The sequence below is a fragment of the Adiantum capillus-veneris genome, chromosome 25 (assembly GCF_014529385.1).
Source record: "Adiantum capillus-veneris isolate H3 chromosome 25, ASM1452938v2, whole genome shotgun sequence".
NCBI lineage: Eukaryota > Viridiplantae > Streptophyta > Polypodiopsida > Polypodiales > Pteridaceae > Adiantum > Adiantum capillus-veneris.
In genome coordinates this window covers 117,996,086-118,140,264 of record NC_140955.1, presented here as the reverse complement: position 1 = coordinate 118,140,264, position 144,179 = coordinate 117,996,086, and the positions used below count along the sequence as shown (strand labels likewise).

The window sequence follows — 144,179 nt, the reverse complement described above, 5'->3', positions numbered from 1 at the left end:
TTAGGTAACCTATTACAATGTGTTTTCTTCAATAAAGAACTCTAGATGTATAATGATCTGATAGATTACTTATACAAGTGTACCGCATTTTTTGGCTGTGTAGATTGCTCAAAGAGCACATACTACCAGCTGATAATGTGATGCCAGATTCCAGAGAGGAAGAAAGAAAGATCTTGCAAAACTTGGGGATGGATTACAATTCGATTCATGCTTATCCTAACGACTGCATTCTTTTCAGAGGGGAATACATAGACATGGAGAAGTGTCCAAAATGTGATTCCGAGAGATATCGAGTAGATCTCCACGAAACAACAATTCCACAAAAGATTTTGCGACATTTTCCTCTGCTTCCTTACATCAAGCATTTCTTTGAATGTAAGTCCATGGCTGCCCTACCATCATGGCACGAGAAGAATAGATCTTCGGATGGTGTGCTACGGATTCTTGCAGAATGCGCAGCCTGGAAACATATAGATGATACATGGCTGGATTTTACTAGGGAAGCTCGAAATTTGTGCATAGGCCTGGCTATGGATGGCGTAAATCCATTTGGTCAGATATCAACATCTTACAGTGTATGGCCCATTGTCATCATCAACTACAACATTCCGCAGTGGTTGACTACCAAGAAGGGGCACCTCTGGCTAAGCTTGATTGTGCCGGGGCGGTATAAAGTGAAGAGTATGGATGTGTATCTTCGTCCACTATTGGAAGAGTTACAACAATTGTAGATTGGCATAGAAGTGGTGGATATGATCCAACACACAAGTTGACGGAATTCTTTGATCAAAGGCATTCTAATGTGGACCATGCATGACTATCCCGGACTAACAGAGTGCTCAGGTGATTTACACTCAAACTCAAACACTATAAATCTTGGTTTTTTTCAATCTTATCTATTGTCATATGTATACACGAAGGACTTCAAACAAGCAGATACAGAGCATGTGTCACATGTGGACCATTGGATCTATGCGGACCTCCACTGGCGTAATGCACTCGCTGTGAACGTGTTTCACTAAAGAAGGAAAGCTTACCGGTTTGCAGTCACATGACTGGCACAAAATGTGTCAGGTATGTTTGAAGTGGAATATATCATAGTGAGAATTGTGTAACAAATTTGTGTGTGGACTTTAATATCATTGCTAGACGTGTTTTGCAGTTTATTTTACCGGTGGCCATTGAGGGATGTTTGTCTCATGACGTCCATAACACACTCTATAAACTTGCAAAGTTGGTGCAATGGATCTCACAAAAGGAGATCAATGTAGACTCCATACCATTCGCCAAAATAAATGATGTGGAGGATGTGTGCATGATTGAGAAACACTTTCCTACTACCATGCTAACGATTCAGGTGCATCTTCTTGTTCACATAGTTGACGAGGTAGAAATAGCTGGCACAGTACATCCCATATGGATGTTATTTTTAGAACATTTCATGAAAACGCTCAAGGGATATGTGCGTCGGAAGGCAAGTCAGAAGAGTAGCATGGTAGAAGGTTGGCTGGTATCAGAGTCCCTAGTTTACATTGGAGAGTGGCTAGACGGATTTGATAAAGCTTGGGACACGCTATGGCGAACCATAGATGATGAGTGCATATCTGGGATTGTCATGTTCAATCTCGGCGTTGAGAAGAAGATGATGGAAGATCTAGAGGCTAAAATCAACCGATTTTGCATGCTTCACAATCAAGTGATGCAAATGTGGATTTCACAATACGAGGATGCAAAGCAAGAGCGACAAAGAGCACAAATCGAGTGGAGACGGGGAAGACAACCGCCGATGCATTATCCGGCGGTTCTGGAGAGCCTAGCAACATTCATGAGCTTAAGATGGTTGCACAACCAATTGAAAAGCGCATAATAGTGTGGTGAAGAAGTGACTGAGGAGGAATATTCTCAGGGTTGCGTGACCAAGGTAAGTTTGCAATGTACGACTAGCGACTTTCTAGATGTTCGAACGACCACTCATAATATTTGTTGGTTGTAGCAGCAGCATGGTGTAAAGGCTGACATTTTAGGATGGAACGGATCGACAAAAAGCGTTTTACTCAAGATTATAGAATCATGGAAAAACTTGAATAGTCTGGTCGGACGACAGTCCTCTAATGCAGATCCTATTGTAGCGAAACTCATTTACTTCGGCATTCTATAACAGATTTTGAGGATCGATTATAGAGTATTTTTTGTCGGCTTGTTCGACGTGCAATGGTTCAAGATAAACATGGATGGTCGCAATGCTACTGTGCATAGAGAAGAGTCTGGTTTCCTTGAGGTGGATTCAACTAAAAAATGGACCGACCTAAGAGACACTTTCGTACTATTGAGCATTGTGAAGAAGTAAGAACGTAAATAGTTAACATCCAATTTTAGAAATTAGTGCTTGGAAGCTCTTATATAAGTTATGTGGCTCTGGCAGGTGATATCTCATCCTAAAAAGTCTGCATCAAACTGGTGGTACGTCATAAAGGTAGCCGCTTATAGTGCACAGACGTATGAGGGCTACCATGTGCCAATCACAATGGCATCAATGGAGGAGATCGGAGAAGATGCTCAGACAGAAGCCGCTGAGGTGGTGTCAGACGAGCATCAAGCTACTTAACTCTCTATGGGGTGCATGCAGAGATTCTACAAAATGAAATGGAGGACAACTGTCTAAATGGAGAGAACTATATAGGTATAGGGAGTTATGCTGAGCTATGCGAGGACAAAAAGAGACCTCTTAAAGCCATAAACATTGTATTTGAACAATTTTTCTTTGTTTTATAATATACATTGTATTCACATGGCTTTTTGTTTATTCTTGTCTATATGCTATACTTGAGAAATTTACATTGTGTTTAGTCGTCATTGCGTCCACTCCAGGTACATATGCTCCAGGTATGTTTTCACAAGCAGGGACACTCCTCGGTGTCTTGTGAAAGTGTGATATGTTGATGAAGCACTGCGCTCCAAGTGCGATGGAGACTGAGACTGCTTTTACAAGATACGTAGACCGCAGTGCTTTTACAAGAAACGAAGAATGCACATGGGAGACCAATTCACAAGAACTTCACAGGAATCTCTCTACACAGGAATCCCTCCCACTTTATGAGTCCTCTCTCTCTCTCTCTCTCTCTCTCTCTCTCTCTCTCTCTCTCTCTCTCTCTCTCTCTCTCTCTCTCTACTTGTCCATGTTTTATTCTCCATTCAATATTCAGATTAGATGTTCGTGTGTTTAATGCATGTATGGATGATGATGAGTTTCTTTCTTCTTTGTCACCCCAGCAACGGAGGTGCTACGAGGAGCATCATCTCTCTGAAGCACCATCACGTCGTTCTACTCCTTCAACGTCTCCCTCTGTTTCGGAGCATTCAACGCGCTCTGAAGCTTTGATGTCGACGAGAAGATCTTTACACTTGTCTAGGCACCGATGCTTTAGTGGTGGCGGCGGCGGTTGCTATGGGGATGCCGCCGCTGATTCCTCGACACCGCCTCGTGTTCGATGAAGCTCCTTACCTTCCCCTTCATTGCCCGCCCCCACACCAGCCACGACATCACCATCTACGCCAGGTTTTGCTCGGCTATCGACCTATCCTGGCTACACACCACTAGCTACTCCTTCGAAAGTCACCCCAGTCGACACTCCTCGCTTCAGGGCCCAGACTCCAGTGGAGACACCTGATGTCCGTATCCCGATCGAGATGCCGCTAGAGTCCCCTATTGACACACCCAATTTCACACGTCATAGGCAAAGAGAGGGCTTTCCGTACTCGATTGACATTATCAGCAGCATCATCTTGGATGACGAAGACAAGAAGGTGATCTCGCGCATGCGCGGTTTTTTCTCTCAAGTGTTTAGACACTACATACTAAACACCTCGAGTGAAGTGCCAAGTGAATTAAAAGATAGAGTCATCAACATGTTGCATGACGAGTTTCCCATGTCAAGTCAGGATGAGCGCTTCAATGAAGACCTGATGAAGGTTTGAATACGCGAATACTGCAAGCACAAGCGTTCTGAAAGACAAAAAGCAATAAATCATGGGTGGAAAAAATCAAATTGGCTCGCCAAAGAAGATTGAAAGAATGTGAAGCAAGTAGTGTGCGAGAATCCTGACAAGTGGAAGCAACAAAAGGAGGCAGCCAAAGTGCAAGTAGAGACAGGGAGCTCGCACCACTTGGGGAGAGGCGGGTGGACATCATTTGAGGCCAATTTTGTAAGTGTTTTTGCATTGCTCTTTAGGTTTGGTAGTTACGTCTATTTGTACTTTTAAATTCTAGCACAATGGATTCTTTGTATGTTTTGAATAGTGGTCGATGACAGGACGTGACCCCACATCATACGAGCACAAGTATGTAGGCAGAAAGGGCTTATACGCCCTGACGGACATTCTAAGTTCTCGTGGCGGCATGGCTAGTATTTCAATTTACTCTTTTACATTTGCTGTATTTTAATAATAAGCTAAGAAAATAGATTGTTTTGTAAATTATAGGTTTATACTTACAGAAAGTCTTATTGTTTTTTTTTGCCAAATCCGACAGATACGCCGCTTGGACTCGATGAGACGTCTGATTAGACGATGTCAGTCTAGCCATAGCTAGATAGCATTAGTTTCCTTTTTTCATAGCATGTATAATGAGATGACGTGTATATGTCTTTTTGTAACTATTGGAAAACCATGTATTTTCTCAATAATGACAATGATGTTGTAACTATCACATTTTCAAAGCTTAACAATCAAGTGATTTTGCCTATGATGTGTACAATTGTCATTGATTTACTTTTGTCAATTTACTTTTGTTAGTTTTGTATCTTTATTCTACAAACAATACTATGCATGATGGAGTTCATGGTTATATTGTCTTGTGGGTGACTACTTTGGGTCTATACCTTGCACTTTCTTTCAAAGGTGAATCTAGGCTTATCTTGGATTCATTTAGGTTTACTCTATTATTGAAACATTCAATATGGTTGATGGGTGAATGCCTTGCCACCCAAAAAATTTTACTCTTGGGCGTCGCTATAAGCGTTGTTATATAAGGCTCTGCAACGTCGCTATGAGCGTCGCTATAGGAAGCCTGGAACCGTCGCTATATGCGTTGCTATCTTCATTGCTATATAGCGACGCATATAGCGACATTTCCATAGCGACGCTATTAACGACGGTCTTAGCGATGTTGAGGAGTATAAAAACCCAATGTATTTCCATCGCTAAAAACGTCACAAGTGCACACAACCTCTTCTAGTGTTACCATATACATGTGGTAGTGATGTGTGTGAACACACTTAGGACCTTTGGGGCATTTTTTCCCTTACTAGGAGGTTTATTCCCCCGTGCATTGTATATACGCCCATCATACTAGGGCTATCAATCTTTCTATTTCACACTAAGTAATACACTCTCTCTTGTGTGCCTTGATCGAGTTTACTTCCTCTTCCCTAAGATATGTGTGTTTTCCTACAACCCTAATTCCAACAATTGGTATCAGAGCAGGTTGCATCCTCCTGTGCTTAGTTGCTAGCAACTCCTTCACACACCTGGTCACTTTCTTTGATTTCAGTGACCATTGGCAAGTGTTCGTAGATTTTTGATTTGGGCTCAGTCGGCCTTCGTTTCCACTACAGAAAGTACTACATAGGCTACTTTGTCATTTTGCATAGAATTTCTATCGATGTTGTTTTCTGCATAAAAGGTCCCTTATAGTCTTCTACAGTTTGTGCTATATAGCATGTGTTGTTCCCGCTTCGTTTCTCCTCTTTTCGGACAGTTTTCACATCAGGTACAACATTTACCATGGCTGACAACAACATAGATACGTTCAAGATGTTTGCTGCTGAGGACAGATTGGATGGGGACAATTACCCTATGTGGGCTTGCATGATGCAACATGTTCTTGTGTCAAAGGGTATCTCAAATATTGTGTAGGGCATTGATGTATGTCCTGGTTCTGAAGATGTAGGCAATGTTGAGGATGTTGCACGTCTTGCTTCAAGGATTGCTGTTGTTAGACTTGTTTTGCCTATGATAGAACAAGCTCGTTGGGATGTAAAGGATGCACAAGCTCATGCGTTGATTGTGTTGTCTGTGAAGTGCACCATTACTCCTCACATTTGTTCAACAAAATCCATAAAACAGGCTTGAGATATTCTTGCTGGTCTTTATGCAAGCCACAATGAGGCAAAAATTACATTGCTGCGTAAAGAGCTAGAGTCAAAGATTATGCATGAGGAAGATGATATGGACACTTTCCTTACTGGTGTCAAGGATATCAATGAGAAAATTATTTCTGCAAGTGAAGTCATTTCAAACAGTTTACTTGTGGAGACTATTCTTGATGCCTTGCCACACTCTTACCAGACTTTTGCTAGTACTTGGAGACTTATGAACCAAGGAAATCTTGAAGTTGTCAAGTTTGATGCATTGTGCACATTGTTGTTGCAAGAGTCACTCTCCAGAAAAAACATGACTAGACACACACTAGGACAGTGTGCAATTGAGCAGCCTTTTATTGCCGCTCAAAGAAAGGGTAGTAACAGCAGTGCAACCACTTCTTATGGTTCTTCTGCAAGTGAAAAATCACATGTTTTGAATGCTTCTGCTGGCAAAAATTCGTCTGGAAATTCTGGTGACAAGGGCAAAAAGAAGATGTGTTGCCATTATTGTAAAGCTAATGATCACTTGATCAAGCAGTGTGCTAAGTTGAAGGCCAAAGAGGCTAAGAAGAAAGAGGGTGTTCGACTGCAAATGTTGGTTCCACTATAGATGCAGCTATTGTTGAGTCTTCTGTGAAAGGAGATTGTGATGCTAATGTTGATGCAGAATGAGATTTTAGTGCAGAGTGTACCTATAATTGTGCTATCCATGATGCATGCATTCACATGTGTGGTATTTTGACAATGGTGCTACAAAGGACATTACCTCACATTGTGATTTGTTCACCTCTCTTAAGTTTTTTTCTCATGGGAATTCAGTTACTTGCGCCAACAATGCATCGTATGCCGTTCAAGGAGTTGGAAATATTGTGCTTACTGCTGCAAATGGTAGTTCTTTCACACTTGTTGATGCACTTTATGTACCTCGGATCAAGAAGAATCTTATGTTTGTATCCACACTTGTTAGACTTGGTCTTCAAGTCAAATTTGTGGATGACAAATGTACAGTACATGATCTGAGTTTCGGTGATGAAATTGTTGCATATGACATTTTATGTCATGGGCTGTATAAGCTCACTTTGTATGACAAGTGTGGGTAGAATTTTGCAAATGCAGTTTTGGATTCTAAGGCTATTTCAGCTGCAAAACTTTGACATGCACATTGGTCATTTGAATTTTGCCAGTTTCTTGCGTTTACAAATTTGATATGGTTGCTTCTTTGCCACCTCTTGAAACACCTGTCAAACACGTTTGTGAAGGCTGTATTTTGGATAAGATGCAACATTCTAAGTTTCCAAAGGATGGTTCAGTTAGGGCCACATGCTAGTTGCAGCTTGTGCATAGTGATGTTTGTGGGCCCATGCAAACTCAATCCTTGGGAAATTACCTTTACTTTGTGACTTTCATTGATGATTGCTCTAGGCATGCAGGGGTATTTTCTTTTAAAGCAAAGTCCAAAGTATTTATGTGATTCAAACAATTTTTGGCTATGGCTGAAAATGTCTCGAAATTTACTATGGACACCCTCCATTCCGATCGAGGGGGGGAGTATATGTCTCATGAATTTAATGCATTTCTAGCTACTCATGGGATAAAACACCAATGTACAGTGCCTTATACACCTCAGCAAAATGGTGTTGTTGAGAGGAAAAATAGGTTACTTACGGAAATGGCACGATGTATGGTCAAAAGTCAAGCTTTGCCACATTGTTTTTGGCTTGAGGCCATCATGTGTGCTAGTTATGTACTAAACATGTGTCCTATCAAAGTGTTGCAGTCTATTACTCCATATAAAGCATGGCATGATAGAAATCCTTCTATTGAGCACATGCGCATTTTTTATTGTTTGGCATATGCTTTGGTGCCACAAACACAACACAAAAAATTGGATGATAAGGCTATCAGATGTGTTTTTGTTGATTATAGTGTTGAAAGCAAAGGTTACAAGTTGTATCATCCACAAACAAAGCATATTCTAGTTTCACGGGATGTTGTATTTGTGGAAGATTCTATTCAACCCTTGCTGTCATGTACTAGAGACAATAATGTAAGCTCATAGGACATTTATGACACTTTGTTGCCTCTTTTCAGTGGTAGAAGTATGAATGTAAATTCCAATGAGGAAAATGTGCATCCTATGGGGGTTTCTGAAAATGTTACAGATCAGTCTATTACTGATGTAGATGTACATGGGGTACTTGATGAGGAAAGGGTTGAAAATGAGCAGGCTAGAGGTATGTCAAAATGGTTGGTGCATACATTATGCAACTTTATCTAGTCGTACTTATTCAAGCTCTCGCCATGCAGCTTATGCACCATATTGTTATGCTTTGGCTGTGTCTAGCTTGTAACATGATGTTGAGGAACCTCTATCTTTTGATGAAGCACAGAATTCAAAAAATTGGATGGCTACCATGCAATCAGAATATGATGCACTTATAAAAAATGACATATGGACTTTATGTGATTTGCCTCCTGGCAAAAAGGCCATTGGTACGAAGTGGGTTTACAAGTTGAAACGCAAGCCGGATGGTGAAGTTGATCGCTATAAGGCTCGAATTGTTGCAAAGGGTTATGCACAACAAAAAGGCATAGATTATGAAGAGACTTTTCTCCCACTTTTTGTATGACTATTGTGCATGTTCTATGTGCATTGGCAGCGGATTTTGGTTGGGATGTACATCAATCATACATTGTTACTACTTTCTTGAATGGTGATATATTTGAGGAAGTTTATGTAACGAAGCCTCACGGTTTTGGCAAGAAAGGACAAGAGGATAAGGTGTGAAGATGTAACAAAGATTTGTATGGGTTGAAGCAATGTCCTCGTGCTTGGTATGAGAAGGCTAACACTCATTTGGTCAAATGGGGCTTTCGTAAAACAGTCCAACACAAAGCACATTGTAGGTAAAGCGTGAGGGTGATGTACTTCTCATTGTCGTTCTTCATGTGGATGATTTGGTGATTACTAGACCAAATGAGAGACATATTTCTGAATTTAAGGCTGATTTGAATGCTACTTTTAAGATGAAAGATTTGGGGATGTTGCATCATTACTTGAGTATACAATTTAAGCAGTGTGATGGTGGTATTGGCTTGTGTCAAAAAGGTTACATAGAGACATTGCTATGTACTTTTGGACTTGAGGATTGCAAACATATTGCCACTCCCATGGAAACAGGTTTAAAATTAATTCTTCATAATGCTGGTGATCTTGCAGATATCACTTTTTACCAAATTGATGTTGGATGTCTCATTTATGTATGCAACACGAGACTGGATATTCAGTTTGCAGTCTCACAGGTTAGCAGATTTATGCATAGCCTAGGGTCTAAGCATTGGTAGGTTGTCAAGAGGATGTTTTGCTACTTGAGTGGCACTCTACACCTTGGTTTGTTTTATCCCAAGGGGCTACATGCTTTTTCGGACTCAGATTGGGCTGGTTGTTTTGACACGCGAGTGTCCACAAGTGGTTTTTGTTTCATGCTTGGCAGTTCGTGTACATCATGGTTGAGCAAGAAGAAACAGGGCAGTCTTCAGATCTATGGTTGAGTGTGTATGACTCAGGTGCCTTATGGCTGATTTGGGTGTTGGACATGACACTGCCAACACTATCTACACTGACAGTCAGAGCGCATTGGTAGTTGCGAGGAGCCCAATTTTTCATGCTCGCACAAAGCACATTGAGGTGCATTACCACTATGTCAGGGAGAGGCTCTCAACAAGAGAGATTAGCTTGGCTTATGTGCCAACACAGGAGAACCTTGCAGATCTTTTCACAAAGGCATTGTCTCGTGAGAAGTTTGAAGCTTTTCGCAAAGCTTTAGGCTTACTCCCCTTTGGGGACTAATCATGTCCTCTGGACATGGCACTTCCCTTTACTCTATGTGCCAGCTCTCATTCACCGCATCACTCTAGGGGGGATTTGTAATTACCATATACATGTGGTAGTGATGCGTGTGAACTTAGAACCGCCGGGGCATTTTTTCCCTCACTAGAAGGTTTTTCCCCCCGTGCATTATATATATGCCCATCATACTAGGGCTATCAATATTTCTATTGCACACTTAGTAATACACTCTCTGTTGTGTGCCTTGAGCTTCCTTCATCTTCTCCAAGCTGTGTGTGTTTTCTTGCAACCCTAATTCAAACAATTGTGACCTTTGTATCACAATTTTTTGCTACAGAAGGAGTCTGCACCCCCTCTAGTTCATCATATTGCAAATCTTCAATCACATTATCTTACTCATCCAAACCCTCTAAATTTGGTATACCCAAACCCTGTAAATGGTCATATACATTTACACCCTGTGAACCCTCATGTGTGTACAGACCCTATAAATCTTCATGCCTTTCTCGCCCCTGTAGGTCTTCAACTTCAGCCATTATCAAGGGATCTAGAATTCCAAGCTTTGTAGACACTCAAACAGCTTCTTCATCATCTTCATCCTACAATAGCTTGTCCATTTCAAGCAAGCACTCATCGACAGCAGTTTCAAGCTTAGCCTGAATTTGCTTGCAAACCTCTGCATGGGTAGGTTTATTAACACACTCTTGATCATCTTCATACATGCTTGGATCCCATCGTTCTCGGATGACAACAACTTTAAACTTGCTCCAGCTATGTAGATTTTGCGGTTGAAGCTCTTGAACTTGCTCAATAAAATTTGGGATCACAAACGTGTCAAACTTTAGAATCTTCTTCTCTTTTGGCACCCCATGCAACTCCAACTCCTCTTCATAGCACTCCAAGTAACCTACATAGCCATAAAAAATCTCCACTTATAAAAAACTAAGCATTTGGCATTTTCAAGAGCCAACTATTGCAATATCTCTCGCTTCCAGCCTTCTGGCTCTTCAAATTCTCTCTTTTCCATTGTTGACTCTAGTACTTGAATTTTTTGTGTGTTATTCTGCTCTTTAAATTCACCCAGTTCACCTTTTGCAGATTGCTACAATGCTTGGCTCTTGGTTTTTAAATTGGTATCCAAATTTTGGTTCATATTCTCAATCTTTTTGATGGTAACCTTGTCTCCCCAAAGAATTGAGAGAGAGAGAGAGAGAGAGAGAGAGAGAGAGAGAGAGAGAGAGAGAGAGCCAAGTCTTCTTGTTGGCCGATTTTTCTCCTCTTCCCTCATCTAGAATTTGTGAGCCGGAGCCACGGGAGAGCCCTTTCCTCTCTCTCAAAACTCCTCTCTATCTCCTCTCACCCTTCGAGATCCGGAGCATGAGATGGAGCACCCTCTTCTTTCCTCGCTCTTTCCATGCAATTTTTTCTTTTTTTCTTCAATATCCTCCCCCCAACCCTTTGAGCGGCCACCACTTTGGCCTTGGGTGGCCACATGCTTAAAGTACATCACATTTGATTTACATGTCGACCAAGGCATTGCCTAGCACATCATCTGTGACCCCCAACCCCCAAGCCTTGCCAGATGCACTCTAAGAGTTATGATTCGACAAGGGAAGCTCCATAAGTACCTTTCGTGCTCTTTGAAGGTCACCACATTTGACAAAAATATTGGCCCAAGCATTGCTAATCACAACATGCTTCTCAATTAGCCCTCCGACTGGAAATCTCACCGTTAATTCTCACACCCTTGCCATTAAATTCGTAAGGCTACTTGCCTCGAAGGTGCAAACATAGATAAAGGCATTTGGAAAAACCCCTTTCCTTCAGATACAATTGAAATAACTCTCCAATGCCATAGCTATGTTAGGATTTTCTTTAATCAATGCATTCCAAGTTATGACTGTTTTGATGAGAAGCCCTTTAAAAATTGCTTGTGCTTTGGTAAGAGCACCACATTTGGCATACATAATAACCCCAAACATTGCTAGGCATAGCATTGAGCTTACATATTAATAAAAGCATTGCAAGACTCCTAGTTTGGCCCGTATAATGACTAAAGTACTGTGAAGCTCCACTTTAATTGCATCCATATTAATTTCCCTTGCTCCTGGATGTCCAAAACTACAAAGAAAATTGAGTCGCACTGAATGCCCGATTTGAGCAATGTAAAGCACATGACATAGCTCTTTCTAAGTACTAGCAATCAATTCCCTATTGAACTTGATTCGATTTCCCTAGCACACATCCTGAGGAAGATCCAAGAACAATAGAATCGGCCCTCAAAAATACTTCTACTACCCATATCTCCCTCGTTCGGGCTTCGATTGATGAGCCGTAAAGACAAGCATGGAGAGCATGTCAAGCACTACATTTTTGGCCTATTAAACCACATTTTGGTAGCATCATTGCATGTTGTCCCCTGCAAGAATGTGCTCATTTAATGGCTCCCAAACCCACAATTGGCATACATTCTAGTCATCCTGATGTCATAGCAGATTCTGGCATTGTTCATAAGCTTGGCAAAAATCAGAAATACACGCACATCCTTGTCTTTCATCTCATGCCCGTAAAGACCCCAATCAATTAGAGGCCCCACCCCTTACTCCAAAACATGGTGGCCCATGTTCACTTTGCATGGGATATTTTCACTCTTGGAGTGGATTTTTCTCATATACCATCATGCAGACACATGTATCATCTATCATGTTTGATGCAACACATGATGCTCAATCTAAAGCGCCCTATGTCCATACCAAATGGACTCCAAGCTGTATACAATGTTTAGAATGTCAATAGAGTTACAAAGATTGGTGACACCCCTAAACCTTGATTACAATGATATTGTGAGGGTCTACCCTCTACCCTTTGAGGCAGTCTCAGGGTACCCTCCTGCTTAGGACCAAATCCCTTGGAATTCCTCTTTGACGGCGATGCTAGCCTAAGGGGGCAATCCTCTAGTATTTCCACCCTCAGGCCATTTCCACCTGTCTCAAGATCACTCCATTTAGGATCCTTTAATATAAGCATCCTTACACCCAAAATCAAGGCATGGCCCCTTGAATCAATAAAACAACATATATCCTGCGGATGTACAACACCTTGCAGTCCTTGCCACCCACTAAAGCCTTTGATCGTGATCACACTATTTGAAGTAGTAGAGGAGTAGTATTACTTACTATCCAAATAATTCAGATAATAAAATATAAGAATACAACACACTCTCAATGGCTAACTCTTGAATAGTGCCATCACTATGTGGTTCCCACCTTTAACCTACAATGTTTTATTCCTTTTTCCACTTAGAGATGCTATACTGAAGATACTCTAGTTACTCACATTCACATCTCCAAGCTGGAATCCCCTTCTCCAAGGCTAGATTCTCTTGTTTACCTTGTCTTGGCCCCAACGGCTCCTAAACACTTTCCTTTTAAATTAGAGGTTTGGGAAGGCTCGTCATTACATCCTACATTAATTTTTATTCAATTATCAGGGACAAGTTTTTGATGGACTTCTCACCAGAGCGGGTTCCTAGCCTTTCCAATCTACATTCATTTTCCACTCTCCTTCCTAGATAACTCTGCCTATTTGGATAACTCTGCCTCATATGATGAATACGCATGCCCATTCCACTACGCTGCCTCATTGTGGCAAATGTGTGGGGAATGTCCTAAAAGCCATGCTGCCTCTTGCGGCAAATCTGCATGCCCATTCCACTACACTACCTCATGCGGGAAATCTCGGGAATGTGTCGCTGCCTCTTGCAGCAAATCAATATGTCGATTCCTTAACACAACCGCTAGCGGCAGATCTGTGTGGAATCCCTACCCAACATGTTTCCTCCCGCAACATCACATGAGGTTTCCTATCACAAGAAGTTTTGGACAGATTCTCCCCACATTATGACTTAACATCATGAGCTTCTTCGAGGGAGGCACAATATACCTAGCTAGGTACGATTGGGGGCAGGGGACTGCCGGCCTAGTGGCCATGCTATTGCATATGAAAGTCGTCGCTTACATGAGGAAGAACGTGTGCTAGGAATCTATGAGAAAGAGTTACTTGCCGTAACACATGCTCTTTCTTCATGGAAGAACTACCTTCTTGGCACTCCCTTCATCATCCGTACGGACCACCAAAGTATAAGGTACTTTATGACTCAAACTAAGCTGTCATGTAGGCTGTAACGCCTATGACCAATGATGATCGAATGGCCGAGCCCGTGGCAGGAGCGCCACGGTGATAGCTGTTCGGGGTTCAGTGGGAGAGGACGCACATGCCGGAGTGCACGGGCGGACGAAAGTGAGGAATAAGGGGGCAATTCTCATTCTCCTCTATGGCTGGGAGGTGAGCTATAGCCGTCCCCTTCCCTCGGTACGCTTGCAGCAGCACCATGACATAAGCTTTCTGAGAAGCAAATGCATTGGGCTAATTTTCTTTCACTTTTTCATTTCCACATTGCCTACATTCCTGGCAAGCACAATCAAGTAGCAGATGCACTTTCTTGTAGACCAAGGGTGAATGCAATATCCATAGCATACCACAATGATCTTACCGTAATGGCAGATGAGTATGCTATTGATCCTGATTTTGCTAATGTAATGTCTGCTATTGCCACGAGAAAGACACAAGATCCTTATAAGGTAAGTGATGGATATCTTATCTATGGCAATTGCTTGTGCATTACACAAAATCTAAGAGAAAAGGTTATGCTTGAATCATGTGTTACTCCTTATGCAAGGCATCGTGGTATAGCAGCTACTACACACTCTATTGAGATCTATTTTTATTGGCCTTCTTTGAAAAAGGATGTGCATGCATTTGTCTCACAATGCATGGTATGTCAAAAGGATAAATATGATAGAGGAAAGCCTAAAGGTCTATTGTTGCCGCTTCCAGTTCCTAAAGCACCATGGGAGAGCATTACCATCGATTTGATCTAAGTCTCTACTTTGCAACAATGGCATTTGGACAAGAGTCGGCAGATTTAGTAAACAAGATTACTTCATTCCTGTCAAAAATATTATATTAAATATCATCATATGGCTAATTTGTTTATTGGACAAATTTTTAGTTGGTAGGTTTACTAAACAAGCTTACTTCATTACTGTCAAAAATATTACATTAAATATCATGATATGGCTAATTTGTTTATTGGACAAATTTTTAAATATCATGGCTTGCCAAAGTCTATCGTCTCTAATAGAGACCCGAAAAGACAAGTCTCTTTTGGAGAAGATTATTGGAAAATTTAGGTACAAAGTTAAATTTATCTTCTGCTTAAACGGATGGGCAAAGGATTTTGGTATGATGATAGCCACTTTTTAGGTAAAGTAGGTAGAGCCTTGTAGCTTGTCACACAAATCCTCTATCCTTGGTACCAAAAATCTGTTGTTTATCATTAACTTGTCGAGTGCTCGATAGTCCGGTATGAACCATGTTTGTCTTGCACTAATTGTACATGAGAACAAAAAGGTGAAGATCTAGGCCTCTCACCATACCCTTCTCAACAAGTTCTTGTACTTGAGTAATGATTTCCTTCTATTGAGCCGCTGAGACTCTACAGGAAGGCTTGGTGGTAGGAGAGCTTCCTGTATAATCTCGATCCTATGATCATCATCTCCTTGCATAGGAGGTAGCTCTCCGGGGGTATTACTGATAAATAGATTAGCTTGTTCATCAAGAAAACACTTTAGATGAATTAGACTCACTACTCAAAACGATGACGCTAGACCATATATCTAGAAGATGATCCAATGACCCAACAGCTACTACTCATATGTACAACCATAAAGACCCACCAATGGCTCATAAATGCCAGCCATCTAAGTCTATCCCCAAACTGAGTGGATCACCATTTGTATCCTGCCATGTGTCACTGCCCAGCCTAGAGGGCCCGTCTAGTGTGAACCAGACCAGACCAACTGTACTAATTGTGTGTCCTATGAAAGTGACACTAGAGCCTACTACAGGTTGCTCGCCACATGACCGCTCACCATCTTGGTGAGAGGAATACTAAAAAACTGTGAAAGAAAACCACTAGGTACTGCATATGTACAATGGTGAGCTCTGAATCTGTAATCCAAGAGATAGAGTGTGGCCACTACTGCGCCGAAAGTATCAGAATCTGGAGGTGGAGCCATCAGATCGTTGGGAAAACTCTGGACTCTATGAGTGTCCTCCACAACCCGACGCTCAGCGAAAGGAGCAACCACCTGTTGCTCCACGGATGGGAGAACCTGACCCTGAAGTGTACTGAGGCCGCCGACTCGCATACCCATGTCGATGTGCATCTACGAAGCCGTCACAAGGAGCCGTCTGTGAGGATGACATGTGTGGTAAGGAGCCAAAGGTGCCAGGCGTACCAAGAACAGCGTAGCTCACAACAGCCTCCGGCACTGTAGAGACTTGGACGGAGGTAGAAGAAGAACATTGTGGAGGATGTGTCACCCTAGTCTGACTTTCTGAAAATGGCAGATTTCATAGTGTCTCTGCCGTATCTTTGACCACTTTGACTCTTTTCTTTTGTTTTTTCTTCTGCTCATCTGTGCCAAGAGACTTTCTTTTTGCATGCGATGACAATGATGCATCCTCATCTATTTCAAGGGGGTTGATATGGATGTTTATCACCCAAGCTAATAGTGTCGTGGCAAAACATTGGAAGCTAGATTGAGGTAACTGCACTTGTGTACTAAACCTTTTCACCCTGGTCTGCAACGATGTAAATAGGATCTGGTGAAATCCACACGGTATGTTCTTGATTAAGCAGTAAAGACCATTACATTGTGGGAATGTGGTAGGTACTTCACATTTTCCCTCTGGTCCTTAAGCATCTCTCACCAGAAAATAATATCTGAACACAGCTAACAGATCTTTGTGATGATGCAGATTCGGATGATCAGGTTCGAACAATGCCTTGCATGCCAGTATTTTATCATCTTTGAAGAGCTTTGAATAAGACCTAGTAGTCGACTGCAAGGAGGGAAAGCTGGTCATCCCCATTGCATGACCTAGACGTGCCACTCTCAAAGTGTGTCTTGTGACTTTGGGAAAAAATTTCAGCATGTCATGAACCATGCTGACAGGTATGTCTTCAAGAAGGACAATTTTAGCTAGAAATTTGACACCCAAGTTGTCCAATTGGTCCTGTGAGAGAACATCTATGAGAGATGGCTTGGGTTGCTGCATGTGGAAATTGAGTGAAAACTTTGTTTTGTGTTTAGTTTTTCAGGCCTAGTCACTTCTTGACTGATCATGTGACTCATGATTTTCTTTTTTCCTTTTAAATCCTTTTCTCGTGCACTTGAGCTATCACTGTCTGAGCCGCTACCACTATCTGAGCCGAAGCCCGTATCTGTATCTAATGTCGATGCCTTGTAACTTTCGTCCAATAGGACACTGGATGTCATATCCGTGACCCCATGGCTGCTAGGTTCTGAATCTGCTTCAGTTTCATAATTAGCATGCTTCTGTGGTTGAGGCCTTTTCCTCGGCAACAGTTTATTGCCTCTTGCCATAGCCACTAATTGATGAATGACTGTGTAGACTGACTGTACACACTGTAGTAGTGTCTTCCAAAAAACCAAAAAGCTTATAACAATGAACTTACTGCAAAGTAGATTCTGTAAGGTCCCCAAGAGCATACATAGAATACATCCCTAGGAACATACATTTATCAGCACATCACTGTGTGTCTCATACTCAATTGCAACTCTACAAATAGAAATATCCTGATCTTTGGTGCTGAGAAACGTGGTAGGTTGAAAATTTGAGAGAGGCCAAGGATTTAGTATCGAAGAAGCTAGACAACCAACTGATCGATGTTGGTGAGCTGGATAGGGGGCGAGGGGTGGGTAGGGGGGCAAGGGGTAGATGGGGGGCGAGAGCTGGGTAGGGAGCAAGGGAGGGGTGGGTAGGGCCGAGTGGTAGATAAGGGGGGGGGGGGGGGGGGGGGGGGGGGGGGGGGGGAGGGCTAGATAGGGGGAGGGGTGGGTAGGGTCCAATGGGTAAAAAGAGTGAGCAGACAGGGTGGATAGGGATTGGGAAAGAGGCGGTTTTAGAGGGCAAGGACACAATGAGCGAGAGAGAGAAAGGAAAGGGCAGAGATAGATAGATAAAATTTGTATTGTATTGCAGAATAAAATTTTAGCCTGCTGAGATTTGAGAGGAGAGGACAGGATGTGGGTAATCAGAAATGTTAGAGGAAACTCGCACAGTTCGAGCAACTTGCGTATATTTGTGAGAGAGAGGGAACAGAGGAATTAAATGACAGGAGGCATCAGGAGTAAGCATTTTGAAGGAGTGTTACGAAAGAGAACTCACCACAAAGACAAAGAGAGAGATGTGTGTATGTGACAACGCACCATAAGATAGAGATGGAAAGGGAGATGCAGCAGAGTAGGTTTTAATGTCCTAGGAACAATATCAAAAAATCAAAGATCTATCCGAAGAGAGTTGAGCTTCGTATATTTAACAAATATACAAGGAGAGAAAGGCAGAAGAGACAGAGCAGTAAAGTTGGATTATAGAAGAACTCCAAAAACCCACTTATCTCAATCAGATGAGAGCAAAATGGATGCACGTAGTGCAACAATGGAATCTTAAAGATACACTGACTAGAACTGAGATAAAAGAAGTGTCATGAAGAAGATTTGAGAAGAGGGAAAAATGGAAAGCCATAGAGAGCTAAGGAGGGGACAATCATACGGTGGTGATGGGATGGATAACATCCTCAGATTTCTATATAATCAGGGCGAGTGATAGCACTTGATTCTTGATCCATTTACAAGAACTTGTCAGAATGACTAACAGGACAACCCCTTGTGGCAAAATCTCGTGTACCATGAATGGCCCTTGCCAGGCTGGTACTAGCTTCTTAGCTTTTTTTAGATATTTAGCTTGATAGAGTAGCACCAGTGTTCCTTGCGTTATTTTTTGGCTTTCTGAGATGGCGATCATGCCACGCTTTGCGACGAAGTTTCTCGGCTTGCACAACATGTGAATCTAACATCCTGCTTTCTTCTAACATTGAGAGACAAGAGAGATTTGCGGAAGCAATCCTCGCTGTGATACGAATGCTTCCCACTCTTGCTGAACCTGAGTTGAACTCATATGATGCAATTGCTTCTAGACCAAAAGCTAGCTGGAATGGATTGTGGTTAGTGGTTGCCTTGAAGGAGGTGCGATAAGCCCAAACTGTGCCGAGGATAGCTTGAGGCAAAGAAGTTGAATGCAGGTGACAAGCTTTTTTGAGAAGCGCCATTAGCACTTGTTAGTGCTCTCAGCTTGCCCATTTGCTCTAGGATAGTAAGAGCAAGATTTGCGATGAAAAATCTTGTAGTTCATGAGGAGTGTGGAGATCAGGTCGTTGACGAAATGACTATCTCGATCACTCGTGGTTTCTAGAGGGCACCCAAATTTGCAAAAAATATTTTCATACAAAAATTTCGCGACAGTCCCGGCTATACAGTCTATGGTAACCACCACTTTGGCCCATTTTGTTGCATAATTCGTCTCTACCAGGAGATACTTACGAATTCCAAGTTGAGCAGGTGGATTGATTGGACCAACAAGTCCAAGCCCCATCGTTCAAAGGGCAACCACGCCATAGATACCTATAGAGGGCGATTGGATTGCTTGCTAGGCTTGGGCGCACATCGCTGACATACATCACAAATCTTGACATGAGCAATAGCATCCCTGAATAGATATGGCCACCATAAGCTTGTTTGTAAGATTTTTTGCACCGTGATGTGACCAGGGCAATGGCCACCCTGTAGGACCATTGTGTGCATCTTCCAGAATGTGGTCTACTTCATGAGGGGAGACACACCTACGCAGCACACCATCTAGCCCAGATTTGTAGAGCTCTCTGCCAATCAAAGAGAAGGGTCTAAACTTCAGCAAGAGTCTTCTTTTTTGCAAGGGAGAAGCATTCTTAGGATATAGGCCAGTAGAGAGCAGATATAACACATCCCCATACCATTTTGGGATCATGTTGACCTTAAAGAGATGACTATCCGAAAAGTCATCATCAACCCCAGTATCGGGCTCACCTGTATATATGCGAGATAGATGGTCGGCCATGACGTGCCGCTTGCCTGGACTAAGAACTACTTTGAAATCGAACTCCTGGAATATCAATAGCCACCTCTAGGACGCTCCCTACAACTTGGGATTTATTCAAAAGATAGCGTAGCGCATGATGATCCGTGATGATAGTGAAGTGAACCCCTAACAAGTAATGATGAAACTTTTGTAAAGAATACACCATAGTCAAACCTTCCCTTTTTGTGGTGCTGTAGTTGTGCTCTGCTTTAGTGAGCATGCGACTTACATAGTGAACAGGGCGATCTAGGTTGTACTCCTTACTAGGCTGAGTCAGCACATCACCCACAGCCAGTTGACTGGCATCAGTATGCACATGAAAAGGAAGAGACCAATCAGGAGCTACTAGAATAGGCACTTCAGTGAGGCATTTTTTGAGGTATGAAAATGCTTCAGCCTCTGCATTGGACCATTGAAAGGGCACAGTAGCACTGGTGAGTCGTACCAGTGGTTGAGCCACCTGTGCATACATGCGTATAAACCTGCGATGATAGCCTGTGTGGCCTAGAAAGCTCTACACACCTTTTGGATTGATGGGAGGTGGTAACTTCAAGATTGCCACGATCTTCTCTGGGTAAGGCGCTAAACCTTTAGCAGACACCACATGGCCTAAAGTGTGCCCTCAGGGACCAAAAAATGACATTTGTTAGGATTGAGCTTTAGGCGTGCCTCTCTGCACTTGAGGAAGACAACAAAGAGCTGAGCGAGGTGTTCCTCAAGATTTTCCACTGGGTTGAACATTGAGCACCTGAGAAGGTCAAAAAATTGTCCATGAAGATGCGAAGATGATCCGTAAGTAAAGGACAAAAGATGAGATATACTGCTCGATTGAAGGAGGATGGAGCATTTTTCAACCCAAACGACATTTTAGTGTAGATAAAAATACCCCAAGGATTCACGAAAGATGTCTTAATCTGATCACCTGGATGGATGCCCAATTGATTGTATCCACTGAACCCATCCATGAAAACACATGCCTTGCTACATCTTCTAGCACACGCTCAGTATCATACTTTGGGTTGAGCTTGTAAGCTCGGCCTCTCACAAGCTAAGCGCCTTCTACCAGAGGGATAGTGTGGACACCCAATTCTGGTGGGATCCCTTCCAAATCCTTGTAGGACCAAGCAAAAAAATCTTTAAAAGAGTGTATAAAAGAAACTACCTGATCAATTAATGCAGGATGCTCCCATAACCAAGCTGCTAAGAGGACGTGCTGAGGCTTATCAGAGTCGCCCAGGTTGACTTCTTTGACCAGGTCAGGAGGTGTAACTGGGGAGGGTGCTTCTGAAGATGAAAAGTGAGCTGCCTCTTGGAGCTTCGAGACATCATGGGCTGGTGTTTGATCGATTGGAAACTCTGCATACTCCTCTTGTAACCATCCTGGTGGAAGATCCTCGAAGGGTAAGTCTTCAGACACAGACATAGCAAAGTGCTTTTGAGTGGGCGGAGCGTTAGACCCGGGAGATGTTAGAGGAAGGGGTGGAACATTGGCGAACTCATGTAGAGGAGATTTCTTCCTCCTTCGGTGATGTGTTATAGGTTCACCAAGGCCGACGTCTTCCATCAGATGAACACTCGAATCATGGTCAGCAGGGACTAACCCACTTACTTCTTTGACTGGTACACTTTCAACTGTAGGGTTGCAGTTTTAGGGCTTCAAGTTCTCTACACAAAGAAGTCAATGGATCAACAGGACTTTTCAAAAACACAGAGGGAGTCTCTATGTGAGGGGAGTTGGTGAACAGCTTCCTGGCCCCCTCCATCCTAGTAGCAGCTGTGACAAACTCCTCCAGAGTGGCGTCGGGTCAGAGACTCTCTCAGAGTTTTTATTGAGAAGTTTTGGGAAGAGCCTTCTCCACCCACTTCTTAACCATAAATTCACCCGGTTGTTGGGGAAGCTTGGCAACCAAAGACTTGGTTTTAGTCATAAGTTCTGCAAAAGTCTCCTCTGGCTGGAGCACCATGTTGGCCAACTCATCTAAAACATTTTCCTAGTAGTCACCTGGCCTAATTATTGTCTTAAAGCTGCCCAAGTTGCAAAATGGTTCTCTGCAAACTGACTGTACCATTTGTGTGCTAAGCCATCCAAGGTAGATGGAAAGAGTACCAAATAAGCATCTTATCCTATTAAGACCACGATTCCTACAGAGAGATACAAACCTCCTTGCATGGTCGTCTGTATCTTCTGAAGAGAGCCCCTTGAAGGAAGGAAACTTGATGTTTACCTTGGCCAAAACACTGGCCAACGCCTCCATGGCCTCTTGCTCAGGAGCCCATTGCTCAATAGCCTGCTGCAACAAAATAGGAGAGAGCTTTACTGGGGAAGGTCACCAGGAAGATGTGGAACCGGATGGAGGAATGGGTGATGAGGTTGATGGACTTCTACTAGGTACCAAGGGTCGTCTTCCGTTGTAGTACTTGAGAGGACTTTGTAGTGCGCTTTGACGCTCTAATGACCGCCTTGTATGTGTCATGCAGCGAGCACAAATGCAACCAAAGCTCAACCAAGCTTTGGGCAAGAAGATATTTAACTACTTTAACTGGCCGAAGATAGGTCTAGACTCTACTAGACCAGGCAAGTGACTAGACCCAAGCTGGACCAGGGGCGAGGAGGACTAGACCAGGGATGAGGAAGGACTAGTCAAGGGATGAGGGCTGGTTGGACCAGGGAGAGAGAGGACTAGACCCGTTGGACAAGGGCGAGAGAGGACCAGACCAGCAGACTACACAATGCAAGGCAAGGTAGGCGAAGCTAGGTAAAAACCAACTAGCTTCACTGTTTGTATCTCAACAGAGAGTGAGACTTCAGTTGAGGTCCCACCATGATCGCCAAAATGAGAGCACCTGTAGCGCGGATAGTGTGTCGTGCTCTCTACAGTGGGTGCTCCTCAGTGCAATGTGCGTGACAATGTCACTCAAAACAGATTGAAAACAAAGGAACAATAGATAACAACTGAGCTCACAGAGACACAACAACAGATCAGAACATATGACTCGAGTATCTCAAAGAACCGATACAGACTTTGGCGTGGCAGCACACTCAGCTCTAGCCCAGGACTCACAGGTACAATGGGGGTGTCGAGACTCAGATGTGCAGGGATGGTGAAGACGTGCTGACTCAAAATGACGACGCAGGACCATATATCTAAAAGATGATCCGATGATCCAAAAACTACTACTCATATGTACACCAATGGCTCATGAATGCCAGCGATCTAAGTCTATCCCCAAACTGAGTGGACCACCGTCCGTATCCTGACACGTGTCACTGCCCAACCCAGAGGGTCCGTCTAGTGTGAACCAGACCAGACTAACTGTGTATCCTGTTAAAGTGACACTATAGCCTGCTACACAGATACATATTCTCTACCTCTATGCTGAAACTATATTAGCCCATTTGGAAACTTCAAGGAAGCACCCATGATATAAAACCATGGTGCTCCTAGCAAAACATCTTTCCATTGTAGTGAAGAAATAGGGAAGTCTTCATGATCCACATATCCATGGACATGGAGTCGCAATTTTCCAATCAATGGAGTGACTTGAGTTTCCCATGCTATGTTTGTGTCACCAAGAGCACACTCAATTGTACAAAAACTCTACTATACTCGATTCAAGCAAGATGCATCGAAAGCCCATACTGTACACAATACAATACTGGAAACGAAGATGATGTTTCCATTTCCATTTTGGCTACTACTACTGCTGCTGCTGAGGGATTATTGACATCGCTCTGCAGAAAATCTAAAGACACATTAACAGACATGCAGGCTACCACTATCGAAGGCAATTGTGACCCAATTCCGTTTGACAGGACAACCCTCGATGACCAGGGAACTCCCATTCTGCAAAGCTGAACCTGTTCTGAGTCATCAGCTAACAGACAATTGATTAATAACAGAACCAAGAGTGCCCAAACCATAGGAGGCCCCAAATGGCAACAACTCTTTCCAGGCCCAAATCGAAGGGTTGCTGGAAAAGAAATATGCACTACCAAGGAAATCTAACTCATAAAGCCCAACAGGAGAGGCAGACAGTTGGAAAGTGCTACCAAAACGAGGCCATATATACGTGCAATTTCCACATGGGCACAAGCCATAGCATCCCTGACAGCCTGCTAACCAGCCAGAAAGGAGGTTCAATACAAAACCCTAGTGACAGCAAAAGATTCAGGAGAACCATGCTCATAAAGGAGCAAGGAGTCGAAAAAGTGGAGGTGATCAGCAAGCCATGTTTCTTGCTTATGCCAAAAGCCCTCTGCGTTAACACAGCTGACACTCAGTAACAAAAAGAGGTTTCCATAAAGCCTTGTCCTGCAATAAACTAGGCGATCTCCCATATTCGATCTAAACCACAATCAGTAAGGTAGTCCTTACAGCACTTGTGTAATTTGATTTTGTTGTCGATGTGGAGGGATGTCCTGCAGATCACATTGGCATTAGCCAAGTGTAAAATCATGGCATTAGGGCAAGTAAAGAAAGTGGTGATATTCAGAATACGCAAACTGAGATGAAAAGGTTTAGCACGAACAATGTGAATACTCAAGAGGGTCAGGATCAGCATCCCCCAGAAGTAGAGAATGTGCTTCACTTATCATGATGTCAGGATCAGATGCAAATTCAGCGTTGCGACAAGCAGCACATTCCAAAACCGGGCAAAAGATTATTTAACAAGAAATCAGAAATCTATCTAATCAAAATTGGATATATCCCCACTAAATGTCGACATGGGGCAAGCCCTTAACATGGAGTCTACGTCTCCCAATGGAAGGAAACACTGATGTAAGCATTACATCTGTACAAACAGCAGACCAATGATAACCTATGTAGAGATTACTGCCATCAGAACCCCATAGGTGTCTATGTCCTGAACCAAGCTGTGCAGAACCAGGCCAAGCAAGTACTATGAGAAGCACCTCTCCTTGCCGCGCCGAGTTTACAGTACATGCTTCATCACTAGCCAATCTGCAAGAGGATGCCAAAATAACCTCACTCCACCTGCAAGACAAAACCACATTCCACACATGAGTGGACCCTTGTTGTTCCTAGCAAACAAAATGAATGTGGTTTGCATCAGCTTTCAAGCCAACACATGATAAGTGGAACCATCCCTTGCAATCGGGGTAGTCGCACTTAACTTTCTCTCCACGAAGCTTCTTGCATGCTTTGCATGCTGCCAACCCTTCATACCTGAGCAAACCATCTTTGTCAACATACATGGTTTTATGGTTTTCTTCAGTCTCTAACTTTAAGTTCTTCAAGATGACATGTTGGAGTACGAAGAGATCAAAATTTATCAGAAAATCCTCTCCATTAGGCACATCAGCTGTAACATAAGAGAACGGAAATGTGACAAGAAATTTCTCTTTATTTTCCTCATTGCATAATCTTGGGCTGAATGCAAACTCTCTCACTTGAATTTTTATCCCCAATGAAAGGATCACACCAATTTAGTGCCAACTTTTCACTTCCTTTATGAGTTTGTGTAAATCCTCATTTTTGTATGCTACCTCTAAAGTTACACGAGGTATGCAAGGGAGGGCTTGCAGACGCTGAGGTGTATGAAGAATCTGGTTCCTTCATGCTATGAGGAAGATGTTGACCTGTGTGTCTCAGATTACGGACAAGCTCTTTGCTTTTTCTTCCGATTTGAAGTATGAGCTCCTCATTAACCCATGTTGTGACTCCTTCATGAAGCTTTGTTGGGTCTCCATAGATAACTATTGTACCTGTTGCCATTTTATTGTGAATAAAAGCTACACTCCAACATGGTTCCAAGCTAGCGCACCATTCCTCAAAACTAAAGAGAGAAATGTCATTAACAATTTAAAGAATGGCCCCTTGTCTTGACCATTCAAGATAGCTTCTCTGTAAGCTCTTTTTGCAAAGGTCATACCAGTTGTCAGACGATGAAGCTCGGATGGGGGGCGTTGAGGAAGACATCGGTTGAATAACACCGGCTCTGAATATTCATGACCTTCGGGAACTTTGACCTTAGTAGGTGAACAAAGAGATGCGATCATCTTGAACAGAAGAACTTCTGTAGAAAGAGGTTGAGAGAGAGCTTTGGTCGATAGAAAAGAAAAAATTCCGAAGAGCAAGAAACGCTGAAGCAATTCTTGGCACCGTGGCTAATAAAACAAAGCGAGCGCTTTATTTACTTTGCGGCTTTATTTTCAGGAGGATCGGTCAATTGGTTGGATGGCTTCCCTGCCACGTGGATAGACTCACAAGGCACCAAGCAACAAGTCACATCCTCTCTCTCTCTCTCTCTCTCTCTCTCTCTCTCACACACACACACACACACACACACACTTATCTTGATTTTATCTCTTATGTTGCAGGAGACAAAACTTGTTCGAGAAGTGATCAAGGCATTTCACACATTTCGTCGTCATCGTACGACAAAACTATCAACTTCGTTGTCCCACTCCCCTTCTGACGAAGAAATGCGTGAAATGCCTTCACCACTTCTCGAAAAAATTTTGTGTCCTACAACATAAGAAATAAAATCAAGATAAGTTTGTGTGTGTGTGTGTGTGTGTGAGAGAGAGAGAGAGAGCGAGAGAGAGAGAGAGAGAGAGAGAGAGAGAGAGAGAGAGAGAGAGAGAGGACATTACTTGTTGCTTGGTGCCTTGTGAGCCTATTCACACATTTCGTCGTCATCGTACGACAAAACTATCAACTTCGTTGTCCCACTCCCCTTCTGACGAAGAAATGCGTGAAATGCCTTCACCACTTCTCCAACAAGTTTTGTGTCCTGCAACATAAGAAATAAAATCAAGATAAGTTTGTGTGTGTGTGTGTGTGAGAGAGAGAGAGAGAGGGAGAGAGGGAGGATATTACTTGTTGCTTGGTGCCTTGTGAGCCTATCCATGTGGCAGGGCAGCCATCCAACCAATTGACTGATCCTCCCAAAAATAAAGCCGCCAAGTAAATAAAGCGCTCACTTTGTTTTATTAGCCACGGTGCCAAAAATTGCTTCAGTGTTTCTTGCTCTTCGAATTTTTTTCTTTTCTATCAACCAGAGCTCTCTCTCTCTCTCTCTCTCTCTCTCTCTCTCTCTCTCTCTCTCTTTCTCTCTCTCTCAACCTCTTTCTGCACAAGTTCTTCTGTTCAAGATGATCGCTTCTCTGTGTTCACCTACTAAGGTCAAATTTCCCGAAGGTCATGAATACTTAGAGCCGGTGTTATTCAACCGATGTCTTCCTCAACGCCCCCCATCCGAGCTTCACTGTCTGACAGCTGGTATGACCTTTGCAAAAAGAGCTTACAGAGAAGCTATCTTGAATGGTCAAGACAAGGGGCCATTCTTTATTGCTAGTGACATTTCTCTCTTCAGTTTTGAGGAATGGTGCAGTAGCTTGAAACCATGTTGGAATGTAACTTTTATTCACAATAAAATGGCAATAGGTACAATAGTTTTGTATGGAGACCCAATGAAGCTTCATGAAGTAGTCACAACATGGGTTAATGACGAGCTCATACTTCAAATTGGAAGATCAACCCACTTTTTTGCGCTCGCTAAACAATGCTTTTGATTGAGCTTTTATTTTTCTTTGCTTTCATTGCAAGCAGCAAGAATATAAGCACAAGACTCGACACATCTCAGACACAATTGTAGCACTTGCACCACACTTTTTGCAATGTTCACTAGCAAGTAACATCCTCTCTCTCTCTCTCTCTCTCTCTCTCTCTCTCTCTCTCTCTCTCTCTCCCCCATCAATGATTCAACAAAGACAATTGAAGCAACACCAACAACCACCATTATTAACATGACCATTAAGGAAGAACAGAAGAGGAAGACTAGAGCCCTTGATGTATGTGTCACGGGCTTGAAGGACACCGGAAAGGTGGACGAGGAAGTGAAAACACTTTTGGCACGCATGGGTATTTCTGAACCAACACGCCCAAGTGCATGGAGAGTTAGAAATAAAGAAAATGTTGAAGCAGGAACTTCTAAGGAAAGAGCGCTAATCATGTGTTTCCTTACTATGGAAACTGGGAGAGAGTTCTTGAAGAAAAGGTCAACCCTCAAACAAATTGGGATTTTCTTGGGTGATGGTCTCACTCTAGCACAAATCGCACACATGAATGAGTTGATGCCAGAAATCACGGCTGCGGGAGAGAAGGGGAAACTTGCTTTTTACAAAGGAGGTAGAGTGGTGATCTTTGAGAAACAAACTACATCACGGTGTGAGACCTATGGGACTAGCCTTAAAATAGTAGTATGGAATTGTAATGGATCAATGAAATTGCACGTTGGTGCATTTGAGGATAGCTTTAGAGGAAGAGATGTTATTTTTTATTCTGAGACACATCAAACTCCCGGTGGCACACTACCTAAAGTGACAGGGTACCATTGAGAGACTACATGTAGACAGGAAGTGAGATATGAGCAAAGAGGACATGGGTCAAGAGGTGTGGAAGTTCTATTCAAGGAAGAGCTGCACCCTCTCATCCATATTGTTCGGAGGAGACGAGCATGCCATGTATATGTGGGTCAAGGTAAGAGAAGAAACAGGGAAGACACTTTATAATGCAGTATGCTTTTTCCCTCCTAGCACATCTCTCTATGCATCACCTAAGGGACAATCACCATACACTATTTTAGATGAGGACATATGGGAGTTTTCTAGAGATGGTAATATCATCCTTTTAGGGGACTTCGTTGCCAGGATCAATCACTCTCAGACAAATTTCTTTGATACCTTGAAGGAGATACTGAGAGAGCTGGATGTTAATGATGGGATTGGCCAGATGTGCAGAGGATGAGGCACATAATGAGTATGCAAGATTTTTGACAGACATGGGGACCACACACAGACTTGCCACACTAAATGGCTTGCAAAGATTTCCAACATCGAATGGGTTCACCTGTTTTTCTCATCGACATGGAGCTAGCACAGTCCATGGATTATGTTATGGATCAACCCAACTTTATACCATCGATTCAAGATCTTGAAGTCGGATCTAGGCCTATTGAAGTAGCAGTGGATGATGCCATCCTGAAATTTACAATCTCACTTTAGTTTAGTATAACCATGTCAGCTCAAGCATCTTCAGTACGCACCCGATATACATTTACATCGGGGAGTGACTCTGTATACACGGATAGTATATACAGACGCCTAGCCATAGAGGATCCAGGGCGCCCATTGGATGAGCTTACCCAAGTATTGACAGAAACTTTGTAGTGATAGAAGCATATCCATGTCCACTATTCAATCCTCTCAAAAGATTCTCCCTGTGTTTACGCAGCTCTAGTAGAAACAGCTCGAGACATCTTTGGTCCTGCTATCTCATGACTTTGGCCAGTGGTCCAAACCTTTCCCTAAACAGGTAGTGAAACTAGCCCCATATCTCATAGTATATTGGACAGTGACATATGTGATGTACCTATGTCTCAGGCTCTATATGACAAAACTGACAAATCCTAGCCTTTGCCGGTACTCTCATGAACCTTCCAGTCTCAGTCTCTAGTTGGTGCGATGATGTGCGCATCTAACCAATTGTACATCGTATCCCATGGGATAAATGAGTGTCCATGTAAGAGGGTCTAATCCCATATCCATCTTCTGTGAGTTGAAGAAAATGCTCTTTGTAGAAAGCCATCTTCATGCTGAGCTCTCGTGTTGGTTCAATCCATGTCCTCTTGGTGTCTAGTTGGATCAAATCTTGTTTGATGGTGCTAGTGCTGCAGTTGTGCCGAGGCTTGTGCTTATATTCTTTGCTGCTTGCAAGGAAAGCAAAGCAAAATAGATGCTCAATTGAAAGCATTGTTTAGCGCGTGCAAAAAAGCGGGTTGATGCATTTTCTTTTAGCGAGGTGGTCACATGAGAGTTAACCAAGTAAAGAGCGAATTAATTTGCTATTTTGCCTCCGTTACTTTTTGTTTCTTGTTGTGGAGGTAATCAAAATCTTCATCATTCTTGCATTAAGAAAGCAAGCAGGGAGCTTTGCACAAGAATTTCTTGAGCATTTCTTGCTATGTGGAATCTTTTTCATTCGTAGTGTTATTGGTGCGCTTTTGACCCTAAGAAGACTAAGTGCAATCACAGATACTCGCGCTTGAATGTATGTGGAATTACGCAAGATGTTGTCCTGGGAACAAAAATTTATGATGATATTGTAAGTTAGAGGCTTTTGAAGAAAAAAGTAGTGCTTGGGAGAGCTTTGGTCGACACGTACGCCAATTATTGTGCACTTTCGAAAGCTCATTGGGTTTTTGATACTCTTCTAGTGGGTAGGGCTAGGAAGCTAGCTTGACACTTGTTCACCCCGACACTTGCTTATCGTTCCAAAATCTCATTTTATGATCATCTATGCATGATGCTTGAAACTTGTTCACTAGCACTTGGTTATGATTTTGAAATCTCATTTTTGGATCGTCTATGCATGATGCTTGACACTTGTTCACCGGCACTTGGTTATGTTTTGAAATCTTATTTTTGGATCGTCTATGTATGATGCTTGACACTTGTTCATCAGCACTTGGTTATGGTTTTGAAATCTCATTTTTGGATCATCTATGCATAATTCTTGACACTTGTTCACCGGTAATTGGTTATGATTCTGAAATCTCAATATAGGATTGTCTATGGATGATGCTTGACAATTGTTCACCAACAATTGGTTATGGTTCTGAAATCTCAAATTTGGATAGTATATGCATGATCCTTGACACTTGTTCACCGGCACTTGGTTATGGTTCCGAAATTTCATTTTTAGATTGTCTATGCATGATGATTGAGACTTGTTCACCGGCACTTGGTTATGGTTCTGATCTCTCATTTTTGGATCTTCTATGCATGATGCTTGACACTTGTTCGCCGGCACTTGGTTATGTTTTCGTAATCTCATTTTTGCATCATCTATGCATGATGCTTGACACTTGTTCACCGGCACTTGCTTATGTTTCCGTAATCTCATTTTTGCATCATCTATGCATGATGCTTGACACTTGTTCACCGGCACTTGGTTATTGTTCCAAAATCTCATTTTATGATCGTCTATGCATGATGCTTGACACTTGTTCACTGGCAGTTGGTTATAGCTTTGAAATCTCATTTTTGGATCGTCTATGCATGATGCTTGACACTTTTTCACCGGCACTTGATTATGGTTTTGATATCTCACTTTTGGATCGTCTATGCATGGTTCTTAACTATAAGACCCTGGGACTTCCCTCCTCGACCAACCTCCCTTTATATGCCTTGCCCCTAGGATCCAATCTTCATTAGCAGCGGGTCCTTGACCTCCTCCACCTTGGAGAAGCGTTTTCGTCCTAAAAAACAAGAGTGATGATACACTAATGTTTTCCACAGTGGCATCCTTCATGGATCCAGCTGTTTGCTTGATTGGATTAGGATAGCTCTTTAAAACTCTGAAATCTGACGTCTCTAGCTCATATACCTTAGGATAGCTCTTTAAAACGCTGAAATTTGACGTCTCTAGCTCAAGATATCTTGAGCTAGAGACGTCAGATTTCAACGTTTTAAAGAGCTATCCCAAGGTTTTTGGACGTTCGGGATGCATCCATGGTATTATTTTTGTATTTTGAAAATGATTCTTATGTGTTTTCTCTCATTGCACACACATTACTCATTAAGATTCACAGACATGGATTTTTGTGTACACTTAAGTTGGGCTCTCGAAAAGCATTTTATACGAGCATGCATTTAAGTGATTGAGCAAAATTTTACGTATGTACTATGAGAAATAGAATTCCAAAAAAAAACTTTTGCATTTTTTATAATTACCTCTCTCTATGCTGAGGTGGCGTTTCTTACAGGGCCCAAAATTGAGTCCAAGTTTCTCCTAATGTTTACAGATTTTCCCAGATGACTGGTAGACGGGAATCACAATATTGTACAACATTGCTGAGGAATCAACAATGTCCTGAATAATCATTGTGGTTAACTTGAAAAATCTACAATCACCCAAACCGAGCCATGATCTCTATTGGTGATTGGTAGAACCAAGCAACAACTTGATGAATACGCATGCCGTTCCAAATCAGCCTTTGCCAAACACTAGGGCCCATAACACCTAGTGTGCATGCATTTAGAAAAAAACAGATCCGAACTTGTATATCCATGATCATCCTTGCCAATACTTATGATGAATGTGATGTGCCTAACACACATTAAAGAGTAATGTAAATAGTTCTCAAAAGAAACTAAATACTTTTAGTTGCAATCATTTGCAAGCCTTGCTAAAATGTATGAACCATAATAGAAGGTGAAATAGTAATCACTTCTAGGTAGAAACAATGAAACTTTTTCATTAACAACTCATAGCCTTGCTATATATATAAACAACCATTTGTAATGTTGTTTAGTAGCACTTGTACCTGAACAAGTCATTCTAAGTATCCGACAATTTTTTTGCCACTGAAATTTCTCCTGATACGTCGTGCTAAAAATGGTCTAGAAAAAAGATGTGACCAGCACCTAGGGACATCGTCGCGACATATACTTGAAATAGCGGTGCCAGTGTTTGTCCTAGAGACTCATATTTGCCACATGTGGAATATGTCTCAGGTAAGGATGTATGAAAAAACGTCCTTCAAGTACGAGATGTACTTGGGTGTGGAGATAATTGTAAACACGCATGCGAGATGCATGAAAGAGACCCTCATTATCCATGCTCCACATTGGCTAAATTGAACTCCTTGAGTTCGTAGACCATGTTGTATCCCATGTGACAACATGTGCCAAATAAACCCTACAAGTTGGTCTATAACTGCATAATGCAAAAAATGTATTTTGGACACAATGGCCCAAAATTCTTGGCTCTTACATGACCTTGTCATCTCTCTAAAGAGAAAAAATGGATGAAAGCCATCCAACTTAGTCACCTAACTTGAAAATTCAATCAAAGCATAATGAAAAATGAAATTAAACTAATTTAGCAGATGCGTACCTGGAGGGTGAACACAGTGTTCACTTATGCATAGTGAAAGGCATCTATGCAAATGTCCCACCTGTAAAGGCCTAGGAACAGTAATTAAAAATTCGTGAAATGCAAATAGTATTGCAGATGGAACCTTGGGTGTTGTGTTTGCAATCCAGATCCCTTGGTTAAAGCAACATTGTCAAACCCCTTGGTCAAACGTAGCATGAAAACTGCTCAACAGCAGCCGGCCCTTGGACTTTGTCCGTGAACCCCCTTGGGTTTGCGCGTGGCATGTCCTTACTTTTGAAGTTGAAAGATTTCCACTACCCCTTGGCAGTTTGTGGACTTCTTTCCTTCAAAATACAAGTGTTAAGGTTCCAAGAATGGACCATCAACCCTTACTAAGTGATTTAATAATCATGTGCTGGGTCATTCGGGCACTCTTAGTGCTAATAGGAGCTCCACTAAAATTGGAGTCGTATTCACCACTAGATCTTTTGCACACCCAAAATCCATTATTTGGGGTTGTTGTGAACAATGGTGCTGTCTCAAATGATGATCCAAAACTGATATTATGATCGTTGTGAGCAGGATGGAAACACACAGAACGCCTCTATAATGACCCGACACACACACTCTTGGGATGATACACACACGTACTATGGGGCACCACTCCGCTTACACAACCCGCCTGGCCGAGACAAGAAACATACCTATGGAGTGAGAGGAGAGAGACTATCCACTTGTCCACTCCACACAGAGAGACAATCACACACACACACACCCAAACAACTCATCTCAAAAGAGGAGAACTTCTGATGTTTAGATACAAATGAGCTTGGGCCAACACCAAGGGGCAAATAGCTCACACAAAATGGGTAAAATATGCTAGATACAATCACAAATTGGAGAAGAAGCTTCGCTCATAGGAGAAACTTACACAACCAAAAAAACAGAAAACTAGTGAGGGATTTGGAAAAATGGACAGCGCCATCGCGGCTGGAACGGCCCAAAACCACAATCTACAATGTCAAAGTGCTCAAATCCGACCTCGGATGAGCAGTTTATGGCCAAAACAGGCTCCAAAATGAGCAAAAACACAGTTGTGGCTGTTCCTCCTCTCTTCTCCACATTTTTTCTGCTCTTCTCTCTGTTTTTTCAGTTCCCACACTTAGCTTTATTACTTGGGCACCCTTGGCCTTTTAGATGACCTCAAACCGACCCCGAACATGCCAAAAACTGACCTCGGATGCATAGTTGTCACCCTGTTGCATCCATACGCACACTTGGCACTCAGCTTTTTCCAATAATGCATCCCGCCACCACGTGAAGTGGCCCCAAAAAGTGGTCCTCATGATGACCTTTCTGCATAATTATCACAAGAAAACACCCATGTTGCGTCTGTACTTCTCTACGTGCAAGTATTGACCCCATTCAACCTCCTGATGCCTCTAGATGCCATCTGACGCACCTGCTTACCTCATGTCATCGGCCCATGGATAGCTTCTTCAAGAAGTTTTACGTGCTACCAACTCCTCATTATTGTAGAAAAAAGACATTGGTACCAATAACAATGAAAATCGATGCACTATGTACATACTGTCCTACCTGTACACATGTGGGCCCCACGTAACCACTTGGCTCTGGAAAATGGGAAATCCTTTATTTGATGCACCATGCATGTGTATGTACATATGCACAATCCCTTGCTCCAAAAAACTCCTAACATAATTTGCCCATCCCCTAGCCTGCTAGATCATTCATGATCAGCAGCAGCAAAAAGCGATATGAGACTCGCCTCGTCACAGGGCTCCTCATCCCTCACAGACATTACTTGCTCCACCATCATTAACCTAGCATGATACAATTTAAGAGGCAATCCATTTACCCTTGACTTATGTAGAATCCCATCCAGGTTAGCCAACTGATATGTACCATTTGGAAAACACTCCACTACCTTGAAGGGGCCTTCCCACTTAATTTTAAACTTCTTTTGGAAGGTGTTGTCCAGCTTACTGTTGTAGCGCAAAACCAAGTCATGCTTCTTGATACCCCTACTTTTGACCTTTTAATTTGTCTTTTCCAAAGCCCTATCCTGCATCTGCCCATAATGTTCCAATGCACTCATCCTATTCAGCTGAACGTCTTGTAATTGCAAGAGCGTCTCTTTGAATGCATCACTAGGCGGCCCAAGCAACTTCTCTAACATCTTGACAGCAGGCAACTCTACTTCCACATGAAATATTGCTTCCTTTCCATACACCAAATGAAATGGAGTAAACCCTGTACTTGTCTTCACTGACGTACGGTAAGCCCATAATGCAATAGGCAATTCCAAATCCCAATTCTTTCCTTGATGCTCTGTCACTTTTGAAAGGATTTGTACCAACTCACCATTGAATCTTTCATTTAAGCCATTACACTACGGGTAATAAGGAGTGGTATCCTGGTGCCTAATCTTCATCTTTGTGCATAAGAAGTCTAGTAGTTTTGCTCTAAATCCTGGCCCCTTATCCGAAAGTAGCTCTAGTGGCATCCCAAACTTGCGACAGATTTCATCGTACACAAATTTTGCCACATCCTTTGCAGTGATCTGTTTTACTGCTATAGCCTCTGCCCATCTTGAGAGATAGTCCACTGCAGTCAAAATATAGCTTTTGCCCCTGCTTGTGATAGGTAATGGGCCTATTGCATCAATTCCCCACTTTTCAAACACATCAAACGCCATAATGGTTTTTCGTAGCTCTGGCTTCAACACTCTCTTCCCAAATGCTTGACACCTATTGCAAGACCTACACCAATGATGAACATCCTTGTGCAGACTAGGCCATACATACCCCTCTTGCAAGATCTTATGCAAGGTGATCTTTAGAGAAAAATGTCCGCCACATGCGCTTTCATGATTCTGTTCCAACACTCTATAAAGCTCCTCCCGCCAAGGTACACGTCTCAACACAAGATCATCCCCTTTCATGTATAAGACATCACCAATCAATTGGTACCTGTATGCTCTACGCACAAAACCATACTTTTTAGACTTCTGAATGTCCTTTGGAATGATTCCTGTTAGCAAAAACTCCTCTTCTTGAGCCAAACTTTCCCGCCCATGATAAAGAGGTAAATTGGTCCTCAACACAAATAGATCCCCAATCATGCTTTGAGCTGCTTCATGTGCCTCTCCATTTAGAGCACGTTCAATGTGTCTGATGCTCCATGCTTCAAACTTTTTTAACAGGCCTTTAATTCTAAAACACATTTCCTTCAATGAGGTGTTCTTGCTCTTCCACACACCCAGCACTTGCTTTACAACTAACAAGGCATCACCTTTTATGCTCAACCTTCTAATCCCATGCTTTAAACAAATGTGTAATCCAGATTCCAAAGTTGCATATTCAACCTCATTGTTACTATGCGCATCCAATTTGAACCCTCTCTTGCATACTAGCTTTCCCTCTGGATTATAAAGTGCTATACCCCCTGAAGCCGCATCATGGCTCTTCCTGTATGAGCCATCAAAGAACAAAACATGTGCATTGCTGATTTGTGTCACTTCTTCAACTACCTTTCTCACCACCTCTTCCTTAACAACGAGGGGATTCTCCTTGTAGGTGAGCAAATCAGCTAGCGTAGCCCTTGTACTATCTTCCACTAGAAAAGAGAACTCAAACTCTTGCATCTCAATTACCCATTTCTTGACCACATTTGACATGTTAGTTCCATTAATTAACTGTGGAAAAAAGGCATAACTCGTCAAGAAAACAAAAGGTCGTGGTAGCAAGTAATGACGAAATCGTCCACAAGCAAATATTACACTGGCCATCACTAGCTCTACTTTCGAGAACTTTCTCTCTGCTACCAGCTTCACTCGACTTGCACAGTACACTGGCCTCATATAATGGCTGCCCTTCCCCTTTTGCAATATCATGGCTCCAATGGCATCATCCCCTACTGATGGATTTACATAAAAAACTTGCTCCCAATCAGGAGCCTGCATGGCTGACAGACCCCTTAACACCTCTTTCACCTCTTGAAACACTTCTTCACACTTTTCATCCCATTGCAATGGATCATGATTTTCCACTTGTTGTAATGGATAAAGAAGCTGAGAAGACAATGGAATAAGCCGCGCCATGTACTTTACTTTGTGTATAAAGGTTGCCAACTGCTTCGTACTCGTAGGTGATGGAAGAAGAATAATAGACTTAACCTTGTCTGGATCAGCCTCAATGCCATTTTTTGACACCATGTGGCCCAATAACTTCACCCTTGGCTGTGCTAGATGACATTTCTTGGGATTTAGTTGTCCTCCACATTCATCATATCGAGCCAATACCATCTAAAGCTTCTCATGGTGTTCAGCCCTACTGCTCTGTAGACACAGAAGTCGTCCATAAAAGCTTTAACACAACTACCAATGAATGGTGCCAATACCCAATTTTCTCCCTCTTGATAAAAGGATGGTCCATTTGTCAACCCAAATGGAAATACCATGTAACAATAGCAACCCCATGGCGTAATAAAAGCTGTCTTTATGCGGTCTTTAAGAGCAATCTTCAATTGAAAATAGCCTGAAAAACTATCACACACACTATACCTCTCATAACCTGCCACTGAATCCAAGATCTGATCGATGAATGGAAGAGGATATGGGTTCTTCTTAGTGGCTGCATTTAAGGGTTTAAAATCTACACAAATCCTCCACTTCCCATGCTTCTTTAGACTGACTACTACTGGACTCACCCATTCTGTGGTCTCCACAGGGACTATGAACCCTGCATTCAATAACTTGTCCACCTCTTCCCGCAAGGCTTTCATTTGCTCTTGACCCATCCTTCTTAGTCTTTGCTGCAGTGGCTTAGCACCTTCTTTTAGCTCTATGTGCATCTCTTCGCCCTTGAACCCTCTGATCTCTTCATATGAAGTAATGAACGAATCAGGAAAACTAGCAAGCATGTGCAAATATATCTCCTTCTCCATGGCTAAGAGGTCTCCACTGATCATCTATGTCATCAATTTCTACTTTTTTGACAACTCAACCTTGGTTTTCATCAGCCTTTCAATCACTTCATAAGGCCCTTCACTTTCATCTTCAACCTCATTCGCAAATGCAACTAAACTAGAATCGTGGATTTCTTTGTCCATCAAAAGAAATGCAACATTAACATCCTCATTACTACTGGTAGTACTATCACTATCCTCATTAGACACTGTGGAATAGTCTTCATCACTAGACTCATCCTCATCTTCATAAAGCTCCTCCAATCGTTTCCTTGTATCCATATTATATAGCTTCTTGGCACCTGTCTTTCCATAGAGGCTAATCGTACCACGTCTACAATCTTGAATAGCTCCAACTTCACGTAACCATGGTCTGTCGAGTATAATAGGATATGCTCCCAACCCTGCTGGCATCACGTGAAAATCAACAACTGCCTTTGCATCATATGCCTCCACTTCTAAGCCCTTTACAACACCCAAACATTTTACCTTTTGATGGTTTTCCAATCTAATCGGGAAGCCTGACACCCCAGTCACTATAAGAATGATCTTCTCAACGCACGAGTGTGTTATGACACATATTTGGGCTCCACCATCCACATAAACTTGTCCCATATTTTTTTTTTTATGCCACACATCTACTATTGGACAAATGTCTGGTAGCTCATCCATCGCCAACATCTTCACTGAACCTCTCTCTAACTCTTTCTCCATTGGGTTAACCATCTTCTTCCACTGTCGCTTTAACTTAGGCACCATCTCTATAAGCTGCCCAAAAGTAACATCGGACTTCCTGCTTGTCAGATCCTCCTTCAAGTCATAGCTTTATTGCCCATCCCCTAGTGGAAAATCTGAAACATGAAACTTGCGACGAGCCCTCCTTTTCCTCTTGGCCTTGACATCCTCGCCTTCATGACTCTTTCCCTTCTTCTTACTAGGACCTGGGGCACTTCTTCCTTCCTTTTCCTCTGTGGTCCTCTTCCCAATAGGCATCACTAATGTATCCTCTAGCTTTGATGCCTTCTCCAAGTTGACTACACTTAGCACTTTTATCTTTCCCTTTTCCTCCTGGGTTAATCCACTGGTTCCCTCTTCTCCCTTAATTTCAATGCCATAATCATTTGACCTAGTTAGCACTTGTCTTGGCAATGGATACATGTTCCCCCCCATCCTTGGTGGCTTATCACATTGCGGGCTGATGTGGCCCAACTCTCCGCAATGATAACATGTGGGCGTGTGCCTCCAGAACCTACCATTACTTTGTCCAACACCATTCATAGGTCTTTCCTCACCTCCTGGCTGATTTGAAAACCTCCCTCGACCTCGATTATTTCCCACTTGACCTAACATGTTAAGGTTGAGATTCTTCATTAAATCGACCACTTGCCTCATGTCTTGCCTTAGCCCATCATCTTGCACAGATGTACTGACCACTGCTGGCATAACCTGAGGAGTAATAGGAACCACTGGTTCATGATGAACCGTTGGCATGCGACCTTGTAAAGAATCCATAGGCTGAAATTCAAACCTCATGGGCAAAGACTCCACCCCTAAATGGCTCATTTTCCTCAGCTTCCACTCTTTGTTCCTTGCTACCTCTAGTGCATCTTCATATGTCCTAGGCTTCTTTAGCTCCACTCTCCAACATATATTCTCCTAAAGACCAGCCAAGAATCTGTCCTTCTTCATAATGTCAGGCGGGGGTACGTGTGGTGCTAAGGCCTTGCACATTCGCTCCCATGCCAATGAGAACTTACGTATGTACGCATCTACTGGCTCACCTTCCTTTTGCACTAAAGCCTGTACTTCTTGCCACACTTTGTCAGGATCTTCTGTCTTCACAAACTCCACTTTCAATCCATGCCTTAGATTATCCCAACTCAGTCTTATAGGTGGATCAGCCCCACGTAGCTCCTCTTCAAATGCTTTGGACCAAGCTCGTGCATCACTCTTAATCAAAAAAATATGGAGAAGACGTAACATATGTGCCGGGTCATGAATCTAGTTGCTAATGTAGACAACCTCCATCTTTTCCAGAAAGTCTTCCACATCTTCATCACTTCTTCCATGAAACTCTGGACAAGAGAAAGCCATGGCTACCCAAGTTACGATGCTTTGAGAACCCCTTCAAACACACGTGCAAGAACCCAAAACTTTTGACTGACTCAATCCCCAAAAACCTCAATGGATCTCAACTTTAGATAAGGACAAACACATGCACATCAAATGAGTTTTCATAGTTGATCATCGGAATTACAACAGGCAAAGGACATTCCAGGATCTCTCTTAATCTTCTTGGCCCAAACATAAAGACTATGCGTTGCTGGAAAAAAATCTTCATGGACACATGAACATTTATCTGGATTCTTTGAGTTAAATGAAAAGGAGGGAATTGAGGGCCATTTTGATCATCCATTAAAGCCAACCATGAAGCTCCCAAGAAGGCACACCTGACTTATCCTCTGATTTTGCCAATATTTCAGCTGCATAATAGCATAAATGGCTTAAAAGACTAAAAGACCAGCCATCATAACTTGAAAATTTTTTGATAGAGTTTCCCCAGAAGTAGAGCAGTGAGAACCCAAAATATAGATTGTATATGTATGCATAAACTGCCAACAATAGAACCCGATCATCAAGTAGGAATCACTCGTACATAGCCTATGGCGAGGTCACGAAAAGGGTGCTCTAGCTACCTGTATTATCACCGAAAGGTCACATATAGTCAAGTCTTAGAAATGACTATCTTCTAGACCAAGTCTCAGAAATGGCTCGGACTGCCAAATAAAACCAAGTATGGCTCCACAAAGGCGTGCAATGGCAGTTTCCACAAGTAACGCACAATCCAGCAGACAATGCGCTCAAACAGGCACCAAATGATGTATACCCACAACAACTGCAAGTGACTGCCACCATCAGTGTATCACTCTACTCCAGCTACCTGTTCCTGTGTGAATCACCTGTACCTGTACCTGTCCCTGTAACCTGTAACCTGTAGTCTGTAACCTGTAACTTGTAATCTGCAACCTGTAATCCCGAATCCTGAAGCTTGAAGCTCGAAGCAGAAGGTACTCGAAGAAGATCCTCAGTGGGGGCGCCAAAAGAATGTGAGCGGGATGGAAACACACAAAACGCCTCTATAATGACTTGGCACACACTCTTGGGATGATACACACACACATACACACTATGGGGCACCACTCGGCTTACAAAATCCGTTGGCCGAGACAGGAAACACACTTATGGAGTGAGAGGAGAGAGACTATCCACTTGTCCACTCCACACAGAGAGACAGTCACACACACACCCAAACAACTCAGCTCAAAAGAGGAGAAATTATGATGTTTAGATACAAATGAGCTTGGGCCAACACCAAGGGGCAAATAGCTCACACAAAATGGGTAAAATATGCCAGATACAATCACAAATTGGAGAAGAAGCTTCGCTCATAGGAGAAACTTACACAGCCAAAACAGTAGAAAAAAAATGAGTAATTTGTCAAAATGGACAGCGCCATCGCGTTCGGAACGGCCCAAAACCCCAATCTACAATGTCAAAGTGCTCAAATACGACCTCGGATGAGCAGTTTATGGCCAAAACAGGCTCCAAAATGAGCAAAACACAGTTGCGGCTGTTCCTCCTCTCTTCTCCACATTTTTTCTGCTCTTCTCTCTATTTTTTCAGTTCCCACACTTAGCTTTATTACTTGAGAAACCTTGGCCTTTTAGATGACCTCAAACCGACCCCGAACATGCCAAAAACTGACCTCGGATGCATAGTTGTCACCCTGCTGCATCCATACGCACACCTGGCACTCATCTTTTTCCAATAATGCATCCCTCCACCACGTGAAGTGGCCCCAAAAAGTGGTCCTCATGATGAACTTTCTGCATAATTATCACAAGAAAACACCCACGTTGCGTCTGTACTTCTCTACGTGAAAGTATTGACCCCATTCGACCTCCTGATGCCTCTAGATGCTATCTGACGCACCTGCTTACCTCATGTCATTGGCCTGCGGATAGCTTCCTCAAGAAGTTTTATGTGCTACCAACTCCTCATTATTGTAGAAAAAACACACTGGTACTGGTAACAATGAAAATTGATGCACTATGTACATGATGTCCTACGTGTACACATGTGGGCACCACGTAACCACCTGGCTCTGGAAAATGGGCAATCCTTTATTTGATGCACCATGCATGTGTATGTACATATGCACAATCCCGTGCTCCAAAAAACTCATGACATCGTCTATGCATGATGTTTGAAACTTGTTTACCGGCACTTGGTTATGGTTTCGAAATCTCATTTTTGGATCATCTATACATGATACTTGACACTTGTTCACCGGAACTTGGTTATAGTTCCAAAATCTCATTTAATAATCATCTATGCATGATGCTTGACACCTGATCACTAGCACTTGGTTATGGTTTTGAAATCTTAGCTTTGAATCATCTATGCATGATGCTTGACACTTGTTCACCTGCACTGGGTTATGGCTCAGAAATCTCATTTTATGATCGTTTATGCATGATGCTTGACACTTGTTCACCGGCACTTGGTTATGGTTTCAAAATCTCATTTTTGGATCATCTATACATGATACATGACACTTATTCACCAACACTTGGTTATAGTTCCAAAATCTCTTTTAATGATCTTCTATGCATGATGCTTGACACTTGATCACAGGCACTTGGTTATGGTTCCGAAATCTAATTTTGGATCGTTTATGCATGATCCTTGACACTTTTTCAAAGGTACTTGGTTATGATCTCATTTTTGGATTCTCTATACATGGTGTTTGACTCTGTTTCATCGGCACTTGGTTATGGTTCTAAAATCTCATTTTTGGATCGTCTATGCATGTTGCTTGACACTTGTTCATGGGAAATTGGTTATGGTTCTGAAATTTGAATTCTGGATGGTCTATGCATGGTGCTTGACACTTATTCACTGGCACTTGGTTATGGTTGTGAACGCTCAATTTTGAATCATCTATGCATGATTCTTGACACTTGTTTACCGGCACTTGGCTATGGTTTTGAAATCTCTTTTTATGATCGTCTACGTATAATACTTGGCACTTGTTCACCGGCACTTGGTTATGGTTCCGATATCTCATTTTTGGATCATATGCTTGATACTTTCTCACCGCGCCGACACTACGGTTATAGTTCCAAAATCTCATTTTATGATCGTCTATGCATGATGCTTGATACTTGTTCACCGGCACTTTGTTATGGTTTCGGAATCTCATTTTTGGATTATTTATGCATGATGCTTGACACTTGCTCTCCGGCACTTGGTTATGGTTTTAAAATCTTATTTTTTGAATGTCTATGAATGATGCTTGACAATTGTTCACCGGCACTTGGTCATGGTTTCAAAATCGCATTTTTGAATCATCTATGCATTATGCTTGACACTTGCTAACCGGCACTTGGTTATGGTTATGAAATCTCATTTTTGGATTGTCTATACATGATACCTGACACTTGTTCACTGGCACTTGGTTATGGTTTCAAAATTTCATTTTTGAATCGTCTATGCATGATGCTTGAGACTTGTTCACTGGCACTTGAGTATAGTTCCGAAATCTCATTTTTGGATCATCTATGTATGATGCTTGACACTTTTTCACCTACACTTGGTTGTCTTCTATGCATGATGCTTGACACTTGTTCACCGGCACTTGGTTATGATTCCGAAATCTCATTTTTGGATCATCTATGCATAATGTTCGACAATTGTTCACCCGTAGTTGGCTATGGTTTTGAAATCTCATTTTATGATCGTCTATGCATGATGCTTGACAATTGTTCACCGGCACTTGGTTATGGTTCTAAAATGTCAGTTTTGGATCCTCTATGCATAATGCTTGACACTTATTCACGGCACTTGGTTCATGTTGAGAAATCTCATTTTTGAATTATCTATGAATGATGCTTCACGAGCATTTTGTTATGGTTCAAAAATCTCATTTTAGGATCATCTATGCATGATGCTTGATACTTGTTCACCGACACTTGGTTATGTTTCCAAAATCTCATTTTAGGATCGTCTATGCATGATTCTTTACATTGGTTCACCGGCACTTTGTTATGGTTTGAAAATCTCATTTTTGGATTATCTATGCATGATGCTTGACACTTTTTCTTCGGCACTTGGTTATGATTCGACAATCTTATTTTTTAATGGTCTATTCAAGATGCTTGACACTTATTCACCGACACTTGGTTATGGGCTCGAAATCTCATTTTGGGATCATCTATGCATGTTGCTTGACACTTGTTCACAGGCACTGCAAAATCTCATTTTATGATCGTCTATGCATGATGCTTGGCAGTTGTTCACTTGCACTTGCTTATGGTTCCAAAATCTCATTTTATCATCTTCTATGCATGATGCCTGATACTTGTTCACCGGCACTAGGTTATGGTTCTGAAATCTCATTTTGGATCATCGATGCATAATGCTTGACATTTGTTCACCTGTACTTGGTTACAATTATGAAATCTCATTTTTTATCCTCTATGGATAATTTTTGATACTTGCTCACCGGGACTTGGTTATGATTTTGAAATATTAGTTTTGGATCATCTATACATGACAGTTGACACTTGTTCACATGCACTGGGTTATGGTCCGAAATATCATTTTATGATCGTCTATGCATGATGTTTGACACTTGGTTATGGTTCCGAAATCTCGCTTTTGGATAATCTATACGTGATACTTGACACTTGTTCACCGGCACTTGGTTATAGTTCGAAAATATTATTTAATAATCATCTATGCATGATGCTTGACACTTGATCACTAGCACTTGGTTATGGTTTTGAAATCTTAGTTTTGAATCATTTATGCATGATGCTTGACACTTGTTCACCTACATTGGGTTATGGCTCTGAAATCTCATTTTTATGATCGTCTATGCATGATGCTTGACACTTGTTCACGGGGACTTGGTTATGGTTCCAAAATCTTATTTTTGGATCATCTATACATGATACGTGACACTTGTTCACCGACACTTGGTTATAGTTCCAAAATCTCATTTAATGATCGTCTATGCATGATGCTTGACACTTGATCACCGGCACTTGGTTATGGTTCCGAAATCTAATTTTTGGATCATCTATGCATGATGCTTGACACTTTTTCACTGGTACTTGGTTATGATCTCATTTTTGGATTCTCTATGCATGGTGCTTGACTCTTTTTCATTGGCACTTGGTTATGGTTTTGAAATCTCATTTTTGGATCGTCTATACATGTTGCTTGACACTTGTTCATGGGCAATTGGTTATGGTTCTGAAATCTGAATTTTCTATCGTCTATGCATGGTGCTTGATACTTGTTCATCGGCACTTAGTTATGGTTATGAATGCATATTTTTGAATCGTCTATGCATGATGCTTGACACTTGTTTACCGGCATTTAGTTATGGTTTTGAAATCTCTTTTTATGATCATCTATGTATGATACTTGTCACTTGTTCACCGACACTTGGTTATGGTTCCGAAAACTCAATTTTGGATCATCTATGCATGATGCTTGACACTTTCTCACCGGCACTTGGTTATAGTTCCAAAATCTCATTTAATAATCATCTATGCATGATGCTTGACATTTGATCACTAGCACTTGGTTATGGTTTTGAAATCTTAGTTTTGAATCATCTATGCATGATGCTTGACACTTGTTCACCTGCACTGGGTTATGGCTCTGAAATCTCATTTTATGATCGTTTATGCATGATGCTTGACACTTGTTCACCGGCACTTGGTTATGGTTCCAAAATCTCATTTTTGGATCATCTATACATGATACATGACACTTATTCACCGGCACTTGGTTATAGTTCCAAAATCTCATTTAATGATCGTCTATGCATGATGCTTGACACTTGATCACCGGCACTTGGTTATGGTTCCGAAATCTAATTTTTGGATCGTCTATGTATGATCCTTGACACTTTTTCAAAGTTACTTGGTTATGATCTCATTTTTGGATTCTCTATGCATGGTGTTTGACTCTGTTTCATCGGCACTTGGTTATGGTTCTGAAATCTCATTTTTGGATCGTCTATGCATGTTTCTTGACACTTGTTCATGAGAAATTGGTTATGGTTCTGAAATCTGAATTATGGATGGTCTATGTATGATGCTTGATACTTATTCACCAACACTTGGTTATGGTTGTGAACGCTCATTTTTGAATCATCTATGCATGATGCTTGACACTTGTTTACCGGCACTTGGTTATGGTTTTGAAATCTCTTTTTATGATCGTCTACGTATAATACTTGTCACTTCTTCATCGGCACTTGGTTATGGTTCCGATATCTCATTTTTGGATCATATGCTTGACACTTTCTCACCGGCACTTGGTTATCATTCCAAAATCACATTTTATGATCGTCTATGCATGATGCTTGATACTTGTTCACCGGCACTTTGTTATGGTTTTAGAATCTTATTTTTGGATTATTTATGCATGATGCTTGACACTTGCTCTCCGGCACATGGTTATGATTTTGAAATCTTATTTTTTGAATGTCTATGAATGATGCTTGACACTTATTCACCGGCACTTGGTCATGGTTTGGAAATAGCATTTTTGGATCATCTATGCATGATGCTTGACACTTGGTAAGCGGCACTTGGTTATGGTTATGAAATCTCATTTTTGGATTGTCTATACATGATGCTTGACACTTGTCCACCGGCACTTGGTTATGGTTTCAAAATCTCATTTTTGAATCATCTATGCATGATGCTTGAGACTTGTTCACCGCACTTGAGTATAGTTCCGAAATCTCATTTTTGGATCATCTATGTATGATGCTTGACACTTTTTCACCTACACTTGTTTGTCGTCTATGCATGATGCTTGACACTTGTTCACCGACACTTGGTTATGGTTCCGAAATATCATTATAGGATCATCTATGCATAATGTTTGACAATTGTTCACCGTAGTTGGCTCTGGTTTTGAAATCTCATTTTATGATCGTCTATACATGATTCTTGACAATTGTTCACCGGCACTTGGTTATGGTTCCAAAATCTCAGTTTTGGATCCTCTATGCATGATGTTTGACACTTGTTCATGGCACTTGGTTCATGTTGAGAAATATCATTTTTGAATTATATATGATTGAGTCTTCACGAGCATTTTGTTATGGTTCAAAAATATCATTTTAGGATCATCTATGCATGATGCTTGATACTTGTTCACCGGCACTTGGTTATGTTTCCAAAATCTCATTTTATGATCGTCTATGCATGATTCTTGACATTGGTTCACCGGCACTTTGTTATGGTTTGAAAATCTCATTTTTGGATTATCTATTCATGATGCTTGACACTTGTTCTCCGGCACTTGGTTATGGTTCGACAATCTCATTTTTTTAATGGTCTATACAAGATGCTTGACACTTCTTCACTGACACTTGGTTATGGGCTCGAAATCTCATTTTGGCATCATCTATGCATGCTGCTTGACAATTGTTCACCGGCACTACAAAATATCATTTTATGATTGTCTATGCATGACGCTTGGCAGTTGTTCACTTGCACTTGCTTATGGTTCCAAAATCTCATTTTATCATCTTCTATGCATGATGCCTGATACTTGTTCACCGGCACTAGGTTATGGTTCTGAAATCTCATTTTTGGATCATCTATACATAACGCTTGACAATTGTTCATCTGTACTTGGTAACGATTATGAAATCTCATTTTTATCCTCTATGGATGATTTTTGATACTTGTTCACCGGGACTTACTTATGATTTTGAAATATTAGTTTTGGATCATCTATGCATGACAGTTGACACTTGTTTACATGCACAGGGTTATGGCTCCGAAATCTCATTTTATGATCGTCTATGCATGATGTTTGACACTTGTTCACCGGCACTTGGTTACGGTTCCGAAATCTCATTTTTGGATAATCTATACATGATACTTGACAGTTGTTCACCGGCACTTGGTTATAGTTCAAAAATCTGATTTAATAATCATCTATGCATGATGCTTGACACTTTATTACTAGCACTTGGTTATGGTTTTGAAATCTTAGTTTTGAATCATTTATGCATGATGCTTGACACTTGGTCACCTGCACTGGGTTATGGCTCTGAAATCTCATTTTATGATCGTTTATGCATGATGCTTGACACTTGGTCACCGACACTTGGTTATGGTTCCAAAATCTCATTTTTGGATCATTTATACATGATACGTGACACTTGTTCACCGACACTTGGTTATAGTTCCAAAATCTCATTTAATGATCGTGTATGCATGATGCTTGACACTTGATCACCGGCACTTGGTTATGGTTCCGAAATCTAATTTCTGGATCGTCTATGCATGATGCTTGACACTTTTTCACCGGTACTTGGTTATGATCTCATTTTTGGATTCTCTATGCATGGTGATTGACTCTTTTTCATTAGCACTTGATAATGGTTTTGAAATCTCATTTTTGGATCATCTATACATGTTGCTTGACACTTGTTCATGGGCAATTGGTTATGGTTCCGAAATCTGAATTTTGGATCGTCTATGCATGGTGCTTGATACTTGTTCACCGGCACTTAGTTATGGTTATGAATGCTCATTTTTGAATCGTCTATGCATGATGCTTGGCACTTGTTTACCGGCACTTGGTTATGGTTTTGAAATCTCTTTTTATGATCCTCTATGTATGATTCTTGTCACTTGTTCATTGACACTTGGTTATGGTTCCAAAATCTCAATTTTGGATCGTCTATGTATGATGCTTGACACTTTTTCACGGGCACTTGGTTATCGTTCCAAAATCTCATTTTATGATCGTCTATGCATGATGCTTGACACTTGTTCACCGACACTTTGTTATGGTTTCTAAATCTCATGTTTGGATTATTTATGCCTGATGCTTGACACTTGTTCTCCGGCAGTTAGTTATGGTTTTGGAATCTTATTTTTTCATCGTCTATGCATGATGCTTGACACTTGTTCACCGGCACTTGGTTATTTTCTTGAAATCTCATTTTTGGATCATTTATGCATGATACTTGACACTTGGTTATGGTTATGAAATCTCATTTTTGGATTGTCTATACATGATGCTTGACACTTGTTCACCGGTACTTGGTTATGGTTTTAAAATCTCATTTTTGAATCTTCTATACATGATGCTTGATACTTGTTCGCTGGCTGTTGAGTATAGTTCCGGAATCTCATTTTTCGATCATCTATGTATGATACTTGACACTTATTCATCTGCACTTTGTTGTCGTCTATGCATGATGCTTGACACTTGTTCACCGGCACTTGGTTATGGTTCCAAAATCTCATTTTTGAATCATCTATACATAATGCTTCACAATTGTTCACCCGTAGTTGGCTATGGTTTTGAAATCTCATTTTATGATTGTCTATCCTTGATGCTTGACAATTGTTCACCGGCGCTTGGTTATGGTTCCAAAATCTCAGTTTTGGATTCTCTATGCATGATGCTTGACACTTGCCCGCCGGCACTTGGTTATGGTTCGGCAATTTTATTTTTTGATCCTCTATGCATGATGCTTGACACTTGTTCATCAGCACTTGGTTATGGTTTCGAAATCTCATTTTTGGATAATCTATGCATGATGCTTGACACTTGGTAATCGGCACTTGGTTATGGTTATAAAATCTCATTTTTGGATTGTCTATACATGATGCTTGATACTTGTTCACCGGTACTTGGTTGTGGTTTTAAAATCTCATTTTTGAATCGTCTATGCATGATGCTTAAGACTTGTTCACCCGCTCTTGAATATAGTTCTCGAGTATCATTTTTGGATCTTCTATGTATGATACTTGACACTTGTTCACCTGCACTTGGTTGTTTCTATGCCTGATGGTTGACACTTTTTCATCGGCACTTGGTTATGGTTCCAAAATCTCAATCTTGGATCATCTATGTATAATGCTTGACAATTATTCACCCGTAGTTGGCTATGGTTTTCAAATCTCATTTTATGATCGTCTATGCATGATGCTTGTCAATTGTTCACCAACATTTGGTTATGGTTCCAAAATCTCAGTTTGGGATCCTCTATGCATTATTCTTGACACTTGTTCACGGCACTCGGTTCAGGTTGAGAAATCTCATTTTTGAATTATCTATGATTGATGCTTCACGAGCATTTGGTTATGGTTCAAAAATCTCATTTTAGGATCATCTATGCATGATGCTCGATACTTGTTCACCGAAACTTGGTTATGTTTCCAAAATCTCATTTTATGATCGTCTATGCATGTTTCTTGACATTTGTTCACCGGCACTTTGTTATGGTTTGAAAATCTCATTGTTGGATTATCTATGCATGATGCTTGAGACTTGTTCTCCGGCACTTGGTTATGGTTTGGCAATTTCATTTTTTGATCGTCTATGCATGATGCTTGAAACTTATTCACCGGCACTTGGTTATGGACGCGATATCTCATTTTGGGATCATCTATGCATGCTACTTGGTTGACACTTGTTCATTGGCACTGCAAAATCTCATTTCATGATCGTCTATGCATGACGCTTGACACTTGTTCACCAACACTTGGACTTGGTTCCGAAATTTCAAATTTTGGATCATGTACACATGATGCTTGAAACTTGTTCACCGACACTTGGTCATAGTTCTGAAATCTCGTTTTATGATCGTCTATGCATGATGCTTGACACTTTATCATTGGCACTTTGTAATGGTTCCGAAATCTAATTGTTGGATCGTCTATGCATGATGCTTGATACTTTTTCATGGGTACTTGGTTATGATCTCATTTTTGGATCGTCTATGCATGATGCTTGACACTTTTTCACCGGCACTTGCCTATGGTTTTGAAATCTCACTTTTGTATCGTTTATGCATGTTGCTTGACACTTGTTCACCGAAACTTGGTTATGGTTCCGAAATCACATTTTTGGATTGTCTATGCATGATGTTTGACACTTGTTCACCGGCACTCGGTTATGGTTCCGAAATCTCAATTTTGGATCTTCTAGCATGGTGCTTGACACTTGTTCACCGGCACTGGGTTATGGCTGTAAACTCTCATTTTTGAATCTTCTATAAATGATGCTTGAAACTTTTTCACTGGCACTTGGTTATTATATTTTGAAATCTCATTTTATGATCGTCTATGTATGATGCTTGTCACTTGTTCACCGGCACTTAGTTATGGTTCCAAAATCTCATTTTCGCATAATCTATGCATGATGCTTGACACTTGTTCACCGACACTTGGTTATCGGTCCAAAATCTGATTTGATGATTGCCTATGCATGATGCTTGACACTTGTTCAATGGCACTTGGTTATGGTTTTGAAATATCATTTTTAAATAAGCTTCGCTTGATGTTTGGAACTTGTTCATTGACAGTTGGATATGGTTTTGAAATCTTAGTTTTGGATCGTCTATGCCTGATGCTTGACACTTGTTCATCGGCACTTGGTTATGGTTTCGAAATCTCATTTTTGGATCAACTATGAATGATGTTTGACAATTGTTCATCGTCACTTGTTTATGGTTCCGAAATCTCGATTTTGGATCGTCTATGCCTGGTGCTTGACACTTGTTCTTCGGGACTTGGTTATGGTTCCAAATTCTCATTTTAGGATGCTTGATACTTGTTCACCGTCACTTGGTTATGGCTTTGAGATATCATTGTATGATTGTCTACATATGATACTTGTCACTTGTTCACCGGCACTTGATTATGGTTCAAAATCTCATTTTTGCATCGTCTATGCATCATGCTTGACACTTGTTCACCGGCACTTGGTTATCATTCCAAAATCTCGTTTTATAATAGTCTATCCATGATACTTGCACTGGCACATGGTTATGATTTTGAAATCTCAATTTTGGATTTTCCATGTATGATGCTTGACACTTTTTCAGCGGCACTTGGTTATGGTTTTGAAATCTCACTTTTGGAATGTGGAACCATAACCAAGTGCCGATGAACAAGTGTCAAGCATCATGCATAAATGATCCAAAAATGAGATTTTGAAACCATAATCAAGTGCCAGTGAACAAGTGTCAAGCATCATGCATAGATGATCCAAGAATAAGATTTCAAAACCATAACCAAGTGGCGGTGAACAAGTGTCAAGCATCATGCATAAACGATCCAAAATTGAAATTTCAAAACCATAACCATAAATAGATAATCATAAAATGAGATTTTGGAACGATAACCACATGCCGGTCAACAAGTGTCAAGAATTATACAAATGATCCAAAAATGAGATCTTTGCACCATAACCAAATGCTCGTGAACAAGTGTCAAGCATCAATCAAATACAATCCAAAAATGAGTTTCAAAACCATAACCAAGTGCCGATGAACAAGTGTCAAGCATCATATATAGACGATCAAAAAATGAGATTTCGGTATCATAACCAAGTGTCAAGCATCATGCATAATTGATCATAAAATGAGATTTTGGAACCATAACCAATTGCCGTTAAACACGTGCGAACCATCATGCATAGACAATCCAAAAATGTGATTTCAAAACCATAACCAAGTACCAGTGAGCAAGTGTCAAGAACCATACATAGACGATCAGAAAATGAGATTTCGGAACCATAACCAAGTGTTGATGAACAAGTGTCACAACTATCATGCATAGATGATCAAACAATGAGATTCCAAAACCATAACCAAGTGCTGATGAACAAGTCTCAAGCATCATGCATAAACGATCCAAAATGAGATTTCAAAACCATAACCATTGACGGGAGCAAAGCGAACCCCGAACTCCGACGGCCTCTAAAACACCGGGGACCGAATGGCGCGCCTCGAGCCTGTCATGGTAAAGCAAACAGGGGGCACCACCTAGCTTCAACGGCTAGGACGCAAACAACACACCACCATAACAAAGTTTTCATCCAAGAGAGATGGATGCTTGGGAGTAATGATGAAAAGGAAAGGGAATGAGATCAAGTGAGAGAGAGAGAGAGAGAGAGAGAGAGAGAGTGAGGGAGGGGGTATAGCGGCTTAGTACTTAGGCATCACAAAAGGATGGCGAATCCGCACACCCTTCACATATACACAAGCTCACTCCAAAACACAAGACTAGGTGGCGATTCCGCACACCTCACATGGGCAAAAAATTGCAAGAAAAAATACTCACAAAACCTCAAGCTTTATTTAGAGAATTAGGCGATGAAATGGGGAGCATAGGGTAGGCGAATGAGAAGGGAGAGAGTGGTAGAGCACATGGCGGATAGGTGGGAGTTGATGGCGAAGACTCGCACGAGGATTATGGCCATCATCCTTTATTTAGTTGCCCTTCATCTTCCATAGCTAAGGGTGTAGAGGTCATGCTCAAGACAAGCATGGTGATTGCGGTGATGGTGATGGTGTGTGTGTGTGTGTGTGCACTAGGCACACACAGTGCATAGTGTGTTCTTTGGTGATGTTGTGTGTGTGTTTAGTGTGATGGTGACCCCTCTTTATATAGGGGAGGAGGGGGGAGAAATTCTAGAATTTAGAAATGAAGAAATCATTATCTACATAGGCCATGTGACTGTGGGCCCCACTTGTCTGGCTGTGTGTATATGTGTGATGGTGACCCCTCTTTATATAGGGGAGGAGGGGGGGGGGGGGGAGAATTCTAGAATTTAGAAATGAAGAAATCATTATCTACATAGGCCATGTGACTGTGGGCCCCACTTGTCTGGCTGTGTATATGTGTTAGAACAGCAGTCTCATGAGAGAGAGAGATGGATTGATGAAAAAAAGTGAGAGGTGACATGGAGAATAAAGTAATTACAAGAGGGGAGAGAGAGGAGTGTGTTCAGAGGTGAGTCTGTGTGCAGATGTGTGTGAACACAAGAAAAATCAGGTAACCACCGGGTGGGGATGGGTCTGTGGGCACCTTTTTTTAGTGAAACTGAGTGTGTGTGAGTGTGGGGGAGGTTATTTAGCTACAAGACAAGAGACATGGCGCCCTTTAGAGAGAGGGGGGGGGTATTTGGGTCATGGGATATGATAGGAGAGAGAAAGGGGGGGTGGGGTATACTATTTTGGAAGATAGGGTAAGTTGCATGTGAGTTAGGGTGCATTATTGGTGAGTTAGAATGCATTATTGGTGAGAGGTGGGGTAGCTTGAGGGGAGAGAGAAAGGAGAAAGGACAAGGGAAAGAGAGAGGGGGTTGACCTTTTGAGTGGAGGAGAGGAAAAGGGACACACGGCGGGGCAACAGTGAAGAAAAAAGAGGCAAGGTGGGAATGGGCTGCCCCGTAGGCATGAGGTGGCCTATTTTACCTTTCTCATATATTTACATAATCATACTTTATTTTTTTCTTACTTTTTCCAATGTCTTTTATCACTCCCTCCCTAAGAGGGGGTTTTCATGGGGTGGGGACGAGAGAAGAGGGGTATGGGAGCTTCGCTTGTGAAAAGCCCCCATCACCATGTGCTGGTGAAAAAGTGTCTAGCACCAAGCATAGATGATCCAAAATGAGATTTCGGAACCATAATCAAGTGTCGGTGAACAAGTGCCAAGCACCATGCATAGGTGATCCAAAAATGAGACTTCAAAACCATAACGATGTGCCAGTGAGCAAGTGTCAAGCATCATGCATAGACGATCCAAGAATGAGACTTTCAAACAAAAACCAAGTGCCGGTGAACAAGTGTCAAGCATCACGGATAGACAATCCAAAAATGAGATTTCAAAATGATAACCATGTGCCGGTGAACAAGTGTCAAACGTCATGCATAAACGATTATAAAATGACCTTTTGGAAGGTTAATCACTGCCGGTGAGCAAGTTTCAAGCATCATGCATAGACGATCATAAAATGAGATTTTGAAACTACAACCAAGTGTCGGTGAACGAGTGTCAAGCATCATGCGTAGACGATCCAAAAATGAGATTTCAAAACGATAACCAAGTGCGGGTGAACAAGTATCAAGCATCAAGCATAGACAATGATAAACTGAGATTTCAAAACCATAAACAAGTGCCGGTAAATAAGTGTCAAGCATCATGCATAGATGATCCAAAAATGACAGTTCACAACCATAACAAAGTGCCGGTGAGCAAGTGTCAAGCACCATGCATAGAAGATACAAAATTGAGATTTTGGAACCATAACCAATTTCCGGTGAACAAGTGTCAAGCATCATGCATAGACAATCCAAAAATAAGATTTTGAACCATAACCAAGTGCCGGTGAGCAAGTGTCAAGGAACATGTATAGGCGATCAAAAAATGATATTTCAAAACCATAAGCAAGTGAAGGTGAAAGTGTGCCAAGCATCATGCATAGATGATCCAAAAATGAGATCATAACTAAGTACCGATGAAAAAGTATCAAGCATCATGCATAGACGATCCAAAAACTAGATTTCAGTGCCGGTGATCAAGTGTCATACATCATGCATAGACAATCATAAAATGAGATTTGAAAACTATAACCAAGTGCCGGTGAACAATTGTCAAGCATCATGTATAGATGATCCAAAAATTAGATTTTGGAACCATAACCAAGTTCCATGAACGAGTGTCAACCATCATGCCAGACAATCTACAAGTGAGATTTCGGAGCCATAACCCAATGCCGGGGAACAAGTGTTAAGCATCATGCATAGATGATTCAAAAGTGAGATTCCAAAACCATAACCTACCACCGGTAAACAAGTGTCAAGAATCATGCATAGATGATCATAAAATGAGATTTCAAAACCATAACCAAGTGTGAGTGAACAATTGTCAAGCATTATGCATAGATGATCCAAAAATAAGATTTTGGAACCATAACCAAGTGCCGATGAACAAGCGTCAAGCATCATGCATAGGGGATCATAAAATGAGATTTGGGAATCATAACCAAGTGTCAGGTGAACAACTATCAAGCATCATGCATAGATGATCGAAAAATGAGATTCCGGAACCATAAACAAGTGCCGGTGAATAAGTCTCAAGAATCATGTAACGACAATCAAAAAATGAGATTTCAAAATCATAACCAAGTGCCGTGAACAAGTGGCACCATGCGTAGACAATCCAGAAATGAGATTTCTTTCACAATCATAACCAAATGCCGGTGAAGAAGTGTCAAGCACCATGCATAGACGATCCAAAATTGAGATTTTCGAACCATAACCAAGTGCCGGTGAACAAGTGTCAAGCATCATGCATAGAAGATCCAAAAATGAGAGTTCAGAATTATAACCAAGTGCTGGTGAAGAAGTGTCAAGCATCATGCATAGATGATCCAAAAATGAGGTTTCGGAACAATAACCAAGTGTCGGTGAACAAGTGTCAAGTATCATACATATACAATCCAAAAATGACAGTTCAAAACCATAACTAAGTGTCGTTGAACAAGTGTTAAGCATCATGCATAGAGGATACAAAAATGAGATTTCAAAACCATAACCAAGTGTCGATGAACAAGTTTCAAGCATCATGCATGGATGATCAAAGAATGAGATTTCAGAACCATAACCAAGTGCCGGAGACCAAGTGGCATCATGCATGGATGATCAAAGAATGAGATTTCAGAACCATAATCAAGTGCCGGAGACCAAGTGTCGGAGAACAAGTGTCAAGCATCATGCATAGACAATCATAAAATGAGATTTTGCAACCATAACCAAGTGCCGGTGACCAAGTGACACGCACTATACATAGATGATTCAAAAATGAGATTTCGGAATCTTAACCATGTACCGGTGAACAAGTGTCAAGCATCATACACAGACGATCATTAAATGAGATTTCGACACCATAACCAAGTGCAGGTGAACAAGTGTCAAGCATCATGCATAGACGATCCAAAAATAAGAGTTCACAATCATAACCAAGTGCCGGTGAACAAGTGTCAAGCACCATGCATAAACGATCCAAAATTGAGATTTTGGAACCATAACCAAGTTCCGGTGAACAAGTGTCAAGCATCATGCATAGATAATTTAAAAATGAGATTTTTGAACCATAAACAAATGCTCGTGAACAAGTGTCAAGCATCAATCATAAACAATCCAAAAATTAGATTTTTGTTACGATATATATGTGGTAGTGATGTTGTTGAACACATTAGAACCGTCAGGGTATTTTTTTACTCTTTAGGAAGTGTTTTTTTCCGTGCATTGTATATACCGGTGAAAAAGTGTCAAGCATCATGAATAGACGATCCAAAAGATAGATTTCGGAACCATAACCAAGTGTCGTTGATCAAGTGTCAAGCATCATGCATAGATGATCATTAAATGACATTTCGGAACTAAAACCAAATGCCGGTGAACAAGTGTCAGGTATCATGTATAGATGATCCAAAAATGAGATTTTGGAACCTTAACCAAGTGCGGATGAACAAGTGTCAAGCATCATGCATAGACGATCATAAAATGAGATTTCAGATCCATAACCCAGTGCGGATGAACAAGTGTCAAGCATCATGCATAGATGATTCAAAACTAAGATTTGAAACCATAACCAAGTGTCGGTGAACAAGTGTGAAGAGTCATGCATAGACGATCATAAAATGAGATTTCAAAACCATAACCAAGTGCGGTTGAACAGTTGTTGTCAAGAATTATGCATAGATGATCCAAAAATAAGACTTCAAAATCATAACCAAGTGCCGGTGAACAAGTGTCAAGCATAATGCATAGATGATCATAAAATGAGATTTCAGAACCATAAGCAAGTGCCAGTGATAAAACTGTCAAGCATCATGTATAGATAATCGCAAAATGAGATTTCGGAACCATAAACAAGTGCCGGTGAACAAGTCTCAAGCATTATGCATAGACGATCAAAAAATGAGATTTCAAAATCATAAGCAAGTGCCGGTGAACAAGTGTCAATCATCATGCATAGAAAATTCAAAAATCAGATTTTAAAACCATATCCAAGTGCCGGTGAACAAATGTCAAGCATCGTTGTCGTGCCTCTCCTCTCTTATGACAAGAAAATGAGAAAAGGGATGCCAATCAAGTGTATTTGAATCCTACATGATTGTTCAGCAGTTATAAGGGCTTGCTAACAAGACAACTTTTAAGCTCAAAGTGTACCGGATGCGACTCTAAGGGCCAAAAGATGTCTTGGTAATGCTAAACAGTGAGTATGCTTGAAGTGGTCATAATTGGGATGTTATAATTCAAACTTGAAGTATTTGCAGGGCTCTACATGCGTGTCTTATGGCTCATCAATCAGAGCTACGGATAAAAAGTTATGACAGTAATAAGTTGAGTCAGTAGGAGGTCTGTACCGGATTGAGCACCTGCTGATAAAAGGTCAAAGATGATAGGACTACATGGGTTTGAAGTGCTCACTTCCATGAGCATGTCGATCTTTCTAGTTTGTTAATCCACGTTTCGGTTGGCAAGATATGTCATATTCAAGTATCACCAGGGGCCGGTTTGGAACCGCCCTGGTCGCCTTGGTATGACAAGTTCGTCTAGTAATTTTTGAGCTTCAGACAACATTCTGGGAAATGGAGCCGTCAAAGCAGAATTGGTGGCAATGGAAGGACCGTGTCCACTAGTAGTGTATTTTTGAGTTGGCAAGTATACAGGCTTAATGCAGTGCAATGCCGATATGTACACCAAATGTGGCCGTTATGGAAGCATAAAAAGATTTGAGGAGTTCATATTACATTGCTATGGCCGATATGTATGCCAAATATGATACCCTATAAGGGCCTAAAGCCTCAAGGAATTAAACTATCCCCCCAAAGCCATTAAAATGTGGCCGCCCATTGTAAATGGTTCTACCCTAAACGTTTAGGAGATGTGAACAAATAAAAAAGAAAAAGCGACAGCAAACGCCGAAGGGGAGGGAGCTTGTCTTGCTCTTGGAGGCCGCATGAAAACTCACATAGTGGTGCCTAAGAGACGGGATATGGACAGGTTGCCTAGGTGTTTGTTTTCGGCCCAACTTTCGCGACATTCGGTGCTGCTCCAAAATCCCGCCTGCCACGTCATAGGGTGGCTACCCATTAGCGACATCGCTAATGGGTAGGCCATTTTTAGCAAGGCATGCCCATGCAGCCTATAAAGAAAAGGGGGTGGCTCTCTTGGGAGCTCTCTCGTTTTTTTGGATTGTCTCCTCTTTTCATTGAGCCCTTCTCTCCTGGGGAAGAAACCCTTGATATTCAATCCTCTGAAGCCAAGCTTAAGCTCGGTTTTCTTAAGCTCTTAAGACAAGCCTAAGCTCGGTTTTCTTAAGCTCATAAGCCAAGCCTAAACCTTATTCTCCTTAAGCCAAGCCAAAGCTCTCAATCTCATTAACACTAGGTTGGTAATGGGACACTTTTATGTCCTGGGACACTTTTATGTCCTATTAAGTGACCATTTTCCTTGAATTATGTCAAGAGTTTCAAAATGGATTTTGAGGTGCTATCTGTCTAGAAAGTTGTCTCATGAGCTGAAAAAAACTCGACATTTTTTTGGAATATCAATTCCATCTTTAACCTTGTCCTTGCACAATATTTCACAACCTAAACTGTGTGAAAAAACGGGTCCTGTTTTTGGCTTTTTTCAACTTTTTGCAACTATACCACTCTAGAATTCATGTTTGTGAGGTCTATAATGCTAGAGAACTATCTTTAGTAGTCCTCAACATGTCCTGATGCTTCTAGGGAGAAATAAATGTTAAAGTCGTAAGTTATGACCAAATTACAAAAATTGTCAAATCTTGTTTTTTAGCCAATTTTAGCTCTTCAATCATTTTTTTGGTGGCTTTCATGATATCCAAATGCAGTTTTGATTTTCTATGTCGCATATTGTAACATAAAGCTAATATTCCTTGAGTTTTGGGGCATCTAATACCCTATTTTTCATAGTAGACAACGATGGTTGATTTTTCCAATTATAGAAGAAAACGAAACATTCTAGTATATCAAGTATAGATTTTTCAATATTGTTAGTTTCTTGGGACAGCTACATGCGTTTTGTAGTTAGTAACCATATCTAGTCATAAGGATCAAATTTGGATACATACTGAATACTTTCTATGGGATTCTACAACTCATAATGTTGAACCCAGTTTTTTCATGTTTGCTGTATTTAGCACTTCATCTTTGTCCCCAAGATTCCCCTTGGTAAGAGATGTATTATTCTTTTTACATGCTCCATGGCTCCTTATGAACCTGAAGGACAATACGGAACTAAGAAAACATGCATATATTATTTGTATTGAGTGTGGCTATAGAAACTTTGATGATAGGTCTGCAGAATGGTAAAAATTCAACTTTTTTGTACCTATTTCTTTTGGCAAAACAAAAAATAGTGAGTGAGAAGCAATCATATGTTCTGATCACCAACCCATTGAAGTCAACTAGGGAATTTATCTCAAGCCCTACAAAAATCCCTAATCTTATTTTTATGCAACAAAACGTAAGAAATGATTGTTTTGATGAAATGTACTGGTCCATCAACTTTGGAGGCCTGGTGTGACCAAAAGATGAGAAATTTTACAAGTTTCTTATTTTTTCCATGTGTAGTAGGCCTTGAACTATAACCTCATGAAAGGACTTTACAACATGAGTGGATCTACTATGGTTTTGGAGGTTTTTTTCAAAACCCTGAAAGGACACTTTTATGTCCTGTTAGGTTACCAACCTAGTGTTAAGCTCTTACTAGCCAAGCCTAAACCTTAATCTCCTTAAGCCGAGCCTAATCTCAAACTCTTAAGCCAAGCCTAATCTCAAACTCCTTCACACTAGAATGGTAACAGACAATTTTATGTCCTTGGATACTTTTGTGTCCTGTTAAGTGACCATTTTGCTTGAATTATTTGAAGAGTATGGAAATGAATTTTTAGGTGCTATATATCCACAAAGTTGCCTTATGAGCTGAAAAAAACTTATCATTTTTTTTTGAGTATCGATCTCACCATTAACCGTACTCTTGCACAACATTTTTGAACCTAAACTGTGTGAAACAACGGGTCCTGTTTTTGGCTTTTTTTTCAATTTTTGGCAACTATACCACTCTAAACTTCATGTTTGTGAGGTTTAGATGGCTAGAGGTTAGTCCTTCATAGTTCTCAATATGTTTTGATGCTTGTAGGGAGAGCTAAGTGTTAAAATTGAAAGTTATGACCAATTTACAAGAATTGCATAATCCTATTTTTTGGCCAAAATTAGCACTTTTATGATTTTTTTGGTGGCTTTCTTGATATCCAAATTCAGTTTTGATTGTGTAAGTGTAATGTATAACATAAAGATAATCTTCCTTGAGTTTTGGGGGACCTAATATGCTATATAGCATAGTATATGATGATGGTTGAGTTTTTTGATTGCTGAAGAATACGATACATTTTCGAGTAGCAAGTATAAATTTCTCAATATTTCTAGTTTCTTATGCCAATTGTGTGTATTTTGTAGTTAGTAACCATATCTAATCATGGACTACAAACTTGGCTATATATTGAGTAGTTTCTATGGGTTTCTAGAGGTCATAATGCTAAACCCATTTTTTTCATGTTTGTTGTATTTAGCACTTTATCATTGCCCCCAAGGTTCCAATTGTAAGAGATCCATTATACTTTTGGCATGATCCATGGATCCTTTTGATTCCAGAGGCCCAAAGGGAACTAAGAAAACATGTATATAGTATCTGTATTGAACGTGACTATAGAATTTTTGATGATAGGTCCGCAGAATGGCAAAAATGCAACTTTTTTGTACCTTTTTTTTCTTCCCAAAAACAATTAGTGAGGTAAAAGCAACCATATGTTTTGGTCACCAACCCATTGAAGTTAACACGGCATTTTATCTCATGTCCTACCACTCTTATTTATATGCAATCAACTGCCGTAAGAAATTGCTGTTTTGGGCAAAATGCACTGGTCCATCAACTTTGGAGGCTTGTAGTGACCAAGGGATGAGAAAAATTACAAGTTTCTCATTTTTTCCATATGTAGTAGCTATTGAACTATAAGCTCATGAAAGGATTTTTCAAAATGAGTGGATCTACTATGGTTTTGGAATTTTTTCCCAAAACCCTGAAAGGACACTTTTATGTCCTGTTAGGTTACCATTCTAGTGTTAAGCCGAGCCTAAGCCTAATATCCTTAAGCCAAACCACTCAACCTTCAAAATCTTTGATGATCACGATCTGTAAGACAAAGCACCAATCTAATTAAACCATGATTATCATAAGCTCTCTAATTCAAAGCCTAAGCTATGTAAACCGCCTAAGCCCGTTCAAACCAGGAATTAAGCCGGTAACCTTCAACCGAATCGGACGACCTAAGGCCATTGGAAGTCGAAGCTCTTAAAGCCATAGTGGGAAGAAGAAGAAGGAAAACAAAGCAGTTCAGTAATGATTGTCTTGATTAGCACCTGGATTAAGACAGGTTAAACCTTGTAAAGAGCATAAACTCCTCCATTAATGCTTGATTAAGTAGGGATACTGTTGATTATTTGGTTTAAGTTAAACTGCCTGTTTTACGCTCAGTTCCCATTAATTGTGTTTGCTGCAACTCTTTTCCTCACACCTCTCACAACCAGAGGCCCTGTGCCTTCCCGGCTCACCTTTTGAATACAAATCCCCCGTCATTCTTGGTGAGCCCGACGCGAAACGAGTCGGGGTGAGCAGCGATTGTGGAGAAAGATGTCGACACCGCAAGAGGCAGCCATGTAGCAAATGATGCAGCAATTTGCGGCATACATGCAACAACAGCAGGCTGCCCAACAACACTATAATTTACAAGAGAGGATCCGTAAAGCTCGACACACAGTTACAGAGAAATTACATCGATTTAAAGGCTGTGATATTAGAAAGTTTTGCAATATCTACAAGGAGGCAATGGAAGATAATGGAATCGATGATTAGAAAGCAGTGGAAGGATTCTATTTAATTGTGGTGCCAAAACTTACAGGCCGAATTAAAGAGATTCATGCGGTTCAAGCCCCGAATTGGCACGACTTCAAGAAGGCGCTCTAGGAGGAATACTTTCTTGAGGATTCAAAGAGAGTAACCAGACAAAGTTTTATGAAGTGGGTGTAGAAGAAGAACAAAAATCTATCTGCACGAGAATTATTACGGGAATTTGAAAAGAAATTCGAGCAGTTGTCTTCGACAGAACAAATGAAGGATCAGAAGGTTGAACTATTCATTCACGCTGCTGATCCACGACTTCAAAAGCGTCTAGTGCAGTTGCTGCAGGATTCAACAAGAGAATTGGGATTAACATAGGACTGGAAGATAGTCACTGAAGCAGTAAATATGATCGTGAAACGACAGATGAGAGTCAATAAACTGATCGTGGCTGACATCATGGATGTTGTGGAAGAGGAACCTAAGGAGAAAACAACCTCGGCAATACCCAGGGTAAAGGAGCCAGTTCTTGATGAATTGGTAAAAGGTATTCAAGAATTAGATTTGAATTTTAAAGCTGTAAAATTTGAAGAGCTAGATGCAAAGGGTCTACTTATGAACCTAGACAGCAGCCTCCAGGCAAAGGCTGGGATCGATGCATGTGGTGTGATAGTGAAGACCACAAATATGTTAAAGAATGTGATGAATTTGATGAAGCTTATAAAAGGAATTTGGTTTTCTAGAAGGACAAGATGATTCACCTTAGGGTAACAGGCGAGATGCTTTGCCTGAACTTCGGTAGGGGCGGCATGAAAAAGATAGTTGAAGAGATTCAACATAATCTTGCTCTTGTGGAAGCAGATACATATGGGTTGCAAGGCTGCGGGAAGGGTGATGATGATAGTGTAGGTACCAAGGGTCAATTGTGGCCTTATGCTTTGAAGATAGTAGAAATAGGGCAGGTAACTTATGAGAAGCTGCGACAAGTAGGGAATTCAATTCGAGAAACCAGAGGGTGGACTGATCTAGTGGATTCCCTCTCAGTGTATTTGTTCATTGCAAAGTCTCAAGATAATGAGACTATGGTGGAGGAAAAGCGAAAAAGAGATGAAGAAGTTCCTGGGACATCGAAAAGGACAACGAGATTCAGCAACAAAAAAGAAGAAGGTCCTACTCCTAAGCCCGCTCCTGAAGTGGTGATGGAGGAAGCAACCAAGGATAAGAAACAAGGTAAACCCAGAGGACCTTCAAATAAGCTTAAATCTGACATTGAATTAGCTACAAACTTAAAGAAATTTTTTGAAGAGCACATTCTGAATAGCAAAGTGGAACTCACATTGGGAGATATTTTGGGAATTGCCAAATGCGAGTTTCACGCGGAGATTATTGATATTATCAAAAGAAAGCGGAAGATACCAAGTGAGCAGGAGCAGGAGTCAGTAAAGAGACAGGCGGTAAACCACATTGAGGTAATTTTGGATGATTATGAAGAGTGTTTGGCAGATCTTGAAGAAGAAGAAGAGTCGAGGTCTGTGGTGGTGTCAAATCCAACTGTACCAGAGGTAAGGCATGTCCATTTCAATGAAGATGAAGATAACGAAAGTATACCAAGGAGTCTCTTTTTAAGGACTTATTGGGCAAGAGCAAAAACCGAAATTGTTCTGAATCTTGGCGACATTGAAGAAGCTATCTTAGCACTCATAGATTATGGATTGGAGATAAATTCGATGGCTAAAAGCTTGCACAAAAAGGGGAAATGGCCTATTGATGTGGAACATGGTTGGAGGATTCAAGCTGCGAATATGCTTCCAAGAAACCTCTATGGTGCATGTGCCAATGTTAAGGTAACTGTAGGGGATGTCTGTGATGAGCAAAAGTTCTTTATATAGGAGCATTCCTCTTATCCATTAATTTTGGGGCAACCCTACATTACGGCTGTGCGGATGGAAACCAAGGTGTTGGATGATGGCTCGGACTATGCCAGGGTTCGAAGTCGAGATGGTAAGAAAGCAGTTTAATTATTGACTGTATGTGTTGATCATGCCAAGAACAAGGATAGTCTACGTGATCATCCAATGCCAAAGATACACAAGGAGTTTAGAGAACACAGGTTTGCATAGGATTTTCTGGGAGTGCCATTATAAAGAGGGACTATGGTGGTACAAGTGAGGAGAAGTTCTTGCAAAGAGAAGCTGTCTCTTCAGGGTTTTTGGGGTAAACATCTGAAGATTCAGTATCTTTCAAAAAATTTAATGATTTTCCAAAGTGGGAAAAACAGTATGTTTCAGGTATTCAAAGTGAATTGCAGGGATGTGATGTGCTTGAATCAGATATGTGATTTTAGGAATCTTTGAAGAGGTATCTTTTGAAGATACTATGTCAGAGCTTGAGGAGATTACACAGGTTACAAATCGGAACTGATATGGTTAAGGTCCACTCAATGGACATGTATGATGAGTTAGGTACATATGAAGCACTTATGCAGATTGGGAATGATTCAGGTGAAGCAGTTGAAGCACAGGTAGAGACAAAATACAAGATTGTTGCAAAGAAAGTGAGGCTAGTGGCTAGACCGCTACTAGCATGGATGATCAAGGAGGCTTCTCGACAACCTATACTCAGGAATCCAAAGAAAATAGGGCATAAATTTACTAAGGAGACATTGCAGCAGCTGAAGGTTGGAGAAGATGGCTTCCTCAATGAAGAGGAGATTAAGTGTTTTCAAGGTATGCTCAAAAAATAGGGAAAAGATTTCGCTTTTGATCCAAGTGAGATTGGGTGTGTGGATCCTAGTGTTGTTTCACCTATGGTTGTTTTCATTGTTCCTCACATGCCATGGAGCTTACGTCCTATTCTAGTTCCTAAAGCTCACTTGTCGAAGCTTATCAATTTGCTTAATGAAAAGATTCAAATGGGAATTTTGGAGCCATCATGTGCACCATATTCCAATCAATGGTTTACTGTTACGAAGAAAAATGGTACATCAAGGTTCATTCAGGATATTCAACTGGTTAATAAAGTAACAATGCGTAATGTGGGTACTGGCCCAATTGTGGATGTATTTGCTGAGGCCTTTGCAGGTAGATCTATTTACTGCATGGGTGATCTTTATTTAGGATATGATCAATTCCAGTTAGCTTTGGAGAGCAGGGATCTTACTACAATGCGTACTCCTCTTGGTTTGGTAAGGATATGCACTCTGCCCACAGGGTGCTACTAATTCTGTAGCTCATATGATGAACGGCATGAATAAGGTATTAAGGGACTTTATCCCACATGTTACTATGCCTTTCATTGATGATCTACCAATTAAGGGCTGCGAAGAAGGCTCAAAAGATCAAGCAAAATATCAGAGGAGGTGCTCACAGTTTGTTGCTCAACATATTGCCGACTGTGATGCTATTTTATCGAGGCTTGAAGAAGTTAACTTAACACTTTCAGGTCAAAAATCAACTTTTGGTGCTAAGGAAGTCTTAATTGTGGGACATATGTGCAGTTCTAAAGGTAGAAGCCAAGTCCATCAAAAGTGGAAGCTATCCAAAAGATGAAGGATACATGCTCTTCGGTTACTGAAGTTTGTCGATTCTTGGGTGCATGTGTGTTCTATCGTATTTGGCTGCCATACTTTGGTCATGTTGCAGAGGTGCTGTATCAATTGTTAAGGAAAGGTAAAAGGTTTGTTTGGGAAGAAGTTCACACACAAGCTATTAGGAAATTAAAGAAGATGCTTCTTGAGGCTCCGACCTTGAGGAAAGTCAACTATAATGCGAAAGGCCAGTTATTTTAACATCTGACACTAGCCAAACAGGTATTGGATGGGTTATAGGTCCAGATGATGCTAAAGGACACATGTATACAATGAGATTCGAATCCAAGGTGCTCAATGCTCGTCAACAAGGTTAGCCACAGGTTAAGAGGGAACTTTGGGGCGTTTCTACTGCTCTAAAGACTAATTAAGAATACTTTATTGGAGCTTTTGTCGTGGTAGAAACAGATTGCTTGCCACTAATAGGGATGATTGAAAACTGCTCTACTCCGGACATTGCCATGTTACGATGGATAGCCTATATTAAGTCTCTTAACCCTGAATTTTGTCATATGGCAGGTAGAGATAATCCTGTTGCAGATATGTTATCAAGAGCTAGGTTTGAAGATGAGGAAGAGATGCTGACCACAAGTGATGATGTTGGCTTAAAGTTCTACACATCCTCTTATCTACATGCCAGTTGTGGTAATATTGCTCATGTTTTTGAAGTATTTTCTGAAGAGTTTTATGACAAATAGTGGCTTATGATTGGCCGCTACCTAAGTACTCTCACTAAAGAAGAAGGGTGCAGTGACCAAGATTACAAGAAGATCAGGAAAAAGTCCTATGGCTATTTCCTGAAAGATGGTTATTTATGGAAGAAACCAAAGTACCCAGGAGGGGTACCACAATGAATTATTCGTGATCAAAGAGTTTCATGAAAGTTTATGGGCTGGACACTTAGGAGTATGGACTCTGGGCAACCTTTGTCAAGACTAAAGACCGGTATTGGTGGAAAGGTATGTACAAAGATGTGGTTCAATTTGTGGAAACATGCTTAATATGTCAAGAGTACTCTAGTGTGCGACATAGAGATGGATTGCATCCCACCTATCCACTGGCTATGCACTACAAGTGGGTGGTGAACCTTATTACAATGCCAGTACAAGTGTGGCAGATGAGGTATATTGTTCTTGCCAGAGAAGATCTTACTAATTAGGTTGAAGGTAGAGCTTTGCATACCAAAGCTACCAATTCAGTATGCAAGTTCTTGATTGAAGATGTTATCTCCAGGTATGGATGTGTTGGCAGGATTATTGCAGATAGAGGAGAGCTGGATGCAGATGAATCTTGAGAGTTTTTGGCTCGTATTCACATTAAACTCGCTCTCACTACAACATATAATTTAGAAGGTAACGGGAAAAGTGAAAGAGGACATCCACCTATTGTTAAAGCTTTAGCAAAGGCATGTGAAGGACACATTGGTGATTGGCCTAAACTCTTACCATTTGATTTATGGGTTGATCGCACTATACACAGTTCTGTTACAGGATTTATGCCGTTTGAACTGATGCATAGGCAAAAACCCATTATGCGTATAGAGGAAGAAGTTATGAATTGGACCATAATTCCATGGGAAGAAGGTATGTCTACTGAAGACTTTCTTGCTCTATGTATTTGCTAGCTTGAGAGGCATCAAGAGGATGTTGAGTAGGCTAAAGAGAAGCTTAAGGAGGCAAGATGGAAGAATAAGGCAGGATTTCATGGAAAGCAGAGACTGCAACCACATGCTATCATAGCTTGGAGAACCAATATACTACTATGCAAAAAATGGTTAAATGGTGGTTTGGACCATATGTGGTGCTACATGTTTTTGATATTGAGACATATCAATTATGTGAGCTAGATGGCACTATGATCAAGGTGCCTATTTTGCAGGAAAACGAATCAAGCTATTCAAGAAGCAAGAAGGTGAGATTGTTCTTGAAGATTCCCATTCAGATTCACCTCCAGAGGATCATGTTATGTATGCGGGTGAAAGCATGTTAACCTGTCATTCTTTTTCATGTCCCGAACAATTCTAACTAGCACAATTTTGACATATGTTAACTAGTACAATAACTTGAGCTACATCTCCAAGATCTATGACATATGATATATCAATAGAAATCACTTGAAACAAGGAATCCAAATGTACAACCTCGGACAAATTTTGATATTATTTGTGAAAAATTTACCGGAAGCCCAACTTTTTGAAGATGTGCTAACTTGAAACTGCTAATAACTAGCACAAAAAGTGTGACAGGTTAACATGCTTTCACCCATGCATCAGATGATGATTTTAATGAAGCTGATTAAGTGCAATTGGCACAGACCAGAGGCTGTGCAGGTTCACAGGGGGTGGATGTCGTGCTGCTCCGCTCCCATGAAGGGAAAATGAGAAAAGGTATGCCAATAAGGTGTATTAGAATCCTACATGATTATTCAGTAGTTATAAGATCTTGCTAACAAGCCAATTTTTAAGCTAAAAGTGTGCCAGATGCTGCTCTAAGGGCCAAAAGATGTCTTGGTAATGGTAAAAAATGAGTATTCTTGAAGTGGTCATATTTGGGATTTTATTAATCAAAGTTGAAGTACTTGAAGGGCTCTACATGCCTGTCTTTACGGCTCGTCAATCGGAGCTACAGATAAGAAGTTATGACAGTTTTAAGTTGAGTAAGTAGCAGATCCGTACCGGATTGAGCACCTGCTGATAAAAGGTCAAAGATTATAGGAATGCATGGGTCCGAAGTGCTCACTTCCAAGAGCATATCGATATTTCCAGTTTGCCAATCGGGGTTTTGGTTGGCAAGATATGTCCAGTCCAAGTATCATCAGGGGCCGGTTTCGAACCGCCCTGGTCGCCTTGGTCAGTCAAGTTTGTCTGGTAATTTTTGAGCTTCAAACAGATTCTGGGAAATGGAGAACTCAAATCAGAATTGGTGGTAGTTGAAGGCCCGTATCCACTAGCAGTGTATTTTTGAGTTGGCCAGTATATAGGCTTAATACAGTGCAGTGCCGATATGTACGCCAAATGTGTCCATTTACGGAAGCAAAAAAAACATTTGAGGAGTTCATAGTGCAGTGCTATGGCCAATATGTATGCTATATATGGTACCCTACAAGGGCCTAAAGCCTCAAGGAATTAAAATGTCCACCCAAAGCCATTAAAATGTGGCCGCCCATTGTAAATGGTGCTACCCTAAAGCTTTAGGCGGTGTGAACAAATAAAAAAGAAAAGGCAATGGCATAGAAGAACTAGGTAGCAAACGCCGACAAGGAGGGAGATTGTCTTGCTCGCGAAAGCCACATGAAGGCTCAGACAGCGACGCCCATGAGACGGGATATGGCCAGCTTGCCTAGGCACTTGTTTTCGACCCAACTTTCTCGACATTCGACGTTTCTCCAAAATCCCGCCTACCATGTCATAGGGTGGCTACCCATTAGCGACATCGCTAATGGGTAGGCCATTTTTATCAAGGCGTGCCCATGAAACCTATAAAGAAAAGGGGGCGACTCTCTTGGGAGCTCTCTCGTTTTCTTGGATTGTCTCCTCTTTTCATTGAACCCTTCTCTCCTGGGGAAGAAACCCTTGATATTCAATCCTCCTAAGCCAAGCCTAAGCTCGGTTTTCCTAAGCTCTTAAGCCAAGCCTAAACTTGGTTTTCTTAAGCTCATAAGTCAAACCTAAACCTTATTCTCCTTAAGCCAAGCCAAAGCTCTCAATCTCATTAAGCTCTCACTAGCCAAGCCTAAACCTTAATCTCCTTAAGCCCAGCCTAATCTCAAACTCTTAAGCCAAGCCTAATCTCAAAATCCTTAAGCCGTGCCTAATCTCAAACTTTTAAGCCGAGACTAATCCTAATAGCCTTAAGCCAAGCCGCTCAACCATCAAAAGCCTTGATGATCGATCACAAGCTCTAAGCCGAAGCACCAATCTTATTAAACCATCATTATCATAAGCTCTCTAATCCAAAGCCTAAGCTATGTAAACCGCCTAACCCCGTTCAAACCCGGAATTAAGCCGGTAACCTTAAACCAAATCGTACCACCTAAGGCCATTGGAAGGCGAATCTCTTTAAGCCATAGTGGGAAGAAGCAAAAGGAAAATGAAGCAGTTAAATAATGATTATCTCGATTAGCACCTGGATTAAGACAGGTTAAACCCTGTAAAGAGCATAAACGCCTCCATTGACATTTGACTAAGCAGGGAAACTCGTGATTATTTGGTTTAAGTTAAACTATCTGTTTTAAGCTCTGTTCCCATTAATTGTGTTTGCTGCAACTCTTTTCCTCGCACCTCTCACAACCAGAGGCCCTCTGCCTTCCCGGCTCACCTTTCAAATACAAATTCCCCGACATCGTGGATAGATGATCCAAAACTGAGATTTCGGAACCATGACCAAGTGCCGGTGAACAAGTGTTAAGCATCATGCATAGAAGATCCAAAAATGAGAGTTCAGAACCATAAGCTAGTGCCGGTGAACAAGTGTGAAGCATCATGCATAGAAAATTAAAAATGAGATTTCAGAACCATAAGGTAGTGCTGGTGAACAAGTGTCAAGTATCATGCATATACGATCTAAAAGTGAGATTTCGGAACCATAATTAAGTGTTGTTCAAGTGTCAAGCATCATGCATAGACGATCATAAAATGGGATTTCAAAACCATAATCAAGTGAGGGTGAACATTTGCCAAGCATTATGCATAGATGATCCAAAAATGAGATTTCGGAACCATAATCAGGTGCCGGTGAACAAGTGTCAAGCATCATGCATAGACGATCATAAAATGAGATTTTGAAACCATAACCAAGTGTCGGTGGTGAGGAATTGTCAAGCATAATGCATATATGATTGTAAAATGAGATTCCGGAACCATAAACAAGTGCCGGTGAAAAAGTCTCAAGAATCATGCATAGACGATAAGAAAATGAGATTTCAAAACCGTAACCAAGTGCCGGTGAGCAAGTGTCAAGCATAATACATACACAATCCAAAAATGAGATTTCAAAATCATAACTAAGTGCCGGTAAACGAGTGTCTAGCATCATGCACAGATGATCCAAAAATGAGATTTCAGAACCATAACCAAGTTCCGGTGAACAAGTGTCAAGCATCATGCATAGAATAACCAAAAATAAGAATTCAGGACCATAATAAAGTGCCGATGAATAAGTATCAATCATGATCTAAAAACGAGATTTTGGAACCATAACCAAGTGCCGGTGAACAATTGTCAAGCATCATACATAGATGATTGTAAAATGAGATCTCAAAACCATAACCAAGCGCAGGTGAATAATTGTCAAGAATTATGCATAAATGATCCAAAAATGAGATTTCGGAACCATAACCAAGTGCCAATGAACAACAGTCAAGCATCATGCATAGACGATCATAAAATGAGATTTTGGAACCATAACCAAATGCCGGTGAACAAGTGTTAAGCATCATGCATAAACAAAATAAAATTGAGATTTCATAACCATAACCAAGTGCTGGTTAACAAGTGTCAAGCATCATCATAGAAGATCCAGAACTGAGATTTCAAAACCATAACCAAGTGTTGGTGAACAAGTGTCAAGCATCATGCATAGATGATCCAAAAATGAGATTTTTAGACCATAACCAAGTGTCAAGCATCATGCATAGACGATCCAAAAATGAGATTTCACAACCATAACCAAGTGCCGGTGAACAAGTGATAAGTACCATACATAGACGATCATAAATTGAGATTTCAAAAACATAACCAGGTGACGATGAACAAGTGTCAAGCATCATACATAAACGATCCAAACATACGAGTTCACAACCATAACGAATTGCCAATGAAAAAGTGTTAAGCACCATGTATAGATGATCCAAAATTGAGATTTTGGAACCATAACAAGTGCCGGTGAGCAATTGTCAAGCATTATGCATAAACAATCCAAAATTGAGATTTCGGAACCATAACCAAGTGCCGATGTACGAGTCTCAAGCATCATGCATAGTTGATCCAAAAATGAGATTTCAAAACCATAACCAAGTGCCGGTGAACAAGTATCAAGCATCAAACATAGACGATCCAAAAATAAGATTTCAAAATCATAACCAAGTGTTGGTGAACAAGTGTCAAAGATCATGCATAGATGATTCAAAAATGAGACTTCAAAATCATAACCAAGTGCCAGTGAACAAGTGCCAAGCATCGTGCATAGATGCTCATAAAATGAGATTTTGAAACGATAATTAAGTGGCGGTGAACTATTGTCAAGCATCATGCATACATGATGCAAAAATGAGATTTTGGAACCATTACTAGTGCCGGTGAACAAGTGACAAGAATTATACATAGATGATCATAATATGAGATTCCAAAACAGTAACCAAGCACCGGTGAACAAGTTTCAAGCATCATTTATAGACAATCCAAAAATCAGAGTTCACAATCATAACCAAGCACCGATGAACAAGTGCCAAGCACCATGCATAGACGATCCAAAATTGAAATCTCGGAACCATAAGCAATTGCCGGTGAACAAGTGCCAAGCATCATGCATAGACAATCCAAAAACAAGATGTTGGAACCACAAACAAGTACTAGTGAACAAGTGTCAAGCATCATGCATAGACGATCCAAAATATAGAGTTCACAACCATAACCAAATGCCACTGAACAAGTGACAAGTATCATACGTAGACGATCATAAATTGAGATTTCAAAAACATAACCAGGTGACGATGAACAAGTGTCAAGAATCATGCATAAACGATCCAAAAATGAGAGTTCACAACCATAACGAAGTGCCAATGAACAACTGTTAAGCACCATGCATAGACGATCAAAAATTGAGATTACGAAACCATAAACAAGTACCGGTAAACAATTATCAAGCATTATGCATAAACAATACAAAAATAAGATTTCGGAACCCTAACCAAGTGCATGTGTACAAGTGTCAAACATCATGTATAGTTGATCCAAAAATGAGATTTCAAAACCACAACCAAGTGCCCGTGAACAAGTGTCAACCATCAAATATAGACGATCCAAAAATAAGATTTCAAAACCATAACCAAGTGTCGTGATCAAGTGTCAAAGATCATGCACAGATGATTCAAAAAAGAGATTTCAAAACCATAACCAAGTGCCAAGCATCGTGCATAGATGATTATAAAATGAGATTTTGAAATGGTAACCAAGTAGTGGTGAACTATTGTCAAGCATCATGCATAGATGATGCAAAAATGAGATTTTGAAACCATAACTAAGTGCCGTTGAACAAGTGACAAACATTATACATAGATGATCATAATATGAAATTCCAAAACAATAACCAAACACCGGTGAACAAGTGTTAAGCATCATTTACAGACAATCCAAAAATGAGAGTTCACAATCATAACCAAGTGTCGGTGAACAAGTGTCCAGCACCATGCATAGAGGATCCAAAATTGAGATTTCGGAACCATAAACGATGTCAGGAGTTTTTTTGGAGCAAGGGGTTGCGCATATGTACATACACATGCATGGTGCATCAAATAAAAAATTGCCCATTTTCCAGAGCCAGGTGGTTACTTGGGGCCCACATGTGTACAGGTAGGGCAGCATGTACATAGTGCATCGATTTTCACTATTACTAGTACCAGTGTGTTTTTTCTATAATAATGAGGAGTTGGTAGCGCGTAAAAATTCTCGAGAAAGGTATCCGCGGGCCGATGACATGAGGTAAGCAGGTGCGTCATATGGCATCTAGTGGCATCAGGACGGCGAATGGGGTCAATACTTGCACGTGGAGAAGTACGGGCACACCATGGATGTTTTCTTGTGATAATTATGCAAAAAGTTCATCATGAGGACCATATCTTGCGGCCATTTCACATGGTTACGGGATGCATTATTGAAAAGAAATGAGTGCCAGGTGTGCGGATGATGCAAAAAGGTGACAACTATGCACTGCGAGGTCAGTTTTTGGCCTATTCGGGGTCCGTTTCAGGTCATCTAAAAGGCCAAGGGTGCCCAAGTAATAAAGCTAAGTGTGGGAACTGAAAAAACTGAGAGAAGACCAGAAAAAACGTGGAGAAGAAAGGAGGAACAGCCGCAGGTGTGTTTTTGGGTTTTTTTGAGCCTGTTTTGGCCGTAAACTGCTCATCCGAGGTCGGATTTGAGCACTTTGACATTGTAGACTGGGGTTTTGGGCCGTTCCGGACGCGATGGCGCTGTCAATTTTTCCAAATTCCTCACTCTTTTTCTGCTGTTTTGGCTGTGTAAGTTTCTTCTATGAACGAAGCTTCCGCTCTAGTTTGTGATTGTATCTAACATGTTTTACCATATTGTGTGAGCTATTTGCCCCATTGGTGTTGGCCTAAGCTCATTTGTATCTAAATATCAGAAGTTCTCCTATTTTGAGCTGAGTTTTTTGGGTGTGTGTGTCTCTGTGTGGAGTGGGTAGGTGGTTAGTATCTCTCCTCTCACTCCATCGGTGTGTTCCCTGTCTCGGCCAGGTGTGTTGTGTAAGCCGAGTGGTGCCCCATAGTGTGTGTGTGTATCATTCCAAGAGTGTGTTCCGGGTCATTATAGAGGCATTGTGCGTGTTTTTATCCCCCCCACATTCTTTTGGCGCCCCCAGGGAGGATCTTCTTCGAGTACCTTCTGCTTCGAGCTTCAAGCTTCGAGATTCGGGATTACAGGTTGCAGGTTGCAGATTACAGGTTACAGGTTACATGTTACATGGACAGGTATAGGTAGCTGGAGTACAGTGATATACTAGCATAGGTGGTACTTGTAGTTGTTGTGGGTATGCATCACTTGGTGCCTGTTTGAGTGCATTGTCTGTTGGATTGTATGTTACTTGTGGAAACTTCCATGGTACGCCTTTGTGGAGCCATAAATGGTTTTATTTGGCAGTCCCAGCCATTTCTGAGACTTAGTCTTGAAGATAGTCATTTCTGAGACTTGACTATACGCGATTTGCATTAGCCTTCGTGTGAGGGTCGATAGCGTGAGGTTTTATTGAGCTGGGGGATTCTCAAATGTGGAGATCCTTTCGGTGATACAGGTAGTTGGAGCACCCTTCTAGTGACCTTGCCATAGGCTATGTACTAGTGAGTCCTTCTTGATGCTCGAGTTCTATTGTTGACAGTTTATGCATACATATACAGTCTATATTTTGGGTTCCTACTGCTCTATTTCGAGGGAAACTCTGCCAAAATTTTTCCAAGTTATGATGGCTGGTTTTTTGGTCTTTTGAGCCTTTTATGCTGTAATGTTGCTGAAATTTTGGCAAAATCAAAGGATAAGTCAGGTGTGACTTCTTGGAAGCTACATGGTTGGCTTTAATGGATGATCAAAATGGACCTCAATTCACTCCTTTTCATTTAACTCAGTGTGTCCAGGAAGATTTTTTCCAGTAGCGCATAGTATTTATGTTCGGGACAAGAAGATTAAGAGAGATCCTGGAATGTCCTTTGCCTGTTTTAATTCCGATGATTAACTATGAAAACTCATTTGATGTGCATGTGTTTGTTCTTATCTAAAGTTGAGCTCCATTGAAGTTTCTGGGAATCGAGTCAGTCAAAAGTCTTGGGTTCTTGCACGTGTGTTCGAAGGGGTTTTCAAAGCATTGTAACTTGTGTAGCCATGGCTTTCTCTTATTCGGAATTTCATGGAAGAAGTGGTGAAGATGCGGAAGACTTTCTAGAGCAAGTCGAGGTGGCATGCATAAGCAACAATATGTGTGATGAGGAGAAGATTTTGAGGCTATTTGGATTGCTTTTGAAAGATGAGTCCCGTGTTTGGTTCATGGATTTGGAAGCTAAAGAAGCAGTGGCTTCTTCTTATGGTTTGAGTCTTGACAAGTTTATAGAAGCTTTTTTAGAGCGTTTCTAGGTTTTTCAAGATGCAAATGCAGTATGGAATGAGCTCAATGCTCTTAAGCAAGGTTCTTGTCAAGGTGTTGATGCCTATGTACAAGGTTTTACAGATTTATGGACTCGTTGGTGTGTTGATCTTAAGGATGAGACCCCCCCTTGTTCATTGAAGAAAAGTTTTTTTGTTGATGGTTTGTCACCTTGGTTACGGTTTGAGGTTGAGTTGAAGACGCCCGAGTCTTTTGAAGATGCGGTATGCATTGCAAAGAACAAGGAATGGAAGTTTAAGCGTCCTGAGGAACATGGTATCAGTACAGGTATGCATGTGCAAAATGGATTTGACATGGAAGATGAAGTTAAGCCTAAGCAGGTGAAAAGTAGCCTATCCTATGATGTTTCTCGTTTCTTCCCAAGGTCTATTGTGAAGCGTAAAGAGGTCTTGCAGGTTGGCAGGTTTATGGAAGAGCCTAAAGAGGTGAGTAATGCTTTAGATACATGATTGAAAAGTCTTGAAGAGGATGCATTGGCTACTTGTGTACCTTGTGATTCTGGGTGTGACTGTGAGGTTGAGGTTATTGATGATGAGCACGTATCTTTGGATACTAGTTCCTTGGAAATTAGGGAAGAGGGCAAGGTTGAGAGCCATTTTGTGGATTTGTTGGATGTGGAGCCTGTTTTGAAGCCATATTTTGATGTATGTGCAGTGATTGAACCGATTTGTGAGCATGATTGTGGTTTGGAGTAGGGTTCTGTATTCTTGGATACTGATGAACCCATGCTAGAAGCTATGGATAGTGGTGCTAGCCATGATTATGATGTGGATAAAGTGGTGTGTGATGATGAGTATGCTTAAGATGATGAGAAGGGGTTTGGCATATATGAGTCCAATCTCAGCTATGTGGATGCCTATGCTAGGGATATGTGTGCTGCGGGGATACTTTTGTGCTTTGGATATCAACAACTTTACCCTCACACAATGATTTTAGCTACTTGGGTGCATGATTTGTAGGTTGTTGCTATGGCTGGTGAAGCCAAGATGCTAGGTGATGAGTCACTTCAGCTGTCTCTATCGGTTAGGTTGAATGTGGCATGTAATATTTATGCTTTTGGAACTCCAGACAAGGCAGATGTGTTACTTGGATATGCCTATGGTGAATTTTGGTTGATTGGTGACAAATATATGTGTGGTGTTATGATGCTTCTTGTGAATCAGGCGATATGTCTTTGGCCTTTTGATCCAGGAGGAATCGGCATCTACTAGTGCTGCTGCTGAGCATGAATGCTCTAGCAGGCTAGGGGGTGGGAAAATTATGTCAAGAGTTTTTTGAAGCAAGGGATTGCGCATATGTACATACACATGCATGGTGCATCAAATAAAGAATTGCCCATTTTCCAGAGCTAGGTGGTTACCTGGGGCCCACATGTGTACAGGTAGGGCAGCATGTACATAGTGCATCGATTTTCACTGTTACTAGTACCAGTGTGTTTTTTCTATATTAATGAGGAGTTGGTAGCACGTAAAAATTCTCGAGAAAGCTATCCACGGGCCGACGACATGAGGTAAGGAGGTGCGTCATATGGCATCTAGTGGCGTCAGGACGGCGAATGGGGTCAATACTTGCACGTGGAGAAGTACGGGCACACCGTGGATGTTTTCTTGTGATAATTATGCATAAAGGTCATCATGAGGACCATATTTTGGGGCCATTTCACGTGGTTGAGGGATGCATTATTGAAAAGAAATGAGTGCCAGGTGTGCGGATGATGCAAAAAAGTGACAACTATGCACTGGGAGGTCAGTTTTTGGCCTGTTCGGGGTCCATTTGAGGTCATCTAAAAGGCCAAGGGTGCCCAAGTAATAAAGCTAAGTGTGGGAACTGAAAAAACTGAGAGAAGACTAGAAAAAAATTGGAGAAGAGAGGAGGAACAGCCGCAGGTGTGTTTTTGGATTTTTTTGAGTCTGTTTTGGCCGTAAACTGCTCATTCGTGGTCAGATTTGAGCACTTTGACATTGTAGACTAGGGTTTTGAGCTGTTCTGGACGCGATGGCTCTATCCATTTTGCCAAATTCCTCACTCTTTTTCTATTGTTTTGGTTGTGTAAGTTTATTCTATGAGCGAAGCTTCCGCTCCAGTTTGTGATTGTATCTGACATGTTTTACCATATTGTGTGAGCTATTTGCCCCATTGGTGTTGGCCTAAGCTCATTTGTATCTAAATATCAGAAGTTCTCTTCTTTTGAGCTGAGTTTTTTGGGTGTGTGTGTCTCTGTGTGGAGTGGGTAAGTGGTTAGTCTCTCTCCTCTCACTCCGTCGGTGTGTTCCCTGTCTCGGCTAGGTGTGTTGTGTAAGCCGAGTGGTGGCCCATAGTGTGTGTGTGTGTGTGTGTATCATTCCAAGAGTGTGTGCCGGGTCATTATAGATGCATTGTGCGTGTTTCCATCCCGCCCACACCGAGTGCCAGTGAACAAGTGTCAAGCATCATGCATAGACAATCCAAAAACAAGATTTTCGAACCATAAACGAGCACCGGTGAACAAGTTTCAAGCAAGATGCATAGACGATCCACAAGTAAGACTTCAAAACTATAACCAAGTGCCGGTTCAAAAGTGTCAAGCATCATGCAAAGACGATCCAAAAATAAGATCATAACCAAGTACAGATGAAAAAGCATCAAGCATCATGCATAGACAATCCAAAAATTAGATTTTGAAATTTATACCATGTGACAGTGATCAAGTATCAAGCATCATACATAGACAATCATAAAATGAGATTTCGGAACTATCACTAAGTGCCAGTGAACAAATGTCAAGCATCATGCATAGATGATTCCAAAATTGAGATTTTGGAATCAAATCCAAGTGTTGGTGAACAAGTATCAAGCATCATCCATAGATGATCTCAAATGCGATTTTTAAACCATAACCAAGTTTTGGTGAACAAGTGTCAAGCATCATGCATAGACGATCATAAAATGAGATTTCAAAACTATAACCAAATGCCGGTGAACAATTGTCAAGAATCATGCATAGATGATTTAAAAATGAGATTCTGAAACCATAAACGAGTGCCGGTGATCAAGTCTTAAGCATCATGCTTAAAACTATCAAAAAATAAGATTTCAAAATCGTAACCAAGTGCCCGTGAGCAAGTGTCAAGCATCATGCATAGATAATCCAAAAATGAGATTTCTAGAACCATAACTAAGTGCCGGTAAACAAGTGTTAAGCATCATGCATAGATGATCCAAAAATGAGATTCCGGAACCATAACCAAGTGCCGGTGGTGAACAAGTGTCAAGCATCATACATAGACGATTAAAAAATGAGATTTCAGAACCATACCCAAGTGCTGGTGAACAAGTGTCAAGCACGATCCAAACATGAGATTTTGGAACCATAACGAAGTACTGGTAAAAAATCGTCAAGCAGCATGCATAGATATTTTATAATTGTCTATACATGATGCTTGAAACTTGTTCACCGACACTTGGTTATGGTTCTGAAATCTCAATTTTGGATTGTCTATGCATGGTGCTTGACAATTGTTCACCGACAATTATGAACTCTCATTCTTGGATCGTCTATGCATGATGCTTGACAATTGTACAAGGGCACTTGGTTATGGTTTTGAAATCTCATTTTATAATCGTCTATGTATGATGCTTCTCACTTGTTCACAGGCACTTGGTTATGGTTACAAAATCTCATTTTTGGATTAGCTATGTCTGATGCTTGAAACTTGTTCACTAGCACTTGGTTATCGTTCCAAAATATCATTTTATGATCGTCTATCCATGATGCTTGACACTTGTTCACTAGTACTTGGTTATGGTTTTGAAATTTTATTTTTGAATTGCCTATGCATGATGCTTGATATTTGTTTATGGGCACTTGGTTATGCTTTTGAAATCTTATTTTTGGATCGTTTATGCATGATTCTTGAGACTTGTTCACCGGCACTTTGTTATGGTTCCGAAATCTCATTTTTCAATCATCTATGCATGATATTGACACTTGTTTATCGGCACTTGGTTATGCTTTCCAAATCTTATTTTGGGATCATCTATGCATGATGCTTGACACTTGTTCACCGACACTTGGTACTGGTTTCGAAATATCATTTTAAGATTATCTTTGCATGATGCTTGACACTTGTTCACGGCACTTAGTAATAGTTTTGAAATCTATTTTTTGGATTGTCTATGCATGATGCTTGATACCTCTTCATCGACACTTGTTTATGGTTTTGAAATCTCATTTTTGGATCATCTATACATGATGCTTGAGACTTGTTCACCGGAACTTAGTTATGGTTCCAGAATCTCATTTTTGGATCATCTATGTATGATTCTTGAAAATTGTTCACCAGCACTTGGTTATGGTTCCGAAATCTCATTGTATGATCGTCTATGCGTGATGCTTGACACTTGTTCACTTGCACTTGGTATGGTTTCAAAATCTCATTTTTGGAGCATCTATGCATGATGCTTGACAATTGTTCATCCGCACTTGGTTATGATTTTGAAATCTCATTTTATGATCGTCTATGCATGATGCTTAACACTTGTTTACCAGCACTTGGTTATGGTTCCAACATCTCTTTTTTGGAGTGTCTATCCATGATGCTTGACACTTGTTCATCAACACTTGGTTATGGTTCTCAACTCTGATGTTTGGATCTTCTATACATAATGCTTGACACGTGTTCGTTGGCACTTGGTTATGGTTCCGAAATCTTATTCTTAGATCTTCTATGCATGATGATTGACACTTGTTGATCGGCACTTAGTTACGATTTTCAACTTTGATTTTTGAATCTTCTATGCATGATGCTTGACACTTGTTCACTGGCACTTGGTTATGGTTTCAATATCTCATTTTTAGATCATCTATGCATGATGCTTGAACTTGTTCACCCACCGACACTTGGTTATGGTTTTAAAATCTAATTTCTAAATCGTCTATGCATGATGCTTGATACTTTTTCACTAGTACTTGGTTACGATATCATTTTTAGATCGTCTATGCATGATGCTTCTCACTTTTTTACCGGCACTTGGTTATGGTTTTGAAATCTCCCTTTTCAATTTTCAATTCATGGTCTTTGACACTTATTCACCGACACTTGGCTATGGTTTCAAAATCTCATTTTTTGAATTGTCTATATATGATGATTGGCAGTTGTTTATTGACACTTGGTTATGGTTTTCAAATCTCAATTTTGGATTGTCTATGCATGGTGCTTAACACTTGTTCACCGGCACTTGGTTATGGTTGTGAACTCTCATTTTTGGATCGTCTACTATGAGTTATGCTTGACACTCGATCACCGGCACTTGGTTATGGTCATTTTATGATCTTCTACATATGATGCTTGTCACTTGTTCACCGACACTTGTATGGTACCAAAATCTCATTTTTGGATCATCTATGCATGTTGCTTGACACTTGTTCACCAGCACTTGTTCATCGTTCCAAAATCTCATGTTATAATCGTGTATGCATGTTGCTTGACACTTGTTCACTAGCACTCGGTTATGGTTTTGAATTCCCATTTTTGGATTGTGTATGCATGATGCTTGACACTTTTTCATCGGCACTTGGTTATAATTTTGAAATTTAATTTTTGGATCTTCTATGCATGATGCTTGACACTTGTTCAGCGGCACTTGGTTATGGTTTCGAAATGTCATTTTTGGATCATCTATGCATGATGCTTGACACTTGTTCAACGGCGCTTGGTTATGGTTCCGAATTCTTATTTTTGAATTGTCTATGCATGATGCTTGACAATTGTTCACCGACACTTGGTTATGGTTCCAAAATCTCAATTTTGGATCATCTATGCATGGTGCTTGACACTTGTTTACCGGCACTTGATTATGATTGTGAACTCTCATTTTTGGATTGTCTATGCATGATGCTTGACACTTGTTCACCGTCACCTAGTTATGGTTTTGAAATCTCTTTTTATAATCCTCTATGTATGATACTTGTCACTTATTCACCGACACTTGGTTATGGTTCCAAAATCTCATTTTTAGATCATCTATACATGATGCTTGACAGTTGTTCATCGGCACTTGGTTAACGTTTCAAAATGTCATTTTATGATCATCTATGCATGATGCTTGACACTTGTTCATCAGCAATTGGTTATGGTTTTAAAATCTCATTTTAAGATTGTATATGTATGATGCTTGACACTTTTTCACCGGCATTTGGTTATGGTTTCGAAATCTCACTTTTGGATCATCTATGCATGTTGCTTGACACTTGTTAACCGGCACTTCGTTATGGTTCCGAAATCTCTTTTTTGGATTGTCTATGCATGATGCTTGACACTTGTTCAACGACACTTGGTTATGATTTTGAAATCTCATTTTGGGATCATCTATGCATGATGATTGATACTTGTCACTGGCACTGGGTTATGGTTCCAAAATCTCATTTTAGGATCGACTATGCATGATGCTTGACACTTGTTCACCAACACTTGGTTATGGTTCCGAAATCTATTTTTGAATTATCTATGAATGATTCTTGACACTTGTTCACCGGCACTTGTGATAGTTTTGAAAACTCATTTTATGATCGTCTATGTATGATGCTTGGCACTTGATCATTGACACTTGGTTATTGTTCCAAAATCTAATTTTTGGATCATCTATGCATGATGCTTGACACGTTTTAACCAGTATTTGGTTATGATCTTATTTCTGGATCGTCTATGCATGATGCTTAATAGTTTTTGACTGGCACTTGGTTATGGTTTTGAATTCTCACTTTTGAATAATCAATGTATGTTCCTTGACACTTGTTTACGGTCACTTGGCTCTGGTTCAAAAATCTTATTTTTTGGATTGTCTATGCATGATGCTTGACACTTTTTCACCGGCACTTGGTTATGGTTCTAAAATTTCAATTTTGGATTGTCTATGCATATTGCTCGACACTTGTTCACTAGCAGTTGGTTATGGTTGTAAACTCTCATTTTTGGATCATCCATGAATGATGCTTGACACTTGTTCATGGGTACTTGGTTATGCTTTTAAAATCTCATTTTACTATCGTCTTTGTATGATGCTTGGCACTTGCTCACTGGAACTTATGGTTCCAAAATCTCATTTCTGGATCATCTATGCAAGATACTTGACATTTGTTCACTGACACTTGTTTACAGTTCCAAAATCTCATTTTATGATCGTCTATGCATGATGCTTGACATTTGTTCACTAGCACTTGGTTATGGTTTTGAAATCTCAATTTTGGATCATCTATGCATGATGATTGACACTTGTTTATGGTTTTGAAATCTCATGTTTGGATCATCTATGCATGATGCTTGACACTTTTTCACCAACACTTGGTTATGGTTTTGAAATCTCACTTGCTTGACAATTGTTCATCCGCACTTGGTTATGGTTTTGAAATATCATCTTATGGGATTATCTATGTATGATGCTTGAGAATTGTTCATCGGCACTTGGTTATGATTCCAAAATTTCATTTTTGGATTGTTTATGCATGATGCTTGACACTTGACACTTGACACTTGTTCAATTGGTTATGGTTTTAAAATCTCATTTTTGGATTCTCTATGATTGATGATTGACACTTGTTCACAAGCATTTGGTTATGGTTCAAAAATCTTATTTTTAAATCATCTATGCAAGATGCTCGACACTTGGTCACCGACACTTGGTTATGGATCCGAAATCTCATTTTATGATCATCTATGGATAATTCTTGACACTTTGTTCACCAACACTTTGTTATGGTTCTGGAATTTTATTTTTAATTTATCTATACATAATGCTTGACACTTGTTCTCGGGCAGTTGGTTATAGTTTTAAAATCTTATTTTTTGATCCTCTATGCATGATGCTTGACACTTGTTCACCGACATTTGGTGATGGTTTCGAAGTCTCATTTTGGGATCATCTATCAAAAATGCTTGACACTTGTTTATTGGGACTGGATAATGGCTCCAAAATCTCATTTTATGATCGTCTATGCATGATGCTTGACACTTTTTGACTGGAACTTGGTATGGTTTTAAAATCTCACTTTTGGCTTTTCTATGCATGTTGCTTGCCACTTGTTCAGTGGAACTTTGTTATGATTTCAAAAACTCATTTTTGGATTGTCTATGCATGATACTTGACACTTGGTCACCAGCACTTGGTTATGGTTTCAAAATCATAATTTTGAATCGTCTATACATGATGCTTGATATTTGTTCATCGGTACTTGGTTATGGTTTTGACATCTTATTTTATGATTGTCTACGTATGATGCTTGTCACTTGTTCACTGACACTTGGTTATGGTTTTGAAATCTCATTTTATGATTCTCTACGTATGATGCTTGTCACTTGTTCACCGGCACTTGGTTCTGTTTTGAAATCTCATTTTTGGATTGTTTACGCATGATGCTTTAAATTTTTCACCGGCACTTGGCTATGGTTTCGGAATGTCATTTTTGGATCATCTATGTGTAATACTTGATACTTGTTGACCGGCACGTGGTAATCATTTCAAAATATCATTTTATGATTGTCTATTTATGATGCTTGACACTTGTTTACTAGCACGTGGTTCTGGTTTTGAAATCTCATTTTTAAATCGTCTATGCATAATACATGACACTTCTTCAACGACACTTGCTTATGGTTAGAAAATTGTATTTTTGGAGCATCTATGCATGATGCTTGACACTTGTTCATCGGCACTTTGTTATGGTTTTAAAATCTCATTTTTGGATCATCTATGCATGATGCTTGACTCTTGTTCAACGGCACTTGGTTATGGTTCCCAAATCTCATTTTTGGACTGTCTATACATGATGCTTGATACTTGTTCACGGACCCTTGGTTATGGTAATGAAATCTCAATTTTGGATCGTCTATGCATGGTGCTTGACACTTGTTCACCTGCACTTGGTTATGGTTGTGAACTCTCATTTTTGGATCATCTATGCATGATGCTTGACACTACACCGGAACTTGGTTATGGTTTTGAAATCTCATTGTATGATCGTCTAGGTATGATGCTCGTCAGTTGTTCACCAGCACTTGCTTATTGTTTCAAAATCTCATTTTATGATCGTCTATGCATGATACTTGACACTTGTTCACCGACACTTGGTTATGGTTTTGAAATCTCATTTTTGAATCGGCTATGCATGATGCTTGACACTTGTTTACTGGCACTTGGTTATGGTTTTGAAATCTTAGTTTTGGATCGTCTATGCATGATGCTTGAGACTTGTTCATCGGAATTTTTTTATGGTTACGGAATCTCATTTTTTCATTATCTATGCGTGATGATTTACACTTGTTCACCGGCACTTGGTTATGGTTTCAGAATCTCAGTTTTGGATCATCTATGCATGATGCTTGACACTTGTTCACCGGCACTAGGTAATGGTTTCGAAATCTCATTTTAAGATTATCTTTGCATGATGCTTGACACTTGTTTACGACACTTGGTAGTGGTTTTGAACTCTCATTTTTGGATTGTCTATGCATGATGCTTGATACTTGTTCACCGACACTTGTTTATGGTTTTGAAATATACATTATGCTTGAAACTTGTTCACTGGAACTTAGTTATGGTTTCGGAATCTCATTTTTGGATCATCTATGCATGATGCTTGACACTTGTTCACCGTCACTTGGTTATGGTTCCGAAATCTTATTGTATGATAGTCTATGTATGATGCTTGACCCTTGTTCACTAGCACTTTGTTATGGTTCCAAAATATCATGTTTGGATCATCTACATATGATGCTTGACAATTGCTCACCCGCACCTAGTCAAAGTTTTGAAATCTCATTTTATAATCGTCTATGCATGATGCTTGACACTTGTTCACCAACACTTGGTTATGGTTCCGAAATCTCATTTTTGAATTTTCTATGCATGATGCTGACACTTGTTCATCGACACTTGATTATGGTTTAAAAATCTTATTTTTGGATCATCTATGCATGATGCTTGACATGTGTTCGTTGGCACTAGGTTATGGTTTTGAAATCTCATTTTAAGATCTTCTATGCATCATGCTTGACACTAGTTGATCGGCACTTGGTTATGATTATCAACTCTGATTTTTGGATCTTCTATGCATGATACTTGACACTTGTTCACTGGCACTTGATTATGGTTCCGAAATCTTATTTTTAGAACATTTATGCATGATGCTTGACACTTATTCAACTACACTTAGTTATGGTTCCAAAATCCTATTTTTGGATCGTTTATGCATGATACTTGACACTTGTTCACCGGCACTAGGTTATTGTCTCCAAATCTCATTTTTGGATTGTCTATGCATGATGCTTGACACTTGTTCACTGGCACTTGGTTATAGTTTTGAAATCTCATTTCTGGATCATCTATGCATGATGCTTGAGACTTGTTCACCGACACTTTCTTATGGTTTCAGAATGTATTTTTGATAAGCCATGCATAATGATTGACACTTGTTCACCGGCACTTGGTTATGGTTTCAAACTCTTATTTTATGATCGTCTATGCATGATGCTTTCCAATTGTTCATTGGCACTTGGTTATGGTTCCGAAATCTCATTTGGAGATCATCTATGCATGATGCTTGACAATTGTTCACCCGCACTTGGTTATGGTTTTGAAATCTCATTTTATGATCGTCTATGCATGATGCTTGACATTTGTTCACCGACACTTGGTTATGGTTCTAAAATCTCATTTTGTGATCATCTATGTATGATGCTTGACACTTGATCACTGGCACTTGGTTATGGTTTTGAAATCTCATTTTTGGATTGTCTATGATTGAGACTTGACACTTGTTCATGAGCACTTGGTTATGGTTTCAAAATCTCATTTTTTGATCATCTATGCACGTGCTTTCACCGACAATTGGTTAAGGTTTTGAAACGTCATTTTTGGATCATCTATGCATGATGGTTGACACTCCTTGACCGGCAGTTAGTTATGATTCTGAAATCTCATTTTATGATCATCTATGCATGATGCATGACACTCGTTCATCGACACTTGGTTATGGTTCCAAAATCTAAATTTTGGATCATCTATGCATGCAGCTTCATATTTGTTCACCAGCACTTGGTTATAGTTCCGAAATCTTAGTTTATGATTGTGTGTACATGATACTTGACACATGATCACCGGCACTTGGTTATGGTTCCAAAAGCCTATTTTTGGGTTGTCTATGCATGCTTCTTGACTCTTGCTCACTGACACTTGGTTATGGTTCCGAAATCCCAATTTTGGATCGTCTATGGTATGGTTCTTGACACTTGTTCACCGGTACTTGGTTATGGTTGTGAACTCTCATTTTTGGATTGTCTATACATGATGCTTGACACTTGTTCACCGGAAATTGGTTACGGTTTTGAAATCTCATTTTATGATCGTCTACGTATGATTCTTGTCACTTGTTCACCGGTACTTGGTTATGGTTTCAAAATCTCATTTTATGATTGTCTATGCATGATGCTTGACTCTAGTTCACCGGCCCTTAGTTATAGTTTTGAAATCTCATTTTTGGATCGTATATGCATGATGCTTGACACTTGTTCACCGGCACTTTGTGATGGTTTCAAAATCTCATTTTGAGATCATCTATGCATGATGCTTGATACTTGTTCTTCGGCACTTGATAATGGTTATGAAATCTCATTTTTGGGTTATCTATGCATGATGCTTGACTCATGTTCAGGATACTTGGTTATGGTTTTAAAATCTCATTTTTAGATTGTCTATGTATGATTCATGATACTTGTTTACCGGCACTTGGTTATGGTTTTAAAATCTCATTTTTGGATCAACTATGCATGATGTTTGAGAGTTGTTCACCGGCACTTAGTTATGGTTCAAGAATATCATTTTTGGATCATCTATGCATGATCCTTGATACTTGTTCATTGACACTTGTTCATCGGCACTAGGTTATGGTTCCCAGAATCTCATTGTATGATCATTTATGCATGATTCTTGACACGAGTTCATTGGTACTTGGTTATGGTTCCGAAATCTCATGTTTGGGTCATCTATGCATGTTGCTTGACAATTGGTCAACCGCACTTGGTTATGGTTTTAAAATCTCATTTTATGATCATCTATGCATGAAGCTTGACACTTGTTTAGCGGCACTTGGTTACGGTTCCAAAATCTCATTTTTGTAGTGTCTATGCATGATGCTTGTTGACACCTATTCACCGGCACTTGGTTATAGTTCTCAACTCTGATTTTTAAATTTTCTATACATGATGCTTGACACTTGTTCATTGGTACTTAGTTATAGTTCAAAAATCTCATTTCTAGATTATGTATGCATGAAGCTTGAGACTTGTTCCCCGATAGTTGGTTATGGTTTTGGAATCTCATTTTTGGATCATTGATGCATGATGCTTGAAACTTGTTCACCGGAATTTGGTTATGGTTCCCAAATCTCATTTTATGATTGTGTATGCATGATACTTGAACTTGTTCACCGGCACTTGGTTATAGTTCTAAAATCTCCTTATTGGATCAACTATACATGATGCTTGACAATTGTTCAACCGCACTTGGTTATGATTTTGAAATCTCATTTTATGATCGTCTACACATGATGCTTGACACTTGTTCATCGGAACTTAATTATAATTTTGAAATCTCATTTCTGGATTGTCTATGCATGATGCTTGACACTTGTTCATTGACACTTGTTCATTGACACTTGGTTATGGTTCCAAAATCTCAATTTCGCATCGTCTATGCATGGTGCTTGACACTTGTTCAGTGACACTTAGTTATGGTTGTGAACTCTCATTTTTGGATTTTCTATGCATGATTCTTGACACTTGTACACTGGCGCTTGGTTATGGTTTTGAAATCTCATTTTCACTACCAGAGGTACTTCACATTAGCGACACTCAAAAGTGAAAATTCACGATGTTGCTATCAGCGGCCCTATGGGCGTCGCTATGAGCGTCGCTAGTTCATTTGTGACATAGCGACGCTCATAGCTACGCCGACAGGGGTAAAAAATAAACCGAGAGCGCCCGAAAACTCAGATCTTAGAACTGAGTCTTTGACGCTCAAGCAAAGAGGTAACCCACGCTCTCCCTCTTTCTCGTTTTCTTCTCCACACACACACACACACACACACACACACACACACACACACACACACACACACACACACACGAGGAGAGGAAGGAGAGCCATGTATGCTCCTTCCCTCTCCTCTCTCTCATGTTCCCTTCCCCTCTTTCTCTGTCTGTTTTTGAGAGAGAGAGAGAGAGAGAGAGAGAGAGAGAGAGAGAGAGAGAGAGCACATGCATAAACAAAACACACACACATATGCATAAACAAAGAATGCATACACACATACATTGAGAGAGGAAAAGAGAGAGAGAGAGAGAGAGAGAGAGAGAGAGAGAGAGAGAGAGAGAGAGAATGAGATAGAGAGAAAAGAGATAGATAGAGAGAGAGAGAGAGAGAGAGAGAGAGAGAGAGAGGAGACAACAAAGAGAAAGACAGAGAGAATAAAAAACCAAAGAAAGAGAGAAGAAGAGAAAATGAAAGGGAGAGGTAATGGGGAGAAAACAAAGACAGAAAGAGATTATGTTAAAATTTAAATTAGATTAGGTTAGATTACATTTAGATTTATGTTTATATTGAGTTTAAAATTAAGTTAGATTTAGATTTACATTCGATTAGATTTAGGTTTATTTAGGTTAGATTATATTAGATTTAAGTTTATTTTGAGCTAGATTAGATTTAGGTTTATTTACGTTAGATTAGATTTACGTTAAATTAGATTTAGATTTACGTTAGATTAGAATTAGATTTATTTAGGTTATATTAGATTAGATTTAAGTTTATTTTGAGTTAGATTTATGTTAGACTAGATTTACATTAGATTATATTTAGGTTTATTTACGTTATTTTTAGGTTTATTTTGAGTTTAAGATTAAATTAGATCTAGATTTATGTTTGATGGACTAGTTTTTTTAGATTCAGGTTAGATTTTAGTGCATGACAATGAAGGAGCACTTTGCCCAAAGAGCAAACAATAGTTACATAAAGATATGTATATTCCCATCAGAATCTGACACCTATTAACTCACACACTAAACATATTCAATTAGTCGCGAATCACCACATGTTCAATTAGGTTAGATTTAAGATTAGATTTTGGATTTAGTTTTTATATTAGAGTCTACCTTCGAGATTACGGTAAAAAAATTAGAGTTAGAGGAGCGGTGATCCCTCGCTTCCTCTCTACGGATGCGATCTTAAGCTGGAAAGCTTTGAATGGCATGATACTCAGATTGGAGGCCAACATGTAGTGTGTTAAGTAATCCCGCGAACAAAGATTTACTATGAAAATATGTTAAGATGTTGTGAAATGCTACAGCTAGAGAAGAGGCAAAGAGGTTTTTTCCACTAAATGCACTATCATGTAGACGTTGTCAGACATTTTTTGGATGAGTATAATAGCCATAAATGATGCCAAAAAAACTTGTTGACCACCCTCATGTTTATATATGTACATAGTGCTTCTAGCTTTGAAAGTGTCCTTGTAAAAAACCATGTACAAACGCGTGGTTTTGGTCAAGCTGTTGGTTGAGTTTTGGGTTGTTCGAGCTTACAAAAAATATTTTTTAATGAGCATTCCTAGCCATGCTTGATAGCTTGCAAATCGGACTTCGACATCATAAGTTACACGCACTCGAAGTGGATGGTTTTTCACTTAAAAAGTGGCGGCGGATGCACATGGGAAGACGGCAAGTGGGCCGACTTGATGGTTTTTTTTAGCAATGGTACGTTTAGAAATTTCTAGAGTTAACCAAGGTAATAAGCTCCAAGCCATGCTTTACCGCGCTATATTTGGTGGTCGGGGTCACCCGCTACGCCTCCGAGAAAATGGCTCAAGTTGGGGACAAAACAGAAATTTCAGGTTTGGACATGGCGAAGTTGGGGAAGATGGGAGGATGGTGCCGTGTGGCAATGGAATAACCCCACATGGGGGGGAGCATGTGAAAATTGGAGGGTATAAGGGGGGCAGTGGGTACCCCTAATGGTGTATCAAAGGAGCTAATGGAGCTTCTTGGCCTTGCTTGTGAGGACTCGTGGACTTTGGGGGAGAGAGGGGGTGCCATTTTCAGTTCACATCAATTGCCCAGGCGCCTGGCTATTTTTTTGGTCCAACGGACATCCCCTTTCCCCACGTGCCTTGGTCAAAAAGTGGCCGACAGCTCATTTTTGACCTAAAACAGGTCAAAAATGGACCAATAAAAAGGTGCCTAAAGAGGGAAATGAAGTGTGCTAAGAAGAGAGAGAAAATCCCTTGGGATAAGAACCAAAAAAAATCCCCCTTTAATAGCTGTATTTTGTGCACATCCTTTTTGGCTTACAGAGACTTGTTTTTTTGGAGCTTTTGAGAGACCTTCCATCTTCAAAAGCTTGTAACTTTCTCGTCGGTTATCAGAATCACGTATATGGATGCTCTATGGAGATACTCATGACACAAAAATTTTCTTCATTGTCTCAATTTTCTAAAATTTTAGTCATGGTTTGAGTTAGAACTGTTTCTCATCCATCTTCACAGGTGTTCGACTTTGGTGTTTTCTACTATCATATAGGGTTTCTTTCCAACGGTGTGACTCGTGCAGAGCTATAGAGGCACTTGTTTTCCTTGTAATTTGCACGCTAACATGGTTTTGGTGCCCCCATGGAGGAGAAATCCTTGTGTGCTCTAATTTTTACAAAATTCGTATACCATGCAGACAAAAAATGTAAATGGGATGTGGGTCCTTATGGACAACCGCCTATGTATGTGCTATTTGTGGACAGCAAGTGAGGCGGTCGTTTAATTTGGATTGCAGGCTTTGTGAGGGTCGGGAGGTTTTGTGAAGCCGAGCACTGAGGGCCGGGTTACCCAGTGTGAGGTGGATTAGACACTGGAGTGATCCATCAACATCCCTTGCAGTTTCGATGTCACATGTAAGTGTTTCTGTCACAATCAAACATGGCAGACGAGATTCCTAAGTTTCATGGATTGCCTAGTGAAAATGCGCACTCTTTTATTGAGAAATTGGAAGTTACTTGCTTGCTTCGAGGCATACAGGATCCGGCTATACTGTTACGGTTGCTGCAATATAGTTTACAGGATGAAGCAAAAGCTTGGCTACAAAATTATGGAGAGGCGGCATAGGCACAGACGCCAGGGATTGTGTTGGACTATAATTTTGTGAAGCTGGCATTTTTGGCACAATACAGGAATGTCGAAGCACCTGATGAAGTTTGGCATGAGATTTTGGGCTACACTCAGAGGGCTAATCAAAGTGTGGATGATTTTGTCATGCATTTTACCCGCCTTTGGGATAAATGGGCCCGAGCATTGGGAAATGAAACTCCTCTTTCCATGTTAAAAAAGGACCGTTTTGTGGCAACCTTGAAGGAGAATTTGAAGTTTAAAGTTGAGTTGAAGCAGCCTACCACTTTTGAAGAAGCAGTTGTAATTGCCAAGGGGAAAGAATGGAAATCTCAAAGACTCAACGAGTATGGGAGAGTGGTCCATGGACAGGTTAATGGTGGCCAAAATGAGGAGATCCAGGTAGAGGCTGGAGTTTTAACCTATGGGAAGGGCTGTAGACACTGAGCAATTGTAGCATAATATGCAGGACATGATGACCATGATGCAAGAGTTACAGCTCAATGTCCTTGGTGGTGGTCATGGTCATGGCGGTGGTAGAGGGGTGGCTCAACCATATGAAGCTCAACCCAATCCCAATGCAGGTCGTGGACAAGGTGCTCCTCAGCGAGCAAGAAGGTTTATCCCTACTTGTTATAATTGTGGTGAACTGGGACATATCAGCACTCATTTTATAAAGCCAAAGAGGATGGGAGGTGATATGTACCCACTTCCCCAGCAGGTTTGTGATAGGTTTAATGATTATGCCTTGGATAAGATCGTGGTGCTGAACAAGAGAATCAAGCTTCAACATCAGGTGGTCACGTGGGTATTGTGCAAGTTGGGAATAAAGAGGCATATATGATGCCATTAGGGAAGCGGGAAAGGGCACCAAATGGTGTTGGCCCTAGCAAGAAGAAAGGGAAAGAGAAAGAGGGTGAAGATGCAAAGACCAAGAAGAAAAGGAGACCTCGCAGGAAGTTTGAAGTAGCGGATTTGCCATTGGGAGAAGGTCAGACAGCTTATAGTCTCAAGGAGGATCTGATTGGGAGGAAATTAAATTGTACTTTTGGACACTTGATGAACATGGTACCTAAATTTAAGAGGCAGTGGAAGTCGTTAGTGAATCCTATTGAAAAAGAGACGAAGCGTGGTCATGTCAGAGTGTTGTCTCTGGAGGAGTTACCTGACATCTGTCCTGCGGTGAACGCTTGGCACAAAGGTGTGGGCATGGGAGAGGCCTACATTGATGGAGGTGTGCAAGTTTGTGTGATCACATAGTCATGTGTCGAGAGACTTGGCTTGATCATGTCTGGAAGCTCTGGGTTCAGGATTCGACTAGCAAATCATGCCAAAGTTAAGTGTTTGGGACTAGTCAAAGGTTTGGAGATTGAGGTTTTTAATGTGAAATTCATGGTGAACTTTCACGTTATGCCGACAGGTTTGGGAGTTTTTCCTCTCATATTGGGACGACCTTGGTTAAGAGATGTTGGTGATGTACAAGCTTGGGGCAAGGGCACAATCGCTGTGTATAGCAAAAAGGGAGAGAAGAGGATGTTTGATATGATTACCAAACAGCCTCTGGCATTAGAAGAGGTGTTTGAAGATGATGAATCTGAAATCACCAGTGAGGGAAGTTCAGAGGATTCAGATAGTAGTGCTACTTCAAGTTCCAGTGACGAGGGTGAAGTGTCCTTTTTGTTACTGAATGAAGAGGAGGAAGAATATGGTGAAGTGCTGTAGATTTCAGAGGATATAAATGTGTCAAGTCGATTGGAGCAGCTTGAAGAGTTAATGCAGCCCAAGCAGGAGCTATCAGTGAAGAAAGGACTTGTTCAAAATATGCTAAGTACAGATTTGTCACAAAAAGAAAGGGCAGAATACTTGAAGATGCTGGACAAGTTTCCGAATATTTTCATTACATCATATCAAGAAATAAGGGGTTTTGTTGGGGACCCAGTGAAGATTGAGTTGATAGAAGGAGCAAAGCCAGTGAGACAGAAACTAAGAAGAATGGGTAAGGAGCATTGAATGATTTAAAAGAAGAAGTGGATAAGCTTTTGAATGATTTAAAAGAAGAAGTGGATAAGCTTTTGAATGCAGGGTTTATTATTCAAGTAGATAATGCTGATTGGGTCAGCCCTGTAGTGGTCACTCCCAAGAAGGATGGACATTGGAGAGTTTGTGTTGATTATAAGCCGTTAAATGCAGTGACCAAAAAGGATCCTTACCCGTTGCCTTTCATTGATCAACTCTTGGATACAATGGCTGGTTTTGAAAGGTATAGCGTCTGTGATGGTTATTCAAGATACTTCCAGCTTATCCTTGCTCCTGAAGATCAAAAGAAGACTACCTTTATCACTCCACGGGGTTGTCTTTACTTTCTTTGCCTTCCCTTTGGGTTGACAAATGGGCCTGGGGATTTTGAGAGAAAGGTAGATTGGGTTCTTACCCCATTGCTTGGGAAGTTTATCAAAGGGTTCATAGATGATTTTTGTGTGTACAGCTCACGCAAGGAGCATGTTCAAAATCCTAAGATGACTTTTGAAAGGTATGATGAATGCAGGGGTCAGTTAAACCCTAAAAAATGTCATTTGGCACAGCCAAGGGTGAATCTTCTTGGACATATGATCTCTGAAAATGGAATTGAAGAAGATCCAGGGAAAGTAGAAGCTTTGCTATTGCTGTCATCCCCAAAGGATACAAGACAATTCGTTACTTTCATTCAGAAGGTCAAATATTTGTCTCATTTCATACCTTTGGCAGCAAGTGGTAAAAAATGATCCTTTGGAGTGGACATGTGACTGTGAGGATGTTTTTGACAGAGTTAAAGAAGTGTTGAGCACCTTACTTGTTATGCAGGCCCCTGATTGGGAGAAGGAGTTTTATGTTAACCTGTCAGTTGGAGAAGATGCTATTGGGGCTATGTTGTGGCAAAGAGGGAAAGAGTCTTAGTATATGAAGCTTGTTTATTATGCTAGCCGGGTGAAAACTCCTCATGAAAGAGAGTACTCAGAGGTTGAATTGGTGATGATTAGCATGATTAGCTGCAAGAGTTCCAATTCACTTTTCTAGTGGAAGAGAGTACTCGGGCTACTTTGGCAGACTTACTCACTTATAAAGAGACTCCTGTTTTGGTTAAAGAGGAGGTGGTCCAGAGGAAAAAAGTAGAAACCCCTGCTATATTAAATGCTTCACTACTACATTTTGATGGCTCTTATCGAAGAAGTCATGATGCTGCTTCTGGTGGGGTTATTATTTATGATGCGCAGGGAAATATTGTGAGGAAGAAGGGTTAAAACTCAATGCAAAGAGTAATAATGAAGCGGAGTATATGGCTCTTGAAGGCGGGTTACTCATTTGTCTACAATTGGGAATCAAACGTTTACAATTCAAAGGTGATGCGTTGTTAGTGGTGGTAAAGCAGGTGTTGGGAGTATGGAAGAATAAGAATCCTAGACTGAAGAATCTATGCTTCAAAGTGAAATCGCTACTCAAAACGTTTGAGGCATGGAGCTTGCAGCATGACAAAAGGACTCAAAATGAAGAAGCGCATGAGGCCGTGCAAGCAATGATTACTTGTGTGTTTGTGTTGAAAGTGGATGCCCCTTTGTATCATGGAAGAGAGGTGTTGTCAAAAGAGGTGGATTTCTTATTTACCGGTCTCTTGCATGAAGATTTGCCTTCATCTAAAAAGTATGCTTTTATGAGAAGAGCAAGGAAGTACAAAATGATTGGTGATATGCTTTACATGAAAGAAAGTGATCTGGTGTTGCGTCATGTGCCTTGGAAGGAGGAGATTTACAAAATTTTAGAAGAAAACCATGAAGGGTCTTGCGGAGGTCATTTTGATATGAAGATTATGCTTCACGAAGGCTATGTTTGGCCTAGTATTCAACGGGATGTCAATCATTGGTGTAAATCTTGCTTGGCTTGTCAAAAGATGGGAAAAAGGGTTCTTAAACTCGAGCTGCAGAAGACAATCCTGGATAATGAGGTGTTTGAAAAATGGGGCATCGATGCTATTGGGCCATTACCCACTTCAAGTAAGAGGAATGTGTATATTTTGACAGCGGTGGATTATTTATCACCTTGGGCAGAGGCCAAGGCTTTCAAACAAATTACCAGCAAAAGGAGATGGGAAAATTCATGTACGAGCACATATGCTGCAAGTTCGGGGTGCCATTGGAGTTACTGTCTGACAAAGGGCCAGGGTTTAGAGGTGAAATGTTTGATTTCTTATGCAAGAAGCTTGGCATAGAGCATAAATACAACACCTCTTATTATCCGCAGTGCAATGGACTTAATGAGAGGTTTAATGGGGAATTGGTGAAGATTCTGGCAAAAATGACTTTAACACATGACAAAACTTGGGACTCAGATTTGCCTTGTGCGTTATGGGCATATAGAACGGCAATAAAAACTAGCACAGGATTCTCACCATATCACTTGGTTTATGGCGAAGAAGCCTTGATGCCTATTGAAGTGGAAATCCCTGCACTCAAGTTTTTTTCATTGCAAGATGAAGAGCAACAAGATGCTTGGCAACAAAGGTTATTGGATTTACAATGTCTCTAGCTAGACAGGCTTTTGGCCTTGGATTACTATCAAGAAATATGTAAAAAGGCCCAGAAAAGAGCTAATGAATGCATGAAAGATAAGGGAATTGAGAAAAGAGATCTTGTTTTGCGATACAATAGTAAATTGAACCACACTTTCCAAAAGAAGTTTCAGATCAAGTGGGAGGGTCCTTTTACTGTTGTAAACAAGTTTGATAATGGGACATATCAGCTGGATGATTTAGATGGTACACTACATAGCTACCGTGTTAATAGTTATAGACTTAAGAAGTATTTAGCATGGTTGATGACTATTGTGACAGATGAGATGCTATCAATGGACACAAAGAGTGTGAATGCGCCACAAAATGTGAAAGAGGTTTCTGGGGATGAGCTGCATCAATTGTTCACCCTGGGGACCTCTGTTGTCATGAACGATCAAGCAGGCTAGGGGGTTTGACAAGTTATGTCAGGCATTTTTTGGATGATTACAACAGCCATAAATGATGCCAAAAAACCTTGATGACCACCCTCATGTATATATGTGTACATAGTGCTTCCAGCTTTGAAAGTGTCCTTGTAAAAAACCCTATACAAAGCCTTGGTTTTGGTCAAGTTGTTGGTTGTGTTTTGGGTTGGTCAAGATTTCAAAAAATAGTTTTTAATGATAATTCCTAGCCGTGCTTGATAGCTTGCAAATCGGACTTCGACATCATAAGCTACACGCACTCGAAGTGGATGGTTTTTCACTTAAAAAGTGGCGGCGGATGCACATGGGAAGATGGCAAGTGGGCCGACTTGATGGTTTTTTTTAGCAATGGTATGTTTAGAATTTCTGGAGTAAGCCGGGGTAATAAGCTCCAAGCCATGCTTTATGGCGCTATATTTGGTGGTCAGGGTCACCCGCTACGCCTCCGAGAAAATGGCTCAAGTTGGGGGCAAAACAGAAATTTGAGGTTTGGACATGGGGAAGTTGGGAAGATGGGAGGATGGTGCCATGTGTCAATGGAATAACCCCACATGGGGGGGAGCATGTGAAAATTGGAGGGTATAAGGGGGGGAGTGGGTACCCCTAATGGTGTATCAAAGGAGCTAATGGAGCTTCTTGGCCTTGCTTGTGAGGACTCGTGGACTTTGGGGGAGAGAGGGGCACCATTTTCAGTCCACACCAACTGCCCAGGCGCCTCGCCATTTTTTTGGTCCCCCGGACATCCCCTTTCCCTACTTGCCTTGGTCAAAAAGTGGCCGACATCTCATTTTTGACCCAAAAAAGGCCAAAAACGGACCAATAAAGAGGTGCCTAAAGAGGGAAATGAAGTCGGCTAAAAAGAGAGAGAAAATCCCTTGGGATAAGAACACAAAAAACCCTCTTTAATAGATGTATTTTGTGCACATCCTTTTTGGCTTACAGAGACTTGTTTTTTGGAGCTTTTGAGAGACCTTCTATCTTCAAAAGCGAGTTTATGATCGTCTATAATATTCATATTGCCCCACATCCTCTTCACTATTCATAATGACAAAGAATGCCAATAAAAGATTAAATTTGTTGTCTAGGTTATAATTTTTTTACCCTCATTATGAATAGTGAAGAGGATGTGGGGCAATCCAACCGAAACATCTATCTCTCATAATATATATATACACGAATAGTGAAGAGGATGTGGGGAAATCCAACCGAAATAAAAGCGAATTTATGATCGTCTACGTACACTACAAGAGGTTGTGTGCACTTGTGATGCAATTAGCCACGGGAACGCATTGGGTTTTTATAGTCCCCAACGTCGCATAGACCATCGCTACCAGCGTCGATACGGGAACGTCGCTATGAGCGTCACTATAATCGTCGCTATATAGAGACGCCTATAGCAACGATCATAGCGACGTTTATAGGTAACCTATAGCGACGCTGTAGAGCCTTATATAGGGACGATCATAGCGACGCCCGAGAGAATATTTTTTTGGTGGGAGGGCATTGAATGCCCTGCCACCCATCAACCATATTGAATGTTTCAATAATTGAGTAAACCTAAATGAATCCAAGATAAGCCCAGATTCACCTTTAAAATAAAGTGCAAGCTTAGATATAGACCCAAAGTAGTCACCCACAAGCCAAATAACCATTAACTCCATCATCCATAGTATTGTTTGTAGAATAAACATACAAAACTGACAAAAGTAAATTGATGAAAGTAAATTAATGACAATTGTATACATTGATCGCCATTTTCTGGCTCTCAAAAATTTTGTTTAATGAGCCACATCACACAATAAAAACACCTTAGCACGATGGCTAAGCTTACTCTTGCATTGTACATAAGCGTGTGTGTGTTAGGACTCTTTTCCATATTTTCTAAAAAATCTTCATGGAGCTAGCCATCAGGTTAGTCAAAAAAATAAAAATAAATAAATATATATATATTATGGTCCTATTCGTGTATAATATATTTCCTATAAAGGACATAAGCATAGCATTATTTTCTCAATTTATTTGGTAATTGTGTAAATATGTAGACCTAAGTGTGCATTTTTTCTAAATCTCTTTGCATCCTTTCATGGCATGAAATATTTCTATGTTAGTGTGTACATACCCCATAATATTTATTTTTAAATAAACCCATGCATTTCATCCCACACCCTCGTGGAAGTCAAAATTTTTTTCTACATTGTCACTCACTTTCACTATATATTTTCTCACTTGCATATTTTCCTCTTTCACCCAAATACAAAATAAAATACTTCTATCATGACATTCCTTCATGGGTCACGCACATTTTTTTCCATACACCATGTGCTCATAAAGACAAGGGTTAAGAAAAATCCAAGCACTAGGTCTATCATGTACAATTGTTTTTTATTCTTCAAAAATCATCATCCATGCATGTGGCAAGGGCCACTTGGATTCCTTAGGTCCTGGCAGGGCTCACCTTTGGCAGGGCTCCCACATAAGCACCTTTGCAGTCCAGCAATACACATCTTTTTGGGCGAATTTTGGCATCCTTTTATCATCCGAATCACCAAAGGTTGTCAACATACAAAATGTAGCTCCTGAGCTGAATTATTTTGCATAAATATTTCAGCATTTTTGGAGAAAATAAAGAATTCTAGTGAATTGTTTGGTGCGACCTAGTCTGCCCATTCTATGCACACAGGGATCCTCTCCATCTTCTCTCACATTTTCACACTCCCACCCACATTCACACTCATCCCTCTCCATCATCCTTTCCAATGTACAGATTTCGATGCCCCTCTCACCTTTTTCACCATCTCTCCTTCCCCTCTTACCAGCATAGCCTTCTACATACACATATGCTCTCATAACGCTCTCTACTAACCCCAAATTACAATTTCATGTTAACTCCTCTAAAAGGCATGAATTTTTAGCACTTTATCCTTGCATAACCTCTGCAAATGAAAGGTTTTTCATCAATAATCCTCATCTTCATCGTGGAGATCAACCGTGAAGGCGGCGCAAGAAGCAGAAGAAGAAGAAGAAGAAGAAGAATAACCGACGGTCATTTGCATAAGGGTGAGTCCATAATTCTTGGAGGTTTCATCAATCTCAAGAGCTCGTCCACCTCATTCACCCTTCGTTCCTCAACAATCAAGTCATCATCACTTTTGTAAATATGCCACTAACATTTTCTAGTAATCACTAACAACTAACCCTTCTTGTAAATTACACCCTCTACTATCTACTAGAGTAGGCACCTCCAAGTTACTCACCTCTCTCTCCTTTGAGTCTCAATAATTCTTCCCCTTGAGACCACATCCATGTGGCTTAAGGGATAAGGAAGACCCACTCCTATTTAAAAATCAAAACATTTCCTAATCTCTTGTTTTGTCAATAAAATTGATTAGAACTAATCCTAATCAAAGCTTCCAAAAACCTATAAATAGAACCCATCTCTCCTTGAAAAAGATATCCCTACACCATTGCAGACTAGATTGAGGGTAGCACACGCTAGTTCTATCTTGGTTGTAAGGAGAGAGAAATCTTTGTATACACCATCACTTTGGTGCATAGAAAAGCTTGAGCTAGTTGAGTGAGTGCAAGTAGAAGATATCTTTCTACCATTGTTGTATCTACCCCAACATCAATGAATTGGTAGTTTTGGGTGCAACTTCATGTCCAAAGGCTCACGCTTCTCCTCCAATTTGGCTTGGCAAACACATTCAGCTTCATAAGGTGACTTGTTTCATTGAAGGTTGTTGTTTTGTTGCTTGTCCTTGTGATTCATTGGCTATTGTTTGTTGGTACCATTGTAAAAGAGTGGATGGTAAGAGGGCTCCCATAACCCTAAGACAATGTGCTAGTGATGCTGTAACCAAATCTTCTCACTTGAATCCGCAAGCTCTAGGTGCCTTCTTGTGAAAATCATAAGGTTGAAGCTAAGTTGTACGCCATCTCTCTCTCTCTCTCTCTCTCTCTCTCTCTCTCTCTCTCTCTCTCTCTCTCTCTCTCTCTCTCTCTCTCTCTCTCTCTCTCGTTTTAGTGCATGAGAGTGTTCCATTGGTGTTAGGGTTAGTGTAAATCCCTTACTTGATTTTGGGTAGCCCTAACAATTCTCCTTTTTTTTGCGTCCTAGTGCGCTTTTAAACTAGGTGGTGCCCCTTGTGTAGTTGGGTTTTGGCTATGGGTTTGTTATTTTGTTGTGCTTGTGGTTGCCCCAACCCCATTTGAGCAGCACGGGAGCCTTGAGGGGTGTTTAGAGGTCGCCTTTCTTGTTTCCCACCCCGGACCACCTCAATTTTGGTGCCCCCATGGAGGATGAGCGGTTGTGTTAGAATACACAAGGTAAGTCTTCAAAAACTAGTTGTGCTTACATGAACAATACACCACCTCCTAATCCTGCTCATGCAATTCAATATCATCAGTTTCATCGGTTGCAAGGGATTAGGATAAATGTTCGCATTGATAGGAAAATATTTTTTCAACAACGTATTGTATTCCTCTTTGGTGCTGAGGCATTAAGAGATATTCTACAATCCCCAAATCCTATTATACTCCCACTTGTAGACTATGATGTCTCTTTTGATGTGCATGTGTTTATCTTGTTTTAGCTAGGTTAATGAATCAAGAGGACTTGTATCGTACATTCATTCCTTTGGCTAGACAAGACGTGCATGTAATAGTTGGCACAAAGTTACAATTTCAACATGTTTTCCGTTGTATGTTTGAACCTAGGCACGTAGCGGCTATATTCAATGCCAATCCGTTCATTTTGCCATTGATTGGCTATGATCTAAGCTTTGATGTTTACATTTTCATTCTACTTTGAAATTTGATTTTGCAAAAAAAAAAAAAAACAGAAAAAGAATTTTTTTAGTAAAACCAACAACATGGATACAACTAGGCAAATGAGTGGCTATCCCTTGTTCTTTGGAGAGCTTGGGGAGGATGAAGAATTATTCTTAGCAAATTTCAAAATGTCTTGCTATATCAAAAAGATAGTAATTGATCAAGAACGTGTAGAAATGTTTGAGGTAGTCCTTAGGAAAGATGCTAGCACTTGGTTTGACTCTTTACCTGAGGAAGTTAAGCGGAATTACACAAAAGTTTTGAATCGTTTCAAGAAATACTTCTTTGATCCCCAAAACACTCAAAAATTATGGCAAGACATTGTTTCTCACAAGCAAAAAGACTTAGATGATTACTACTTGTACAAGCAAGATTTTCTACGTCTTTGAGCTCTATGGATATAAAATGTTGCTAACCCTGGTGATGGTGCATAATTTCTAAAGAAGGAGAGGTTCATAGCCGGACTCTTTCTCGACCTTAAGGTAAAAGTAGAGGCGGGTGCACCTGCTACCTTTGATGCAGCTGAAACTAGGGCTGCTAAGAAATATAGGAAACTCAAATGCTTAAGGGGAGAGGTTCCAATAGAAGGTCTTAGACCCAAAGGTAAGTCACAAGCATCAACATCTAGGGAGATTCCTGAGGTTACACCGAGAAGTGACTGAGAAGTTAAATGAATCTTGAAGCAGCCTGTCAATTCACCTTGCACAAGTTGTAGGTCCAAAGGGACAAGCAAAGAAGTCTGAGGAGCGAGATCCACGACCTAGGAGATTCTTGCAATGTTGGAATTGTGGAGAGTCTGGACATGGGATGTATAATTGTCCTTGGCCCCGTGGGGAGCCAGGAAGACCTAACTTGAATTATCCAATGATGAATGCAGGTGAAGGAGCTGGTCAACAACCGAGGCTTCTACAAAGGCCAAATGGACCAAGACCACCTCCACAAGGGGTGGAAGGAATTCCACCTTTGCCTGACCCAAATGTCAATGTTGTATAAGTCACACAATCCAAAGAGGGTGACATTGAAGCAAATGGCATCAAGCGTGGGCGGAGAAAAGGTAACGAAAAGGAAGGAGTAACATCACAAAGTGACCGTGCACGAGGAAAGAAAGAAAAGGAAACCAAGGAATCCAAGAGGACCCGTCACCACATCAACCTTCAAGACTTCCCTCTTGGACATGGTATGGCTCCCTACAACCATATGGAGGACATGAGAGGTAAAGGTCCAAGCATATCATGGCCTCAATTTCTTGTGTTGTGCCCACAAGTTAGGAGGGAGCTAACAAAGGCAGTTAGCACTAGGAGAAGGAAGAAAGAAAATCTTCCTGTTGTTAAAATTACACATGCCCAAATGAATGAGGATATTACACCTGTGCTAGATTGCTATATCAAGGGAAAACTAGTTAGGAAGGGTCTAGTGGATGGGGGCGCACAAATTTGCATCATGATAGAGGACCTTATGCAGAGACTAGGCATGCATATTCATGAGATGCCTAAAATCAAAGTGAAAATGGCAAATAATAGAAAGTATAGGTGTTTGGGAGTTTGTAAGAATGTTTCTGTGGAAGCTTTTGGCATTAAGAAGGCTGTTGATTTCTATGTTATGTCTACAAGGGGAAATGGCTATCCATTTATCCTAGGTAGACCGTGACTAATGAGGATGCGAGCTTTGCAGGATTGGGAAAGCGGAAAGTTGATTTGCAGGAATGACAATCACAAGAAGGTTGTCTTTGACATGAAGGAGCAACGTCAAAAGGAGCTCTAGGAGGAATCTTCTCAAAGTGAAAGCGGGGATGATTGGACCGATGACACCTCGGAAGAAGAAAACAATTGTAGCACTATGGAGGAGGAGTCATCCATTGAAGTTATGGGTGTAAGTTTTAGGCAAAATAATGAAGAGACATCTTGCCAATGTTTAAAAGAGGTAGGCCCCAAGGAGAATCAAAGTTTGCATGATGAAAAAATGCTAGATGGTATGTTGTCAAAGACTCTTACTTGGGAGGAAAGAGAGGGGCTCAAAAATGTGCTAAGAAAGTTTCCTACGCTTTTTGCTAAAGATTACACAGATGTATGTGGAGTGGATGCCATTCAACACAAGATCGAGCTAAAGCCAGAGGCCAAACCTAAAACACAAAAGCTACGAAGGCTAGTAGTCATCAAAGAAGAAGCACTACTCAAAGAGGTGAGGAAGCTTCTAGCAACAGGGTTTATCTACCCCATAGAGAATTCTTAGTGGGTCTCTCCAGTTGTGGTCACCCCGAAAAAGAATGGAAAGTGGACGGTATGCGTCAATTATCGTCTGCTCAACAAGGCAACAAAAAGGGAACACTTTCCCCTCCCATTTGAAGATGAGATTCTTAATGAGGTAGCAGGTAAAGAAAAGTACACAGTATGTGATGGCTACTCTGGTTACTTTCAAATAGGTATTGCATTGGAGGATCAATTAAAAACAACCTTCATCACTCCTTGGGGTTGTTTTGCTTTTAGAGTCATGCTGTTTGGTTTGACAAATGCTCCAGCAACGTTTCAACGATTCATGACCATGGTGTTTCAAGCATTCTTTGGGAAGTCTATTAGAGTATTCATAGATGATTTTTGCATCTATAGCTCTAAATCATTGCATCTACAGAAGGTAGAAGAAGACTTGAAGAAGCTATATGATATGGGAGGTCAACTCAATCCGGACAAGTGCCACATAGGTGAGGATGAAGTGATCTTGCTTGGTCACAAGGTTTCTTCCAAAGGCATTGAGGTAGATCCAGCAAAGGCACAAGCTCTCATTGAGCTACTGAGGGCGAGATTTTTGAAAATGGGGCCTCTAAACCCAAACCAATGGGCCTACCCTCACAAAATGTTCATAAAGAGGTACGCACACTACTTGGGGCACCACCTTCTTTTGGGAGTGGAGAAGGAAACCAATCAAAATAACACTTGCACTCACCCACTCAAGCAACACACTTTGAAAACCCCCTTACTCTATATACACTTTGGACACTTGAACACCATCAACGATTATGCAACCCAATGCCGTGCATCAAAATGAAATATGCAATTTGTGGAATAGCATTCACCTTCTCCCCATAAGAATACCCATAATACATCCAAACTCTTCCTCTCTCAAGCACTCATAAAAAAAATCATGCGCACAAGACTTGCCTCTCAAACACATAAGAGAATCACTTACATCAAACTAACACACTTTGCATAGAGAGCTCATCTCCATCTATGCAATGTCGTGACACAAATAAAATCACCATGAGAGGTAGCCACATGCATATGTAATGAAGCAAAAGAGAGTTGGAGTGAGAAATTTCTTTAGACCAATTGAACAAGTGTGGAGAAACAAACCAATGGTAAATTGAGAATAGAACACTTACTTGATTTCTCGCACACCTTTTAAGGGGAGGACAGACGCTGGCTAACCATCACGAATTGCGACACTTGAAAGTTTTGAAGATGATTTCATGATCATTAACATAACCATGAGAGAGATCATGATGTATTTACAAGTTATTGAGGTGCTACAAATGATTTATTGGGTTGATGGAGTAAGAGATTGTAGAATGGAAAGAGTGGAGAATAGAGTTGCACTTCCTCCAAAGAGGAGGGTTAGGAGAGAGGATGTGAAAGAGGGAGAGTTGGGGTTTTCTCTACTATTGATCAAGAAACAACATGAAGTTGAAAATATAGGTGTATGTCCTTGAGTCTCTCCAAGGGGGGCTATTTATAGTTGTGTAGGAGTGGGATTATGCTACACTTAATTAGAGTAAGTGATTAGACCTAATTAAGTGTCCTTTGACCACTCATTGAATATTGGACATAAAAGGGACTATTTATTCACCAAAAATATCATTTTAGACCGTGAAGGCTCCATAGGGGTGCATAATGTAGGTGGGCCCCACCATGAGGCCCTACGGGTGGCTCCTGCGGGGTATCTCAACTTGTCTGTCTTAGCATTTAGAAAGCATATTTAGGTTGGTCCCATCACATGCAAGTGACCTTGAACACTCATTGATCTTCTAGAAGATAAGAAGGGGGAAAATAAGATCTCACCCTCTTGATTTACTTGATTTACAGTTCCCTTTTGCTGCGAATCTGACAGATTTACACTATTTTGACCATAACTTTTTACCTGTAGCTCGGAATGACATGCTTCAAAAGGCAAAATTGACCTTATCAACATGTTTGATATGAATTTGGACTATTCTTCACGCCCATGCACCAAGGAATTCGGTTTGGAAGGTCCACACTAGGCTAGGGAACCTTTTGCTTCCAAGTCTTCTTGTATGGGCCCTTTGCTTGTATGCATCCAAGGGGAATCATGCTTTTTCAAAAGGCTATGATGCTTAAACAAATAGAGGAGGGCCCAATATTATTTGCTTGTGAAAAGAATATACAATTGGAGTCTTTTTGAAAGGAGAGAAACTATATGTATATTCTTAAGAGATATTGGGCCACCTATGTAGGGGGCATAGAAGACTTGTAGAGAGGGACCATAATCTTTGGTAAAGACAAGTGGAGAGTTGATTTCCATGGGAATTTATCTATATGGGGTGGAAGATGGATATATTATTTTTCTACTACTAATTCACAAGAGGTAAGAAAGTTTGGGGATATATAGTTGGTTATTGTATGCTTATTCTATTTACAAAGCAAAAAAGAAAAGGGTGGTAATATAAATATATGACTAAGGTGACATTTTTGGGAAGAGTATAATGTATGTGTCGCCACAAAGGCTAAACGAAGAGGGGGAATTTACTCTAGATAACTTAATAGCGTAGAAAACTATATACACATATGAGGAAGAGGACGTTGAGTAGGCTGACAAATGTTGCAAAAAGATGGTTACCATTTTATGCCACTCACTACCATCACCAAAGAGTTTTAAGGAGGTAATTTCATTTATTCAAAAGGTGAAGTACATGTCACGCTTCATTCACTTGGCATTGGAGTTACTTCACCCCCTCCAAAAGTTGACACAACATGTAGAGTTTGCATGGTCTGATGAGCTTGAAGATTACTTTTCTTGTATAAAAATGGTTTTGGCGGAACTACCAACACTCATGTATCCATGTTGGGAGTTTACATTCTTTGTTAGCTCAAGTGTGGGTGAAGAGACATTGCATGCGGAATTGTTGCAGCAAGATCCTCATAACACTAGGATGCGGCATGTCTACTTTGCTAGCCGAGTCATGAATGCCTTTGAAAAGGATTACACAGAAGCAAAATCTATGATGCTTTCTCTTGTCTTTGGAGTCAGAAAGTTTAGATCCTACCTCCTACCAAAACCCTTTATCACAATCACCTACTGAAAACGTGTTTCCTTGGGTGTCATCTCAAATGACACTAAGTCCCAGGATTTCAAAATGGATCATGGAATTGCAAGAGTTCCAATACTCTTTTAGAGTAGAAGATAGTGTACGTGCACAATTAGAAGGGATTCTCACCTATAGAGTGCATGAAAGGAACATCAAGGTGCCTGAAGTAAAAACCCTATCCTTACCACCACCAAGGCATTTACCTAATGCATTCACCTTGTTCTTTGATGGAGCATTTAAGAAGGCTACAGGAAAAGCAAGGGGAGGGCTTGTGTTGTTTAATTCAAGTGGTGAGGTTGTTATGAAAGAGCATGTGAATTTGCCCGGTTCCACGAGCAACAATGAAGCAGAGTACAACATACTAATCCATGGTTTGCAGATATGTGTTTCTCAAAAGATACGGCATCTCATGGTAAAAGGGGATACACTTCTCATTGTGAAGCAAATTTTAGGTATTTGGTCTTGTAAGAATGAAAGGCTAAGGCAAAAGGTTCATGCCATCCGTAAACTCTTCAATCAATTTGAAGAAGTACAATTGTATCATATTCCTAGGAAACAAAATGAAGACGCTGATTTGCTTGCCCAAAAAGCAGTTGCATGTGTAGAGAGTGAAGTGCGGGTCATCATGGCAGCAATAGTAATAAAGCAACCAAGGTACCAAGGGATGGAGTCATTGGCTCCCATTGTGAGCTACATTTTAGAGGGCGAGTTTCCAGAGGTCTTCACAAAGGCTCAAAAGCGGAGGCTCATTAAGAAGGCGAGTTCATGTTTGTTTTTGGAAGCTGCCCTCTACGAAAGGGGAAAAGATCAAGTTTGTAGGAGAATACCAAAAACCAAGGAGATTCCAACCATTCTTGAAGGTTTGCATGAGGAAGCGTGTGGTGGTCATTTTGCATAGGAACTCAGTGCGAAAAAGATTTTTCTTGCCGGGTATGTTTGGCCAAGCTTGCACATTGATGTTCAACATTGGTGTAAAAGCTGCCACAATTGTCAGATTAATGGAGACAAGGACCTGTTACATGGTCCACGTCAGTTAGTCCTTGCAAATGGTCCATTTGAAAAATGGGGCATTGATGCTATGGGTCCATTGCCTAGGACTAAGAATGGAAAATTGTATATCTTGGTGTCCATAGACTACATGACTAGGTGGGTAGAAGCTCAAAGTGTGGCAAGAGTAAATGAGCGGATAGTTTAGCAAGTTTGTGTACACTCACATTTGTTGCAGATTTGGCACACCTTTGGAGATTGTTTCTGATAATGGTCCAGGATTTAGGAAGGGCTTCCTCACAGAAGTTTGTGATGAGCTTCACATTCTACATCGGCATAGCACACCCTACTATCCTCAGTCAAATGGTTTGGTAGAGAAGGCTAATGGCATCATTGGAGGAATCATTCGAAAGATGGTAAAGAAAAAGACAAAGCTATGGGATGACTTCTTGGATGGAGCATTGTGGGCCTATCGGACTACCTACAAGGAAGCGACAAAGTTCACACCCTTTCACCTAGTCTATTGTCAAGAAGCTTTGCAACCCATCGAGCTCAACATTCCAACGATGAGACTTCATGGAAAGGTGGCACAACGAGAAGAAGCAGCATGGAAAGATCGCCTTCTCACCCTAGCAAAACTAGAATGGAATTGTGAGGCGACTTATGAGTGCTATAAAGGAAAGGCTATGCAAATAAAGGACAAGCTGGACAAAAAGGTCAAAGACAAAGGTATCAAAGAGGGAGACCTTGTACTAAGGCATGACAATCGACTTGATAATCGATTTGATGCCAAATTTGAGATCAGATGGCAGGGACCATACATTGTCAGGAAGATATTCAACTCTAGCTACTATCAGCTTGTGGATTTGGATGGAAAGGAGCATGCTAAGAAGGTAAATGGCTACCGACTAAAGCCATATTTAAGTCGCCTCCTTCCAAAGGACTTAAAGAACCAACAATGCAAGGAGAAGTCTAGGGAGGTATGCTACTACTATTGCTCTCTCTCCCATCAAGAAAAATCATGCTCTTCATATGTGAAACATCAGAATGAAAAAGTAACAAGGGACAAAGGAATGATGGACAAAGCACTACATAACCACCTGCAATTAGCATTCCAATGTGCGTCGAATGATGGTACATGAATATACCATCATCCAGGGCGAGGGCTGAATGATTGCCATTTTTTGGCTCTCAAAATTTTTGTTTAATGAGCCACTTCACACAATAAAAACACCTTAGCACGATGGCTAAGCTTGCTCTTGCATTGTTCATAGGCGTGTGTGTGTTAGGACTCTTTTCCATATTTTCTAAAAAATCTTCATGGAGCTAGTCATTAGGTTAGGATAAAAAAATAAAAATAAATAAATATATATATATATTATGGTCCTATTCGTGTATAATATATTTCCTATAAAGGACATAAGCATAGCATTATTTTTTCAATTTATTTGGTAATTGTGTAAATATGTAGACCTAAGTGTACATTTTTTCTAAATCTCTTTGCATCCTTTCATGGCATGAAATATTTCTATGTTAGTGTGTACATACCCCATAATATTTATTTTTACAAAATAAACCCATGCATTTCATCCCACACCCTCGTGGAAGTCAAAATTTCTTTCTACATTGTCACTCACTTTCACTATATATTTTCCCACTTGCATATTTTCCTCTTTCACCCAAATACAAAATAAAATACTCCCATCATGATATTCCTTCATGGGTCATGCACATTTTTTTCCATACACCATGTGCTCATAAAGACAAGGGCTAGGAAAAATCCAACCAACAGGTCTATCATGTACAATTGTTTTTTATTCTTCAAAAATCATCATCCATGCATGTGGCAAGGGCTGCTTGGATTCCTTAGGTCCTTGCATGGCTCACCTTCAGATGTATAAGGACAATTCAACCAAAAAGGGTCCCACATAAGCACCTTTGCAGTCCCACAATACACAGCTTTCTGGGCGAATTTTGGCACGGATTCTAGTGAATTGTTTGGTGCGACCCAGTCTGCCCATTCTATGCACACAAGGATCCTTTCACTCTTCTCTCACATTTTCACACTCCCACCCACATACACACTCATCCCTCTCCATCATCCTTTGAAATGTACACATTTCCATGCCCCTCTCACCTTCTTCACCATCTCTCCTTCCCCTCTTACCACCATAGCCTTCTACATATATATGCGCTCTCATACCGCTCTCTACTACCCCCAAATTACATTTTCATGTTAACTCCTCTAAAAGGAATGAATTTTTAGCACTTTATCCTTGCATAACCTCTACAAATCAGGGGTTTTTTATCAATATCCTCATCTTCATCGTGGAGATCAACCATGAAGGCGGCGCAAGAAGCAGAAGTAGAAGAAGAAGAAGAACCGACGGTCATTTTCATAAGGGCGAGTCCATAATTCTTGGAGGTTCCATCAATCTCAAGATCTCATCCACCTCATTCACCCTTGTTTCCTCAAAAATCAATTCATCATCACTTTTGTAAATATGCCACTAACATTTTCTAGTGATCTCTAACAACTAACCCTTCTTGTAAATTGCACCCTCTACTATCGACTAGAGTAGGCACCTCCAAGTTACTCACCTCTCTCTCCTTTCACTCTCAATAATTCTTCCCCTTGAGCCCACATCCATGTGGCTTAAGGAATAAGTAAGACCCACTCCTATTTAAAAAATCAAAATATTTCTTAATCTCTTGTTTTGTCAATAAAATCAATTAGAACTAATCCTAATCAAAGCTTCCAAAATCCTATAAATAGAACCCATCTCTCCTTGAAAAAGGTATCTCTACACCATTGCACACTAGATTGAGCGTAGCACACGCTAGTTCTATCTTGGTTGTAAGGAGAGAGAAAGCTTTCTATACACCATCACTTTGGTGCATAGAAAATCTTGAGCTAGTTGAGTGTGCGAGTAGAAGGTATCTTTCTACCACTGTTGTATTTACCCCAAAATCAATGAATTGGTAGTCTTGGGTGCAACTTCATGTCCAAAGGCTCATGCTTCTCCTTCAATTTGGCTTGGCAAACACATTCAGCTTCATAAGGTGACTTGTTTCATTGAAGGTTGTTGTTTTGTTGCTTGTCCTTGTGATTCATTGGCTATTTTTTGCTGGCTACCATTGTAAAAGGGTTGATGGTGAGAGGGATCCCATAACCCTAAGACAATGTGCTAGTGGTGCTATAACCAAATCTTCTCACTTGAGTCCGCAAGATCTAGGTGCCTTCTTGAGAAAATCATAAGGTTGAAGCTATGTTGTACACCATCTCTCTCTCTCTCTCTCTCTCTCTCTCTCTCTCTCTCTCTCTCTCTCTCTCTCTCTCTATAGCCTCAATCAAAGAGCACAAAGCCCTCTACGCATTGATGTAAAGACATAATTTTTCTGTGTAATGGAAGGCATTGTCAAAACTTTGCGTTTTTGTTGCCGACTTGAAGGCAATGTCAGACAAAACTCGCAAGGGTGGAAAAGCCACACTCGCCATGGAGAATGATGCAAAATCTCCAAGGAATTTGGATGCTAATCCAACCACATCATCTACAACAATGGAAGCAATGATCATGGCTTACTTGATCTCGTTACAAGAAACCGTCAACAAACAAGGTGAAGAGTTGCACGCACTTGCAATGGAGAATGGTACTTTAAGAGTTCTTGTTGTGGAGAATGAGCACCTCAAGAAGGTTCTTGAAATGCAACCAACACGCTTGATGCATCTTGAGAATGAAGTTCAAGAATGTAAACGCTCTCTTGTTGACATGAATGTATTGAAAGAGCGCTTGAGCAAAGTTGAGAGTGATCATGTATTGAAAGAGGAAACAATAGATACAATACGACATGATGTATGTGAGATGAGAAATGCATCCAAATCATGGGCTGATATATGTAAGGATAATGTGGTTTCTACATCTCCTATCACGCAAGCCGTTGTCCAAGCAAAGAATGTAGAGAATGTGGACACTCAAGAATTGCACGAACGACAAAAACGCTCAAAGAACATCGTCATTTGTGGAATCAAGGAGGAAAGCATGGAAACACCCCAATCTCTTGCAGTTGCTATTGAAGAGTTTTTTGCTACACACTTTGGCATGTCAGGAATCATGGCTTATGGTGCACATCGAGTTGGAAAACAAGGAGTCCCTCTCTCGGGAGAAAGACCTATTGTATGTACCATGGCTGATGAGGTAAAGAGAAAGATCATCCTTGACAATGGTTGGATCTACCTCAAAGGAACAGGTTGTAATGTATATGAGGATCGCACTCTTATGCAACAAAATGTACGTCGCAAAGCATATGAGGAAACAAGCAAGAAGGTTAAGGTATCACCTCAAGAAGAAAAGCCACTTAAGGAGGATGCAAGTCCACCCAACAAATAGGGACACATGATCTATGACACCAACTCACGCTTGCGAATAAGCTTTTGGAATTGTAACGGGTATCCATGGAATGCGGGAATTGGCATTGATGAGCTTACCAATGACTCCGATGTGATACTTCTTGTCAAAACATGGGAGCATGATGCGCAACGAATTCTTGGATTTGACAAATACGATGTGCATTCTTTGATGTGGGCCAAAAATGAAAAGCAACGAAGAGGCCAAGGAGGCGTAGCATGTATGACCAAAAAGGGTTTGAAAGATGTTTCCATTGTCAAAGAAGATAAGTATAAACGCTACTTATGGCTGAAAATCAGCCCACCAAATGGTCAAGTCATGTTTGTGGCCAGTTGCTACATTCCTCACTATGACTCCAACTTTTATGCTTGCTTGAATATGGATAGAGATCAGCCCTTTGTTGAACTAGAGGAAGACATTGCTCATTACAAGGATCAAGGTGAAGTCATTTTTTTTGGAGACATGAATGCTCGCACAAATATGTTACAACACGACACACAACAAGTAGACATGCCGCATGTCTCAAGAAGAATGGATGACTCATACATGTATAATTGAAGTTCTAATGATGCAAAAGAAGTGGATCACTATGGAAAGTCACTTCTACATATGTGAAATAGTACCGGAATGCTCATTGCAAATGGTGTATCTCTATGGCAAGGCACCAATGACTTTACATGTAGAAAGCACAATGGTGCTAGCGTGATTGACTATATGTTGTTCTCGGAAGCCACTCTAGAATGCATACAAAGCTTTACACTTGGTGAATGGAATCCAGAATCGGATCATAGGATGTTATGTATTGACCTCAAGTGTGGTAAGCGGCCCGAGCATGTAGCCTCCAATCATGATGTGAATCATTTGTACCTACGTCTAGACCTCAAACGAGCACTTACATATGCTGATATGGTGGACCAAATGTTAAGCATGATAGAGCATCAAGAGAGCCCAACATTAGAATACAAGTGGAAAGTTTTCAAAGAAGTAATTTTCTCTTGTGCGAAGGCATGCTTTTCGGTGAAACACATGTCTTGCAAAAGGTCTAAGAAGGGTAGCACCAAGAAGAAATGGTTTGACATGGAATGTAGTCAAGCCCGAAAACACTTGCTAAGATTGGATGCAATCAAAGACAAGGAAGTTTACTTGGAATGTTCACACACATACAAAGCACTTGTTCAAAAGAAGAGGAGAAGGTGGGAAGTCGAAAAACAACTTCTTTTAGCACAAGAGAAAGCACATGCATGTGGCAAGTTTTGGCAAAATCTAAAAGGCAAGCGCGCTGAGAGATTTGGTGACTTGACTCTTGAGGATATTTATATGCATTGTAAGAACCTCTATGAGCAACCCAATGTTGATAAGATGGAGTGCAGTAGCTCCCTTCCGTTTATGTCTCCCTTCTTTACCATTGAAGATGTATGCCGCGCGCTTGAGAAACTTGCTACTCGCAAGGCAGGTGACCTTCAAGGTGTCAAGGCTGAAATGATTAAATGGACAAGCAAGAAAACACGATATTGGATATGCGATATGTTTAACCTTGCACTTCAGTATGGCATGCCTCATGATTGGAGTGCAAATTGGATCAAACCTTTGCACAAAGGAGGAGATGTAAACAATGTGAACAACTATCGCACTATAATGGTTGGTTCTTTGATGACAAAGTTATTTGGATGCATCATGGAGATGAAGATATGTGAATGGGCTGAAAAGAATGGCAAGCGTGCACTTGGCCAAGCAGGTTTTCGAAAGCATCATAGCACTATTGATCACCTTGTCACTCTTCGAGTTCTTATGGAAGCGTCTCGATTGAAAGGAAAAAAGTTGTATTGTTGCTTTGTGGATTTCAAGAAATCTTTTGACATGGTACCGCGAGGAAATCTTTGGAGACATATGCAAAGCCTTCAAGTGCCGAGAGAATTTATGCATGCAGTCTTTCGCATCTACCAAAAAGTGATATGTCGATTACGTATGGGAGATGGAATTTCAGAATTTTTTGCAAGCACTATTGGTGTCAAACAAGGATGCCCACTTTCCCCAACCCTCTTTGGGCTACTCACTGATGAATTGGAATGCATGGTTCTTGACTTTATGCAGCAAGAAGGCATAGAAGAGGTTAAGATCGGAAATGCGGTGATCATGCTTTTGGTTTATGCCGATGATGTAGTGCTCTTGGCACATACCTTAGAAGATGCACAAAAGCTTATGAGTGTCTTAAAACGCTTTTGCCTACATAGCGGGCTGATCGTGAATGGATCCAAAACCAAGGTTATGCTTGTAAAGACCCTCAATGATGAAAATCCATGCATTGTATACAACAATGAGAAACTTGAAGTGGTAGATCACTTCAAGTACCTTGGCCTTGAGGTTCCATCCAATCATAAATGGAAGGATTGTGCAATGCGTCGCTTGGAAGCCGGAAAGAGGGCCTATTATGCATTTGAGAACATGTGCAATGCAGGAGAGATCAAGTGTTGGGCTCTCAAAAAGTACCTCTTTGACACATTGGTGACACCGGTGCTTCTTTATGGAGTGGAGGTGTGGGGTGGAAGCATCGGGAAGTCTACTTGGAAAGAGTTTGAGAATGCCCAAAAGCGTTTTCTCACCAGCTTTCTCCAAGTCAAGACACAAACACCCTACATGCTCTTACTTCTTGAGTCCGGATTGCTTCCCATTGAGGTCTTGGGCATGCAAAGGGTTGCGGAGTACATGCGTAAGAAACAACGTAGCCCTTTGCATCGACTTCCTAGAATCGCATATGAAGCAAGTCAAATGGTTCAAAAGACATGCAAGAGCAAAATACTAAGTTCGGGGTGGATGCTTGATATCAAGAAATGGTTTGGAAGATGGGATGCATGTCACTTGGTCAAGGATGCGTCGATCGGCTCCCAAGTTAATGAGGCCTTCTTACAACGCCAATGTATCATGGCTTGGGAGAAATCCGGAGGTTCTCGCTTCAACCATTACACCACACACATTGCCCCAAACTACAAATCTCTCTTCTTCTCGTAACGAGGTAACCAAACCCATTCCTACATCCTTGAGCCCATCCTGTTGAGTGCGATCCGCACCATTGCCTCCATTCGTCTTAGCTCCCATTCTCTACGCTGCGAGATAGGACGTTGGGGCACTGGCGAGGAGTGTCATCGAATTTGCACCTTATGCCCTCGTCAAGTGCGAGAGAGTGAGTACCACACACTACTTGAGTGCTCAGCTTTTGACCACATTAGGTCCTCTTTTCCCCATATATTCAGCCATGATCTCTCCCTACATACCTTCCTCTCCCAACCACGATGTGGACTCTCTATTGTGACGCTCATTTCAGCCATTTTTGAGCATCGAGAGTCACTTATGAACTCCACTCACACCACGTGACATGTTCATTTGGTCCCATAGGTCATATTTGACCTCCCAGGACGATAATAGAACTATCTATCTATCTATCTATCTCTCTCTCTCTCTCTCTCTATCTCACACACACACATACACACACAAGTACAAGCACAAAAAGTTTTCTTGTTGTCTGATTTTTTTGTTGTATAAGGACATTGCGATGGAACTGGTAAATGGTTTCCTGACGTTTTCACAAATGATAGCACTATCATTTGTGGGAAATAGGTAGGTATTTGCCTCTCCAACCTGTTGTTTCTCACATCCCACAGAATCCAGTGAACACTAGCTAGACATTGCCCATGCCAGGAGAAAATTTTGATACATGGCACCAAAAGCAGAAGCATATCCCTCATTATCTTCATGCACTTCCTTCTCTCTCTGTCTCTCTCTCTCTCTCTCTCTAAAATACATACACCCACACACACACATTGAGTCTTCTCTGATGGTCTGTTTGTTTTGTAGGGTGGAAATGGAAGACCTCTTTGAAATCTATAAATCTATGTATAAGCTAGGCACCGAGAAAACAAAACAAAGAAGGGGAGGGTAAAGAGCCTCGTCGAACACGAAGCGGTGTCAAGGCGTCAGCGGCGGCACCCCCACAACAACCATTGTTGCCACCACTAGAGCGCCAGTGCCTAGACGAGTGTGAAGATTGTCTCGTCAACATCGAAGCTTTGGAGCACGCTGAATGCTTCGAAATAGAGGGAGACGCTAAAGGAGTAGGAACGCGTGATGGTGCTCCAGAACAATGACACTCCACATACCACTGTCTCTGTTGGGGTGAGAAAGAATAAAGAAACTCGTCATCATCCATACCTGCATTAAACACACGAACATTTAATCTTAATATTAAATGAATGGAGAAGAAAACATGGACAAGTAGAGAGAGAGAGAGAGAGGACTCATAAAGGCGGAGGGATTACTGTGTAGAGAGATTTCGTTGAATTTCTGTGAATTTGTAAAGGCACTGCGCTCCGGGTGCGATGGAGATTGAAGCTGCATCGTGAAGGTCTGCTCATAGAAGTTGCTTGCCCCACCCCTAAATCTAATTGATCGGGTGAAAGAGACGCTGAGAAGCAGTAGTAGTGCTTCTTAGTGTCTCTTTCACCCAATCAACTAGATCTAGCGGTGGGACAAGAATCATCTATATTGAGCAGACCTTTGCAATTGCAGCTTCAGTCTCTCTTCCACTCGGAGTGCAGGGCTCATCATCCCTGCTTGTGAGAACATACCTAGAGCATATGTACCTGGAGTGGATGCAAAGAACATTAAATACAATGACACAATGATGCATATAGATAGAAATGGACAAAAATCCACGTGAATATAATATATATTATAAAATGGAGCAAAATTGTTCAAATATAATACTTATGGCTTTAAGAAGTCTCTCTCTCATCCTTGCAAAGCTCAACATAGCTTCCTATATCTATATAGAGCTCTCCGTTTAAACAGATGTCCTCCGTTTCATTTTATAGATCCTCTGCATGCACCCCATAGAGAGTAGCATTCAGTCTAGGTCCACATATGACACATGCTCAGTATCCACTTGTTTGAAGCCCTGCATGTATACACGTGATAATAGATAAGCTGGAGAAAAACCAAGATTTATAGTGTTTGAGTTTAAGTGTAAATCACCTGAGCATTCTGTTAGTCCGGGATAGACATGCATGGTCCACATTAGAATGCCTCTAATCAAAGCATTCCATCGACCTTTGTGTCGGCTCATATCCACCACTTCTATGCCAATCCACAATTGTTGTAGCTCTTCCAATAGTGGACGAAGATACACATCCATATTCTTCACTTGATACCGCCCTGGCACAATCAAGCTTAGCCATAGGTGCCCCTTCTTCGTAGTAAACTACGAGGGAATGTTTTAGTTATTGAGGATGACAACAGGCCATACATTGTAAGACGTTGATCTTCGATAAAATGGATTTATGCCATCCATAGCCATGCCTAGGTACAAATTTCGAGCTTCCTTGGCTAAATTCGACCATGTTTCATCTATATGTTTCCAAGCTACACAATCTGCAGGAATCCATAGCATACCATCCGAAGATGTATTCTCCTCATGTCATGATGCTAGGGCGTCCATGGACTTACATTTGAAGAAATGCTTGATGCGAGGAAGCAGAGAAAAATGTCGCAAAATATTTTGTGGAATGTTTGTTCGGTGGAGATCTACTCGATATCTCTCGGAATCGCATTTCGGACAGTTCTCCATGTCTATGTGTGTTGTCATTACACTATTTACCACAACATGCAATTATGAAGCTGTAGACACATTTTCTATGTAGGGTGCTAGAGAAACAAATTTTTCATGTCTTATGGCCTTGGAACTTATTTTCATTACAAGTTAAAGAAAATATCTACACAAGGGACATTAGTGTTACCTAATATTCCAGTATTATATTCATGTCTTGTGCCCTTGTAATTCTCTTCAATACAAGTAAAGAAGATAATCACAAAAAGGACACTAGTGTTACCTAATATGGCACAGTTATATCCAATGTGGCTAACCAAATTGTCTTTGGCCAAGCAATCGTACTCCTCTCCACATTTTTCAAAGTCATTGTTTCCATGTCCATTGGTAAAGGATGCAAAAGGGGGACATATTTGCCCTCATACATAGCAAACCTTGGGCATATGTGATCCATATTGTAGTGTAGCCAGGTTGGAGGTAGACGTAGAAAAAGCAAGCCTTGAGAGAATTAAATCTATTAAAAATCAAATCCTGTAAAAGAAAAAAAGTAAGCCAATTAATAAGGATGTAGTCTGAGAATAACAATACAAGCCTACGAGATTGTTTTGGGGTTTGATGGCTCCGTAATAAATTAAAAATCAAGAATTAAGCTTAGAAATTACGTAAAAGCGAAGTCAAAAGCAAGCATGCAAGGGCATGTGTGGCTAGGAAAGAATGCAAGGGAGGCAATAGATGAGAGCCGTTGATCTTGAGATAAGTTTGACTGGTTCATTGATCTAGTAGTTATTAAATGCACACACATTTGTGGTTACATTGCAAGCCATTGAGTTCTTAGGGTGATTAGCATGCTAATTCAATTAATTTACTAATTTTGTATTAATCTTAAGTAGTCTTTTCATGTTACAATAGGGGGTGGGGCTATATTGACATCTAATATTGATTTTGTGCCACTAGTCTAGCCATTCTCCCCAATGTTGACTATGATTTGGATCATGTTTGCATCGTCATGTACTACTATGTCCTATGCTAGGTGAAAATTTTTGGTGCCGTCGTTGAGGAAAAGACCTTGACTAGACACCCCATTGCCTCTTGATCATTTCTTCAAATTGTAAACATATTCTAACCATTAGTTTAGGATTATATTAAAATTTAGGTAGTTTGAGTGAGTTGGAGAATAGGGGATTTAGGGAAATTTTCACCATTATCATTAGATTTTAGCATAATTTATACATTAGATAGATTGCTAATGTGTTTAAGGAAGTAGGGTAGTGCATATGCATCAACAAAAACCAAAAAAAAAAAGTGTAGGTTTAAAAGATTAGCATTTTGGAAAAATTACGTCTTTTGACATAATTTTTCCTCATCTTTGTATGGTAGATTAGGTTTGATGTTGTATAAATTTAGCTGTTCTATATTTATAGGATTCCTTAGGAGTAGGAAAGCTATCACCTCTTCAATCCATAGAGCTTCAAAACAAATTAATCATTATCAAAAGTGGAGTGAAAGTAGGACAAAAATTGTGATCCACTAGTTAGTGCAACAAGGTGAAAAATATCAATCAGTGAAAAATTATCGACCCAAATCATTCAAGCATATCGTAGAAGTGTTGTACAGTCTCTAGATTGCAGTTACCTTCAAATTCAAGCCAATCTGCTATTGTAGGGTCAATCACCATGATTAACCTCGGGGTGTTTTTGAGTCAAATGTTGTCAAAATTCATATGTGGCTTGTACAATATCCTCCAATAATGCTCACGTCATCAAAGTAAAAAAATAACTTATACATGCAAGTGTTACTTTGTTGCAAGACCCACACAGACTTGTAAAGTAATAGTGCAAGTAGGGTAGCCTACACAAGGCCTATAGCTCACATTTGCGTAGTAGAATCTCTAGTAGTAACCTTCCAGGTCAATCACCTCAATTGATTTTCCAGGAGCATGCAAGGTCAACTTGACACCAAATTTCACTGAAGTGATCCCCAAGGCATCATCCTAAAGTGTACTATGCATAAAAACTTGTAATTTAAACTAATACGCATGTGAAGATTGACTTTAGAGTCAATTTTTAGGTGCAAAAAGTGCTATAACCCTTTCAATCCAATTACATCCTAGCCAAAGGCATACCTTGTACAAATTGTGGGGAACCCATCTATCCAATTTCCATAATTGACCTATTTGGGCTTAAAGATTGGTACAGATTGTGGGGACCACCTTCCTTAGCCGAGCCTAGGTGCTCCTAATCATTTGGAGCTGAAAAAGACTTGTCAAAACTGAAATTTGGTCAAAATAGCCTTTGTAGATTATAAGCATCTAGAATTACTACAATTGATGTCCAAGACTAAATTTTGCCATCAAGGATAGCCTGTACATATCACAGAGTGAAAGCTCTTAGCATAGAGACCCTCAAACAACCATCAAGTTATCCACTTGCAATCTTATTCTTGTTTATAGTAGGAATGATGCGGCTAGCTCAAATCTAATGAAGCTTTTCCTAAAAGGTCAAACAAATTGAAAGCTTTGAAGCTACTAACTTAAGCTTTTGTGAGTGCAGAGCTAAAGAAGAGAATCTAGTGTCCAAAAAGTCACCTATTGGAGCATTCAACAACTTATGTACCTTAGGTCGGGTAACATTGTTAAGTTAAGTGCTAGGAGCATAAGAAACCACATCAGTAGAGTGTCAATTGAGGAAAGTGTGACTTAGAGAGTTTCACTAGAGAATATATTTGAAGACACATTTGAGATAGCATCCACTTCAACCTGTAGCATGGCCTCTAAGGACTGTGCACCTTCTGATATGGCTAGCATTGGTTTGAAGTAAAATGTCATTATTGAGTACCACATGGAAAACTTATTTGGGGCTACAATTTATGTACACACTTTTAATTGATTTGTTGTGTGTATTGACGACCATAATATAGATCTTTTAAAAGAATTCCATGTAGTTGTTTAGGAGATAGATGCATGGCCGGATGACCTAGGGACCCAATATCTGATGAGAGGTGACCCTAATTCGGTAGATCCATGGGGGTTACCTAGAGAAAACAGGAGAGGCAAGCACCCAACTGTAAACACTGAGTGACCACACCAAGTAGATCCCTTACACTATAGACTTGTAAGCTCACCTAGGGTAATTAGTTGAGTACACATGGACAACACAACCATTCCAGTCTTTACTAATGAGTAGACCAAAATGGGATAATCTATCTTCAAACATCAAACCCAAACCTAGAGTCATTGAAAAGTTAAAAGAACACTTTATAATTACCTTGAGAAAAAGAGTCTACTCATTTTGGAGGTCTCATATAAAGACAGGTTTAATGTCAATTATATAATGTCACAAAGAACAGAGTGTCAACTGACACCTTTGGTGGGTTGCCATTATATGAGACTCTAATTGGAGTTAGAGCAAAGATACCATTGATGAGGACACCTGTGAATACACAAAATATTCTAGGGCCTAGTCAACCAACCAAGTCAAGAGTGAATTTCCATCTTGTGGAAGAAATAATCTTTTATGCCACTCCACCAATGCCAATAAATGGAGCCAATGTTGGAGAGAGAACTACTATTGATTCTAGAGGTGTCCATGAGGTCAATAAGGGACCAAAGTGACCACACACGTCAATAAGAATGGTGCCAAGCCTAGGAGTGCATGCGCTAATGGTTGTGAGACCACCAATATCTTTCAAATCTCAACCTAGGAAAGCCTGTCCATCTAATCTCCAAAAGTGGGTTAAAAAATTTTATGGTTTAGGAGACCCACATAACCACATATCCAAGAGGTGAACAAATCCACAATTGGCACACCTAGTTTGAAGGAGTTGGCATGATTCTTGATGGAGTGGTATTGACTTGGTTTCAAACCATTGAACCAAGCCAATACCATAACCTAGAGACAATCCAATAGGAATTTATCAAAGCCTTCTCAAAGATCAAAATCAAGCACAATACTATTGCTTTGATTTATGATTTTAAACAGAAGGCTACTGAAACTATGAGACATTAATACATTAACTTTAAACCCAAGTCTTGTGGTGCATGATCTAGCTCCACTTCATTAATTAGAGCAAACAAAAATGTGTGACTCCCTTTGTCTAGCATTACATACATTGTCCCATAGGTAGTTAGGCCATTCATCAACTTGCCATGCTAGGTGGTGCCCCCTATTTTCCCTTTCTCTTTTGGTCATTGGTGACGTCTTTGGGATTGAGAGTGGACAAGGGTTGATGAAAAAAACATTGCATGCCAATTTGTACAACCAAACACACAACACCTTAAATGCTTGTATTAAGGAGACCATTGACTTAGATGATATTTGTGACATTTACAAGGATGGTGGGGCAGTGAGCAACACATATAGTTAGAGGACTGAGCCTAATTCAATGGTAATTGATCCAAGTCCAATTACTACTTAGTAGTGGTCTTGCCTTCAATTGAAGAATTGGCCAATGAGGTAGCTTAGCTCAACAACCACCAAATAGGATAGATCCATTGAGACCTACTATGGCAAATAATCCTCCAATGAACCAATGCCAATGGAAGTGGTGTAACATGGAGACAAAATGGACCAATCATGAAACACATGAGTGGTACTATAGGCTAAAATAGGAGGCCAAATTTTCTCCCATGCTGGTGCAATTACCACCTCCTCTTACTTATAGGTTGCCAGGTCAAGCACTAGTAGGAAATAGTGTGTCTAATGAAAGACCACAATCTATTCTTGGACAATAACCACCTCTTCTTGGAGTTGGTCAAGTGCCAATATGGTACGTACAACCAAGGGAGATAGAGCTTGAACAAGCCATAGTACCTATAGTGCCATATTTTGAGGAGTCTTCCCCAAAATCATATTATATAAAAAAGGCACACCTACCTCTATATATAGTGAACCTAGACCCTAGATGGATATAAGAACATTGTTATACTTGTCTAACAACAATATGAGGCAGCAAATGAGACCCCAGCCACCACTAAAGAAACTTGGGTGCTACATTTGTGGAGCAGAGCCAAAGAGTATCCATTTGCAAGCAAACAATTTAGGACTTTACAAAGATTTTGTGACAAAAGTATGTTCTTACATTTAAGTGAGAACTACCTTGCAAACCCTAAAAATGCACCTTCAAGTTTTAGGGACAAAGAAAAAGCCCCTTGGCAAGCCATAACTATGTTACCTTCTAATAGAGAGGACAAACTTGACATTCCTCTCCAAGTGGTCACACTAGCACAAGCAAAGGCTAAAGACCTCGTACAACCTAGAGACAGCTTAATGAACAAAAAGAGAAAACACAATTCATGGAGAGAATGTAAAGCCAAATGGGTGGCCAAAGCTAAAAAAGAAGAACTAAAACAAATAAGAAAGAAGATCAACAAATAAATTCTAAGGAAGAAATGACAAGCACCTCAAAAGAAGGAGGATTAGTCTTGGTGGCCAAAGTTTTGAGCAGTGAAATCTATCCAGGACTCTATCCTACAAGTGTTTGAAGCTTATTTGAAACCAACCACTAGAGCACCAAGCTAGGGAATATCCTATAGAAACAACGCTTGGAGCTTTGAAAAAGGCTCATAACTATGACACAAAACTTGTTGCATCAGGAAGAAAACCAAGAAATTGGGGAGAAAGTCACAGAGAGTCCACCCTTGGAAACCCAAACAACCATGAGACTTAGATGGAGGGGACTACAATACAAAATCCAATTCGACACAAGGAACATAATTTGAGGGACATGGTAGTATTAGGATAGGGAAATGGCTTCCATTCTAGAGATAAAAAAATAATGGTCACTTGATCTATGGGATAATGTAAAGAACGTGAGAGCAATCATTGTACGAAGATATGGGGTCAACTCAGCCAAACAAAAGCATCAATGAGACCTTAGCTACTCTACCATCATTTTTGGAAGAGTATGAAGGCAAATTGGAGGTAAAAAGGTTGTCATTGATGCAAGTAAAACAAACAAAGGAGCGTGATACTCAAAATTGTTGAGAATGGGCTTTGTCCCATGTGAACAAACTCTACACCTTGTGTATGAGGTGTTTGCCATGCATTACAATGGCCAAGTGTAACCCACATATATATGACTATGGGTAAGCCTATGTGTGAGTATGGAGTGCCATCACAATATCATCTTGGATCTATAAATAAAGAGCACTCATGTATAAGAAAAATCTAATGTAATGCCTATGTTATTTTTCATTTGAGTCTTTTCATGATTGAGTCAGTTGTGCACTCTCTCTCTCTCTCTCTCTCTCTCTCTCTCTCTCTCTCTCTCTCTCTCTCTCTCTCTCTCTAGTTATATTAACTTCAAGAGAAGACTTTCTCTCTCTCTATGAACCTCCATAGCTAAGATCTCTACCAATCTCTACAATTGGTATCAAATCTAGTGTAGTCATTTATTAGCTTAGTAATCTTGTGCATTTCCAATGAATCCAATTGTGCCTATATTTTGAGTGATTAACTATATGATTTGAAGATGATTAATCCCACAAAATAGATGGTTTAATTGCTTTAAAATTGGAGGCACATTAGATTCCTTAACAATTACAATTCATGGATAGTGTCATGACACCGGCAAGGCCAGACTGGACAAGGGCAGGGCCAGGCTAGGCACTGTGGAAAGGGAGTCCAACTAGGGCAAAGGGCTAGGGGTGATGCTATATAATGGGTGGTTGGGTGGTGGACTCTTAGGTTCTAGTTCCTCTTGTCTTACATTGGTATCAAGAGCAAGGTTCCTTTTTTGGGAAAAGGAACAACCATGGAGGAGGGGAGCCACACAATTGTGCATGCTTTGGTGCATGTCAAGGTCAAGGGGGCGTGGAGCAGCCCTCCTGTGAAGAGGACGACAAGACAAGCACCGTGGGCATCCCCCCTTACACATAGGAGCTGCTGAGGCGGAGTTGCATGAAAAGCGTCGTGGGTGGCCTCTACGGCTGCGCGTCGGGCAGGTGGAGGTTTCATGTCATTGGGCTGGAGCCCCTACCTCAACGCCTTGAGCCCCATGGCTTTGGTAGTCCTCTGCACGCTGCGTTAAGCGGCCATAGCCGACTGCTTACTTTTTTTTTCCCACTTGAGGGCGCCCAAACCCCTTATGGGTAGTGTCCATACACAAAACTTAATCATAAGGGGCAGTACCAATAGTGTGTACCCCCCCCCCCCCCCCCCCCCCCACTCCACGTGCAGGTCCGACAGGGCCAAAAGGTGTGGCATCGACAAAGACGACACACATTATGACACAAATTTTCTGCGTAGTACACAGAAAATCATAGATTTCAAGAACATCAATTCGATGGAGTTGCAGTACAATTTTTTGGTAAAATCAATTACTGCTTCCAAGCCTAACTGATTCGGCTATCAAGAACTAGTGGAATTCCATATACGGCAAACAATTCAAATCAGTCTCCACGAGACTACTCTCAATTTTGATGAAATTAGCAAGGTTCATTATACTTTGCGCATACTCTCAATATCAGGTATTTTTTCTGAGTACTCCTTGTACCACACTATGTCTCCATGGATTCGGATATCAATATGACATTTGATTTTGAGCAAAGTATGCCTGATCCTGCCAATGATGGCTCGCGGCCGGATCCTCTCAAGGAGAGTATCCGCGATGCTATAATAGGTGAAGATACTTACGAATTGCTTGATATTCAAGAATTTCGTGCACTTCAGACACTCATGACAGTCATGGATGAAAATTTTAAAGCTTTAAATGAAAATGTTACTAAACTATCTACATTAGTAATTCAATTAAGGCATTAGCATTCTAAGAGTCCTATTGACACGCACATACATGAGCACGTTGCCACACAAGGGCAGAGAAATCCTACTCTAGGGCAAGGCCCAAATGTTGATACATTGCATACTCTCACTGCAAAAGAGGTGGATGAACTGTTGAAAAACACCAAACCACCAATTTTTAAGGGAGAATACCGAGACCGCAATAAGGATGCAGTGAATATCTTTCTCAACAAGTGGGATGGAATTCACGCATTACGGCGTACTCCTGACGTATTCAGAGCTCTACAAACGAGCTTAACTATGGAAGGCAAGGCCTACAAATGGTGGATGTCTCTCAAGGAGAAGAACATCTTACCATAGAGCTTGGCATCTTTTGAAGCAATGTTTAGCAAGGAATTTTTGCCTACAAACGAGGCCGATCGAAATTGGACGGCTTGGGACACATGTTCAATGCGCCAATACCCATCACTACTTGAATATATCTCTCACTATTGGAATGTTATCCTCAAGTTGGAAGGCTTAGATACCTTTCAACAAGTACAGGGGTTCATACGAGGTCTGACACCTGAGCTTAAGAAGTATGTCAAGACCCAAGACCCTAAAACACTTGAGGAAGCCATAGTGAAAGCACATATTCATGATGATCCAGATGAAAAGAAAACACATAACAGTCACGTGCCTGCTAATATACATGTTACGCACTCAGTATGGGCACAATAAGAGAAAAATTATAGTTGCTAATTCGGATGCATCTAAGAAACCCAAGGGGTCCAAGGGTCCTCTCTCTCCGAAGGACTTTGATGAAGCTAAGAAATAAAAATTATGTTTTCAATGTTTAGGAAGATGTCATGGCAAAAAGGATTGTCCCAAGGGGAAATCTACTGCTCAAGTCAAGGAGAAAACAGTGCACACGGTGCAACTGCTACCTCTGGAGTCTTCCTCACGATTCTCTACAATGGAAGTAACACACACTAAGGTGGTACATGAATGCTCTCTCACAGCTTGCATGTAGCAACCAACCTTGGGAACACACGAGTTAGTACATATGCACGGATATCTGCAAGGGCACAAGGTGCGCATCTTGGTAGATGATGGTGCTAATCACAATTTCATCAATTACGGATTGGTGAAAAAACTCAAATTGCCTCAAACTCCGAGTACCCACCACTACAAGGTAGCAATGATGAATGGACATGATAGTGAAACCTAGGATACTCAATGTCGAACTATTCCATTGGAAGTACAAGGGTACTCCACATGTTTGGATTTTCAAGTCATGAACATGGAAAGGGATGATGTGGTTCTTCGTAGAGAGTGGTTGCATAGCCTAGGGCCATCACTAAAGCGTAGGTATGAGCACAAAAACTTGATGTTTGAATCCCATGGCGCACATGTGTTGTTGTTAGGAGAAAAAGATATACCTTCATCACCCCCAGTGATTTGTACCGTTGTGCTTATGCAGCTTATTTTTTATAATGAAATAAATCAAGTTTTCTTGTGTTACTCACTGTCTCATTTTCTTTCCAACATTGAGTCTGTTGAATATTTCTCAACGCCGCATGCTTCTCTCTCCTCTCTTCCACCAATTGCTAATTCTAAACAAGCAAACATTGCAAGTCAATTACAGAAATTATTACAGGAAGTTCAAGATGTATTTCCTAATGATTTTCCATCAAGATTACTGTCGACACGATCAGTACAACATAGCATTGACGTGGCTGCAGGCTATAAACCTGTTAGTAAACCACCTTACCGAATGAGTCATTCAAAAACTGCTGAGGTGGAACATCAGCCTGCTGACTACCTCAGCAGAGGGTTTATACAACCCAATTCTTCACCATGGGTTGCACCTATCCTCTTAGTGAAGAAAAAGAACGGCAGTATGCGCATGTGCGTAGACTACCGTGGCTTAAATGCGGTTACATTTAAGAACAAATACCCATTGCCCAGAGTAAATGATTTGTTTGACAAGATCACTCATGCTCGCAGTTTTACGAAAATAGACTTGCGGTCATGATATCACCAAGTCCGTATTCGACTTGCCGATATACCTAAAACTGCATTCCGAACACAGTTTGGACACTACGAGTTTTTGGTGATGCCCTTTGGGTTAACCAATGCGCGTGAAACATTCATGACACTTATGGATAGTGTCTTGAAGCCATATTTGGGCAAATTTGTCATTGTTTTCCTCGATGACATCCTAGTCTACAGTGCTTCTAAAGAAGAACACTTACAACATCTCAGGCAGGTGTTTGAGTTGTTACGCACAAACAAATTATATGTCAAGGAATCTAAATGTGATTTTCTAAAAGACGAAATTCATTATTTTCAGGGAATGTTATTTCAGCTAACGGGCTATATATGGATCAATCCAAAGTGGATACCATCTGTAAATGGCCTCCTCCTAAAAATCAGGAAGAATTAGATATAGTTTTAGGATTTGCAGGTTTTTACCAAAGGTTCATTAAAAACTATGCTCAAATTGTTGTTCCCATGACGGATCAACTAAAAGGCAAAGGTAAAGCTTTTCAGTGGGGATCCGCTCAACAGCACAGTTTTGATACACTCAAGGATGCATTAGCTACATCTCATATCCTAGTTATTGTAGATCCTTTGAAACCATTCGTTTTGGAAACGGATGCCAGTGCCCGTGCTATTAAAGCAGTCATGTTTACAAGACGGACGGCTGATTGCATTTGAAAGCAAGAAGCTTGATGCAGCTCAACAAAACTACTCTGCTTACGAACGTGAACTCTATGCAATAGTGTCTGCCTTAAACACATGGCGGAATTATTTGTATGGATCCTCAGTTTGAAATTGTGTTTGACCATGAAATCATCAAATGGTTTACACAACAAACATATTTAAATGGTCAAAAAGCCAGGTGGGCCAAGATCCTTCAGGAATATGACACCAAGCTAAGGTATCCTAAAGGCCGATACAATGTATTGGCAGACATTCTAAGTCAAATGTCAAAGATCAATTCGCTCTTGTTCACGGAACTTTGTAGTGATTTTTTAGATTCTCTCAAAGGCAAATATGATCATGATGAAGCATATTCCAAAGTGTGGAGCCATGTTCAAATGAGGGATCCTTCTCACTCCAATGACGGTAGTGTACAGTTAACCTCCACACATAGTTCTCGCTAATCAAGTGATGAACTACAGCGATGGAAGCATTTTACCATCGATAATGGGTACCTACTCCATAAGGGGAGAGTTTGTGTATCGACACATACATTCGGCGCCAAATTCTTTATGAATGTCATGATAGTCCAAGTGCATGGCACCCAAGGATTAGAAAAACTTATGCTCTCGTACGACGACAGTTTTACTGGCCAGGTCTACATGCCTTTGTTCAAGCTTATGTCTTGCATTGCCAAAAATGTCAAGTTAACAAAGCAGAGCGCCTGAAAGCAGGAGGACTCTTACATCCTTTGGAGATTTCCAATGGAAAATGGAAAAGCATCTCTATGGATTTTATTGTGGGTTTACCAACCGCTGTACGAGGTCATGACTCGGTATGGGTGGTCATAGACAGCTTGACTAAACTATGTAAGTTTATTCCGACCAAATCAACGGTTAAAACACCAGAACTAGCCAAGTTATTTGTGGATAATATATACAAATTGTATGGTTTGCCAAGTAAAATTTTTAGTGACCGTGATCCCAAGTTTAACTGCCACTTTTGGAGAGTTGTCTTTAAACGACTGGGTACACAACTAAACCTCAGTACAACTGATCATCCAAAAACGGATGGTCAAACAGAACCGGTTAACCAGGTGCTAGAGGATATGGTAAGAGCATACGTCAGCAAAAAATAGTCAGACTGCGAAGAATACTTACCTATTCTCGAGTTTGCCTACAACAGTGCTAAGCATGTCACAATAGGTTTTAGTCCTTTCATGCTCATGTACAAGTTTCAACCTAGGTCACCAGTTATGGTGGAGTTGGCAACCAAAAAAGTCCAAGAGGTTAAGGATTTTCTTCAAGACCACATGGATATGTTGAAACGCTCGTCAGAATGTCCGACAAGCACAAAATCGGTATAAGAAGTACACTGATGCGAAACATCGTCAAGTTACCTTTGAAGAAGGGGAAGAAGTATTTTTACGTGTGCCAAAACAGAAAGTCTGAAAACTAAGCCAACACCTAAATTATCTGCCCCATATTGTGGGCCTTTCAAAATACTCAAGCAAGTGGGTGATCGTGGCTACAAATTATTACTACCTTCACATTCTTGCATTCATCCGGTGTTTCATGTAAGCAGCTTACGTAAGCAGTTACATGGGGACGACAATGTCATTGATCAATAGGTTTTGGTTGATTTCATTGAACCTCCTACCTTACCGCATGAACTTGAACGTGTTCTCGATTATCATGAGTTGCGTACACGTCATCACGTACGTCAACACGCTTTAATCAAGAGGAAAGACCAACCTGAGGATGGTGCCACTTGGAAAAACATTAGTGTTCTTAAGAAGAAGTTTCCCACTTTTGTTTTCGAGGACGAAAACTCTTCTTAAGAGGGGAGTAATGTCAGGACACCGGCAAGGCCGGACTAAACAAGGATAGGACCGGGCCAGGCAGTGTGGAAAGGGAGTTCAACTAGGGCAAAGGGCCAGGGGCTATGCTATATAGTGGGTGGTTGGGTGGTGGACTCTCAGGTTCTAGTTCACACATGGAAAACCAAGCTTTGCAGCTACCTTATGAAAAAGAGCCTTTGGTTTGTTGTTAAAGTTGCAGGTGAACCCCAAGCCAAATCCGTAAGTGTACAAACACAAGCATCCACTACTGCTACAAGTGCACAATTTGACATGAAGGATGAGCAGGCACTAGGTATCATCATCACATCCTTGCGTGACAACTATGTTCATTTCATTGATGATTGTGCTCACGCACGTGAAGCATGGGTTATCCTTGAAAAGAATTTTGGTGAACAAGCAAAGTGTAGCATTAAAGTTAGACTTAAATGAAAACTTTATAAGCTCACAATACATGACGATAAAGATGTAGCAAGCATAGTCAACAAACTTCTAAGTATGGTAACCCAACTCACACACATAGGGTGTATTGTGCCTAATCATGATAAAGTTGTTGTACTCCTAGGTGCACTACCAAAATCTTTTGATAAAATTGTCATTAATCTAGAAGAAAAGGATCCCAAACTATCATTTTTTTATGTTGTCAATTCATTCCTAAAAGAAGAAAATAAAATGAAGACACTACTACCATCCTCTTCAAGGGGAGGAGCTCTAGTTGTCACTTCAATTCTCAAATGCTTCACTTGTGGACACACTACACATTTGTCCATAGATTGTTTCAAAAATAAATCTTACCCTATTTGTGGATGGGATGGGCCACCCACCCAATCAATGCTTCAACTGTAGCAGTAGAAACGACAACAACACAATAGAAGGAGCAACAGTGGCACCAACAAGAAAGGACATGCAAATGTAGCTGATGCAAAATTCAACAATTACACTAATGATGCCAAGACCAACCTTATTTTTTCTGATGATTATGAATACTCTGATGTTTTGTAAAAGAAGCTTGCAAAGGCCACTTCCTTTGTGTGAAGGGTACTATGTATTTACACTTTAACTGTTTATGGGAAGGTTTTGCATCTCATTGGTGTGAGGTTTCGAAATTCAAAGGTTTGAGGGGTTATGAGTTGATAATACCTCATTTGTGTGAGGCGATAATCATGTGTAAGCGCTTTTTTCATCCCTTTGCAAGTGTTTTAGCGCAAAATTATCAGCTTTCATTCCTCTTCATGCGTCCCCAATAGGTGCCCAAATTGGCATGGAAACCTCTTCTCTGTGTTGGCAATCTAGATCAGCCCTGCCATTACTCCATATCAGCCCACATCAGCCCCAAAACATGACTGCTACGTAGCTAAATTTGGCGCCAGTTTTCCCTCTTCCGGACTGGCAACATATCAGCCGATTTGGACTCTCTTCTGGTGAGAATTGTACTTGCAACAGATCAGCCCATTTGGACTCTCTTCTGGTGAGAGTATAAAACAGGGCAAATCAGCCCTTATCTCCCTTGTGTGGTGTGTGGTCCGAGAGTGTGTACTACAGGGCAGCCCATTGCGGGTGAGCTTGTAGTAGGTGGAAGTAGCTTCTTGTGGCACACAGGTACTCAAGCATAGGTGGGTGAAAGCATGTTAACATGTTGCGCTTTTTGTGCTAGTTAGCAGTTTCAAGTTAGCACATCTTCAAAAAGTTGGGCGTCCGGTAAATTTTTTACAAATGATATCAAAATTTGTCGGAGGTTGTACATTTGGATTCCTTGTTTCAAGTGTTTTCTATTGATATATCATATGTCACAGATCTTGGAGATGTAGCTCAAGTTATTGTACTAGTTAGCATATGTCAAAATTGTGCTAGTTAGCATTGTTCGGGACATGAAAAAGCATGACAAATTAACATGCTTTCACCCAAGTACAAGTGTCGGTAGAGCATTACATGCTTGTAGGTGGACGATATCTACTATGTGTCTTTGCAAGTAGATAGTGTTTACTCTTCAAAGAGCTCACTGTTCAACATAGAGAAGTTGGATGGCACTAACTTTTAGTTCTAAAGCAATAGATTTACAATGTGTTAGTGCAAAACAAGCCGTTGAAGCTTGAAGGCCAAAAGCCATAGGACGTGAAAAAAGATGATTGGGATAATATGGATGAGCTAGCTAGTTCTACAATTGTGTTGAATTTGTCTAAAAGTATCTATGTCAAGGAGACAGAGACTAGCTATGAGTTATGGCAGAGGCTATGTGATCTCTATGAGCAAAAGAGTATAGCTTTGTAGGTTTATTGGCTTAAACAATTGGTTGACCTTAAGATGAAGGAAGGGATTGGCATGTCCAACCATCTTAATGAATTCATGATCAACACAAACTTTAGTTAGCTCAGTGTGCAAGAAGTAGAGTTTAAAGACTCAATGAAAGCATTGTTCTTGCTTATCACATTGCTAGAGAGTTGGGACACGTTCCAAACAGCCATAAGTAACTCAGTGCCAGCTAGCTGTGGATTGACCTATTCAAATCTAGAAATCAATTTTCTTACCAAAGAGGTGAAAGGAAGAACCTTGAACATCATAGACCCACAACTTCAACATAAATTCCACAATTCATAGATACATGCCCTTCCAATCTGTTTGTACAATTTGCCACTAGGCTTCCATAACCATAATCCTGTAGTCATAACGTGAAGAGCACAACCCCCCAATTGGGGCACTTTAAAGCTTGAAGAAAACTTGAAAAATGACTAACAATAAATCTGAAGATGAACAAACTTGAACATTAGGAAAAGTTTGGACTCAAAAATGGGCCTTGTAAGAATTGTTGATGTGGCATAGCTTTCAAAAAGTGGGGATCGGTAATTTTTTTGCAAATAAGATCCAAACTTGTCGGAGGTTGGATATTTAGAATCTACTCTTCAAATGCTATCTATTGATATATAGCATGCATGTATCGGACATTGCCTTCATGTAGATCTACAAAAAGGTGATTTTAGATTACCGTAACGGTAACAAAACCTGGCTGATTGAAATAAAATGGCATAACTTTCATAGAAGTCATCCAAACTTTTCGGACCTTGGCTCTTTAGAATCCATTTTTCAAGAACTTTCCAATGATAGGTCATATCATGGGGTTCTAAGCAATATTTAGAGGGGTCTACCGGGTTGCTTTCTTTGTACAACTTTGATGATATGGCACTCTTAAAAGGCCCAAAAATGAGTTCAAAAATTTTCTAATGTCTACACGCCGCTACATGCAAAATTGACGCGAACAGAGAGATGTTTCGGTATAACTACATGCAGAGAAGGCAAGGTGAGGGCAAAAATTGCATCAAAAACCATCAAGGAGGCATAACGAGAGAAAACCTACAAATTTTTGGAGTTTGGCTGAACGCTGTGAAGTTTTTACATGAGTTTTAGCTATATGCAAATGACACTTCAAAAAACTCTCAATGAGTTCTTAGACCATGTTGCAAATTTTTTGACTAACAACATGTGCCAAACAATCCCTACCATGTAGATCTATAACTACTGCAATAGGAAACAAAACCGTGAAGGTATCCTGATGGGCAGTAAAGAGAGAACGTGATAGTGGTTGAAACACTACTTTCCCAAAATGCAATGCTCTTACATGGCCTTGTTATGTGGTTGAGAAGAAAATTGGAGAAAAGCCTCCTAGCTTTTGCATCCCTCTTGCAAAGTGTAAGCAAACTTATGTGGAACTAAAACTGAACCAAAAACATATACTTACGATGAGGTGAAAAATACCTTATTCCTACCTGAAGGTCAAGTGCATATTTCAACATTTAAGGATACATTATCCAAATTCTTTGGATAATGTAAGGATACATTATCCAGATTCTTTTGACCTACTAATCACTAAAAATAGATATTTAGTGAAGATAAAGCAATTTAAATTGTTAACCCTGGATATTGCCTTGGCAATCCAAACCCGTTGGTATATCTTATCAATCCAACTCCCTTAGTGAGAGTCTGAAAAGGACTTACTTACTACCCCTTGGTAGAGAAGGAATTTTTTTTCATGAAAAGAAAAGTGTTAAGGTTTCCAACATCAACTATCAACACTTATTGAGTGATGGTTACGGTGCTTCTATAGACACTCCTAGTGCTATAGAGGAAGCACGGGATTTGCTCAAGTGGGACTCCTAGTTTTTGTGGATAGTCGTGATGTCTAGAATTCTTGTTGCATCTATACACCGTGGTATAGAAAAGCCTATACAAGTTTAAGATCATCAAAAACTCATCTCTACCCTCGCACAAAAAACATATATGTTAAAGTGACACCAAAAATATCATTAATGGCAAGACTCTGGCTTGTCCATTAACATTGATGGATACTCCACTGGGTTGATCTTGAGCACAATATATCACCCATGGCTTGAAAACCATTGGCTCTTAGCCCATTGAGATCAGATGATTCTTAGCCTTTGTGATTCGTAGCTCTTATGCTAATTTTTAAATTAGTAATCAGCTGCTAACCTATGAATACTTATCTTTTTGGTTTCATTGTGCCACTTTCTTGCTGAGAGTAAGAGCACCCTAGCTCGTGACTACACACAGAGAATGTATCAAAATCCTTCTTAGAAGGTTATCATTGTTCCTTGAGAGAAAGAGGAAAAAGAAAGAGAATGTTGGAATGAGGAACATTCCTTAAGTTACTATAGTGTGTACCCTTTGCGTATGCTATTGTGAATCCTATGCCTGGTTGGTGGCTTATCCGCTTATACGATGCTCTTGCAGAGAGAGGTAACATAAATTACATCTTGACCCACCTACCTTGTATGTGGTCATGATTGTACCAGCGTGACTTAAGTGTGATTAGAAAATCCAAAGGTAAAGGTCAACACCCTAAAGGGTCAAAGAAGTTGTTGTCACTAGAGCGCACTTATTCAAAAATCCTTTTTTCAAAAGTTAAGCCAAAAATCCTTGAGCAAGCTCAGTGAAGATGTCAATTTGGATAACCTTAAAGCTTGGGATTTGAAGCCAAAAGCATGCAAAAAGTGGTCAAAATAGTTGGCCCTTGGTTGAAGAAGGCTCATGAGGAGCACTTGAAGAAAATGGAAGATGAAGTACAACGAGTAACTATTAAAAATGCAAAGCCTTGGACATCCTCCAAAGATGAGCACAAAAGGTGGCTAAAAGCAAAAACCAACCTAGCCACAAAGAACAACTCGAGAAACTTAAAAAGGTCATAAAATTATCTAGGAAAACCTACCTTCAACTTGAGGCAGCAAACCAAGTGCACTTTTTCAGAGCCTTAAAAGTAAAGAGAGTGCACGGACTGATTCACTTGTTGACAGATGAGGAGGGGAATGATGTGAAAGACTAAGACAAAATGGCTAAGCTGATGCTAGATCACCTAAGGTAGATCATAGGTCAGCTTGAGGCCCGCTCTTTTGAAGTGGACGAAGCCAAGAAAAATCTCTTAAGGAGCATCATGATTATGGTATCACATTCAAAAGCCAGCCTCTTGGAGAAGGCAATTATTTAGGAGGAATGCCTCTTCATGGTGAAGGCTTTAGGGAGTGAGAAATTCCCAAGGTGGCGTGGGTTGGCTACATAATTTTTTAAAGAATTTTTGGAAGATCTAAAGACACTAATTATGTGAATGTCTAATCAGGCCTTGATCAATGGAGTTCTAGATTCAAGCATTAAAAGGGGCCAAACAAAACCTATTCCATTGAATCAATATGTTTCTCTCAATTGAAATACTAGTGGCCCATAAACAGGATGTAAGTGGCTATCTCCCATTCTGGATAAATTTATAACCCTACACCACCACAATTTTATCAAAGGAAGATTGTCAATATATATATGATAACATCCTAGCAGCAATGGTCTTCATCAAATACATCTACCAAACAAGAGTGTTTCTTGTTGTAGCGCATGTGGATCTAGACAAAGCCTATGATAAAATCACATGGTCATTCATTGAGGACGTCATGAAGCCCCTAAGCTTGGGGCCATGACTTTGTCGGTTAGTCCTCATCCTAAATACTAGGGGCCATTTTAAGTTTCTTTTTAATGATAGAGTTATGGGTGCATTTTAAGTCAAAAGATCAATAAAGCAGGGATGCCGCTAATTCCATTGCTTTTTGCCATCAGATTGCATTCGTTGGTCACAATGCTAGAAGAAAATGCCATGAGAGGGGAGATCCAAGGACTGTTCATGCCTACTATAATTACCAACTCCTAGCAAAGCTCTTTTCTAATGACTCCTTGATCTTCCCCGAAGCATTTTTGTAGATGGTTAGAAAGGATCTAGAAATTGTGCAAACACTCACCATAGCCTCTGGGTCAAAATGCAATATTGAAAAATCTAAAATGGCCTCTCTTTCAAAAAATGATTTGCTTAATCCGGCCATCTATGTGGACTGCAAAGGTGGTTGCAAAAGGACAGGTTTTTCAGCACCTTGGTGCCCCATTGGTGATAGATGTAACACACAAACAACAATTCCAATGGGTCATGGACAAGATAAGAAGCAAGATAAGAAGGTGGGAGTATGTGCTTACTCCCTTTCATGAGCAGCGTTAAAGTGATCAATTCATTTATGTTGCCTTACTACATAGCCTTCACTAGTATGCTTCTCAAACTAGCCAAATGAAATTGGAAGGAATTCTTGAAACCTGTGAGAGGTTCTTACTCGGGGGGTTCACTATGTGTAAAACTACCATATCACGTGCGTTCAAGACATGTTTGTAAAACCCCTTATTTGTGAATTTTTTTGGAATATAATATACCCTTTTCTTGTAAAATATGTAAGTTTTTTTCAAACTTGAAAAAATTATACCCTTTCTGTATATGTATTTTTGTAAGTTTCAAGAACTTTAAATACCCTTTTGTTGAACTCACGTAATAGGTTACATTTTTATTAAGTGACCTCCCTACGGGTTCTTATGGAAGAATAACGCCAAGACTCAACGCCTTGGCAGTGGGCCAGTTGGGATTCCATTGTGAGGCCAGTATAGGGCAAGGAGGCATCAGGATTCTCAATCTTGTTATACATGCAAAGGCCCAATGTGCCAAGTTTCCAACATCTATCACTTTAAAGGACCATGTATGGGCTATTATGACAAAGGACATGATTGACAAGGATCTCTCAAGGTTGGCAATGAAAAGGCTTAGAGGTGCACCACAAGCTGCTCGCCCCTCGATGGTCCAACCTTAGACTGGGAGGCACTACAGATGAGTTAGTACAGAAATGTACTAGAGCCTTGGAGACGCTGGAGTGGGGAGAGGTAACAAGATATTTTTAAAACTCCATTACTGATCACTTGTCCCCTTGGCATGGTAGGAAAGATGTGCAAATGGACACAAAGGACTTGGAAAATAGGATTTTTCAAGAGCGAACTATTCTCCGGAGGGATGGTGATGAAAAACCAAGTGCTACTTGTTTGTATACAAGTTGTTAGATTTTTCTACTTTAAGTAAACATGTAAGTGTAGGAACTATTGGATCTTTGAGAAGGATATATATGTCTTCTACTAGTCTCACATAGATCATGCAAGAAAGCAGGGAAGTGATTGTAGCCATTGGCAAAAGGAAGAACTTGGAAAGTGGTATAAGGGCCATTAATGACATCCTGGTCAACTAAGACTTGCCTGAATATGGGTAAATTCTTGCCTCCTGGTGAAACTTGATAGCTTTTCGATGTATTACAGAAATGCTCAAGGCTCGATACGAGCTTGAGGCCACTTTGTTCATTTTTTTTCAAATATTGACATACACTCACAATTGTGAGTTTGAAAAAAAGAAAAAAGAATACAATTCACACGAAATATCTTTTGAGTGCAGAAGTGTCTCCCAATCTAGACATTAAGTTGCCATGAATAATGCAAATTAGCAAAGATGATAATTCAACATTGTCTCCATCAAAAGCACAAATGTTGAAGTACACCTAAACCCATGAAAGAAATGAAGACCAAGAACGTATAGATTCTTAAACGTTTTGTCAAATCTTAAAGAGATCAACGAGCCATAAACTGGGTACAAAAAGTCTTGTGTAGATCTTCATAAAAAAGTAGCCTAGGATTTCAAACGTGGAAGAAACCATCGACCAAAAAGGTTATATGGAAACCACAACTGTGTTCCGTCACTCCACCACTATTTGAGAGCCTGTTTTTGCAAATCATGTATATTTTAATTTTGTAACTTAATTCTCATAATCCCAATAAATATCTGTGAAAATCCACTTCCAATGCATGATGTATGGATGCATGCACTTACACAATATTTTCACTTAAAATAAATTTGGAAGCACTGTCTAACCCAAAATCACATCATGACCATTCCCTCCTCATGATGTATTCTTCAACAAAAACTCATGATGTATTCCCTCCTCATGATGTATTCTTCAACAAAAACTCCTTCACCCCAACAGCTTCTTTGCTACTTTGTAGGATATGGAATGCTTGGGATGAATACAAGCTTGTCTTGGTGTAGGGAATGGTCGCCTACTGACCGTTCCCGTTAATCATGCGCGATCGGTGGATTACGGGAATGGTCAGTAGGTGACCATTCCCGGTAATCAAAGTCTAGGGGAGTGGGACAATAGGCATTCGACACATGGCAAGTGACAGTGCTAGGCGCTTGTGAAACTGATCATGCAGGTGACAGTGATTGTGCATGCGTTGGTGAGATTGATTGTGCAGGCGTTTGTGAGACTGATTGTGCAGGTGATAGTGATTGTGCATGCGATGGTGAGACTGAGCACATTTCGGTTGTTCACTTGTCATGTACTGATTGCATGCACCCGCACCCTCTACAAATTCTGCACGCTGATATGTAGCACATTAGATGAAATTCTTGCTGCTGACTTGCCATGTTGTCATTGGACAAAGCAAAAATGATTCAAATGTTGATGTGTCACTCATTCAGGGGCTGCAAAGTAAAATTCCGCAAAATAATGTGCAGTAGATCTACGGCTGAAAGGTGTTGCCCTGCGACCCTGGACTTTGACGAAACTAAAGATGACTCCAAGTGGGAACACATGTTTTTCCCATTAGGAAGAGAATGGGGTGTAAGAGGGCGTCTTTATTTGGAAGTTTAAGGGAGTCAAACCTTTAGTATTAAGAAAGCAATCAAAGGACAACCTTTGAATTCAAAATGGCAAAACGGCTAGTTTATTTGAATTCAAAATTTCACCCCAAAACCAAATTTAAAATCTAGCGGGAAAAATCATATCATGTAGCATATCTACAAAAAAAGCTTGGCGTGTAGATTACAGATCTATAATCTCCGCTCAAATCGGGGATCATTTGTAGGAGTTATGGAAGGCCGAAAATCGTAAAGTTATCTACCCCCTTTTTTGAGAAGAAAAGTGCATTCTTTGACCAGTCTTACACCTCTCTTACACACCCACCATTCTTGCACACATGGCATCTATCTGTCAAAATGTTAATCACCTCCATAATCTCATGGCATGCATCTATTTGTCAAAATGTTAATCACCTCCATAATCTCATGGAAAATAAAGAGGCCCTCCTAGACCCCATCCTCTTCCTGATGTCTCATGGATCAGTTTGGAAATTATGCTATTCCTATCATGCCCAAGGATTGTATATTGGAAAGATCTCTAGGATGGAGGTAAGTGTTTGATAATGCACCAAATTGTTGTTAAGTTCTCTTCTTACCAAGACAAACTTTGTGATCTAGTGTTTAAATCCATGCTCGTGGATTTTACTATGGCCAGTATGTCTGTCAAATTTTTGAAGTTGGTCACATTAGTGCTCGAATCATGGAAGATGCCGACTTCTTAATCAAACAAGAGAAGGGAGGGGCCGCCATCTAGAGAGAGAGAGAGAGAGAGAGAGAGAGAGAGAGAGAGAGAGAGATGCCCTATTTCATGGGCAACTGTTTGCAATGAACACGATGTTAGATGGCAGCGATGCCCGCATTGGTGGGAGCGAAGGGCAGTTATCTCAGTCTGGTCAATGCAAATGTGGAGAGAGAGAGAGAGAGAGAGAGAGAGAGAGAGAGAGAGACAACACGTCCCGCCACTCGCCCTCCTGCAAGTCAAGCATGGGATGTGAATGCAACCACATCTGACTCTCTCTCTCTCTCTCTCTCTCTCTCTCTCTCTCTCTCTCTCTCTCTCTCTCTCTCTCTCTCTCTCTCTCGTTGCAGAGGTCACGCTTTGTCCGCTAGTTGTGTGCAAGTGGGAGAAGAGATGGTCCCTCTCTCGGAGCTGCAAGTGTGCAACCCCCCATGGAGTAGGGTTGGTCATGCGGGACCTGCACATGGAACATGATCTCTCTTTCTCTTTCTTTGCCACTCATTTGCGCCAAGGTAAGGGAATAGTGTGGATCAACTACTCTTCAGGAGCTCTTGCCTCTTCTGAAAACCAAGCCTTGATGCGCAATACAAGAGGGAAGGCGACGATGATGAGGGGTAGTATGCAAGGGTGGCTCTGAATGGGGTGGATGCAGGACAGGATTAGAGGATGGATGTTGACACAGTTCGTAGGGGGGGGGGAGGGGTTTTGGGCGTGAACTAGCATTGCGATGCCTTTTCCTTTTACATTTATAGGGCCGTGGGAGGGGAGGGGAGCGTGTTGTGTGCCCAGCACAGGATGGGCGGGTGATGCATGCAATTTCCTCATAATAGCGATAACCATCCCCTTCATGAGAAGGTGATGGCTATCACCATTATGAGGAAACTGAGGGGGGGAGCTTTTGTGAGGCTGCAGTAGAGAGATCCAAGCTTGGGGCAGAGAGAATGTTGCGAAACCAAATACGAGGGAATTGCAAGAGAAGTGAGGACGATGGTTGTGCAAGCTAATTAAAAGGCATCTCTATGGCTAATCAATTAATTGGGAGCAAAGTAGACCCAAATAAGTAGTGCCAACATTTGAATTAGATAGGCCATAAAAGCTTTCAAGTGGAAGACCAAAAGTTAGTGGAGGTCCTTGCAGATTTGATTGCATCCAATAGACTATCGTTAAGTAAACTTAACACGAGATGGGTATGAAACTAGAATGGAAAATGTTTGGGATTCATATTTAAGTCCTTGTGATCTTTTACTCTAATTGTTACTTTGGCTTCTCATGCACTATGCAATATGGACAGAAATTTAAGGTTATATGCACTATGCAATATGGACAGAAATTTAAGGTTTAAAACTTAGTTCCGGTAGTGGTCTATGCCATAGATGTAAGGGACAAAAGATTCCTACAATTTTGCAAAAGGTTTTTTACTTGAAGCACTACAAATAAAAAATAATTTGCACTAAGTAGGATAGTGTTGGGTATTCAAGCCCTAAACTAGTGTCAAGCCTGTGGAAACATGCCCCATGGTATGCATGATAGATTAGTTCAACTCTAGTTTGGATGGGCAATTGCTTTATCTATATGTAAGGAATCTTTTATAAATTAATATAAGCAGAAACAAGTGTGTTCTTTTTTTTATTGGTGTGTCGATTCTCGTTCATCTCCTCTCTTGCTTATGCACTCTCCCTCGCTGCCATGGGCTATCCACGATGTCATCCGTCATAGGCATGGGTCTCTTCCTGCTCTCTCTTGTTTTACCTTCATTTTTCTCTGCACACTACCACTACAATCATGGCTACACACTGTTACCATCCACCCTAGATTTTTTCCGTCACATGGTATCAGAACCCACAGGCGGGCAAGGGTGCAGCGTTCTGTTAAGTGGGAAATCGCTACAGGTGGGAAAGCTTGAAGGAGGTGTTGGTTGCAGTGTTCTAAAATTCCATCATCAAAAGCCCCAGATGGTCGTGGCACTAAGCAAGCAAAAGGAGGTAGCTCTGCTGCATATCAAAACGTTGTAGAAACAAGGCGGCCATGCTACGAGGCGTTCTCTCTGTTGCAGAGTGTTTTGAAACGTTATAGGCAAGAGACATATTTTCAAAAGTTCTAAAACGTTGTTGGGAACCCTCTACCAAGGGAAATCTTTGTAGCAGTCAAGGCAGAGCTTGGCGTTTTTTGCAGCATTCTGAAACACTGCAGAGAAGCTAGTCAACAAGGTGGTCTCTCCTCCACCTAGCATATCAAAACTCATTTGGCACAACAAGGCTATCATATTGAGATGCTCAAAGACCTAGTCATTGAATTGAAACAACATATCAAAATGCCCACAATAACAAAGGGTAATTACTTATCAATATCAAGCTTTCCAAAACGTCTACCAACAATTTTGATGGAGTCTTTTTGCAAGCATTTGGACACATTGGGCTGCAAAGGTTATGGTGGTACTTGTACAAAGCATCACAAAATTCTATCTACAAAGGAAGAGCTCAACAAGTGGTCCAATTGTTGATGGTGGACATAAACTAGAGAATCTTCTCAAAAGGTTATCTATCATGAAAGAGATTTGCATCCATGCAAAGCAAGCTCTAATACTAAGGCAACTTCTGCAGAACATGAAGATTTTCTTCGAGAATATGGTACAAGATTTCACAAACTATTTTTACCAGTTTAGTGTCATAGATTTGTCATCTTTTGTCTGTTGTAAAAAATAATAAAATATTTCTTACCAAAAGCCTATCAATTGTCATTTATTGTCATGCCAAATTTTACAGGGGTTATAGACACTGCCACACATGAGTGGTAGGACCTCCCAAAAATAACAGTTTTTGTTCAAGTCCTATTTTGTTTGCCTCTCATGAGATTATTGGATACACCTTAAAACCAAGGTTTGGCAGTGAACCAAAAACTTCATTTGTTGGTAGCTTAACAATAGCACCAGCTTATGGGTGTACCAAAACCCTTGGTTGTGAGAGAACCTAAAACTCACGCTTGAGGAGTACACCACAAACTCAATCTATCATGAGAGTGATGTATCTAGTTTGAGCTTGAGGGGGCATTGTTGGGTTTTCAAGCCCTATCAGTTTGTGGGAACATTCTCGTATGTAGCATGCAATCAACCTCAATTAAAAGTGGATTTTGCATGGTTAAAGTATTTTTATATCTATGAGGTTTTTTACAAAGTACATACAATACAAGGCGTTATTTTTAGTGTCAAATCTCTTCCTTCTCTCTCTTGTTTTACCTTCGTTCTTCTCTGGACATTGCTCCTATAGCAAATATTAGTTATTCTAAGTGTTTGATATGGATAACATCTAGTAGGCTCTGCATCACATATAAGATGTATATAAAACTAATCTGTTGATTGTTTTGTTTATATGGATGCATGTGAGAGTTATATCCTTTCTTAAACATGATTAGGGTAGCCAATGTTCAACATTGAAGATGTAGATCAAAGACATCTACTTTCATAATTTTAAGTTTCTATTTTAAAGGATATTTGGAATGCATATGT

The 144,179-nt window shown here is 40.5% G+C and overlaps 1 pseudogene; it reads left to right on the top strand.

Moving 5' to 3' along the window:
- Window positions 1-3,231: 3,231 nt before the first annotated feature.
- LOC147425539 (uncharacterized) lies at window positions 3,232-4,260 on the top strand (annotated as a pseudogene).
- The last annotated feature ends 139,919 nt before the right edge of the window (window positions 4,261-144,179 follow it).